At 37.5% G+C, this 144,179-nt stretch overlaps 1 protein-coding gene across 5 annotated transcripts; it reads left to right on the plus strand.

Annotated features, from left to right (window-relative positions):
• The first annotated feature begins 8,515 nt into the window (after positions 1-8,515).
• On the plus strand, positions 8,516-110,443 carry Art3 (arginine methyltransferase 3). Of its 5 annotated transcripts, none has more exons than XM_069820838.1 (8): positions 8,516-8,634; positions 31,995-32,333; positions 40,892-41,037; positions 48,531-48,722; positions 59,849-60,036; positions 74,671-74,897; positions 77,909-78,268; positions 109,975-110,443. In XM_069820838.1, the coding sequence occupies exons 1-8, from the start codon at positions 8,616-8,618 to the stop codon at positions 110,010-110,012; spliced, it is 1,509 nt and encodes a 502-aa protein (XP_069676939.1). In that variant the 5' UTR covers positions 8,516-8,615; the 3' UTR covers positions 110,013-110,443. The 5 variants fall into 5 exon arrangements, with proteins under 5 accessions (XP_069676939.1, XP_069676937.1, XP_069676938.1 ...); XM_069820836.1 differs by lacking the exon at positions 109,975-110,443 and adding an exon at positions 93,974-101,838; XM_069820837.1 differs by lacking the exons at positions 8,516-8,634; positions 109,975-110,443 and adding exons at positions 8,787-8,936; positions 93,974-101,838.
• Positions 110,444-144,179: the final 33,736 nt, after the last annotated feature.

Here is a 144,179-nt window from a genome sequence, read left to right on the forward strand (position 1 = left end):
GTACTTATGAAGAAAGAGTCATTGGAAAAAAAAAAAAAAAGACTTCTGCAACGAGCCCCCGTGCGGACCTACTCGGGGGCGGAGTTCGCCTTGGACCGACAGGGGAGCTTTGGAGGAAGTTGCCGAAGCAGGAATGGTATATGGATTTCTGGAGCGGAAGAAGCTGAATTATCTCATACGATTAGTCAAGACAAATCTTGAACAACATCGCCTGCAGTCATATCAGTCTTACTTATCATCTCTATCTGAAGCTGATAATACTCTTTGGTACGCTACAAAGCATATTCTACGCGAGCTAACAGTCATCCCGACACTTCAGTTAGACTCTCAAATAGCCACAGACACAGAGTCGAAATGTAACTTGCTTGCATCTCATTATCAACATGTATTCACCCCAAACGAGAATAAAAATGAACAGACTACCTCTGAATTAGAAAAAGAACTTATAGAAAATATTAATAAACCGACTGTGCCAGAGAAAATTTCCTATACTACTCCACAAGAATTGTCTCACTTCATTCAAAGGCTTCCAAATAAAAAATCTCCAGGCCATGATCTTATACCCACCATTGTACTAAAGAAGCTCACCAACAAAGCTCTTACTTACTTGACGATAATTTTCAATGCTGCCCTTTTAATTGGGTACTTTCCTCGAGCCTGGAAGCTTGCTGAAATCATTGTTTTTCATAAGCCTAACAAACCTAAGCACTTGCCATCAAGTTATCGACCTATTAGCTTACTGCCCACGCTATCGAAATTGTTTGAGAAGGTTATTCATCATCGCATTTGTAAATTTATGTTCCAAAACAAGATAATACCAGATTTTCAGTTTGGCTTTCGTCCAAAACATTCTACAACACACCAACTGCAAAGAGTCACTGAATCCATTATAAAAGGCTTTGAAGAAAAACAGTATACTGCCACTGTGTTTCTGGATATTGCCCAAGCATTTGATACTGTTTGGCATGATGGTTTAATGCTAAAATTATATAGAATTGGTTTTCCTGACTATCTCACACGCATCGTGAAGAGTTTTTTTATCTGAGCGTCAGTTCTCAGTACGTATAGATGGCATTAAATCAACGCTTCGTCCAGTTTTAGCCGGAGTATCACAAGGATCTATACTGTCACCACTTCTCTTCAATATCTTCACATATGACATTCCATGTTTACAACCGTCACACATAGCTATGTATGCTGACGATACAGTTTTCTTTTATTCTCATAGTAACCTAAATACTGCAATCAGCACTCTTCAGACATCCTTACAGGAGCTGTCTAAATGATTCTCTGACTGGAGATTACTACTCAACATTACCAAGACAGAAGCTAAAATCTTCTCTTTAAGGCCTATTCATAATCCACCTCCTTTGGTTCTTCTAAATGAACAAGTTACATGGCTCTCCAGTCAAGAAGCTGTAAAATATTTGGGAATATTATTAGACACGAAACTTACATGGAATGCCCATATAACTCGCATTGTCACACTAACCTCTTCTAGAATTCGAAAATTATACCCTTTGGTTAATAGACGTTCACAAATTGGATTGGACTGTTCAATGCTACTCTACACCTCGCTTGTACGACCTCTTTTAACTTATGAGCGCCAGTGTGGGGGGACAGCAAATAAGACACACATGCATCGCCTACAAGTTCTCCAGAACAAGTTCCTGCGTACTGCAACAAATGCCCCCTGGTTTGTAAGAAATCAACAACTGCATCAAGAACTGGGAATTCTTCCACTCGAACAGTACATCCATTCAATGTCAAAATCTTCCTTCAACAAACTTCCTGGTGTTCCTGGAGCTGTGACATATAACATTGGAGCAAGATCTTGTCAGCCATCTCAACTTAAAAGGAAACTCCCTCAAGACACCCTTCTTAGTGATACTGACGACTCTTCATAAATTACCACAGAAAATCATCATATTTTTGTTCACATAATTCACAAAAATGTTTAATTAATTAATTTAAATTAATTAGAGGAGCCTTTAGAGCCAACCTCAGCATGATATTCTGCATGTGATATTTCATCATTTAACAGTGGTCTGTATAGCAAGTTTGCTGGTCGACCAATATTAAACATAAAAAAAATATGGATTTCTGTCGGCTGTAGAAACCGGTCGTTAAGGGAGTGATGTGGTTAGAGTTTGTGCGCGTAGGGGATCTGTGGCACGCAACTCATTCCATATCGAGGGTTAGCGCAATAGATCTCAACAAGTCGTAGTGCTAGGCCATCCGTGCCCCTCTCAGTTAAATTCCATTCCATTCCCTCAATATCGAAAATAACAAATATCAGTGCCGTATCCAAATGAGGGAAAAATTCTACTCTGCCAACCAGTTACAGACCAGCCTACTAGACGTCTTAGGAAAAGTGTTAGAGTGCCTATTTCTCACACGACTAAATCCAATGTTACAAAGATCAGAAAGAGTTCAGCATGAGCAATTTGGATTTAAATCTCATCATGGTACGAAGGAAGCTCTTCATATGCTAGTTACTTACATCTAGACTGGATATAAATTAAAAGAACACGCTATTGCAACATTCTTTGACATAGAACAAGCATTTGTTACAGTAAGGCATACCGGTAACGGACTTAAATATAGACTTTTCAGACTACAAATACCTAACGTTTTCATATATAATTATCTTCAAAATAGAAAATTTGAAGTTCGATAGGCTACATTTTTCTCCGAACCACACATCATTGAAGCAGGAGTCTCATAAGGAGCTGTACTATCTTCAGTATTGTATTCTATATATGTACAAGATTTAGAAATTCACCCAACGTGCCACTTTGGACTGTTTGCAGATGACACAGTCATTTATACTAAAAGCAAGTATATAGAATCCACAGTGCTAGAAATGGAAAGTTCACTTATTCTACTAACTCAGTGGTCCACAAAATGGAGACAAAATAAGCGGAGAGAAATTACAAACGGTAGCCTTCACGAAATGATTCCCACAATATAACAGGCATTTTGTACATATAAGATCAAGCGATTTCATTCAGCACATCTGCAAAATACCTTGGCGTTCACATGGATAAACGATTGAGAAAAAACAATTCTTTATATGCATCTGACGTCTGACTAGTGTAATATGTAGCTAGTCGACGATGTACGCAATAGAGAGGAAAAGTAACTGGCCACACTATCCCATTATCTCTTGGCTTAGTTGCCTCATAAGTGGTGTCTTCTTGGTATTGCTTGTGAGGTTCAGACCTGTCTTCGGACAGTTGACTAAACAACAAAACATATTGCCACTACTAGAGATATAGCATTTCAGCGATACATGCTACTTTACTTTGCCACTTGTGACATCCCAATGAAGACGAAGCTACTGCTGTATACATTCCTAATTCGATCCTCATGATCTATGCACGTGAAATTTGGGCAACAGCTCATACACGTCACCTGAAATGCCTAATCCCCATTTCAGTTTGATTGATAGGCCTTCCCCTCTACTCACAATCTTTACCATTCGTTCATCTTACTAACGTTCGACTAATTGACTTTGAATATACCCCTAGTGAAAATTCTTATTATTGAAAATGTTTACCGACAATCTATATTTAGAAGTCTATACTAAGCGTTTATATTTCATTTTATTGTTGTTTATATCAACTGGCATATTAAAAAGCAACTGAGAACAAAATATAATTAATGTTTTCTTCACCGCTAGTTGCTACCCTATGATCTAGTATAGGTTACTGCTCTATAGCAGTACACAAAGGGAGAATATGCACTGTGTCGCTCCCTCCTGACATCACAATACAAACTAACATTCCCTAATTTATTATTAGTTGAATTTATTGTGAGAACGATACTAAAATATTGTGGAACCCGTCTGGAATGTTCTGGTCGCGTCAGGGAGTTGCGCGCGCATCTAGCGAGAAGGAAGGCGCGGGGAAACAGAAACTCGAGCTTCGGTAGGAGCTATAGCGCGGTACGGAGCAAGGGGAGGAGAACTACGGTGACGGCGCTGAGCGGAGAGAGCAAGGGAAGCATCGAGAAACGTATTCCTCTCGCAGATTCTGAAAGCCACGCGAATCGAAGACTCCAGAACATGTGGTTTAATAAATGACACAGTGAGTGCCGACAGAACAATCAGTCTTCAGTCTTCAAGTCTATAAATGAGTCTTCGAGCGAGCAAGGAAGCCAGCCTTCGAGAGCATCTGGAAGACCCTCGACATGCAGTGGAAACACATCTGGAAGACTTGGGTTCGACGCGCAGTGGAACAGCATCAGGAATACTTGGGTTCGACGTGCAGTAAACTGCATCTGGAAGACCGAAGTTCGACGTGCAGTGAACTTGAACAGTAGGTTAGAAGATCTAGCCAAAGCGAGCGAACTGAGAACTGACAGTTTTGTTCTGCACATAGTGCATTGTGAACATTAATTGAAATTAGAAGTATATTGTTGTTCTTGTCAACAATCCATGTCGTGTATTGCCATTGTCGTCGTGTGGAGTGCAATAACGACTATTCTGTTGCTTTGTTCAGTGGAATACCCATTATTGTTGGGTGAATTATTAAGAATAAAAGTCACATTGTTGTCGGGTATATGGTGGTTATAGCAAAATAAACGTTACAATATAGTCATACATGTTTATTGTCAAACATCTGTGTCACTGTATTTTGTATCCACTTATGTACTTTATTTTCTTGTGTGTACAACTTGAGGGTGTGCAGGTATGAGAGATAACAACCGTTCTGTTACTGACGGACTCAAGGTAAGTAATGGGGAAAGAAATGCCTTCGAATCCTTTCAACTCATATGAAATGTCATTTAGATGGGATACAACGTTCCGTTTGTCGAACAATAACAGGTGCAGGCTATCATATTCGGAACGTCCAGCTTTATGGAGATTTGGAGATTATTCACTTCAGTGATTATGTCCAAATAATTAGACAAATGTTCATCTCTGAGAACTCATCCTAGTCCAATATTAAGGGAACTCTATGAAGAATGTTAGAAATCACCAAGTAACATAATGAAAATGATATAGCTTCCTTCGCTTATGGTGAAGAAGATGGTTAAAACTTCTGTTAAAAGTTAAATTTTATTGTAATTTATTATAAACCTGTGGAAAAGACAAGGGCCCAACAGTAGCCTGGTACTTAGAGAATTAAATTTCTGGGGGGAAAAAAAAAAAACTTTAAAAGAATTCCGCTAATTCTCAATAGGTGGCACCATTATTAGGTTGCGGATAGAAAAGTTTCAGAGAAAATGATTATGTAGATTAAACATAAATTATTATAATTGACGATATCATCGGTTTCTAGCTAAAGCCAGTGTTGTTTTACAATCAGTAGAGTGGAATGAAAAATTGAATGCTATGAAGCGGGTATGTTTACGTATTTCTGGCGTCTTGGTCAGCCCACTCGAGATATGTGGATATAAAGGGAAAAATTGAGAGGGTGTCGGGTGAAGTTCCTGGGTAGCTCATTCAGTAGAGCGTTGGTGCGCTTGGCCAAAAGTCCCGGGATCGATCCGAGCCCAGGAACAATTTTTCCCTTGAAATTATTCAAGTCTGCTTCACAGGGAGCTTTACCTGAAAGCTAGATTTGCAAGCTGCGTGAAGATTTTGTCTACATGGTGCGCCGTTTTGAACGTCATCTTCACTACGTAGGTATAGTAATTATAAATAGCAATCTTGTAGGTATTGCTTGCATGCGTCAAGTTGAAAGGAAAGTTGAACCACGTTGAACCGTGGAGATGCACTACAGTCTAATACACACAGTAGCGCAAATTCAACACTTTTTTTTGGCAACATACGCGACACTAGCGCCCAAGCGGCAGGCAAGGCACTGGTCATAGGGTTGATACAGCCACCACGTGCTTTAAAGGGATGCGAGATGTTATAATAACGTTTTAATCATGCGTCGGAATAAAGGCAATGGGTGCAATGACGAAAATTGCAGTAACAACAAGTTTAAATCTCCGAATTTGTCGTTCTTCAGATTCCCTAAAGACCAAGAGAAAATCATAACTCAGTCATAACCAATAATCCACGTTGTACGTAGCCTACGTATTCTGTTCTATAAAACATTTATTACTTATCAGTTACCTATTTGTATGTCAGGAAGGACAGTTTAAATAAAAACAAAGTAAATACCTGTTACAGTAGATTATTATTATTATTATTATTATTATTATTATTATTATTATTATTATTATTTTTGCAGAGGTCATATATGTAAATGTGTAACCATTCCGATTTTGGATAATATATCTACAGTTTTTAATGCAAGTAATTCCATAATTTTTGTATTCGTGTTTTTTTCTTTATATTTTTCAAAAGTTGAATATTATATAGCATTCAAGTAGGTATCATGGTCTTAATTTTGCAAGAATTCATGGAGTATAGTAATCCTTTTGCAAAATATTCACTTCTTGAATAAATCGAGACTGTGTCGATAAATTTCTGATGTGTTGGTGTAGATTAATGTGGCAGACGTATTAAGGTCTCAAGAAATAAAAGAGCCTTTTTTAATTTAATATAAAAAGCAATCTTTTCTGTAATAATTTGCATGGCTGTTATTGGTGTTGATTTTACATTCCCAGTGATAATTTAAGCCGTTAAGTGCAGAAGTGGTCTAAGTCAAAATCAGGCAATGAGGTTTAAAGTACAAATTCTGTAAAATACAGCGCAAAGTAGCAATTAATACTATATTCTTTGTGCTATTCACTGACTATTAATAGTTTAAATACATTCAATATTAACTGCCACTTTGCGCTGTATTTTACAGAATGTTTACTTTAACACCTCATTACCCATTTTTGACTTACACCACTTCTGCTCTGAAAATAAAATTAGGTCTACATTTTCTGAGTTAATGGAAGTTACAATTTTTTCAACAAAATTGTGTGTTCATTTATCTGTTCTCACCTACGTCATATTAACAGTAAGTGCATGTAAATTACGTATTATATAGGTAGGATAAGTTAAAATTAGGCATTATGTGTGAAAACTGGAAATGTAATGTAAAATGCGGTAAACTTGCCATAGAAATTTAAACCATAACATCAGCACTATTTGTGACTCAAAATAGTAAAGGAAATACCGGTTCTTAAGAAATGGAAAAATAATGAACTTCATATTAATGTTTAAATCCTCCCCTTTTCTTTATTTTCAAGATTACCTCAGCGGCCGAGTTCACCTCAATTTGCGGTATGCAAAATCGTTAATTTCTCAGGAAATAGGGAGAGGAGTTCACCACGCGATGTACCCTACAATTCTGAAGCTACTAATTTTTACTCTTCTCACAAAAAATGCAAATTTCCAATGATTCATAAATATATTTAGGAATGAATTGAATTAACCGACCACGCACGAACAATTATATTATTTCAAACCATGATACGTGATCAGGGCCATGATTCAGTTGTAAGGAGCAGAAAGAATTACGTTTATTCCCAGCTTCTGAAACTTGTAGATTAACTGCGTGTGAAATTATTCCAGGATTCTAAAGTAGAATTATTAAGAACCATATACACTTATTGCATAGCATAAAAATATAAAATAAATTACGCAAAACCCGTTTTCTGATGTGTTTTTTCTTTCACATTCAGCAATTTATTGATAAAGTTCCAAAACAAATATGTTTTCTGCCTTTTTGTATTTTAGTGTAAATTCAAATAATGATGCACAAATATTGTTCATGTCCAGCTGTCAAAACAATTGGGCATAGAGACATTAGTGTAGGTTTTAAGTAAGTCAGATGTTGTGGAAAAGTGCATGTTAATCACTTAAAAAGGATTTTGGTGTTCTGTGTTTCCTGTAGAAATTTCCATTGTATTGACCAAGACGCTTGATGAATGGATTTTCACTTGAATTTGCACTGTTATAAAACTTCTTAACTTGTTCACGTAATGAGTCTTTCAGAAATGTCATGTCCAAATCAAAGTGTATTTGTGCATTTGTTGTGTACCAGTCTGAATTATGTATTATTCGGAGCACTTTATTTTGAACAATTTGAAAAGGTTGGAAGACTGTTTTTGGAATATAACACCAAGCTGGGGCAACTAAAGTTAGGATTGGTAAAATCAGCATTTTGTAGAGCATAACTTTTCTTTTTAGACTGAGAACAGAAGATTTGAACAGGGGGTAAAGATGAGATATTCTAAGAGAGCTCTTAGTTGTTACAGATTTTATGTGCTTGTGCCATAACAGCTAGTTATCAAGAGTAATACGAAGATATTTTACATGGTCACTGTATTGAATTTCTTGATTGCATATTTTTATTTTGTCACGAGGTCTTTTTAAACACTTGGAGAAAATTATTGGCTGACATATTTCAGGATTTAAAGAAATACGCCATTCTTCTAATAGAAGTACATGGTTTTGAACTGCACAGTCAGCATATTGATGACACCAGCAAATTGAGGACTTCTGATGTGTTATCGTATGTCGTGTGCACACTTTTAACTTGCCTGCCGCTAGAGGGCTACTGTCGCGCCAGCTGTCAAATGTTGGCATATTCTAAACGTATGACTTGCGTGACTGTATCTATTAGACTGTGGATGCACCTTTATGGGCGTCGGAATAGCAAGTTACCCAATTCACTTGTTGGCAATACTGCACTGCTACTCTGGCTTCATAAATTTCCATGATGGCGGCTGGTGAAGGTAAGTAATGTGATTTGTTTTGTTTTTGTAAGATATGAGTACTAGAAATTATTGAGTCATTGTTAGTGGTCCTTCTGAGTTCTTAACATACTGGAAATATGGCTTGCCTGTTTTAATGCTATGTAATGTTTTAATTTGTTGTTTAAATGAAACCTTCTCAACATAACCTCAAATTACTTGTGTATAAAATGTTGTGACATTAAATTGTTGCTGATATGTTTAATGAAGTTTGTGAAGTCTTACAATTGACTGGTTAAAGTTTAACAGCAGAGATAACTGCATAACAAGTATGCAGAAGAAAGGTATACTATCAAAGTTGCTATACTTAAGGCAAAAGTAGCATAACTTATATATCATGCTGCTTAACCCTAGAGCTACAGAATGTCGCGAGTGAATGTAACTAGAATATAATGGTTGCGAGTTTCTTCACGCACAGTAGGTGCTACAGTAATTTTCCAGAAAAGCTATACTTAAGATTCAATTTCCTTTTGTTTCGTTGGCTTCTGCGAGATTTATATCTAGCGGTAAACATGTGGCTTTAGTTTGTAGACACAAATACTTTGAACATAAAATTCGTTTGAGTATATTCTAATGAGTCAAAACTTTAAGTTGTTTAAAAAAACAAAATTTAATACAAGAATCTGTTTCTTTAGAATATTATTTTTATACATCTGACTGCTTTCTTTTTCCACGCATCTAATATAACTTTGGGTTAAATCCAATCTTAGGTTGCCGAGGCGAAGTGTCATGGCGGACGCGCGCAAGGCTACTACGTAAATCAAATTAAGCATGTATGCATGGCAGCCAACACTACACTCCTTTGCGATGAGAGAAAAGCTGCTATCATGTATTTCCATAGCCAGTATGTTGTAACTGTATGAAATCATGGACGTAGTTTACAGACAGAACACCAGAGTCGCATTGACACGATGCTTCCAGCTCCGGAAAACCGTACGGCAAAGAAACTGTTGCCCAAACAGATTATTACCCTGGTTCGATCCCCGTATAAATGTAATTCCGTGGAACAAGTATAAGTACCACAGATATGCAAATTATCGTAATACTAGGACATATAATGCCCCAATGACAGGAAAGGTAATGCACTGAGGTCATAGAGTAAACTACGAGGACAGACAATGGACTGGTAGGACGGACAGTGTAGTTACAGCACAGAGATAAGACTGAGAGGAAAATGACTGAACTGCTAGGACAGAGAGTGTAGTGACAGGACAAAGTTTGGATAAATAGCACACAGAGTGGACTGAGAAGACAAAGAGTGGACTGAGAAGACAAAGAGTGGACTGAGAATGCAAAGAGTGTACTAGTAGGAAAGACAGTGTAGTGATAGAGCAGAGATTGGACTGCATAGAGTGGACCGAGAGAACAGAGGTGGACTGACAGGACAGACAGTGCGCCGAGATGACTTAGAGTGGACTGAGAAGACTCGGAGTGGACAGAGATGACATAGAATGGACTGAGAAAACATAGAGTGGACTGAGAGGACACAGCGTGTACTAAGAGAACAGAGGGTGGACATAGAGTATACTGAGAAGACAGGGAGTGGACTAAGAGGACAGAGAGTGGAATGACAAGACAGGGCGTGGACTGAGATGACATAGAGTGGATTGAGAAGACAGGGAGTGGTCTGAGAGGACACAGAGTAGACTGAGAAGACAGAGAGTTGACTGAGAAGACATACAGTATACTGAGATGACATAGAGTGGACTGAGATGTCATAGAGTGGACAGAAGACAGGGATTGGACAGAGAGGACTGAGAGAGTTCTGAGAGGACATAGAGTGGATTGACAGGAGATAGAGTGGACTGAGAGGACATAGAGTGGACTGAGAGGAGATAGAGTGGACTGAGAAGACAGAGTGGAATGAGAGGACATAGAGTATACTGAGATGACATAGAGTGGACTGAGATGTCATAGAGTGGACACAAGACAGGGAGTGGACAGAATGGACACGGAGTACTGAGAGGACATAGAGTGGACTGAGAGGAGATAGAGTGGACTGAGAGGACATAGAGTGGACTGAGACGACATAGAGTGGACTGAGACGACAGAGTGGGCTGAGAGGACATAGACTGGACTGAGAAGATAGAGTGGACTGACAGGACATAGAATGAACTCAGAGGACACAGAGTGGACTGAGAGGACATAGAGTGGACTGAGACTATATAGATTAGAGTGAGAGGAGATAGAGTGGAATAAGAGGACATAGAGTGGACTGAGAGGACATAGAGTGGACTGAGAGGACATAGACTGGACTGAGAGGACACAGAGTGGACTGAGAGGACATAGAGTGGACTTAGAGGAGATAGAGTGGACTGAGAGAATATAGAGTGGACTGAGAGGACGTAGAGTGGACTCAGAGGAGGTAGAGTGGACTGAGAGGACATGGAATGGACTGAGAGGTCATAGAGTGGACTGAGAGGACAGAGTGGACTGAGAGGACAAAGAGTGGACTGAGACGAGATAGAGAGGACTGAGAGGACATAGAGTGTACTGAGAGGACATAGAGGGGAGTGAAAGGAGTTAGAGTGCACTGAGATGAGATATAACGGACTGAGATGACAGAGTGGACTGAGAGGCCATAGGATGGATTGAGAGGACATAGAGAGGACTGAGGAGATAGAGTGGACTGAGAGGACATATAGTGCACAGAGGGGAGATAGAGTGGAATGAGGGGACATAGAGTGGACTGAGTGTTGATAGAGTGGACTGAGAGGACATAGAGTGGACTGAGAGAAGATAGAGTGGACTGAGAGGAAATAGAGTGGACTGAGACGATATACAGTGGACTGAGAGGACATAGAGTGGACTGAGACGAGATAGAGTGGACTGAGAGGACATAGAGTGGACTGAGAGGATATAGAGTGGAGTGAGTGTTGATAGAGTGGACTGAGAGGATATAGAGTGGACTGAGAGAAGATAGAGTGGACTGAGAGGAAATAGAGTGGACTGAGACGACATACAGTGGACTGAGAGGACATAGAGAGGACTGAGACGAGATAGAGTGGACTGAGAGGACAGAGTGGACTGAGAGGACATAAAGTGGACTGAGAGGACATAAAGTGGACTGAGAGGAGATAGATTGGACTGAGATGAGATAGATACAGCGGACTGAGATAACATAGAGTGGACTGAGAGGACATAGAGTGGCATGAGAGGACATAGAATGGACTGAAAGGACAGAGTGGAATGAGAGGAGATAGAGTGGACTGAGAGGACATAGAGTGGACTGAAAGGACATAGGGTGGACTGAGAACATATAGAGAGGACTGAGACGACATAGAGTGGACTGAGAGGAGATAGACTGGACTGAGATGACATAGAGTGGATTAAGAGGAGATAGAGTGGACTGAAAGAACATAGAGTGAACTGAGACGACATAGATTGGAGTGAGAGGAGATAGAGTGGGCTGAGAGGTCATTGACAGGACTGAAAGGAGTTAGAGTGGACTGAGAGGACATAGAGTGGACTGAGAGGACATAGAGTGGACTGAGATGACATAGAGGGGACTGAGAGGAGGTAGAGTGGAATAAGAGGACATAGAGTGGACTGAGAGGACATAGAGTGGACTGAGAGGAGATTGAGAGGACTGAGAGGAGATAAAGTTGACTAAGAGGACATAGAGTGGACTGAGAGGAGATAGACTGGACTGAGAGCAGATAGAGTGGACAGAGAGGAGATAGAGTGGACTGAGAGATGATAGACTGGACTAAGAGGACATAGAGTGGACTGAGAGGAGATAGAGTGGAGAGATAGAGTGGACTGAGATGACATAGAGTGGACTGAGAGGACATAGAGTGGACTGAGAGGAAATGGACTGGACTGAGACGACATAGACTGGACTGAAAGGAGATAGAGTGGACTGAGAGGAGATAGACTGGACTGAGAGGACATAGACTGGACTGAGAGAACATAGAGAGGACTGAGAGGAGATTGAGTGGACTGAGACGAGATAGAGTTGACTGAGAGGACATAGAGCGGACTGAGAGGCGATAGAGTGGACTGAGAGGAGATAGAGTGGACTGAGAGGCCATAGAATGGACTGAGAGGAGATAGAGTGGTCTGAGAGGACATAGAGTGGACTGAGACGACATAGAGTGGACTAAGAGGAGATAGAGTGGACTGAGAGGACATAGAGTGGACTGAGACGACATAGATTGGAGTGAGAGGAGATAGAGTAGGCTGAAAGGACATAGACAGGACTGAGAGGAGATAGGGTGGACTGAGAGGACATAGAGTGGACTGAGAGGACATAGGGTGGACTGAGATGACAAAGAGGGGACTGAGAGGAGATAGAGTGGAATAAGAGGACATAGATTGGACTGAGAGGACATAGAGTGGACTGGGAGGAGATAGAGTGGACTGAGAGAATATAGAGGTGACTGAGAGTACATAGAGTAGACTGAGAGGACATAGAGTGGACTGAGAGGAGATAGACTGGCCAGAGAGGAGATACAGTGGACTGAGATGAGATAGACTGGACTGAGGACATAGACTGGGCTGAGAGGACATATAGTACACTGAGAGGACATAGAGTGGACTGAGAGAGGATAGAGTGGACTAAGAGGACATAGAGTGGACTGAGACGACATAGACTGGACTGAGAGGAGATAGACTGGACTCAGAGGACATAGAGTGGTCTGAAAGGACATAGAGTGGACTGAGAGGACACAGAGTGGACTGAGAGTACACAGATTGGACTGAGAGTACATAGAGTGAACGTAGAGGAGATAGCGTGGAGTGAGAGAACATAGAGTGGACTGATAGGACGTAGATGGACTGAGAGGAGGTAGAGTGGACTGAGAGGAGGTAGAGTGGACTGAGAGGACATGGAGTGGACTGAGAGGTCATAGAGTGGATTGAGAGGCATAGAGTGGACTGAGACGAGCTAGAGAGGACAGAGAGGACATAGAGTGGACAGAGAGGACATAGAGCGGAGTGAGAGGAGTTAGAGTGGACTGAGATGAGATATTGCGGACTGAGATGACAGAGTGGACTGAGAGGCCATGGAGTGGACTGAGAGGACATAGAGAGGACTGAGAAGAGATAGAGTGGTCTGAGAGGACATAGAGTGGACTGAGGGGAGATAGAGTGGACTGAGGTGACATAGAGTGGACCGAGAGGACATAAAGTGGACAGAGAGGAGATAGATACAGCGGACTGAGATAACAGAGTGGACTGAGAGGACATAGAGTGGAATGAGAGGACATAGAGTGGACTGAGACGAGATAGAGTGAACAGAGAGGACATAGAGTGGACTGAAAGGACATAGAGTGGACTGAGAGCATATAGAGTGGACTGTGGGGAGATAGAGTGGACTGAGACGACATAGAGTGGACTGAGAGGAGATAGACTGGACTGAGATGACATAATGTGGATTAAGAAGAGATAGAGTGGACTGAAAGGACATAGAGTGGACTGAGACGACATAGATCGGAATGAGAGGAGATAGAGTGGGCTGAGAGGACATAGAGTGGACTGAGATGACATAGACTGGACTGAGAGAACATAAATTGGACTGAGAGGACATTGAGTAGTCTGAGAGGTTATAGAGTGGATTGAGAGGAGATAGAGTGGACTGAGAGGACATAGGCTGGACTAAGAGAACATGGAGTGGACTGAGAGGAAATTGAGTGGACTGGGAGGAGATAGAGTTGACTGAGAGGAGATAGACTGGACTGAGAGGACATAGAGTGGACTGAGGGGAGATAGAGTGGACTGAGAGGACATAGAGTGGACTGAGAGGACATAGAGTGGACTGAGATGACATAGAGTGGACTGAGAGGACATAGAGTGGACTTAGAGGAGGTAGAGTGGACTGAGAGGACATGGAGTGTACTAAGAGGTCATAGAGTGGACTGAGAGGACATAGACTGTACTGAGAGGACATAGAGGGGAGTGAGATGAGTTAGAGTGCACTGAGATGAGATATAGCGGACTGAGATGACAGAGTGGACCGAGAGGCCATAGAGTGGACTGAGAGGACATAGAGAAGACTGAGAGATAGAGTGGACTGAGAGGACATATAGTGGACTGAGGGGAGATAGAGTGGACTGAGGGGACATAGAGTGGACTAAGAGGACATAGAGTGGACTGAGAGGACGTAGAGTGGACTGAGAGGAGATAGAGTGGACTGAGAGGAAATAGAGTGGACTGAGTGTTGATAGAGTGGACTGAGAGTACGTAGAGTGGAATGAGAGGAGATAGAGTGGACTGAGAGGAAATAGAATGGACTGAGACGACATAGAGTGGACTGAGAGGAGATAGACTGGACTGAGAGGACATAGACTGGACTGAGAGGACATAGAGTGGACTGAGAGGACATATAGTACACTGAGAGGACTCAGAGTGGACTGAGAGGAGATAGAGTGGACTGAGACGACATAGAGTGGACTGAGGGGAGATGGACTGGACTGAGAGGACATAGAGTGGACTGAGAGGACATAGAGTGGATTGAGGGGACATAGAGTAGACCGAGATAATATAGAATGGCCTGAGAAGATATAGAGTGGACTGAGAGGACTTAGACTGGACTGAGAAGATATAGAGTGTACTGAAAGCACATAGAGTGGACTGAGAGGAGATGGACTGGAGCGAGAGGACATAGACTGGACTGAAAGGAGATAGAGGGGACTGAGAAGAGATAGACTGGACTGAGAGGACATAGACTGGACTGAGAGAACATAGATTGGACTGAGAGAACATAGAGTAGTCTGAGGGGATATAGAGTGGACTGAGAGGAGATAGAGTGGACTGAGAGGACATAGGGTGGACTGAGGACATAGACTGGACTGAATGGAGATAGAGTGGACTGAGAGGAGATAGACTGGACAGAGAGGACATAGACTGAACTGAGAGAACATAGATTGGACTGAGAGGATATAGAGTAGTCTGAAGGGATATAGAGTGGACAGAGAGGAGATAGAGTGGACCGAGATGAGATAGATACTGCGGACTGAGATGACATAGATTGGACTGAGAGGACATAGATTGAAATGAGAGGACATAGAATGGACTGAGAGGACAGAGTGGACTGAGAGAGTATAGAGTGGACTGAGAGGACATACAGTGGACACAAAGGACATAGAGTGGACTGAGAGCATATAGAGTGGACTGGGAGAATTAGTCCACTTGTCCTCTCTGTCCACTATCTCCTGTCAGTCCACTGTATGTTCTCTCAGTACACTCTATGCCCTTTCTGTCCACTGTATGTCCTCTCAGTCCACTCTATCTTCTCTCAGTCCACTTTGTCTTCTCAGTCCTGTCTATTTCCTCTCAGCCACTTTATCTCCTCTCAGTCCACATTCTGTCCTCTCAGTCCACTCTATATCCTCTCAGTCCACTGTATGTCTTCTCAGTCCACTCTATCTCCTCTCAGTGTACTCTATCTCCTCTTAGTCCACACTCATTCCACTCTATCTCCTCTCAGCCCACTCTATGTCCTCTCATTCCACTCTATCTCTTCTCAGTCAACTCTACGTTCTCTCAGTACACACTATGTCCTCTCTGTCCACTCTATGTCCTCTCAGTCCACTCTATCTCCTCTCAGTCCACTTTATGGCTTCTCAGTCCAATCCATGTCCTCTCAGTCCACTTTATCTCCTCTCAGTCCACTTTCTCTATGTCTTCTCAGTCCACTCTCAGTTCACTGTATATCCTCTCAGTCCACTCTATCTCCTCTCAGCCCACTCTATATCGTTCCGTGCACTCTATCTCCTCTCAGTCCACTCTATATACTCTCAGTCCACTCTATCTCCTCTCAGTCTACTCTATGTCCTCACACTCCACTCTATGTCCTTTCAGTAAGCTCTACATCTTCTCAGTCCACTCTACGTTCTCTCAGTCCACTCTATCTCCTCTGAGTCCAGTCTATGTCCTCTCAGTCCACACTATGTTCTGTCAGTCTACCCTATGTCCTGTCAGTCTACCCTATGTCCTCTCAGTCCACTCTATGTCATCTCAGTACACTTTGCGTCCTCTCAGTTCACTCTCCGTCCTCTCACTCCACTCGATCACCTCTCAGTCCATTCTATATCCTGTGAGTACACTCTGTATTCTCTCAGTCCACTTTCTGTCCTCTCAGTCCACTCTATCTTCTCTCAGTCCACTCTATGTCCTCTCAGTCCACTCTATGTCCTTTCAGTCCACTCAATATTTTCTCAGTCCACTCTGTGTCGTCTCAGACCAATCTGTATATACTCAGTCCACTCTATGTCCTCTCGGTCCACTCTATGTCATCTCAGTCCAATCTATCTTATCTTAGTCCACTCCTTTTCCTCTCAGACCACTTTCTGGCCTCTCAGTCCAATCTGTGTCCGCTCAGTCCACTCTGCACATTCTTTCAGGCCACTCCATGTCCTCTCAGTCCACTCTAAATCTTCTCCATTCCACTATATGTACACTCAATCCACTCTATGTCCTCTCAGTAAGCTCTATATTTTCTCAGTCCACTCTATCTCCTCTCAGTCCACTTTCTGTCTTCTCAGTCCTGTCTATGTCCTCTCAGTCCACTTTTGTGTCTTCTCAGTCCACTCTATGTCTTCTGAGTCCACTCTATCTCCTCTGTACTCTATCTCCCCTCAGTCCACTCTATCTCCTCTCAATCCACTGTATGTCCCCTCAGTCCACTCTATCTCCTCTCAGTGCAGTCTATGGCCTTTCAGTCCACTCTATGTCCTCTCAGTCCACTCTATATCTTTCCGTGCACTCTATCTCCTCTCGGTCCACTCTATATCCTCTCAGTCCACTCTATGTCCTCTCTTTCCCCTCTATCTCCTCCCAGTCCACTTTATGTTTTCTCAGTTCACTCTATGTCCTCTCAGTCCACTTTCTGTCCTCTCAGTCCACTCTATATCCTCTCAGTCCACTTTATCTCCTCTCAGTCCACTTTCTGTCCCCTCAGTCCACTCCGTATTCTCTCAGTCTAATCTATGTCCACTCAGTACACTCTGTGTCCACTCAGTCCACTCTCTGTTCTCTCAGTCCACTCTATCTCCTCTCAGTCCACTCTAAGTCCTCTCAGTACACTCTGAGTCCTCTCGGTCCACTTACGGTATTCCCAGTCCACTCTATTTCCTCTCAGTCCAGTCTATGTCCTCTCATTATACTCTATATCGTCTCAGTCCAGTTTCTGTCCTTTCAATCCACTCTATGTTCTCTCAGTCCAGTCTATATCTTCTCAATCCACCCTGTGTCCCCTCAATCCACTTTCTGTCCCCTCAGTTCACTCTATCTCCTCAGTCCACTCCTTGTCCTCTCAGTACACTCTCTGTCCTCTCAGTCCACTTTCTCTCCTCTCAGTACACTCTATGTCCTCCCAGTCCACTTTGTATCTTCTCCGTCCACTCTATGTCGTCTCAGTCCTCACTATATCTACTAAGTCCACACTATGTCCTCTCGGTCCACTCTATATACTCTCAGTCCTCTCTAGCTCCTTTTACTCCACTCTTTGTCCTCTCAGTCCACTCTATATCATCTCAGTCCACTCAATGTCCTCTCAGTCCACTCTATATCTTCTCAGTCCACCCTATGAACTCTCAGTCCACTCTATGTTCTCTCAGTCCTGTCTATCTCTTCTCAGTCCACTCTATCTTCTCTCAGTCCAATCTATGTGCTCTCAATCCACTTTCTGCCCTCTCAGTCCACTCTAAGTCTTCTCAGTCTAATCTATGTCCTCTCAGTCCACTGTATCTTCTCTCAGCCCACTCTATCTTCTCTCAGTCGACTCTACCTCCTCTCAGTCCACTCTATGTCCTTTCAGCGCACTCGATCTCCTCTCAGTCCACTCTATCTACTCTCAGTCCACCCTAAGTGCTCTCAGTCCACTTTCTGTCCTCTCTGTCCACTCTATATCTCCTCTCAGTCCACTGTTTCTCCTCTCAGTCCACTTTCTGTCCTCTCAGTCCTCTTTCTGTCCTCAATTCACTCTATGTCCCCTCAGTCCACTCTATCTCCACTCTGTCCACTCTATGTCCTCTCAGTGTACTCTATCTCCTGTCAGTCCACTCTTTGTCCTTTCACTCCACTCTATGTCCTCTCAGTCCACTCTGTATCCTTTCAGTCCACTTCCTGTCCTTTGAGTACACTTTCTGTCCTCTCAGTCCACTCTAAGCCATCTCAGTCCACTCTAAGCCATCTCAGTCCACTCTATGTTCTCTCAGTCCACTCTATCTCCTCTCAGTCTAATCTATCTCCTCTGAGTCCACTCTATGTCCTCAGTCCAATTTCTGTCCTCTCAGTCCACTCTATGTCCTCTCAATCCACTCTATGTCTTCTCAGTCCACTATATCTCCTCTCAGTCCACTCTATCTCCTCTCATTCGACTCTATCTCCTCTCCGTCCACTCTATGTCCTCTCAGTCCACACTAGGTCCTCTCAGTACACTGTGTCCTCTCAGTCGACTTTCTGTCCTCTCAGTCCAGCCTATGTCCTCTCAGTACACACTGTGTCCTCTCAGTCCACTTTGTCTCCTCTCAGTCCACTCTATGTCTCGAGTCCACTCTGTGTCCTCTCAGTCCACATTCTGTCCTCTCATTCCACTCTATCTCCTCTCAGTTTACTCTATGTCCTTTCAGTACACTCTGTGTCCTCTGAGTCCACTTTCTGTCCTCTCAGTCCACTCTATCTCCTCTCTGTCCACTCTATGTCCTCTCAGTACACCCTGTTTCCTCTCAGTCCACTTTCTGTCCTCTCTGTCTACTCTATGTTCTCTCAGGCCACTCTATGTCCTCTGAGTACACTTTCTGTCCTCTCAGTCCACTCTTATCTCCTCTGAGTCCCCTCTATGTCCTCTCAGTACACTGTGTGTTCTCTCAGTCCACTTTCTGTCCTCTCAGTCCCCTATGATCTCTCATTCCACTCTATGTCCTCTCAGTCCACTCTATATCTTTTCAGTCCACTCTATGTCCTCTCAGTCCACTCTATGTCTTCTCAGTCCACTCTATATATTCTCAGTCCACTCTATATCTTCTCATTCCACTCTATATCTTCTCAGTCCACTGTATATCTTCTCAGTCCACTCTATATCTTCTCTGTCCACTTTATGTCCTCTCAGATCACTCTATGTCTCCTCAGTCCACTCTATAACTTCTCAGTCTACGCTATGTCCTCTCAGTCTACTCCATGTCCCCTCAGTCCACTCTATGTCCTCTCAGTCCACACAATGTCCTCTCAGTCCACTCTATGTCCTTTCAGTCCACTCTATACCCTTTTAGTACAATCTATATTTTTCAGTCCACTCTATGTCCTCTCAGTCCGCTCTATGTCCGCTCAGCCCACTCTATATCTTCTCTGTCCAGTCTATATCTTCTCAGTCTACTCTATCTCCTCTCAGTCCAGTGTATGTCCTTTGAGTCCACTCTATGTCCTCTCAGTCCACTCTATGTGCTTTCAGTACACTATATCTTCTCAGTCCAGTCTAAGTCCTCTCCGTCCACTCTATATCTTCTCAGGCCATTCTATATTATCTCGGTCTACTCTATGTCCCCTCAATCCACTCTATGTCCTCTCAGTCCACACTATGTCCTCTCAGTCCACTCTATGTCCTATCAGTACAATCTATATCTTCTCAGTCCACTCTGTCTTCTCACTCTATGCCCTCTCAGTCCACTCTATATCTTCTCAGTCAAGTCTATATCTTCTCAGTTCACTCTATCATCTCTTAGTCCACTCTATATCTTCTCAGTGCGCTCTATGTCCTCTCAATCCACTCTATCTCCTCTCAGTCCACTCTACGTGCTTTCAGTACACTCTATGTCCTCTCAGTCCACTCTATGTCCTCTCAGTCCACTCTATGTCCTTTCAGTACGCTCTATATCTTCTCAGTCCACTGAATGTACTCTCAGTCCACTCTATGTCCTCTCAGTCCACTCTATATCTTCTGAGTCCACTCTATGTTCTCTCAGTCCATTTTCTGTCCTCTCAGTCCACTCCATATCTTCTCAGCCCACTCCATGTCGTCTCAGTCCATTCTATGTCCTCTCAGTCCACTCTATCTCCTCTCAGTCTATTCTATATGTTCTCAGACCACTCTATGTACTCTCAGTCCACTCTATGTGCTTTCAGTACACTCTATATCTTCTCAGTCCAATCTAAGTCCTCTCAGTCCACTCTATATCTTCTCAGGCCACTCTATATCATCTCGGTCTACTCTATCTCCCCTCAGTCCTCTCTATGTCCTCTCAGTCCACACTATGTCCTCTCATTCCACTGTATGTCCTTTCAGTACACTCTATGTCCTCTCAGTCCACTCTATATCCTCTCAGTCTACTCTATGTCCCCTCAGTCCACTCTATGTCCTCTCAGTCCACACTATGTCCTCTCAGTCCACTCTATGTCTTTTCAGTACAATCTATATCTTCTTAGTCCACTCTATGTCTTCTCACTCTATGTCCTCTCAGTCCACTCTATATCTTCTCAGTCCAGTCTATATCTTCTCAGTCCACTCTATCTCCTCTCAGTCCACTCTATATCTTCTCATTCCACTCTATGTCCTCTCAATCCACTCTATCTCCTCTCAGTCCACTCTACGTGCTTTCAGTACACTCTATGTCCTCTCAGTCCACTCTATGTCCTTTCAGTATGCTCTATATCTTCTCAGTCCACTGAATGTCCTCTCAGTCCACTCTATATCTTCTCAGTCCACTCCATATCTTCTCAGTACACTCCATGTCGTCTCAGTCCACTCTAAGTCCTCTCAGTCCACTCTATCTCCCCTCAGTCTACTCTAAATGTTCTCAGTCCACTCTAAGTCCTCTCAGTCCACTCTATCTCCTCTCAGTCTACTCTATATGTTCTCAGTCCACTCTATGTACTCTCAGTCCACTCTCCGTCTTGTCAGTGCTTTCCCTGCCCTGTCATTGGATGTTTAAATTTCTAATCTTACGATAATTTGCAATTGTCTCATACATTTTCCAAGGAATTGCTTCTATACGGGAATCGAACCCGGTATTAATGTGTCAGATCAAGAGTTGCTGTACCGCACAGGTTTTCTGTGCTGGTGGCATGGTACCAATGCGACTCTGGTGTTGTGTCTATAAACTACGTTCACGATATCATAGTTACAACTTATTTGCTTTTCAAATACATGATTGCAGGCTTTCTTTCATCGCTAAATAGTGTAGTGTTGGCTGCAATGCATACGTGCACAATTTTGAATGACGTAGTAGCCTTGCGCTCGTCCGCCATGACACTTGGCAACCTATAGGTGGATTTAACCTAATAATTAATACCCAACATGACAGATACAAGTGAGTACACCATTGAAGAGCGCATTATTGGCAAGCAGTTGAGTTTATCCATATCGTGGTATGGGGAGGATTCTGCTCCACCTCTTCATAAAAGTATGGATTGTTCTTACACCAAAATACCATATTTCGGGACCGAAAGCTTCGGTATATGGCGTATTCGTCACTAATTATCACCTTACTCCGCTTTGGGATGGTGTCAAATGTCAGAAGAGCTGCACATGCGTCCATCCTTCGCGTTAAGTCAGTATCCGATAATTCGTTCACACACATTGGTCGGTATGATTGTAATTTTAGGTCTGTTTTCACGTGCTTGAGCCCAATGCCTGAATTGCTGTTGGAAGTCTCTACTCACCTCTTCTATTCTTCTTTCCAGTTCGTGACAAGTTGTGAACCCAACTGCTTGCTATAATGCGCTCTTCGATGGTGTAATCACTTGTATCGGCCATATTGGGTGTTAATTATCAGAAACACACATTAGACATACTAATAAACATCATAAGACTACAAAGACATGTATAACATAGATACTGGTAGGGGGTAACGGAACTTTGTAACCACTCTGTAGAGAGCTTGGTAATTCTGGAAGACAGCCAATACACCATTGTCGAACTCTTTTTTTTTTCTTCTTCTTCACAAACGACGATTTTATGCAGCATTTTCGGAAGGTAATAGAAAAAAAATTCTGAAAAACATAATTTCGACTGTAACCTAACAACCTATCACAATCGAAACTACCATAACCTTAACCAACCCAGTAATGTCTTTGTCGCTGCACATAGACACACTAAACCTTGAACTTATACTGTTTCCAGGGCATCAGGAACAAACAATTTTTTTTTCTTTCATATTTTCGCATGTTTAAGAAATCATTTCAAGAGCTTCTAGCAGGAATTGCCAATGAAATTTGAAGAAAAAAAAAAAAAAAAGACACCATAGCACAATAGGCTGTATACTGTCGTGGCGGTATAAGGAATCTGTGGCCTAACAGTCGTCCGTTAGCAACACCACAGACATGCCACTCACGTACCACTAAAATAGTGGAGTGGGCGTGGCCCCGTCTGAAATCTATAATTTGATTCCATGTATCACGACGAGAAGCACCACTTTCAGTGTCTACCACCAGTGGCGAAGCCAACCACTCAGATTGTCTGCAGTGCCACTATTCTGTGGCTGTGTCTGAAGACCCTCATTTACATGCATTGTTTATAAGTGGCAGTGCTTCTAAAAGTGACCTCGTCTGAAGGGGCTCTAACATTTCAATTATGTTCATATCCCTTGATTGCTAGATTTATCACTTCATTGTTGATGAATTGGACGTACGTCTGAAGTCAAATAGTGAACTATGAATTAGTTTAAAATGATCCAAATAATAATTTAGTTGTTTATAGGCTATGTTACAACTGCAACAATTCTAGAGATCATTGGAACCTAGGTCTATAACTCTGTATATCATTAGCCTTAATGATCATATTAAGGAGAATATATGGGCCAAAACAAGAAAAGGAAGAATGGAGAATAAGATTTAATAAAGAAATTTATGAGTTATACAAAGAAGTTAAACTATCTGTATTCATTAGATTAAAGAGACTCCAGTGGGCTGGGCATGTGGTTAGGATGGGGGAAGAAAGAGCTCCAAGAAAAGCATTGGAACACACAATTTGGGGGAAGGGAGGTAGAGGAAGACCGAGAAATAGATGGGAGGACGCAGTGCTAGAGGATGCAAGGAGCCTGTTAGGTATAGGAAGTTGGAAAACAAGGCCAAGGAACAGAGGAATGGAGGCGAAGATTGAAGAGGCCAGGATTCAATTTGGACTGTAGCACTAAGGAAGAAGAAGAAGTCCTAATGTTCTCTAGAATTGTCTAGGTCTACAATTGAAGAGTGTGATTCCAAAACTCGCTCAGTCCACTTGTTTATGTTTATGATTTATACATATATAGCCTATGATTATGTTAAGAGACCTCTGTGATTATATTTTAAGCTTGTTTTCTTCCAAAACAATGCCAATCCTTGTCTAAAAGTTTGTGTTATTGTGCATGTCACTTGAAAACTCTCAGTCCGTGCACTGGTGGATAAAAAAACTAGCTCAGTCTTTTCATAAAATTATATTTAATGCGTTTTGGGATCACACTCTTCAATTTTGTATATCATTAGCCCCAGTGATCTCTAAAATTGTTGCAGTTGTAACAGATAATACTTCGCTGATGACATCCATTTTTCCTAAAGCTTGGAACAATGCCTTTGTATGCCCTATATCCAAAGTTAAAATGCTGACTACCCCAACGACTATCGACCTATTAGTATTCTACCTACCTTATCGAAGGCGTTAGAGAGAATAGTACACAGACAACTCACTGACTGCCTAAACCAGGTATGAATTCCTGGACACATATCAGTCAGGTGTTCAGACTCGACACAGTACAGCGACTGCACTGTTGGAAGTAACAGAAGACATCCGAAAAGCTATGGACATATGTAAACTTAAAATACTGACACTACTAGACTTCAGTAAAGCGTTCGACACTGTAAATATCGACTTACTGACGAGAAAATTACGATCACTCCAGCTATCACAAAACACAGTTTCTTGGTTCTCCTCTTATCTCAGCAAATGTCAGCAGTGTGTTTCCATTGGAAGTCGAACTTCCTCTTGGCATATCGTTGATTCTGGAATCCCACAGGGATATGTTCTATTACCACTATTGTTCACTGTTCACGTAAATGACATCCCTTTGACTCTACAGCACTGTAAGCATCATCTTTACGCAGACGATTTACAAATCTAGGCCTATATGCATACAACCCCTGACTCACTCAATGACGCAATACACAATCTTAATGAGGACCTTGAATCTATATCTGCATGGGCCAGAAAGTTTGGTATGACTCTCAATGCAAGAAAATCATAAGCAATCCTAGCGGGACATCAAGTCTATTATGCAACATTACTTCTGCTCTTCCAGTCAAATTAAACGACACAATAATCACTTATGCTTCCTGTGTTAAAAACCTTGGAGTTTACTTTGATACTAATTTAAACTGGAATAACTAAGTAACTCATATTATCAAAAAAGTGTTTTCCATACTACATTCTTTAAACAGCATTCGAAAATTTCTCCTATTACTCAAAAAGTACTAGTGGAAACACTTCGATTATTGTGATTTTATACTGACTGACCTCAATGTCAACCAGTCCCAAGGATTACAACGTGTTCATAATTCTTGTGTTCGCTTGATCTGCACTGTCCGTCACGCTGACCACATTACTTCATCCTTCCAAACTCTAAACTGGCTATGGCTTAACGAACGTAGAAATTTTCATTCCCTTGTTCTCCTTTTCCAAGTCCTTCACACCTCTACACCTACCTACCTTGCCTCCGGTTTTAGTTACCTGTCATCATATCATAATCTCTTCACATGCACGCAAAATAGCCGCATACTAGCCATACCAACACATAAGACATCATCGTATTCATCATCATACACAATCTCGCTCTCGCGCTTGTGGAATACCTTACCCAGTGACATCAGAGGTTGTCGGAATTTAGTAGCATTCAAAAACAAACTTATTAAACATTTTCTTACTTTGTAGAGTATGTTTAATTTTTACTTAATAAAAAATTTTCTCTCTTCTTAACTTTTACAATAAACTGTCTAGCCTTTATTAATCAGTTAATTTTTTAGTACTTTGACTTTTATTGTATTTGTAAATTTAACATTAATTGTAATTATAATTGTAATTGTATTCTTAATATTGTAGTTGTAATCCCCTGGTAGAGGGGAAGAGAAGGCCTGATGGCCTTATCTCTACCAGGTTAAATAAATAAATAAGAATAATAAATAATAAACAAATAAATTACTATTTTGATAATTTTAAACTAATTCATAGTTCACTATTTGTCTTCAGATGTAATTCATCAACAAAGATGGAGCTTGAAGTTACATTTTCTGCATTCTCATCTTGAATAATTCCCAGAAAACTTTGGGGAACGAAGTGAAGAGCAGGGTTGAGGGATCCATTAGGACATAAAATAGGTGAAAACGAGATTTTATCATGTTTTGCAGTGTTCCACGGATTTTAAAGTGTACTTAAAAATTAGACAATGACTAAATATTAAGTATTTATTTTCAGCATGGTAAAAAGCCATACATGATATGAAGAAATGGTAAGCAAATTTCAATTCAGCCAACCAATATTAGGTTTTTGGTACTCTATGTGTATGTCTAATGCCTACCCACTTCATTTGCGTGATTCGGGTTCCGCATACTACAGATAGATGGCAGGACTGTGACCTATTTTCAAGTTGCACACTACTTCAGCGGGCCACGTTATGCATGATGTGTATTTGTGAAGAGTTATGTCGTGTACTAGGGTGAGTGTATGTGTAATTGTAGTGTAGGGAATGGATAAAGATGATGATGAGGAAGGGAGAAGGGGAAACCTGGTGCCGGCACATAGCCTACTCCTGTCGAATAGCACCAAGGGGGCTGCCAGGCTTAACATCCCTATCCGACAGACGAATCACTATCAACAGTGACATATTATGCATTCTCTTTATGCACTGTGGAGAGATTTGGGATTAAACCAGGCATATTGGTGCACAGTTTAGTGATTAAAAGTTGTGCACTGCCATTTCTCCTAGTCCTGAGGTAGAAATTTTACATGAAAATTTCTGACCCTGCTGGGAATCGAACCCAGGCCAGCTAGTCTGGAGGCAGATGCGCTACCACAGAGCTAACTCGGCGGACAAGATACTCACTCCATTAAGTGTTAATTTAGAGACTGATAACGTCTGTAAAATGAACTGTTATAGGAATCAATCCTATAAAGTCCTCATGATAATACTGTATTGATTGAATTTGCCGTAACCACGACAACGCATTGTTTAAGTGGCTGTCTTTGTAAAAGTGAAATTGGAAATACATTCTAATAGATAGAAGGCCATGGCTTGCCAATATGAATAAGTATTGAAAATAAGATTGAATTTTAATTTAATACTAGTTTTACTGTAGAAACCATTTTACGGAATGAGTACCAAAAAGTACTGTATGTAATAAGAAGGCCTACGTGAAACCTTCAGTGACCTCGTGTGTTATTACTAGACATCGGATTTTTAGGCACTAAAAATTTCAGTTTTAGGCGCCTAAAATAAGCTCAAAATTTGTAAAATTAGGCTCTATTTTAATGAAAATAGGCATTTTAGGCACATCAAGGTATCATACTTATTTCTTTCACTGAAATTTTTAGTTATACACTAAAATACGCACAAAAAAGTATATTTAAACATTAAAAAAGAATACTATATTATATTTATAAACAGAGCTGCACAAATTTAATATATTGAAACTAATGAAATAATGATTATTGATATCAAGATTACTCATTTTAAGTTATTGAAATTCAGTTCCATGCTCAGACTTTATTATAATTATCTGCACAGTACACCACCAGAATTTTTTCTAAATTCTCCACAGTTAACATTTGCCTTTTGTCACTGAGAATCATTTTGAAAGCAGAAAAACTTCTTTCAACCGAAACTGATGTGAGAGGCGCAAATTTTAAATTAGGTACAATAGAAACATCAATACTTACTGGAACATTTACACTTTCCCCCGATATCACTCTTGATACTTTTTCCAACAATGAAAATCCTACATTCTTATTTAATACGTTGTCCCACTTATTTTTAACTTTTTTCCCAATTTCGCCCAAAGCAGAATGTATGTTCACTTGAGCTTCCTTTACTATTGCTATTTGGCTACAAAGAGATTGTTTTTCACGTTCTAATTGTTCAATGCTTGCAGGTATGAAAGAAAAGTTTGATGTTATGTAGGCAATATCGTTTTTCACTCGTGAGTCATTCAGACAATCTTTCACTGCTTTCACACACGCTGCACTATCAGTTTCAGGTAATTTATCAATAACTGTGACCACTTCTTTAAAATTCTTAGAATAATACACCACTGACTGAATCCAGGTTCCCCATCGTGTAACAACCGGCTGAGGTGGGAGTGGGATATCTGGAAAGTTCTCTCTGAATATTGAAATCCTGGATGGGGCTTTACAAAAACATTTTTTTGTGTTAGAAATAAACGAATTGACAAGAGGAAATTCATTCCGGATTGTTTCAGAAACCCTGTGAAGCTAGACAGGTTACATGCGTGAGGTTAGGATAAAATGTTTTAAGAAGTGGAGCTGCAGCAACCATGTATGAGGCAGCATCAGTACAAAACAACAAACCTTTAGAATCGTCTATATTACCTGAGTATAAAGACTGTAGGCCTTTATTTACAAAATAAGCAATGGCTTGGCTATTCACTTTCGAAAGTTCCTTAACACATACGAGGTGTGGAATCGAAGGTCCATTAGGACTAAGTTTTCCTACTACCATATTTGCTATATACCTATTCATAGAATCTGAGGTTTCATCCACAGAGACCCATATGTAAGAATCACCTATATCCTCCCAAATGGAAGCTAAAGTTTCATTGTATATTCTGTCTAAGTAATTTTTTCTTAGGGTCGACTCAGATGGGATATTTTGTTTGCAGTATTTTTGTAAAAACTGTCTTAAAACAGGATTTTCAATTGCATTCCAGGGAATGTTAGCAGCAACAAACGCTCTGGTTAAATCAGCATAGAAATTGCTGCTGAGATTGGATGAAGTAGGCTGTGGTAGTAAAGTTTGTTGCAGTTGATTTTTCTGCTGAGCTTTAGCCTTATGAGCCGCTCCTTGCACATGCTGCTTTAGGTGGCACTTCTTTTCTTGCGAAATCTAAAAATGTAAAGTAAACTGAATTAAAATAAAATCCTAATTGTTGTATTGCCGTATTTCTATCACAAAGTTAGTGGGTTCGAACAATCAAAATTTTAATGACCTGCAAATACTTTAACTATCGCAATTTAAAAGGTTAAAGTGTAGTGGTCTTAAAAAGAATTATACCTCAGGATAGCTCAGTCAATGTATAAATATTATTGGCCTACTCATTAAAATTAATAGAATGTATATATTTCAACTATTGTTACATACCTGTTTGCTACAAATCTTGCAGAATATTATTTTTCCATCATAAGTGAATTCTGAATATTCTGTTAGCCATTGCCAGATCAATGTAGATTTTGCACTTATATTTTTCGGCATTATCGCGTTAAACTTCACAGGAAAACGTCCTACCGCTCAAAACTTCTCAACACAAATAAGGTGAGGGAAAGAGCAACTGTTAACGAGCATTCAAATGAACCGTTGTTATTGAGATTCAATTGGACAAAAATACAAAGTTCCATTTATTGTTGCATTTCCTGGTAGTGTTAACACTAGGAGGGCCATTCTTTTAAATATTTTGTAACGGTTTACCCTACTAATTCGCAGTTTTACGACTTTTCACAAATATTTCAAAAACACTCTTTCTCCAAAAATTGTGATTTTATGACACAGCTAATCGGTTTCAGACCGAAAACAGTCATTTTTATAGTATAGTACCGTATATCTCTGAATCGGTAGCAGCACATGTTGTGATTGTAGCCTGCTTCAAAACTAAGGTTGGTTCTTTGTCGGCATTTATGCCTCCGAACATGTTAAATTCGGTGAAATCTATTGCGAGTGTCGTGAGATTCAAAACATTTTGTTTCCTTTATCAATGGTTTCATGGCCGGTGTGAAGCAGACTTTCCACTTTTTAAATGCCTTAAATTTCGCAGTGAATGCATGTATAAATTATAAAAAGTAACAGTAAAATGCGAAACTTTACAGTGAGTTAGGCATTTTTAGGCGAATATTAACAAATTAGGCTCTAATAACCGTTTTAGGGCATTTTAGGGCACTATAAAACTCTTTGAATACCTTTCAATTTCCATGAAACACAAATATTAATAATTATTTTTACTTTTCTCCTAAAGAAACAAAATAGGCATTTGCCCTAGAATCCGATGTCTGGTTATTACGGACTTGGCTTACGCCTCGTCTATAAACATCATTACTCGTCTGTCAAAGATATGTTTCACGTACTAGTTACATAAATGACTAACTATTAGAGACCTGTTCAACCTGGGCCACATTAAGCAACTTATCTGACAAAAACATGAATTATAATTACTGGGCCACAAAACAAAAATTTAAATTCACAGGCCTCTGTGTAAATGAAGAATGTTATTCCAAAACTTGCTCGGTCCATTTGACCATTTTTATGGTCTATATATAATATGATTTTATTTAGACCTCCATCATTATATTTGAAGCATCTTTTCTTCCAAAACAACGTCAGTTCTTGCCTAAAAGTTGGTGTTATTGTGCATGTCACTTGAAAACTCACTCAGTCTGTAGATCAGTGGATAAAACAACTAGTCCAGTTCTTTCATAAAAATAGCAAACGCATTTTGGGCTCACACTCTTCAATTGTAAATTGATATATGATAAAATGTTAGGTTACTGCTGCTTTCTTATACAATCTAATAACATTTTACCTTTTTAATATGTTAGTCCGAACAAGGATAATGAGCCCGATGTTCACTTGTGCCACTGTTACTGTGAACAAATTGTTGTCCTCCTCACCCTTAGTGACAAGTAGTCCCACTGTTATTGACAAGGTAGGTTTTGATGAGGAGATAGATTAATGATAAGTACTCCCATTGTCAATGATAAAGTTAGGTATGGTTTGATAAGGAGATAGATTAGTGACAAGTAATCCTACTGTCACTGACAAGGTTAGGGTTTGAATAGGAGATATAATGTACAGAGCAATCCATATAAACCTCTACAGTTTTAATGCGTTATAATTTCCGTCTGGAAGCTAGTATAAACTTGAAATTGAGTTTAATGATCTCAATTGCTCTGGGAGAATCTATATTGGTACCCTTACTATTCATTGTTGATTCATGACTATTATTGACTGTTAGTAATTAGTTCGCAGTCTCTAGTTTTTGCAGTCATAATACGAATATGCAGTTTTCAATTTGACATCGTGTTTTTATTGTGGAAATGTTTGAAAGACAAAATCCTTGATTCAAACACAATGGACATTTTGAAGAGAATTTGGTGTGTGCAATATTCCAACCAGGCCAACAATTTAATCGATGACAAGAATGGAGACAACTGGCTTGCTCCTCAGTGAGAGTAGAAAAAAATAGACCTGCAATGGTTCGAGATTGTGTTGATGATGTTCAAGGACGTTTAGTGAAGTCACCAAAGAAATCATTGCACTGATTGAGCCAGGAGACAGGCTACTCATGCCTTATGTCTAACGATTCCATGAAAATTATAGTCAACTTCTTCTTCAGTGATCATCTAATCTCAAAATATCTGTGGCCTTCCCAGATCACCTGACCTAATCTCTCTGGACTTCTTCTTACGGGCTAACTTAAGGACAGAGTATACAAGAATAGATCACGGTCACTGCTGAACTCCGTGAGAGCATTTAGGAATGAAATCAGCAACATCGATGAGGATACACTTCAGAGAATGTCACAGAATATGGTGCGATGAGTACAATTATGTATGGATGCAGGCGGAAGACATTTTCAACATTTATTCTGAGGAATCTCCTACAGTTACTCTGTATTGCAAAATAGATTGCACACGTTTGCTATTATTGGTTCGGAAGTTATAAGTCATTCAAATTGTAAAGGTTTATATGGATTAATCTGTATTAGTGACAAGTAGCCCTATTGTCAGTGGCAAGGTTAGGTAGGGTTTGATGAGGGGAAAAATTAGTGACAAGTAGTGTCTCTGTCAGTGATAAGGTTACACAGAATTTGATGAGGAGCTAGATTAATGACAAGTGCTTTGCATAACACTGACACAAGTGAATATCTGACTCATTCCTGTTTGGTAAGAAGTGTGGATAACAACTTCTGTTCTATTAACATCACTCCAGTTATCTTTTTCAGTGCCACCATTTTCCCGGGCATGTAACTGGACATTTATTCCAATCATTAATATTAATTATTTTAAAATTTCTTTAAATCATTTTTTGTTTAATTTCCATTGAAGAATTTGTGAGATTGATGTTCTTAAAGTTGCACTTTTGTGGTTTATTTGCAAACGTTTCTCTTAATATGTCTTTTCACAAAAAATAAAACTTAGGAATCTTTTGTATTTCTAGATGTTCCAGATGTTAGTTTTGAAAGCGATTCCACAGATTCCGAAGATGATTCAGATTGGAAAGAGGACAATGATGCAGGACGCTCCCCTTGCCTGTTCTGCTCGAACATATACAGTACCATATCTGAAGCTATCTCTCACTGTTGTATTGATCACAATTTTGATCTGGTAAAGCTCAAATCACGCTTCAATATGGACTGCTATGACTATATCAAACTTGTGAATTATATTCATAAGCATAATCCTGATGCCTCACTCATGATGAATACAGAAGAACCTCTGTGGGAGAGTGAAGAATATTTAAGACCAGTCAAACCTGAAGATCACTGGTTGATGTTTGGTAAGAAGAAATGAAGTTATATGCTTTTGTGAGATACATGGTCGTTTCTTATATAATCCTTTGTTGTGTTCCTAAGAATCACTGCTGTATGGAATTTATTGGTTGGCGAAAAAAATTTGTTTGGAGCAGAATACTGAAAAGTTGTACATTTCTGTAATTACTAGACCACTGATCTTAAGATAGTTACCTATTTTCTGACTTTGAGAATATAATAATAACATGAAGACAAATTCTCATGTTTCATGAAAAATAATTAATGCAGTTTAATTGTACCCAGAAATGCCCTAGTTATTAGCTTGTATTTAAAGGTTTCAGAACCTAAAAATTATATTTTAAATATTTGTAAATTATATTGGTAATTCTTGTGTCTTTGGATCACTAACACCATCCCCACTCCAGACTAACACCATAGAATCTTTGCTAGTACGCAGTTGATTGTTGTTGTTTGAACTTTAGGCTGCATTGTGTATTTCAATTTATTTAGTAACATTGCGACAGAATTATTTATAATACTAAAAGAAAAGTTACTTCAGAGTACTATTGTATGACAGTGGCTTGCTGAATTTTCACAGAACTGAAAAGTTTGGATTCTAGTAGAAAGTTAAATATTGTTGCGAAGCATTTTCTAATACAGATGGATCCCAACTTACTTAGGTGGATCGTTTCACAGAATGTTACTAATTTGTAATTATCTATGTATATTCGTTCATATCATACTTTCACTTTCAACACAATTTCACAACAGATACACTTATTATTCTCTCCAATTTTTTGTAACTTGCAGTTGCAGTAAACTTCAGAAATATTTTGGAACTTTGCATGATTAATTCTGTAGTGCTCGAGAAAAGTGGCACAAGTCAAAAATGTTAATTTTAGAGAAGGAAAAAAAACTGTCTTCAAACTGGTTTATGTCGATTTGATTTTCTTCTGTATGAATTATTGTAATGGGAGAAATACTTAAGTCTCTTTACCCAAGCGAGTAGATGTTCCTTAAGTTGTCAATAAATTATTTTAAAATGTTTGCGGAAACTGACTTATGCCACTTTTCCCAAGCACTGCAGAATTTACTTAGGCCTAAATTATATGATAATTTATACAGTTTCACTATTAACATGATTTCACAATAAGCACATCTAATATTCCCTCCACTCATTTGTAACTTGCAGTTGCAATAAACTTCAGAAATATTTTGGCACTTTGCATGATTAATTTACTTAGTCCTAAATTATATGATAGTTTATACAGTTTTACTTTTTGACATGGTTACACAATAAGCACACCTAATATTCCCTCCACTTATTTGTAACTTGCAGTTGCAATAAAATTCAGAAATATTTTGGAACTTCGCATGGTTAATTTACTTAGGTCTAAACTCTAAATTATGTGGTAGTTTATACAGTTTCACTTTTAACACAGTTTCACAATAAGCACATCTAATATTCCCTCCACTTATTTGTAACTTGCACTTTCAATAAACTTAAATATTTTGGTACTTTTCACATGATTAATTTATTTAAGCCTAAATTTTATGTACTTTCCTCGACAATGGTTTTAAGTACAGAACTTTTTCCTAATTTTCAGAAATTCCTTTGATTTTCGGCAGTAGTTACTTATGTAAGATCTTAAGAACTTTCTTAACAGAATATTACAGTACTCAATTTCTTCACATGGTTTTCATCTGTATTGATAGTACTGCAAATACTCTGCAAGCTCTGCTGAAAAAATTCTCTCAGTTTCAGAAGAGGTTTTTCATGTGTGGAGATGTAAGGATCACCTATCTCAGTGGCAAAGTGTATTGTTGCCACAAAATTCTCAGTAGGATAGAAAAACCCACCACGATCAATATTTTTTAAAAGTGACAGTATAGAAATGTCATATCTGTCTGAAGCAAATGTAGATTCACAAGTGTCATTCTGTGTTTGGTTCAAATAACTAGCTATGACTGATCGTGTGGCATATTTTAACATTGTGTCTAGATTGTTTCCATCACTTTCAAGTAACTTCAATTGAGGTCCAAGTAACATGTAGAGTTACGTGTCTTTTTTGGTTGGTGAAATTATATTATATTTCTGTTGCGGTGTTTAACATTTTGTCATGATGGTGAAAATTCCATTTCAAAGTCCAACAGAGTTTGCATTCAGGGATGCAGAAATAATTCCAGTTGCCAAAATTTTTTGTATAGCATTGTATATACAACTGTATTCGTTTGATCATTGCTTCCTCCTAGTCTTCTAACTGAACTGAACAATATTTCTGTTTGGTTACTTGAGAATTTTCTTGTGAAAACAAATTAGGATCCAGACTTCAGCAGATATCTAATGCCATACACTGAACTGAGATGGTGGTTAACACACACAGTACTACCTACCTATCTGCATTGATTTGTCAGTCTAAAACTGTCTCCAGAAAATGCTAAAAACCCTATATTTTATAACAATTTATGGAGTATCAATTATCGTGAATGTTTGATTAAAATTTGTAAAATACTTTGTGAAAGCATATCAGAGGAACAATATACATAAAAACTAGTTCCATTTCAAATAGCCATAATTGAGAAATGAGAGAGAATGTTTTTTCGTGAATGATTCAGCATTTGAAATTAAAATGTTTACGTATTATTGAAATGATGGCGTGAAAATCCTCTTTGAGACTGTAACAGACCTTACAAAGAAGTAAAACAAGGCAAGCAATGGAAGGGTACAAAAACAAAAGGAGAATAGAGAAGAAAAATGGGAATTTTAAAATAACCAAGTAAAAGAAATAAAGGAGAATAGAGATAAAAAGAAAATTAGGAAATTTTTTAAAATGTGGAGTGTTGTTTCAAATCGTATTAAATAATCCTCGGTCGAAATTTAGTTTGAAGCGATTTTGCATAGCTGAGACAGTATTCTTTAAGACCCTGATCTCATATTGGAGCAATTCGTATTCTTTCCCGCCTTTTTTCTATGATGAAAATTATGTGTTGGATCAAATCGTATTATGTACAACTCCCATGATGTGTCGGATAAAATCATATTATGTACAACTTTCATTAGTTAAAATCTTAAATAGACAGCGTTGGCCAGTATCTCCCCGCCATTATTGAGTTTCCCACTGTTTTACAACATTGTGATTATGAAGGTATGTACAATAGCAAAATCTATTAAGAGCAGTAAGGGAATCAGAGAGAGGAGAGATGGTGCCCGAAAGAGAGCACTGTATTAACTAAGAAGAGGGAAGTAGTGTAATTTATCTCTAAATTAAGAGCAAGTGGTCCACACCTGTGGAGTAACGGTGAGCATGTCTGGCCGCGAAACCAGGTGGCCTGGGTTTGATTCCCGTTTGGGGCAAGTTACCTGGTTGAAGTTTTTTCCGGGGTTTTCCCTCAACCCTATATGAGCAAATGCTGGATAACTATCAGTGCTGGACCCCAGACTCATTTCACCGGAATTATCACCTTTACTTCATTCAGACGCTAAATAACCTCAGATGTTGATAGAGCGTCGTAAAATAACCTACTATAAGATAGAGCAGGGGAATCACATTACAATAGAAATAAAAGTCAGAGACTTTATTTGGCTTTCGACTTAAATATTACAGAGCTCTTCAAAATGTACAATTAAAGTGTTAATACCCGACTTAAGGTAAAAAGATTGTTTTTTTTTTTTTTTTTTTCAAATATTTCTCGGGCAGAATTCAATAGGCTATAGGATATTGTACACCGGCCAATGATGAATGCAGTTATTGCGCACACATGCAGTTCCCAATAAGAAACTGCGATGATACACTGAAAAAGACTAGGCTCTTAGTCGATTTAGGCGCACATAAGCTTCGTGCCGATACGTTCCATAAAATTATGAAAACAGAACCTAATGAGACACAGTCATTTTGTTTCGACTTACAGCAACTGCAACCGCTCTCGAAACTCAGCATAGGTGAAGTATATTATTCAAGACAATTAGCTTTCTATACTCTCTGTGTAACTGATAAAGCTTCACAGAAGCCAAATTTATTTACATGAAATGAAGCACAGGCTGGGCGGGCGCTATTGAAGTGGCATCTTGTATCACTACATTTATCAGTGAATTTAATTTCAACAGTTCACCAAATGTATTAGGCTGTTTGCCGATGAATGTGGTGGACAAAATAGCATGCATGTTGTACATGCTCTTGGTCTTTGGCTCCAAAGAAAAGCACGTCCTCAGGTTTCTGAAAATCTGTTAGTTTTTCTGGTAAGAGGCCATTCTTTTCTACCAGCTGACAGAGCCTTTGGGCTAGTAGAAAAAGTTTTGCGTAAGAAGAATGAAATTCTTACTCCTGAGGAGTATAAGGCGATACATGAAACAGTGGGGACAGTAAAATATTTAGGCACAGATTGGCATCTCAGGGATTTCAAGCTCTTGGCTAATGAATTTCATAACCTCAGTGGCATAAAAGAAATGAAAAGAATAATGCTAAAGAAATGCAAGAAGAATGGGAAAGTGAATGTCATTTTCAAAATGGAACCTACATACCGATGTGACAATCCATCTAAGTCATGTGCTAGTCTGATGAAATGTGGTATGTTCATGGATCATGTCAAAGTACCTCCGAAAGTCACCACCTTGAGATCAATCAGTGATGCCAAAAAATCTGATTTGAGAAACCTACTCAATAGTAGATTCGGAGACAATTGGAAAGAGGTTGATTCAGTGAAATTGTATGATTTTGTTATTAATACAAATCAGATTAGTGAAAGTTAAAACATGAGAATGAAGAATGTTATTGTTTGCATGAAGAATCACGTATAGGTAGAATTTAAAATGTTAATGAAATTGTGTGTGCAATCTAATACATTTTCCAGTGTTCACGCCACATTTCATAAATTTGTTACAAAGCTTACTTACTTAAATACTGTAATACTGTATTTTAATACAAATCTTTATAACATATTTTTTATAATTTTATTATAAAGCTTACAAAAATATGCAATATTGTAATACAAATGTTCACACGTTTCGTGATTTTGTTATTAAAGCTTACTTAGATATTGCAATAATTAATACAAGTGTTTACACCATATTTCATAATTTTGTTATAGAGCTTAATAAAATACTGAAATGTAAGGATTAAAGAATAAAGTATACAGGGTGGGCACAAAGTCCCATTACTCCATATTATTGTGTGTCATGAGAATAATGGGGAACATACTGACTCTTTAGATACTTAGGTATACACAGTTAGTGTACAGTGGTTATTTTGTTTGTATGTTTGAATTATGACCAGAATTACATCAATAGTGTGCATATTTGAGGTATTTAAGATATTTAAGGGGGTAACGGAACTTTGTGCTTACCCTGTAGATGCCATAATTATTTAAAATTTATATTCAATGTGAGTTAGAGATCGACCCGGGTGGCCGCACGATCCAAAGTATGTCTCTTTAGGCAGCTCCGTTCGAAGGGTTGCAGGTAAGAAACTCGCCGTTCCTTATAACTATTTTCCAGCAGAAAGCAATAAAAACTATTGATGTATCGTCCTACATAGTATGCTGCTGTAAGAACCACAGGAAAAACTGACAAATGACAGGGCACAATTCAGCGTGGTTTATAGATGCAAATCGTATTATGTCACAAAATCGCTTCAAAACATATTAAATCCACTGTGTCGGTGCAAAATGTAGTAAGTGCAAACTTCAATTGACAATATCATGCATTAGATTAAACAATCAGTGTCAGTGTTTATTACATTTGGTGTCATTTCACAATGCCTCAAAAGTGACATTAAGATATTTAAAATTTGTCCATTATCTTAGCCGTGAAACATTTTTTACGTTTCCTGTAAAATTTGTTTTTCTGCATTTAATACGATTTGAAACGACACTCCACAAATGAAAGTAGGAAAACATATAAATCAAGACTTGAAATTTGTAAAGATAATGAAAGAAATATAGTAACACAAAAGGATTAGTGTCTTGAGAAGATGAAGGAAGTTTCATGATAATATTTTAATGGTGGTAATGAAGTTCATAGAGTTTTAACAGAAGATGAAATATATTACATATCATATGATATTTGTGCAAGTAATTTTATTGATGCAAACCCTCCCCCAACAATAGAAGAGATTTGGAAAGGAATGGAAGAATTAAGAAATAATAAAGCACCAGTTATTGATGATATTTTGGCAGAATTACTGAAGAATGGAGGGCGGAATTTAATATTATTGTTTTATGAATTGTTTCAACTAATATGGTTCAGAGAAGAGATCCCAGAGGAATGGAAAACTGGGGTGATTTGTCCACGATATAAAAAAGGAGACCCTCTGGAATGTAAGAATTATAGAGCAGTTGCATTACTTTCGACTACTTATAAATTGTTCTCAAAGATTCTGTATTTGAAAATAAGCCTTATGCAAGGAAAATAATTGGAAATTATCAATGTGGTTTCCAACAAAGAAAAAGTACAACTGATCAAATTTTCACGCTGAGAAATTTTTAGAAAAAACTAAAGAACAAAACATATAAACACATATCTGTTCATAGACTATAGATCACCATATGATAGTATAAAAAGACAGAAACTGTAGAGGCAGTGGAAGAATTTGAGACACCATAGAAACTTATTAAGGTAGATTGAGCCACTAGGAAAATAGTAAATGCCAAATCAGAATCCAAACAGATATGTCTGAAACACTTCTAATTAAAAAGGGGCTGAGACAAGGAGACTCTCTATCATGTCTACTGTTTAATCTGGCTCTGGAAAAAGTAATAAGCGATGTGGGCATCCAAACAAGAGGGACCATAAGTCAGTACAGGTACTAGCTTATGCAGATGACATCGACATTATTGGCAGATGAGGGAGAGACATAAAAAGAACATTTGTGGCACTAAAAAGCCCAGCAGAGAGAATGGGATTGGAAATAAATGAAGGAAAAATGAAATGTGTGATAGTTAATGACAAAAACAAATACACAAATGAAGGCTTCCTAAAAATAAATGATAAAAAATTTGAGAAAGTAGATAATTTCGTATACTTAGGATCCTTAATGAATAATACTAATGATATTAAAGAAGAATTAAATAGAGGAATACAGTGCCAAATCCAAAATACTCACAAGAGAAACGACATTAATAAAACTTGTACTGACATATTATGAAGCAAAGACATGGGTATTGTCTGTGGGCGATATGGCTAGATTTACAGAGAGAGGCAAATAAGGTACAACAGAGAACTCTACCAACTATATGATTCCTCAGACATTATTACGGATATTAGAGTGGCAAGACTGAGATAAGCTGTATATGTTCAGAAGAAGGAGAGAGGGGATATGGTGAAGCGGATAATGGAGAATAGAAGAAATGTTGGGAGAATGAAACTGAGATGGATGGATGGGGTCAAGGAGGATGTGAAACGGTTGGGTACCAAGAATTGGTGGCAGGTCGCCAGAGATAGGGATGCCTGGAAATCAATTTTGAGGGATGCTTGGCCCTCTTTGGGCTGTCAGGCCAATGATGATGCTGATGATGATGACTGTAATAGACCACTAATACTTACTTTTTCTGGAAGATGATGACAATGAATATTGCATTGATTTGTGAATAAAATAATACACAGAATTGATTTGAGATTTAATTAATTTACTTGTGTAATGAGTACATAAACGTTATTAGTTTTCTTTTGCTATAACAGTTGTTTTGTCACATCTATATGATGTTTTTAAAATCATATTATAGTCTCTCTGTAATCAAACCATAACATGTTAAATCAATAATTTTTTATTCTTTTTCTATAGAGACATTATTTCTGAGTTTTCTGAACTGGTTGTTACTAACATTGCTTTCACAATCCTTTATTCTTTGTTGGGGTCTATAATTTTTATTTTGTAGAAGACTACATTTCTTGCTGGTACCAGTATTAATTTCAAGGAGAGAATGGAAGAAGAGGAGGAGGAGGAGATGGAAAATTAAAGTTTGTCTTGTACAATACTATAACTACTTAAAGATCAGCCAACCAGAGAATGTGTCTGACAGTTCTGTGATGAACAAATGGAAGATCATACCTCATTTTTGAAACCACTCTCTGAAATTAGGTTAGATTCTCATGGCAACGTAACATTTTGACAAATTTCCACCAATAGTACATCAGATTTTAATAAGTATACTTACCAGTGCATACTGAAACTGCATTATTGTGATTGCTCCACATGATACCTTTCAACCACATTCCCTTGCAAGCTGAGATTTATTCATGTGAAGAAAAGTAGGCTCGTTAGTTGATATCATTATATTAAATAAGTATGCCTAGGCACTCTAATGCTGAGGAAATTATAGTCTCTTTTCTGTCAGCATTACAAATACAGTGTTTTAGCAAATGACCAGAAGTAGGTACTCCCTTATCTTATACATTAACTGCAGTGATTGCTGAAAGCTGAATTATAGTTTATGTTGTACTGGTATCTTATTATTTTGAGTAGTACTCCTGTTATGTATCTTAGGGTGTATAGTTGTTTCTTTGTTGTAAATCATAGTGTTGTTATTTTATTTATTTATTTATTTATTTATTTATTTATTTATTTATTTATTTATTTATATATTTTTGCAGATTTTGAAGACATAGAAGTGCCTTGTCCAGGTCCAGAAAATTCTAGTAGCAGTGGTTTCCATGTGAATGCAGAGGATGGGCGTGTTACACTTTCTGAACAACATTTTGCAGAATTGCAAGGAAGAATTAATTATCTTTCATCTCAAGTAAATAATTAGCTTCTCTCAACTTCTTTGTTCAGAATAGTAGTGATTTTCCATTTAAGTTAGAGATAATTTGTAGCAATGCATGTATACTGATGGCATACTAGAAACCTCTCTGAACATCGTAGCTTAATTTTAAGACCAATTTAAAACAAATCTATAAAGTAGCTCGCAAGTAGAACGCAGAATTACGTGCAAAATTTAAGTTATATATGACATTTTAAGTCAAATTTAAAATAAATCTATAAAGTAGCTCGCAAGCAGAATGCGGAATTATATTGTTGTAAAAGATTTCACACCTTGTATTGTGGGTCCCAATCACCACGACATGGTGCGTCCTCAGAGGAGACAGCCTCCAGATATGAAGGGTAGTTGCGAATATATTAAATAAGCAATCATGGACAGCCAATAAGAGGTAGTCCTCCAGCTTGAGGGTTGGGCGAAGGGATGACAAACCATCACTGTAAAAAACAGCTTGTTGTGAAACCAATACAATAAGCCTCGGAATGGGACTAATTCTCTGGCATGACAACAGCAAAGGAAAGGTTAAGAGATTTGGTACTTGGAATGTAACTAGTCTTTATAGAACAGGAGAGGTAATATTAGGAAAAGAACTGGCTAGATATAGAATAGACTTTGTGGGAGTACAAGAGGTTAGGTTAGATGGGAATGGCATATCACAAATAGGAGATTACTTTTTGTATTATGGGGAAGGAAACAATAATCACCAATTAGGAACAGGATTCTTTGTTCATAAAAGATAAAATCAGCAATAAAAAAGATCGAATTTATCAGTGACAGGTTATCATATTTAGTACTTATGGGTAGGTGGTGCGATATTATAGTTATAAATACTCATGCCCCTACAGAAGAGAAAGACGATCATATAAGTTAAAGGATAGCTTCTATGAAGAATTGGAACACACTTTTGATAAGTTATCTAGATACCACATGAAAATTTTATTGGGGGATTTCAATGCTAAAGTCGGACGGGAGGATATTTTTAAACCGATATTGAAAAAGAGTGCCTACACGTAACTAGTAATGACAATGGAGTTAGGTTAGTCAACTTTGCGACATCAAAAAATTTAGTTGTCAAAAGTACAACATTCCCCCATAAGGGTCCACACCTGTGGAGTAATGGTCAGCGCATCTGGCTGCGAAACCAGGTGGCCCGGGTTCGAATCCCGGTCGGGGCAAGTTACCTGGTTGAGGTTTTTTCCGGGGTTTTCCCTCAACCCAATAGGAGCAAATGCTGGGTAACTTTCGGTGCTGGACCCCGGACTCATTTCACCGGCATTATCACCTTCACATCATTCAGACGCTAAATAACCTAGATATTGATACAGCGTCATAAAATAACCTAATAATCGAACCCCCCCTAAGGATATACATAAATATACTTGGACTTCTCCAGATGGATTGACACACAACCAAATAGATCACATCTTGATAGATAAATGGAAACATACTAGTATAGTAGACATTCGAACTTTCAGGGGGGCAGACTATAATTCTGACCATTATTTGGTAATTGGAGAATTAAGAGAAAGACTATCAGTAGCCAAGTGAGTAGAGCAACAAGTTAATATTAGTAGATTCAATATTCTGAAATTAAATGACGAGGAAACTAAGCAACATTATCAGGCCGAAATTTCAAATAGGTTTGCCACTTTAGGAAGTTCCGACGAAGATGAGAAAGAGTTAGATGTTAATAACATGTGGGAAAATATCAGAGATAGTATCAAAATTGCAGCTGAGCAGAGCATATGTTATTATGAAACTAAGAAAAAGAAACCGTAGTTTGATGAAGATTATTGCATGGTAGTTGAAAGAAAGAAAGAAAGAAAGAAAGAAAGAAAGAAACAGGCAAAATTGAAATTCTTACAGGATCCAGTTGAGGAAAATAGAGATAATTATATCAATGAAACACGGGAAGCAAGTCGTAATTTGGGAACAAAAAGAGAGATTACTTGAAGGAAAAACTGAATGAGGTAGAAACAAATAGTAAGAATAAAAACATTCAGGATTTATATAAGTGTATAAAGGAATTTAAGAACGGATATCGGGCAAGGGTAAATGTGATCCACGATGATAGTGATGACTTGCTTGCAGACTCATTCAATCCTGAACAGATGAAAAAACTATTTTGTGCAATTACTAAATGTACATAGGCCAAATAGAAATGATAGGGACGAAATTCAAATACAAACTGCTGAGCCATTTATACCTGAACCCACACTCTCTGAAGTCGAAATTGGGACAGAAAATCTGAAAAAGTACAAGTCTTCAGGTATCAATCAAATTCCAGCAGAATTAATACAAGAGGTTGGAAGCGCATTATCTAGCGAAATTTATAAGCTTGTACTTGCTGTTTGGGAAAAGGAAATTTGCCAGAACAATGGAAGGAGTCCATAATTGTACCTTTTTTTTAAGAAGGGAGACAAGACTGACTGTAGTAACTTTCGAGGAATATCACTTTGGATGACGTCGTACAAAATTTTGTCCAATATTCTTTTGAGAAGATTAACTCCATATGTAGATGAAATTATTGGGGATCATCAGTGTGGTTTCAGGCACAAAAGATCGACTATTGATCAGATTTTTTGTATTCGACAGATATTGAAGAAAAATGGGAGTATTTAAGGGTATGGTACATCAATTATTCATAGTTTTAAAAAGACATATGAGTCTTAAGAGGGAAGTTTTATATAATATTCTTATAGAAGTTGGTATTGTGAAGAAACTAGTTCGATTAATTAAAATGTGTCTCAGTGAAATGTATAGCAGAGTCCGTATAGGCCCGTTTTTATCTGATGCTTTTCCAATTCACTGTGGGCTAAAGCAAGGAGATGCACTATCACCTTTACTTTTTAACTTCACTCTAGAATATGCCGTTAGGAAAGTTCAGGATAACACAGAGGGTTTGGAATTGAATGGGTTAAATCAGCTTCTTGTCTATGCAGATGACGTGAATATTCATTCATTTCATTCATATTGTGCTGCCCAAGGGCAGGTTTTTAACTGCAAACCCAACATTCTCCAGTCTTTCCTATTTTCTGCCTTCCTCTTTCTCTCCTCATATGATCCATATATCTTAATGTCATCTATCTTCTGATATCTTCTTCTGCCCCAAACTCTTCTCCCGTTCATCATTCCTTTCAGTGCATCCTTCAGAAGGCAGTTTATTCTCAACCAGTGACCCAGCCAATTCCTTTTCCTCTTTCTGATCAGTTTCAGCATCATTCTTCCTTCATCAACTCTTTCCAACACAGCTACGTTTCTTATTCTGTTTGTCCACTTGCTCCAACTTTCTCCATATCCACATTTCAAATGCTTCTAGTTGCTTCTCTTCACTTAGTCGCAATGTGCGTGTTTCTGCCCGATTCAATGCTACACTCCACACAAAGCACTTCACTACTCTTTTCCTTAGTTCTTTCTCCAGAGGTCCGCAGAAGATGCTCTTTTTCTATTAAAAGCTTCTTTTGCCATTGGTATTCTCCTTTTGACTTCCTGGCAGCAGCTCATGTTACGGCTTATAGTATATCCCAAGTATTTGAAGCTGTCCACTTGTTCTACTGCCTCATTTAGAATTCGCAAGTTTACTTTCTTTATTTTCCTTCTGACAACCATGGTCTTGTCTTGTTTGCATTTATCTTCATCCCATACTGCTCACAGCTGTCATTTAGCTGCAGTAGCATATTCCTTAGTATCGTCTTCTCTTCTGCTAACAATGCCATATCATCAGCAATCTTATGCACTTTATTCGTCTTCCTCCTATTTTCACCACTCCCATGTTTAGCAAACAGTTCTTCACCAAATCCTCCAAGTAGATGATGAACAGGGTAGGTGATAAAGGGCATCCTTGTCGTACTCCTCTTCCTATTTCACTTCCTTCTGACATTTCTTCTCCTATCCTGACTTTGACTCATTTTATATGAAGGTTACAGAAGAGCCGACGTCAATATGTTAGGAGAAAATCCACAGACTGTTAGGGAAAACACGGAAATTTTAGTTGAAGCAAGTAAAGCAATAGGTTTGGAAGTAAATCCTGAAAAGACAAAGTATATGATGATGTCTCATGACCAGAATATTATACGAAATGGAAATATAAAAATTTAAAATTTATGCTTCGAAGAGGTAGAAAAATTCAAATATCTTGGAGCAACAGTAACAAATATAAATGACACTCGGGAGAAAATTAAATGCCAAATTGTAAAAAATTGTAGAAAATTACAAAATTGTAAAACTGTAAAAATTATAAAATATTGTAAAAATGTAAAAATTGTAATTGTAATATTGTAAAATTTTGATTTGTTCCACATCTTAAAGCTTCATTGCTAATGTAAGATATATGGAATATATTAAATGAAATGAAAAAATAAATATGGGAAATGCCTGTTATTATTCGGTTGAGAAGCTTTTGTCATCTAGTCTGCTGTCAAAAAAATCTTAAAGTTACAATTTATAAAACAGTTATATTACTGGTTGTTCTGTATGGTTGTGAAACTTGGACTCTCACTTTGAGAGAGGAACAGAGATTAAGGGTGTTTGAGAATAAGATTTTTAGGAAAATATTTGGGGCTAAGAGGGATGAAGTTACAGGAGAATAGAGAAAGTTACACAATTTAGAACTGCATGCATTGTATTCTTCACCTGACATAATTAGGAACATTAAATCTAGACGTTTGAGATGGGCAGGGCATGTAGCACGTATGGGCGAATGCAGAAATTATACATATACAGTGAAACCTGTCTAAACCTGTGAAACCTGTTACTTTGTAAAATGGCCGTTTTATCAGGTGTCCGCTTGATTAAGGTTGCGGCTTTTTATGAATCAGAATGAAAATACTGAATTTCATTGACTGTACTGTACGCGTACAACATATTAATGTCAGCCTGTTCCATTCTTGCAACTAGCCTTTTCAAAACTCGCTTGTGGTACCTCAGTTTAAATATCTGGATAATACCTTGATCAAGGGGCTGGAGGTGTGATGTATTTGGGGGAAGAAACACTAATTTCAAGGATCACATTGCAATTTTGTTGTTTAATCTTGGAATTGAAATCGCATAGCTAATTCTCAAACAATGATGATGTCATCCAAGCTTCATTGGCAGTCCACTTCACCCCCAATAAGCCCATGTCAACATTTTGCAAACATCTGGGTTTCAATGATTTCCCTATCATTAAGAGTGGTTATTTTTCTCCTGCAGCATTACAACAAAAGAGCAGGGTTAGTCTGTGTTTTGTCAATTTCCCCCTTTACACTCTTTTTTCTTAAAAATTAAAGTTTTGTTAGGGAGGGCCCTGAAAAAAACCTGTTTCGTCAACATTGCAAATGCCTCAGAGTTCATAATCCGCAAGAATTGAAGGCAGTCTATTTTTTCCATTCTTCAGTAACATTGGTTGCAATGTCACCTCCTTCACCAGACACAGAACGAAATGTAATATTATGCCATTTTATAAAGCACTCTAACCACCCATTACTAGCAACAAAATTGCTTACATTGAGTTCTTTGACAATGTCAAGAGCATTCTCTTGAATCATAGGCCCACTTACTGGCAATTTCTTAGCCCCTGCACACTTGAACCATTTGTAAACGAAATCATTCACATTACTAAACACAGATTCTCTCTTCCTTTTTGGCCACCACGCATATTTTTCTCCTATTCTTTTAATATTTCATCTTTATTCTTAATTATACCGTTTGTGTCCTTCCACATTTGAATATTTCTGCAATTTTTCTCGCAGATGTTCCCTTCTCACTTTCTTCAATCATTTTTCGTCTCACCTCTAAATTTAACACCACTCTAGATTTATTGTTAGACATGATTTCTCTCTCAAGCTAACTTCACAGTTCCTCTGAATCATCTGAATGAAAAGAAGAAAAATTCGTAAAAGCTGGTCCAAATAGAGAAAGATGGAAAGAGAAGAAAAAAAATTCGAATGGTTAACTACTGACCTAAAACATATTGTGACATTTTCGATAGAAAAAGTCCGTGTTTCAATTCTTTAAAAATGAGTAAGAATTTATAGCTGTGCAGGGTCGGAGTGGAAAGTGACTAAAGAGTCATAAAACATTAACCAACTAACCCCAAGATATAGAGGGTGTACTGTTGTATACTTAGCTATTGTCTTCGTGATACTGCTTTCTGTCCTCTAACAATCGAAAAAAATAGGTCAGACAGTATCGGTGAAAATATTTTTTGTTGGACAGTGACTGTTATAGTCACGTTCCAATCCAAATAGACCCTGACCACTGGCCAGCACATGAGGTGGCCGCTAAATAAAGAGAGAATTTGTATTGATCTTATGGAAAATTCAATTGGTTCCAGAGAAAATTGGCCTTTTGACCAGGTGGCCGTTTAAATGATGATGATGATGATGATAACAATAATAATAATAATAATAATAATAATAATAATAATAATAATAATAATCCATGGTGCTACAGCCTGTGAAGGACCTAGACCGACCAGCCAGCTGCTGGCCTCACGCCCACATGCCGAAGCAGAGGTGGACGATCATCCTACCAGAATGGAGGTATCGTGTGGTTAGCACGATGATCCCCCCAGCCGTTACAGCTGGCATTCACAACCAGATTTCGCTACCTATCATAGCTCCCCAAGTGCATCACGATGCTGGGTGGGCACCGGTCCCATACACTGGCCGAAATTTCATGAGGAAATTTCTTCCCTTCCCCCATGAGGACTCGAACCAGCGCACATTCCGTAGCACGAGCCCTAGGCAGGATGCCTTAGACCGCGACGCCACGGCGCGGGACGGCCGTTTAAATGAAGTGACCGCAAAGGCAGGTTTAACTGTATAGTGTTAGTTGGGAGACTGGAAGGAAAAAGACCTTTGGGGAGGCCGAGACGTAGATGGGATGATAATATTAAAATGGATTTGAGGAGGTGGGATGTGATGATAGAGACTGGATTAATCTTGCACAGGATAGGGACCGATGGTGGGCTTATGTGAGGACGGTAGTGAACCTCCGGGTTTCTTAAAAGCCGTAAGTAAGAAAGATTTCACATATATTTGATTGTATATACGTTGATATCGTTATAACCGAGTTCTACTGTAGTCTATGAGTGGAAATGATTTCAGGGTTTCCAGTTCATGGCTTTTGAAATTTCAACACTTTGTCACATAAACAGTCACTATGAGACTCCTCTGCTCTACCATTATATCACTAGCAAAACCATGAAGACCTTTCAACTGCCACTTGAATAGAAGATTTTGTGCTATATTTGAAACCTATTCTTTTATATTGTACAATTTACTTTGGCAGCTAATATTTTGTAAAGCAGTTTTTCGTAGTAGTATTTATCCATCTTTTCAAAAGAGGTTTCGGTATGAAGTGGAATAATCCCTTGTGAATCAGAAAACTAACAAAATCTTGAGAGTATGTACCCCTGAGTATTTTACGAAAGAAAACTTTATATATCTATAGTTACTGAAGTTTTTTTAATGTATTTGTAATTATTACAGGTACGGGAGAAAGAATCAGAAATAAGAACATTGAAAGAAATTATGGAGAAAATGCGTCGAGTTACTCAGGAAGTGATGGCTGATGATAGCACATCTTCAGCTATAAAGGGCTTTGAATCTATTAAGCTGGAGGATGATGTGGGTTACTTCAACACATACTCTCACTTCAGCATCCATCACGAAATGTTGTCTGTGAGTCTAACTTCATTTATATACATTCATATCATGTATACAGAATTATAATGTACAGAGTGTGACATAAAATAGGCAGCGGTTTTTTTTTTATATTTAATATGTAAGCATATTTTGTAATTTTTTGCAATATCCTTTTCTTCATGAATGTGTCTACTTTGATCTTTATTTTGTGCATTATTTATTATATTCATTACCAGAATTATAAAATGCCGATTCTTCAGTATCTTACCAATATAACTCTGAAATGACTCGGAAATATTATTTATTTTCATTTCCTTTATATTTATTTATAAAAATATGCACATATACTGCTAATAGTGCATTACATTCATTAGAGGTTTTAATATTAAAATATAATACACACCAAATAATAATTCCAGAGTCGCTTGTAAAGCTAGTGGCAGCATACACATCACTGCATCTCCTAGGAGGACAATGAGATTACTGTTTAAAGCAGATGCAAACATATTTTGCAAATGTGAAAATTTGTTTTAAAACTCAACTTTTAACATTTCAGAATGAACTACTATATTTATCCGAATATAAAATGATTTTTTTTTTTTTTTTTTGCATTTGAGAAAAGAGGAGGGGGGAGGGTCTTCTTAAATTTTCGTGTTAAGAAAAATACAGAAGTTGCGTCAATTTTTTTTTTTATGTTGCACAGTTCCACAGATGAAATCATTTTATTTGTTGTATTGAATTGAAGAGGTAGATTTCAAAGTGTCTTAATTCATTTTTCTAAATTAATTCATTAATTGATTAATTAATTTATTGGTCCGTCTACACTTATCAAATTTGAATATTTTCAAAACATTAAGTTAATTAAAAATGGAGCATTTTAATAAAAAAAAAAATTATTCCAGAACTCCTATGTAAATCTGCAGTAGCAAAATTCAGACTGTTTACGGAACACGATTATTTGGCCAAACACTTGAATAAAATAGGAATTTACACGAATCCAAATTGTTCTTTATGCAACAAAGAAGAAGAAATGGCTGAAGATCATCTACAAACCTGTGAAGTTCTACCTGATGGATCCACCACAGAGAAATATTGGACAGCAAGAGCGCTAATGGCTTCGTTGCCAAAGCCCAGCATTAGATAACATATTTTCAAAACATTGAATTATATCGTCTTGATTAAAATATATTGCGACAGCCACGTCGAGTGTCGATCACGTGTCCCACACAAGGGGGGCGCGCGAGAAGACATGAGGTCCGGCAGAAGTGAACTCCGTGGGGCGCTGAGGGCGCAGCGCAGAGGGGAGATGAAACGATGGTTGCTGCGGTGAGGCGCAATGTAAGGGAAATAGCGGCACGCTGTTCCGCAGCAGAGGGGGGGGAAGTAATGCGCCTGCGACTGAGGAAAGGAATCCAGAGAAATCGAGAGGTGCCATCTTCTTGGCATCTGGAGATTGATCGCGAAATCGTACTCTCTGGAAACTATGGTTTAGTTATAAATACGACACGCGAGTGAACTTGAGCAGTTAGTTAGTTAGTTAGTTAGTTAGTTAGTTGCAGTCGTTGCTAGTTTTGGACAGGAAAGCAGTCTTGTGTAGCAGTGAAGCCAGCTTCGAGACCAGAGTTCGACTTGAGTTGTGTCCGTAACTGTGGGAGCCGGAAGTCCTGAGTTTGAGTGCAGTGGACCGCAGTTGGGGGACCTGAGTTCGAAGTTCAGTGGACTGTCTCTGAAGGTCTGGGGTTCGAGATACTGTGAACTCGAGTGACTGAGCTAGAAAAACTAGCCAAGGCAAACGAACTGTGAACTGAGAACTGACAGTTCTGAATTGTAAATAGTGCTTTGTGAACATTAGGTAAGATTAGCAGTACATTGTTGTTCTCAATAATCCAAGTAAATTGTCACTGTCGTCTGTGGAGTGCAATAACGAATACTGTGTTACTGTGTGGAGTGGAAATCCCATTGTTGACGGGAATGTTTACATTCAATTATAGAAAGTGATTATTGTCGTAACAACAAAAGTTACATTCTTGTTTTGAATTAAAGTTACAATATAATGAGACTAGTACTTTCGCCTTATGATGAAGAAATAGAGGATCTAGAGAGAAAAGGAAGATATGATTTAATGTACAGCGAAGTAAAATGTTTGGACTAAAAATGAGAACAGAAAATCCATGTGGTTGATATAGGACATCAGAAATGAAATAACAGACAAACAAGGAATAGTAAACAGATAGACGAAATCGCCAGATGACTTAGCTGTAGAAGACAAAGAAACCATATCAAAAGACGAAAAAGGATTTTCTATATTGAGTAGAAATTGAACTAGCGCTTAAGGAAATGGGAAATTCTATCATTATGTAATGAAATATATGAAAAAGGCGAATGGCCTGAAGATTTCACGGAGACATTGTTGCTTCCAATAGTGAAGAAAAATAATGCCAAGAAATGTAACGAATTCAGGACTATCAGCCTTGTATCACACTTGGCTAATATTCTCTTGGGAATACTGAATCGACTTTTATATTCTAAGATGGAAGAAAAGTTGGAAGAAGAGCAGTTTGGCTTCAGGAAGAGAAAAGGTACGAGAGATGCAATTTGACTGCTATGGACAATCAGCAAACGATACCTAGAGAAGAATAAAGAAGTGTATGTAGTATTTGTGGACCTAGAAAAGGCTTTTTGACAGAGTGGATTGGAATAAACTGATGGGAATCCTAAAGAAAATGGGTGTGGATTGGAAAGAGAGAAGGCTGCTCAGTAATCTTTATATGAAACAAGTCAAAATCAGGATATGAGAAGAAATGTCAGAAGAAGGTGAAATTGGGAGAGGAGTATGTTAAGGATACCCTTTATCACCTACACTGTTCAACATCTACTTGGAAAATTTATTAAAGAACTGTTTTCAGAACATGGGAGCAGTGATAGTAGGAGGAAGAAGGATAAAGTGCATAAGATTTGCTGATGATATGACATTATTAGCGGAAGAGGAGATGATACTAAAAGATATGCTACTGGAGCTAAATGACAGCGTGAGCAGTATTGGATGAAGATAAAATGCAAATATGACGAAGACCATGGTCATAGGAAGAAAAATAAAGAAAGTAAACTTGCGAATTCTAAATGAAGCAGTAGAGCAAGCGGACAGCTTCACATACTTGGGGTGTACTATAAGCAGTAACATGAACATCTGCCAGGAAGTTGAAAGGAGGATAATAATGGCCAATGAAGCTTTTAATACAAAAAGGAGCATCTTCTGCGGATCTCTGGAAAGAGAACTAAGGAAGAGACTAGTGAGTGCTTTGTATGGAGTGTGACATTGTATGGGGCAGACACATGAACATTACGATAAAGTGAAGAGAAGCGAATAGAAGCATTTGAAATGTGGATATGGAGAAGGATGGAATATGCCAAGTGGACAGGCAGAATAAGAAATGAAGTTGTGTTGGAAAAGGTGGGTGAAGAAAGAATGATGCTGAAACTGATCAGAAAAAGGAAAAGGAATTGGTTGGGTCACTGGCTGAGAAGAAACTGGCTTTTGAAGGATGCATTGGAAGGAATGATAAATGGGAGAAGAGTTTGGAGCAGAAGAAGAATAATTATCTGATATCAGATGTTAGACGACATTAAAGGTACGGTCACATGTCGCTACTTTTGCTGCACAACTTTTGTACTACAGCTGCAAAAGTTGCATGTTGTGTTCACACGTAAGCCAAAAGTAGCGCGCTGCACACTACTTTTCGTGCTGTGCAACCTGAGCGCAGCAAAAGTTGCAACTGGAGGTTGCGAGTCTCTTCACACACAAGGCACTACTTTTGCAGCAGCAGTCATGCTGCAGGTTTCCATCTCCCTGTTGACTTCTCAATATACATTTTGTGGTTATGTTCGCATTATTAATAAACTCATGCGAAAGCTTACTTATCTATTATTTGCTTTTCTGTCCTAACTAATATTCAGAAATTGGCATTACTTTTACTATAAAGCTTTTAAAAACGCCTATATACTTAAATGATAACCAACAGCATATTCACGTAATCAATGTTGCAACCCTCCTGTTTGAAATTACACTACAGAAAATTAAAAAAGTGAATTATATCGTCAGCAAATATGCTCAGACTGTGTTGTGCATTTAATAACTGTTACAAATAATTTATTTTCACCACATCTAACATTAAAATACATCCAAACAATAAAAGTATCATTGGCACATTTGGGTGGCAACACTGGTCGCAACTGCAGCAAAAGTTTAAACAAAACCGATATCAAAAATGCTGCGGCTGCAACCCTGAGAACCCTGTTCACATGTCGCTACTTTTAAGTTGCGCACAGCATCAAAAAGTAGCGAGCAGTAGGTTCGGCAGCTGCTACTTTTCGGGTTGCACTGTTGTTCACATGTCGCAGTACGAGAGTTGCGCAGTTTTTTGTACTGCATCGCTGCAAAAGTAGCGACATGTGACTGTACCTTAAGATATCTGTATCTTAAGAGGAGACAAAGAGAAAGGCAGAAAATAGGAAAGATTGGAGAAATCTGGGTTTGCAGTGAAAGACCTGCTCTGGGGCAGAACACTGAATGAAAGAATATGTAGAATTTGGAGTAAAAATTTCATGTTCCTATCATCAAAATTGTAAGAGGCTTTATACTTCGAACTTGACGAAATGTACTGAAAAAGAAAGTGTGAGAAAACATCTTGTAAAATTTTCATGGAATTGAAGCTCAAGGATGCAGCCATTTATATATTGCGTAATTTTTATGGTTTTGAGTGTGTCAGAACATTGAAATTTGCTCAACGTATAAATAAGAGATTGATGATTCATTTTTTATAAGAAAACGAAAATACGATTTTTGACTGAAAATGACCAAAATTACATTGTCACTCCTCTTAAAATGTCCAAGGACTACCCATATATGTATAAAATCATTCGAATAATTTTGATGCTATGTACGTGGACAGATGGACAGACAGAATCACAAAAACTACTTATTCATATTTTATTATTATTATTATTATTATTACTATTATTATTATTACTATTATTACTACTATTTTATTACTATTATTTACTATTAATGTTGTGTGACGAAGTTAAAGTGTAAATACTTGGTACACTGAAAAAATCTGCTTACCTTGTATCTATTTATAGAGCAGATGTTTATTGGCTTTTCTATCAAAATTTTTTTGTGACACAGACCCCACAAAAAGATGATGGCCAGTCATTTTCACCGCCAAACAGAATACAGGTAGCACAATAACTCATTTGTCTTAGAGCACTCTGTTAGCCAAGGATATTTTTTTGCACCATGAACATTCAAAATTTGTATTTTGTCTTCCTCCATCCACTACTTTAATATGTAAATATGTGTCAATCTCCTATCTTTGTAAGCACATTTTGTTTCATACATTCAACTTGAAAACTATTTCTCTTTTAATTCTACAATTAATGACCTCAATGTTCCCTCAATATGAGCCATTTTATACAAAATTAATTATATAACACAAAAAAAAAAACACTCACGCACGCACACACATACACACACAGTGTTTGATTAAACTAACCTCAACAATGCAGCATATTCAGAGAACACCAATATAGTGCGACGTATTATCGTGACAGAAGGGTAGCCTTGTTTCGTACAGAGATGTAGGAAATCGATACCCCTTTCCTGGTCCCCCCTCAAGCTTACGAGTCAGGTCGTAGCCATGCCTTTAGAGGCTACTGCCACTAGCCTCGCACTGACTGAACTCTCCATACTGGAATGACTGCCAGCAATGAACTTAATATATGGAAGGATCGCAGTGCAATCATTGTTACGATATACATTGTTATTACGGACTTATAGGTCTATTGTTACTAGGTATAATAACTCAAATTTTTTGGGTAAGCTAAACCCCAAAAGCCTCTTAAGAGCTTCGCCACTGGGAATGTTATATTTTATAATTGTAATATTAATATATATGACTATTAATAACATCACAGTAATTTACTTTTTGAAAAAGTTACAAGTGTTGTATTGTGAACAGTGTCACATGCTGCTTGCTGTTGCTTGAATTTACAATGGACAAATAGGCTGAAAGCTACTTGCAATTTACATACATACTATGAGAAGTTAAGAGAGAAGGAAAGCATTATGCTTTTGTGTCTGTCTATGTCCCTTTTTCTTCCCAGTAACTCATTGTCACAAGCCGATAGTTGGACACAAACATCTCGCATCATCTGCGCATTCAAATTCATCCCAAGTAAAACATTGTATAAATATGAAAAAACGAATAATAATTTATCCGTATACACATAAAAAATCTTTCCTTCAAAAATGAAAAGGGAAGCAATACTTCCATGACACTATGCCCTTATCCATAAGAACAATATGTGGACCATCTCCAAGTGTTCAATCATCAAATATAGGTTAGGATGATTTTTCAGTTCTGTGATAATGGAATTGAGCATAAGACTAAAAACTGAGAATCTGCAGGGAAGAGTGCATGGGTTATATACAGTATATAAATTCAGTCATTTCCCCAAGTAGATACATGTCAAGTAATGCAGCACATTGACCCAAGCTGGATATTGGACTCTCTCTACCATGCACCTTCTTTGTTAGTTAATTACAGCACTAACCACACTGGGGAATTCGACAATTGGAATTAATGAAACGTGACATTTATTTATAAATTATGCAAGAGTGGCATCCATTTTGTTGTCTCAGAATTAATGAGTATTTGAAAGCCAAATAGAAAAATTCTTAATTTATCCCATAACATGCTCGTGCTAAAGTGCAGTACACAGTGTTACAGCTGCATTTCACCAGCAGATGAAATCCCAGGCCTATCGAAATTAATCGTAAGTGTACTTATTTCATTTATGGTGTAGGTACTTGTGTTGTATAGAAGGGCACACTTTCACAGATGTTATATTATATGGACTCTCAAAGTTTGACTGAATTACTCCGGGAATGTGTAGTGTGATTATATTTATCCTAGTTACATGATTGCCAGAGCCAGCAATGCAACTGGCAGGACAGTAAAAAATATGGCGGCATGTCTGTCATTCAAGGAAAAGCAGTGCCATCTTAACACATGGGCACGCAGGGCAGTTGTCAGGGGGCCCCACGAGCACAGAGGCCCCATACTGATCTATATTCAGACAAGAATTTAACATTAATTTTCAACATCACATACAGAACAAATAATATTCTACAAAAACATCTCAACACACAAACAAACAAATACAGCCACACAGGCGTGTACAAACTCAAATGCAACACCTGCAACAACTTCTACATAGGACAGACAGGCAGATCATTTCAAACATGTTACAAAGAACACATCACAGCCATAACAAAACTACAAAACACTTCCACATATGCAGAACACATCACAAATGCTAACCACACCTACAGAGACATCAACACAGACATGGAAATCCTACACATTCAACCAAAAAGCCAGAAACTAAACACACTAGAACAATACTAAATATATAGACACACAAAAACACATCCAAATGAAATTTTCAACATACAACTCAATTTCAGAACAAACACACTCTTTGACTTCACATTATACTACACAAACACACCCCCACAGGAAACACAAACAAAAGGTGCCAAGATCAGCAACAACCAGTTCTGAAGATGACCGATAACAGGCTGAAACATGTTAATGAAGTAATGTAAATTTAACACGAGATAGACACATAATAAGTTTTCCGAATTAATTTTCTATTATCAGCCTCGACATTCAAATCCCTCTCTAAATCAATAGAAGGAGAAAAATTACGACATTTTGCCATTTTTATTCCTTGCAATGTTATGGAAGCAGAATATTGTAACGGGTTAGAGGGAGACGATTAACAGACAGGAACAACAATAATTTGCTAGCAGTGTGCAGTTCCATTATCGAAGTCTCTGCTCTTTATGTTTCGAGAATTCTATTTGTGTGGTGAAGAGTTGGAGGAAGTGTAAGAAAATGAAATGAGGGAAAAGAATCTGTATACTTATTAGGTGTTAGTGAAATTCGTAAATAATCCTTTCAGCAGAAATGAAACTTAAGCTTTTGAGTGGAGCACAGATGTGACCACAAGATGAATAAATTGAGAACCTGGAAACGATCTTCCTCACAATTCTATTCTTGAAAAAGTGGACAAAACAAGTAGGCAAGGTTCTGCAGTCTGAGGATGTGAACATAATTGTGCCCCTGAATCTGGGCCTCTAAAAACATATTTTCATGAAATTAGAGACAAATTTAGTGAATACGAATTGAAATCTAGAAGTAGTTCGGATTCGGATTATATAGAGTTGTGAAAAAACAGGAACAAATGCAAAGTGTATGTCTTACTAGTTGTGACAGATCAGAAAAAGAGGTACATCTCAGTGAAAGTGCAAAGTTCAAGGTAGGAACATTCCTTCCTGTTCTGGACTCTCTAATTCCTGAATGGACAAAATGTGCAGAAGCTTATTCATTGTTTGCAAATCTGTTTTCCTTCTTCAGTGAAATGAAAACAGGTGATCCTGATAGGCTAAAAAAAAGTGTGAACATCTAGCAAATGTGTATCACAAAGACCTTGATTATGGTGACCTTTTAAATGAATGTGAGCATATCAAGCAATACATTTTTCTTGAACATTGTGATACTCCCTCTGCATTGCACAGAAAAATAATTTCGGACAACTTGACATATTTTTTGTTTCCCAATGTTGAAATTACACTCAAGAGTGTTCATGTGCATGATGGTGACCAACTGTGCAGGAGAACATTCATTTTCAAGATTGAAACTTATAAAAGATCAGCTTCGCTCACAATGGGACTATTGCATTTGAACTGACTTTCGCTCATGAGCATGGAATAACATCCTGAAGACCATTGACTTTGAGGCATTTATAAAGGAATTGTCTGCAAAGAAATTTCGCAAATGTTTGAGTTGAATACTTGATCAATAATATATTATTAATGGTAATTTCATAATGTGTGCCTGTGTTATCTCCGTCAGTATGATTTACCAATCAAGTAGCATTTTTATGTCGAATTTTTGTTTTTCAAGTTCAAGGCTAATATTATAATTGTCCTAACGTTTGTATTGAGTAATCTTTTTTAATATCAAAACATTGACTTTGTTGGAGGTGCCAATAAATGTAAGTTTATTTTATAGATAATTTACATTTTTACTCCTGTGAGTGATTGTGTCAGCAGAGCCCACTGCACTCCTTTGCCCAGGGGCCTAGAACTCTGTTAAGACGACCCTGAGGAAAAGATCCAAGAGGAGGAGGAATTTGCGAGAAAAATGTTTTGGTCTGACAAAGCACAATTTAAGCAGAATGGTAGAGAGAATTACCATTATTGTGAGCTGAACTCTAGAAAAATCACACTTTCATGTAGACAAGGAGTCAATTTACTGGGGCTCTATGTCTGGTGTGAACTATCATCCGTTGATGTAATTGGATCCTTCTTTTTTTTAAGAAACAGTTACTGGCCTTGTATACCTCGACATGCCATACATTCATTTTACGTGCCATTTGTGCACTCTATGGGAATGAGCAATTTTATTTTCAACAATATGGTGCACCACCACACTATAACAGGTCAGTGAATCGGATGAAGAGGTGCTGTTAACTACCCTCCACGCTTATCTGATTTAACTCCACCCAACTGTCACTTATGAGAGACCCTAAAGGTTGTGATGTATCACAGAAAACCAATTATATTAGTGGAGCTACATGAAGTGATGTGTGCAATCATGACAATGGAAACTTACATTAATGTTACACATGGCATAGTTCATCGAACCCAGACGTGTCTGGATGCTAATGGGGAGGACTTCGAGCACATGTTGTGATAGTAGTTGTTAAACATGTCTCAAAGCCATCCTTGATGCGTGTTTAATTTAGTAATAAAGTTTTTACTCGGATATTTTGCACCATGAAGTGTGTATAAATTTTATGGGCCCTTCTGTGTCTGATTTCAGGAAATAAAAGGGAAACAAGAGAGAAAAGGGAAGATTAACAGAAAGAAAAGGGTAGAAGTGAGGAGAATGAGAGAGAGTAAGATTTTTTTTTATTGTTGTCACTGGCAGCATTCAATGCTTGGTTGGATTCAACAAATAGCACAGCATTTTAAATTCCTAATGCCTTTTCGCAGTATGTATATCATCTTTAAATACTGATTGTCGTAAACAGCAAAGTAGTATTAGAAGTGAATGCAGTACAATTATAAAAGTCACTGGCATAGCTCAGATACTGTGCTCGGACATGAGTTCGAATCCCTCTTTAGCTGATTATCTAGTTGTGCTTTTTTTTGGGGGTTTCTTCAGATATAAAACGAATCTCAGGTAACCTTGTAGCTAATTCTTGGGCTAATCTCGCCAAATACTGTCTTTCTAGCACCAATTCCACTGATGCTGGATACTCTCATAGTTCTTACTTTGTTAAATGACTGATAAAAGAAACTGTTCCACTATATATTACAATATATGAAATTTGTGAACATACTTCTACTTAAACCGAACAATTTGCGAATGAAGTCAGATGTCTTTATTTTTTACATGAAGAAGAATGTCTTTTATGGGCAATCCAGAAAAAGAAAGTACAGGCCTACCTTATTTTGGTGAATAGCAAATGATTTCATTTACGTATATGACTTTTAAATAATAGTTCAAGAAAATAAACTATAAACAGTTAAATCTAGATTCATTTTCCGGGCTGAGACGCCGTGGTCTACTGGTTTGTTTTATACCAGACGTTTCGTCTGCAACTGCGGCAGACATCTTCAGTGGAATGGTATCTGAGGTCGCAAGACTCTTCTCGGCGTACCTCTGAGGTACGCCGAGAAGAGTCTTGCGACCTCAGATACCACTCCACTGAAGATGTCTGCCGCAGTTGCAGACGAAACGTCTGGTATAAAACAAACCAGTAGACCACGGCCTCTCAGCCCGGAAAATGAATCTAGATTTATAGACTCTGGCCGTGAAAGCCTACACTGCAAGATATAAACAGTTACATTATTCACAACATGATAAAGGCACTGAGAAACATGCAAAATATATAATGAGACAGTATATTGTAGAGTATCACTTTTGTCACGCTACATTCTATGTATTTACCTCTGTTTTGTGTGTGTGTGTATGTGCTCTTAAATAATTAATTAAAAATTCATTATGCAAATTATTTTCCAACAGGATCGCGTTCGAACATCAAGTTACAGAGATGCAATCCTCTGCAATAGTGAACTGTGGAAGGATAAGGTTGTTCTTGATTTGGGTTGTGGAACTGGAATTCTGTCTATGTTTGCTGCGTCAGCTGGTACACAGAAAGTTATAGCAATAGACGCTTCTGATATTATTTTTAATGCAATGGATATAGTCAGGTAATTATTGCAGAATATTTATTTCTCATAAAGATTTATTATTATTTTATAATGATGGTACAATATGCGGCAAAACAAACAATACTGAATTTATCACTCATCTGCTGTCATGTTTTATTTTATATGATAGTTTGACATATTGTATATTGTACTGAAATTTTATTACAAACATACTATGAAAATCAAGATAAGTTATTATAACATGCAAGGTGACATAAGACGGATCCCTATGATGGAACTTCTAGACAACAGCTAACTTTGTTGTGTTATTTGGTGCCGCATTGTTAAATTACTCCTGGTATTGCTCTTTAATATGCCCCACTCTGTATGACCGGAAATAATGCTCGATGATAAACACTTTCTCCTCTGTTGTGAGAACCATAATTGCAGCACTAACCCTAACACTGCATATACAGTATGTCAAACTATCATATAAATAAATTAATACTTGGTTGCTAGGAAAACATGGACAGCAGATGAGCGATAATTTCAGTATTTTTGTTTTGCTGCATACTGTAGTAGTAGTAGTAGTAGTAGTAGTAGTAAGAATAATAATAATAATAATAATAATAATAATAATAATAATAATAATAATAATAATAATTCTGTGTACGACAGCTCGTAGAGGGCCAAAGTCTATCAGCCGACTGCTGGACTCATGTCTACATGCCTTAACAGAGGTGAACGATCATACAACCAATATGGAGCTAATGAGTAGTTAGCACAATAATCCCTTCAGCTATTATAGCTGGCTCACAGAATCGCATTTTGCTAACTACTGTAGCTGCCCAAATTTATCACGATGCTAGGAGTTCACTTGTTCCATATATTTACCGAAATTTCATGGGAAAATTTTTTCTCCATGAAGACCTAAACCAGCTCTCATTGCGTAACTAGTCCGAGGCACGACACCTTAGACCATGACACTATGAGGTGGGACTTTATTATGTTATTGGTATTAAGTTTAATGCTTTGTTTTATTACAGTATTTGAAGATAAAATAAATTATTTTTCTACATCTTACCTTCTTGCACAGTATATTAGAGGTAAATAAATTTCCTTTATTCTTGAAAAATTATGTTTAATTTAATTTAGTATTTAAGAATGGAACCAGTATAGTGGATACATAAACATTAAAAAGGGAACGTTGTATAGACTAGAATTTACTTCTTAAAATGTTTAATATCATTTAAAGATACTCTTAAGATAAGTGTAACACTCTTCACCTTCACAATAGTAATTGTGACATACAGTAGAGTCTCGATTATCATACGTCAAAAGGGGTCGGATAAGGGAAAATGTCGGGTAATGCAGAATAACAAAGACATATATAATGAAACAAGTGTTATGGTAAAATATTTTACTTACTGAATAAAAAAGTAAAACAAAATGTTAATGAACAATGGGAACATGGCCTGCAGCAGAGGCATGCATTCTGAGTATGCCAGGTAAGCACCGCTTAGCCAATAGATTTTGAAAAATGCAATAAATATAAATCTGTTTTTCATTTAGTTTTTCTTTCTTTCTCTTGGGAATGCAGAGAAAATTTATCAACTGCAACTAGCGCTTCTGCAGTGGAATACTGCTCTTCCACCGCTTGCTGTGAGCTACTTGTTTGTACGGTATCGTGTAATATGGCATATGCACACAGTATGCAACTTACAGCGTGTAGGAAAAGCTGTAAGCCATCTGCTTCTTGGCTTGAAGGAGCGTGGGAGTAGGCTGCCTAGATAGGAAAGAAAAGTTAAGTTCTTCCAGGCGTTTGTGTTTATGTTACTGTGTAAGAATAGTAACATTTGTTTAGTGATTATTTCTGGGTATTCAGCACTTCCGTTATTCCAGAGAGGTATGTGCTTATTTTTCATAAAGTTTCGTGGCATTAATTTGTAAACAGTACCAGAAAAGTAACACTATCCTAGTGCAGATTACTTATTCTCTCTTTGCAGTTAACAATAACGGAGCCATTATGCATGATAGAACAGTTGTTGCAGAAACCATTTCATTTAAAGAGTTTCTATGAAAAATCGTAAATTGTGCAATCTGGCAGATCTTATCTAGAATTGCCTAACTTTAAGGCAACACACAAAGACAAAAGTCAAGAATGCATGCGACAGTTTCAAGTATCTCAGTACAGCCAAACAGAATGGAATGAAGTAGGTTCAAAACGTAACAAACTCATTTGTTGGCCATGTTTGTTATTTGCAAGAGAGCAGACTGTTTGGTCAAAGAGTGGCTGTGATAATCTTAACAATTTACACAATTCCGTTCAGAATCACGAAAAATCTCAGTGGCATATTTCTACATTGCTTCAGCTGAGGACTATTGGAACTACAAGAATAGTCATTTAGCTCGATGTGCAGGTACATGTAAATATTTCACAACATAATGAGTCTGTCAGGAAAAACAGACAGGACTTAAGAGGTTGATTGACAATGTATGCTTTATAGCTATTCATGAACTTTCATTTCGTAGATACAATGAGGGATAGATTCTCACAACATGGATGTTTACCATAGTGTATTAGACTTACTAGCTAATTATGATGCAACCATAAGCAGTCATCTTGACACATCAAGCGTTTTTCGCGGAACATCAAATAGAATTCAAAATGACATAATCCATTCTGTCAGTAATCTAGTGCTAGGTAAAATAAAAGAAGAAACTACGGTATCAACATTTATTTTTCTAGTATTAGATAAAATATCAAACATAATGAATTCTTCTCAGCTCTCATTCTCAGCTCTCAACCACTCTGAGATATGTTAATTCTGACACTGGGAAAGTTCATGAGAGATTTATTTTATTTACGGATATCAGTGCAGATAAAACAGCCAATGGTTTACTGCAGCAAATTATTAATGAATTCAAACTGGCTCCTAAGTTGGTTGCACAGACTTTTGATGGAGCATCTGTGATGTCAAGGTGTACAGGTGAACTGAGAGCTGAAGTTCAAAAACTATACCTAAAGGCTATATTTGTCCACTGTTTTAGCCACAACTTGAGTCTAATTCTATCACAGCCAATGTCCTGCATAAAAGAATGCAGAATAATTTTTCAGAAGTTACCAGTTTCCGCAAATCCTCTAAACTAACTCATGGACTAAATGAATTTACTACAAAAAGAATGCCAAGAAGTGCCTCTACACGTTGGAATTTCTCATCTTGTCTGGTCCATACTGTGAAAGAGCACTGCACCTCATTTATTAGATTCTTTCAACATACGTGTATATTGGATGTAAGTTAACAATGAAACAATGGTAAACACAAGATTTTTGACCATTTCACAAACAACGTTTTTATTATTGACATTCAGCAGACTTTTCTGCTACACAGATGTACTTTTCAATATTCTCCAGTCTAAACATTTAGATATTATGTACTAATTTCAAAAGATTCAGGAGACCAAAAGGGAAATATTAAACCTCAGAAACCAGGGCGATTTAATCTGGAGTGAAACTCAGGTATATCATGATGTTGAAAACGACCCTCCTGCTAAAAAATATTGTAGTGTTGAAGATTTCACAGTATTAAGGAGATCTCTCTACAGCAACATTTTGGACAACATAATTGTGCAATTAGAAGAAAGGTTTGATTCATTAGACCAACTACAATTTACATCATACTGGATCTAAAGAAGTATGAAGCATAATAAATAGAACAAATTTTCTCTCTCTGTATTTGAAAAATCAAAGAAACCCACAAGGACGTATTTAACATTGTCAGATTAAAGAATGAACTCACTGTTCATGACTTCATTGACAAACATCCATACGAACTTGTGAATTCACTGAAGAGTAAGCAACTAGATACAGCTTTGCCTGAAATATATAAACTGGGATTACTCATCATAACCATACCAAGCACAACAGGAGCTGTAGAAAGATCGTTCTCTGCACTGAAGAGAATTAAAACATACCAAAGGTGTACTCAGAGTCAAGAGCGTTTCTCAGACTTGGCACTTCTGTCAACAGAAAAGGATGTTCTTCACCAGTTAAGAAGTATACACATTTTCTACAATGCTGTCATCATTGAATTCACCAAGCAGGAAAGGAGAATGGAATTTACATACAAATAGACACATAGGCAACCAAGTTAGCAGTAAGTAATGTTTGTACAATGTGGACCTCTCGCACTGGCAAGAGACGACGAGGCAGACCAGGAACAAGATGGGACTACGCCTTCAATAAGCAAGCAGGAGCACACTGAACTAGAACTGTACGAGACTGCAGCGGCTGGAGAGACATCCGAAGAAGGAGGCAGGAAGTGCTAAATACGATCATCTAGTGCCCGACCGGGAAGAAGGGAGGAAGTGCACGAAGTGGGGAGTGATGAACACGATCACACAATGCCCGATCGCAAAGAAGTGAGAGAGAAATAAAGAGGTGAAGTGTGGAAGTGATCCAGTGACTGTCCAGAATTGAGTGAATTCCAACAAATCTAACCACTTACGCAGAATGGCTCCCCACATGAGTCTTACCGAGCTACCCCTCGCAAAAGGAGGTCTTAGCCCTTCAGGGACAAATCAGCTATTCATTCATTCATTCATTCATTCATTCATTCATTCATTCATTCATTCAATGTTTATAGCACTATTAAATTGAAGTTTTTACTTTATTTTAGTAGATCATGTTTTTTTCTGAACTGTATTTACTTCCCACATTAATAGACCCCCTTCAGTTTCCTAAATAATTTCGAACAGCATATTTGTTGCCATCAACCATTGCACGTCCCTGACCCACAGTAATTACAAACGTTTCCAATACAGTATTTAAGGAAAAAATGTGTCATTAATGTTTGCTCGCCTTTTAATTGACATTTACTCACTGCGAGTTCTACCACAAACAGTGACGGATAATACAGAATATCAGATGACCAAAGATCGGATAATCGAGACTCTACTCTATTTTGAGATACTTGCCTATTGTCTGGAGATATATATAATGTGCATATAATAGTTGAAATGTGTTCATGTTTTAATTTTATCTATTTCATTTTACCTTCTAGTACTAGGAATCATGACTTTTTCCACCAGGAAAATAACAATAGTTCTTGGATATTTTAATATGCATATTCCAATTATGATGTTCAGAATTGTCCAGCTTTCACTGTAAAGAAGAAATGAAATTAGGTGTCTAATCTTCATTCTTTACAAGAAAACTCTGTATGTAAACAGTTGCACATATCTGAAGCCTTTCCTGTTGGCTGCAGGACAGAAAATCTCTTCATGGTGTCTAGAAAGCAAAGTTAATTAGTTCTTGTCTGAAGGCAATACCTGCTATATATATTTTCGAAGTCTTAATGGGAAATTTTCTGTTTTTCTAAACACAAGAAGGAAATACAATATATGAAGCAGTTGAAAAACTGATGAAGACTAAATGATGTGAAGAAAGAAAGTAGACTGGATCAAGCACAGACTGTTGACACTAAGGCATGATAACATAACAAGGAGGCTGAGTAATTTATCTATGGCTACATCACCACTCACAACACAAACTCAAACACGGAGAAGGAAAGTGTGGTCAGTCAATCAGTTTCTGTATGCTCCATGTACTATTTGTATATAATACAGTGTCAGTGCTGTGCTGTGTTAAAATTGCATGTTGTTTAACGTCTTGTGACATACCTCATAGTGTAGGCTAAAATGGCTAAGCCAGTTGCTGGTAATTTACAGTTCATATATCATAAGGAGAAACCCTTTAGAAGCAGTTGTTACTTGACGTGAACAGTTCATAATGTAAGTACTTTCTTGTGAAAATCGCGCATGCATTTGTTGCTTTATGTTAGGTTGTTAGTTTAAAATAATTATCTGTTCTGTCACGTCATTACTCCACACGTGTCCATGCATGCCTCATTTTCTGGTATAAACATAAGACCAATCAGTAGTCGGGAAGCAGAAGGATTTTGCATTGTGTTTGTTTATATGCAGAGTCTTCTTGTATGGAATGAGGATTAGTTGTGTATATTTATTAAATTTAATGAAACATTGGTTAAGTTTAAAACATTTGTAATTCTGTACCAAGAAGGACAGTATAAGCTTTTGTAATTATACACGATGTTCTGCTCAAATGTAAAAAAATTTCAATTGCTTATAAAAAATTAATTGTTTAAGCTATAAAATGTAACATCTGAAGGGAAAATTCGTCACCTTTTTTAGTGATTTCAATTCTTACCAAAAGATGTAGTAGCAGTATTGTGAGCTTTGCTGTCAGTCGTAGCATCATCACAGGAAAATTGTACAGTTGATGCTGTGATTTATTGAGTTAGAATTGATTAAGATGCAGCAAAAGGTTAGGCACACTGATTCCTGAAAACATCAAGAAATAGCACGAGATATCTTTAGGCACTGGAAGTGTTTTAGAGAACCATGGTGGCAGCCATAAAATATCAGAGGAGATAGTATCGAATGTTCAAGCAGCATTCAACAGGAATCCTCATAAGTCATTCAAATGAGCTTATCATTTGCAAATTTCGACAAAAACACTTTACCGAATTCCACATCTCTAACTAAAACTGTGTGCATATAAAATTCAGTTAGCACAAATGCTACAACCAAATGACAAGCCCACAAGAGTGTAATGTGCTAATTATGTGCTTAACCATTTAGGTGCTGATCACAACTCTTCGTATTTCAGGAAATGTGAATCACCTTAATGTCCACATCTGAACCTCATAATACCCTACACTTTAATTGAACATATTCGGGACAGTCATAAACTGAATGTTTGGTTTACACTGTCACAAAAGAAGTCACTGGTCCCATCATCATTTCAAATCAACTGTTACTGGCACCACATACCTTGACAAGTTGGAGCAATTATTTTTTCCTAAAATTTAACATATGTAGCCTCTCCCTCATGAGTACTCACCTTGTCATGGTGAGGGGGCTTAAACTTGTTGTTTAAGCTAATAAGTAACAAAGAGGTACCCACAGAAGCTGCATTAACACCAATACAGTCCCACTATATTTTTCATTGCTTATGATGCATGGAGTCCCTCAGTGTAAAATTCTCTGGAGGTAAAATAGTCCCTCAATTGGATCTCCGGGTAGGGACTGCACTGAGAGATGCCAAGAATCATACTAAAGTACTTATTTGGAACAACAAAAGTCACACCGTCCAGTCAATCAGAGCCAAGTGTAATATTGAAAAGAACCATATAATGAGACAAAGAGGCAAATATAATACCAAAAGGATTGAAGTATGGTGTCAGTCCAATGCAGAAGCAAAATCCATTCTCTGCAACATACGTAGCCTGTCGTCTATTTTCAATAGAGAAGTTTGCCAGACTCTAGACCAGATTTTTCTTGTGTATTGAGTTGATAGAGAAAGACTGATCACGTAACTCGCAACATCCTTGGTATTATTTTCTTAAATTTTTTAGGGTTACATGAAAAACAAGGTTTATACAACAGTAGTCAGAGAGAGTCCTTGATGATCTTTGGCAGTGCATCATAGTAGTCATTGCCAACATGACTGCAGACATGTTGTAGTGTATATGGTAAGAGATTGTCTACTGCGTTGATGTCATCTCTACAAATGCCGAAGTTCACGTAGAGATATGAAGATTTGTTTAAATGATGTAAATGTTACCTTTAAATCACAAATTATATGTGGTAAGTTTTCCTTTCAGACAAATCTGTTGTTCCATTATATCTTGAACTATTAATATTTCACAGGCAATTGAAATACATTTGAGGGAAACATTCTGTGTGCCGTATGTGGCTGATTGATGACTAGGATTGTCAGGTGTCCCATATTGTATGATATGTCCCATATTTGAAGTCTGAAAAACTTGTTCTGTATGAAATCCATACATGACACCAAAAATCCCATATTTACGGACATTATATCATAAACGGATACTGCAAGCCAAAGGGAAGAAGAAATGTAGGACGACCAGAATTGTCCTCGTAAATTACATGATACATATTTTACATGCAATTTACGTCATGTAGAAAAACTAATATTTACACGATTTTCTACATTGCGTAATACATTATTTCCATGGAAGTAAATTAATAAGTTATGTACTCTACTACGTGCTTGAAGACACTGTGTTGCTGTATTTTTAATTATGGAGCCACAAAGTGTACATTTTGCACAATTTTTATTTTCGAGTTTTGTGGGAATAAAACCAAGTTCGTCATACTTGCTATGCAAACATCTTCCAGCATATGCCATGTTGTCTTCAACTTTTATTTTTAGTACAGAATCTTACTAACTTCAAAATCACTGATTATAAACTCTTACTGAATGCTTTGGAACTATGCTATGAACTGAAGTTAATGTCATTCCATCCTTTTAAATTAAAATTTCTAGACTATCAGATCAGAATACAATCATGAACAATCTAGAAGTATGTACGAGGGTGATTTGGAAAGTTAGTTCCGGTATTTTTCAGAAAGTACTTTATTGAGGGAACTTAATTATTACATGCAAATGAAAATGCATCTTTCATTTAGTTCTCAGCATAATTTCCATTTACATTCAGACATTTGTCATATTGCTTCGAAATTCCCTCTGCGTAAAAATCAGCCGCCTGTGATTGTAGCCATCCACTGACACTCTCCTTGAGCTCCTCATCTGTTTGAAACTGCAGGGATCTAAGCCATTTCTTCATGTTTGGGAACAGGTGGTAGTCGCTTGGAGCCAAGTCAGGACTATACTGTGGATGATGAAACACCTCCACTGGAACTATCTCAGGAGGGTTTGAATGCTTGCAGCAGTATGAGGTCGAGCATTGTTGTGAAAAAAAACAATCCAAGAACTTAACATGCCATGTCGTTTGTTCTGAATTACTCTCCTCAGTTTGGTTAGTGTCTGACAATACACACCAGAGTTTATTGTTGTGCCTCATTCTATGAAATCAACCAATAATATACCTTTCTTGTCCCAAAAGACAATTATCATGGGTTTCTTGGTTGAAAATATTTGGAGACAGTTTTCTGGTTTCATAAGGGAATTGGTGTGACCCCATGCCACTGACTATCATTTTGTTTGGACATTCATGTATAAAATCTATGTCTCATCTTCTGTGACAATCTGATCGAAAAGCCCGTCACCTTCACTCTCATAGCGCTAAAGGAATGTCAGTGCTGCTACCATCCTCGATCCTCTTGGTTTTTTGGGCTTCAGACAGAACTTTTGGTACCCACTGAGAACAAAACTTGTGATAGCCTAACCTTTGTGTCACCACTTCCTACGCACAGAACAGTTTGATTGATTTGGTGAAAATGCTGAGAGAGTTACGAAATTGTGAAATGGTGAATTTGTTTGACCACATCATCCACTTTTGCAACAAGTTCATCATTCACAACAGACGTCAGTCACTTCGTTCTTCATCATGCATGTTACTTTGTCCATCTTGGAGTTCACGACACCAATGGTGAACAATACTGTCACTCATAATGTTCCTGTAAAGTGCAATATTGTTTTTCCCACAGAAACCATACATGTACTTCACATGTCGCAGGAGCTTCATTTACTGTACATATTTTAAAGCCTGTCTTGATGACACAAACAGTCTAATGCAGTCTCACAATGACACTACTGGGAGCATACTGAAGCAAGCTACATAGCAGAACAAAGATGATGTTGCTACTGTCACTCCTGTGCGTGACATATGAGACCGGAACTAAATTTTCGAATCACCCTCATAGTAAAAGTCAGAAGTGCCACCTATGGGAAAGTGTCCACTGACAGTTCTCAAAAGGACAATAAATTTTGTGTTTTATTTTTTAATAATGGCCTCTGTGAACAGGATTTCTTCAGTCAGCAGATAAAGGAAAATGAACGAAGTCAGCATTACGCACAAAGACACTATCCATCACCACAGATAAAGGAAAATGAATGAAGTCAGCATTACGCACAAAGACACTATCCATCACCACAGGTAAAGGAAAATGAACTAAGTCAGCATTAGGCACAAAGACACTATCCATCACCACAGATAAAGGAAAATGAACGAAGTCAGCATTATGCACAAAGACACTATCCATCACCACAGATAAAGGAAAATGAACGAAGTCAGCATTACGCACAAAGACACTATCTATCACCACAGATAAAGGAAAATGAACGAAGTCAGCATTATGCACAAAGATACTATCCATCACCACAGATAAAGGAAAATGAACGAAGTCAGCATTATGCACAAAGACACTATCCATCACCACAGATAAAGGAAAATGAAGTCAGCATTACGCACAAAGACACTATCCATCACCACAGTGGCATAAGGAGCTTGGCAAAGAAATACAAAGACAAAAGATGCTGGTGGAAACTATGGGAAACACAATGACAAAATTATGAAAACAATTGGCAACTCTTGATGATTAGTAAACTCTGTGATTTGTATCGATGTGACAAGGAGCTAAGCAACAAGCAGAAACACTGTGTGATATCGGCTTATCATTTCAAAGGATAGAAGAAATAAAGACTCACAGAGCTCGAATGAAATATCGCAAATAATGCACACACACGCTAACATTTATGACATAAATTACACTTTTAACGCATTGTGTAAAAATTAATTTTTTACGCGTAACTTCCGAAACCTGAGGGCGACCAAGGCTAAGATGGTTGGATGAAGTCGTTGAAGATCTGAGTAGTAGAATCGGAGTTAAAAGATTGTGGCTGGTTGCCAGGAAAAGGAAGTTCTGGAAGACAATTTTGAAGGAAGCCAAACAGAGCTTTAGTTATGTTGCTGTTGATGATGATGATGATACATGACCAACAGTTTTTTAATTTTTCTTTTATTCTCTTCCCTTACTGTTTGTACAGGTATTGTGTTGTAGAATTATGTTAAGAAAGTCACTTTTCTTATGAACATCAGTGTCTTTAGAAACGTGACAATGAAGCAAATAAATTTAAATCTCTAGCTACCTCTGTTTCAATTAAAAGTAATTTTATTCCCAAACAATAGCTGTGCATGATTATTGTTACAGTAATGTTATTGTTGAATTGTGTGCAGTATATGTGAAGACGTAAGAAATGTTTCAGATCAAAATGAGTGATTTTTCTCTGCATGAAACAGAGGACTGTTTGTTTATATTTAGAAGAATAGAATATTTGTTTAATATTTAATGGACACATACTTTTCTATTACATCTTCCCAATCTGAATCCCAAATATCATTAATGTGTCTTCTAAATTTTAATAATAAAAATAAATAATTGGTTAGCAATTACTATAACAGCTTTAATGGTGTAGAACTAAGGTGATTTTATATGCTAGTATATGCTCTGAAATGGCGCTCCTACATTCCTCTCATACAAGTTTCTCATATTTTTTTCGAGTTAAATGTTGCAACTGACCTTTATTTACATTCTTTCCCTCTGGTTTGTCCCTTAATTCTTAATTATCAATTTTACTGAGGATCTGAAACATAAAGGAGATGGGAAGTATCAACAAGTAACAAATATTAATTGATTCCTAAATCTTTTAATTTAAGTATTCATTCGTGCAAAAGGCATAAAAAAAATTTAAATTATGGTTTATTTAATGACACTTGCAACTGCAGAGGTTGCATTGTAGCTGGTGTGCTGGAATTTTGTCCCGCAGGAGTTCTTTTACATGCCAGTAAATCTACTTACATGAGCCTATCACATTTAAACATTTAAATGCCATTGACCTGGGCCGGGATCGAACCTGCAACCTTGAGCACAGAAAGCCAAACAAAACGGCATATGTTATTAGAATGTCCATTATCTTTTCTTTTAATTTTTTTTTTCCTGTTAAGTTTTTTTAATGTTTTGTACACCTGCACACTCATCTGGTCACTGCCAACTAACAACATTAAGCTACAATTTTCCCGAAATTGAGAATTTTTATCTCAATTTGTTCCAAAGCTATTGATGAACAAGCAGTGTGTACATTTTTTTGGGCTACTCTGTATTTTCATGTAAAAATGGTACTTAACTTTACTAATTTCCATTGTACAACAACACTGAATACTAATTCTTGTAGACTGCTGTACCCAGCCACATCTCGTGGTAATTTTAGGAAGTACATGTCGCGCATTTTTCAAATGTATATATTGAGTATCCAATGTTGACATATTTCTGGGAGAAAGTAAATAGTTGCCATGACTTGTGGAATGACCCCTGTACCTCAAATACATATCTATCGAAAAATTGTAGATACGCAAATACGTTTAATGAGTATTAAAATTGTATATATATATATATATATATATATATATATATATATATATATATATATATATATATATATATAACAATATTCGTATCTACAATTTTTGAGTCATTTAAAAATACTAACTTGACATTTGCATTTCTTTATTGAATATTTTGCGATTTTTAACTTGATTTTTGAACAGCTGATGAGATTATCACATGAGCATTGGCCAAATTTTACTTCATTCCAAAAGTGTGTTGGTTTTCTACGGAGTTAAATGCTGTTTCAAGCTGATGGACAGACACTGCATGGTGGGCCAGTTGTTAAATTTGACGGGAGAAAAAACGTAATCTTTTTAAGTTATGAAATTCATTTGTAACGTCTTACTTGTGTTCTACCTATAGTATATCCAAGGATAGTTTATTGAGGTCTGAAAATAAACTTCCTCCCCAAACGATAATGAGGGACAGCCCCAAACACGAGTCAACAGTCTCTGCTCGCACACTGTTATGAATAGTCATGTTGATGTTATAAGAATCAGTTGCAAACATAGTGAATAAGTGATATATCCGCCAGAATACAACTGGAACCTAAGCTCATGGGTTTGAAATTATTGTTTAATAGTTTAAAAGTTTATTTATATACAGTTATTGTAATAAAACATAATATTTCAGAACGTGTCTGCACTATACTAAAAAATTTTAGTTTCAAATTTTCATTTAAACTTTTAAAAAGTTATAAGTCTGTCTAAGTTTTGATTTTGCTATGATAACGTAATTACATGTGTATATTTTAATCTGTGGCATGTTTGCTCCTTTTGAGTGAAATCGTGTTTTTTTGTAGATCAGTGCCAGCAGTCGTTGTGACTTGCCAAGAGCTGTATGAAGTACTTCTTGCTAAATCTTCAAATAAAGCCTCATATAAATGTGTCCTAAGGAGATATGATTTAGAACATTGTGCTAGTGATGTATTGCTCAGCATTCAATTGACTTTAAGTGCACATAAATGCGAATTACTTAAGCACTGGAAACAGTGCAGTTGAAAGAAAGACAGATTACTTATAACGTATCCCTTGCAGTCCAGCAGCCTCAAATTTCTTCGCATGACAAATTTACATTAGCTGCAGAGGTTTCTTTCAGGGTTTCTGGAAAAAAACAATACAGCAGAAATCATTAAGGAAATTACGCAGACTTCTCCCACTAAGGCAAAAGAATATAAAAGGGCCTTTAAATCGCCTGCATTTAAACCAGTATCATATAACAGAGAAGAGGCTTTAGAATTTATTGTGGATGATAATTTAACAGAAAAGACAATATACATGACGTACACAATACGCAATTTGCATAATGTGCTAGAGAACACTGCACAGTGGGCCAGTTATTAAATCTGATGGCGGGAAATTTTTTTTTTTTTTTTTTTTTAAGTAATGAAATCCATTTGTAACAGCAATACTGTTCGGTGATTCTTCAGTGGGCCAACTAAATCTGCATCAATTACAAGAATTTGTGAACAATTGATCAGGCATTTCTCTGTTATTTTGCACACTATCTCGAGTGGTTTTCCAGTTGATGTAGAGAAATTTGATGCATTTGCTTTAAAAACAAACAGATTTACATCTCAAACTTTACTCATGGTATTTCATGCTGGTCAGTGTGTACAAAGTGCTTATACATGGGGGCAGAATAATTAGGTCTGTAATATTACGAATTGAAATGCTCTCCGAAGAAGCTCAAAAAGCTACAAACAAGTTAGGAGATCCAGTATATAGAAGGAAATGCACGAAAAATATTGCGACAAGACAACATTAGAGATGTATTGAACTTTCTTGTATTAAGCTCCTCTGATCCTGTGATCTCAAATACATTTCCTTTCCCGCAGAAAAGACAAGAATCTTTGCCCTTAACAGTTCGACAGTTATTAAGCGAACCAAAAATTCTGGAAAATTCGCAAGGAAGGAGCAAATGCTGTGACAAAACAAAGAATGATAGTGACACAGACAGCAGCAATGAGGACGAAGAAGATCGTGGTGGTGGTCATGGTGATTATGAGTATGACTATTAGAAGTGTTTAACATAAACTTTGGCCATGTCAGTTCTATTTTTTTAAGACATTGCAGTAAACAAAGTTATTTTTTATAGTCTGTCAGAAATCGTAAGTAAAGAAAGAACAAGAAGTTACATACCGGTATTATTTTTACCTTTATCTAGCCACACATTTGTATATATATTAATTTGTAATAACATGTTTGTTAATATAATGCCTATCAGATGCATTTGTGACTTCATTATAATTTTTTCCCGGCAGATTTAACTTCTGGCCCATTGTGCACTGTACCAGTCTAACATGTGATGGTATGTGTTGATAAGGGCTTTTAAATGCATTCTTGCAGTTTTGTAACTAACTGTCATGTTTCTTACCTTGTGGATCAAGTTACAAATCTTTTTTTTTCTACATCATCTCATTTTGTAATACAAAATGTTTTGTTTTCTCTTCACTAGGGAAAACAAACTTCTAGACAAGATTGTGCTATTGAAAGGTCGCATAGAAGAGACGCAGCTTCCTCAGAAACATGTGGATGTTATTGTGTCCGAGTGGATGGGGTACTTCCTTCTGTTTGAGGGAATGCTTGACAGTGTGATATATACACGGGATCATCATCTGGCACCAGGAGGGCTCCTGCTGCCCAACAGATGTTCCATGAGCTTGGTGGGACTTGGAGATACAGGTGAGCACCTAAAGTCATTTCTTTTACATTTTCATTTTACAGCCCAATTTAAAACCTGCCTGCCTGCAGTTGCACCAGCAGTTTCCATCATGAGGTCCACAAGATAGCAGCAAAAGAATCTCTTGGACAATTACATATTATTGCCACTAATTGGTACATTTAAAATAAAATAAAATATACATAGCCCTATTTTAAAGCATTCACCAGCCCAAAGAGACTACTTGAATTCTATACATGTTTGACTTCTATGCAGGAAATTTCCTGTTCCATAGTGCAGTTCCTCTCTTTTTATTGAAATTCCTCTGCATACGTTTTTCTGCAGTTATTCTAGAGTACACTTTGTCTTTAATATTCCACCGAAGGTAAAAATCACGAAAAATAATTATTAGATCCAGATATCAATGTAATAACAGATTTCTCCTTATTAATTTTTCTTCTTTTGACTTCTGAGTTGTTTGAAAAATATTTTACACTAAGTGTTACATCGTTTAGAATTTCCTGGGTGAAATCATGACACCTTCTTAAAAATGAAAAACTTGAAATCAGAATCATAAAACAGTATTAAAAATACATCAGAATATTAAAATATTAATTTGATGAGTTTTAATGCTGTTTTATCATTTTGATATCAAATTTTACATTTTTATGAATGAAAAAAACACTGTAAACACACACGACTAAAAATTATATTGTATATGAAATAGGACGCCTTATCTTACACTATTTGTCTAGGATATTTAGGCTTTCTAAATTTTTCAACTGTATCATGCATTTCAGGATGACTAGGAACTTTAACACCTGAAAAATTCTCTGCAAACTTTCTTTGCATTTGATGAGCAGAGTTAGTGAGTGAGTATATGGGTAACTTAAACATGAACTGTTTTATAATAAATCGAGGAACATCCATTCCAATCACACAATCACAACAAAATAAATTCTCTCTCCTACTGACTGCCAGATCCAGCAGGGATGTATTCAACGAAATAGTCTCAAGTTTCATAAGAAATCTACATCCAAAATCAGCTGCCATTATAGTATAGAAGTAGATGAATTTCTTCAAGAAAAGGAAATACACTCGTTTGGTAAGCAAAAGGGCACAAGTGTATCCTTCCCTATACTACTTAGCAAGAAAACACGTGTGTAGTAGCAACTTCCACCTCATATGAGAAAGTTTTCTCGAAGGCAAGACAGATAATAATCAAGATTTTGTTTTTATATGCAAATTTGGGCAACTGAACAGTCCCAAAGTAGTGTAAATAGATCACGTAAATAACAATTGTGAAAGTGTACAGCACTACATAAATAATTTGGCTGATGTGCTGACATTTTCTATTTAGAAATAAGGAGAACAGCAACTTGACTTACAGTAGGCAACATTTAAATACATCTGTACTGAAGTGAAATTAAACTTTGCTCTTTGCCCTGTATCTGTACAAAACAGAGACATGCTACACATCATTGTACAGCTCTGATAAAGCTATAAGCAGAGCATTGTGGAGTGAATCACGTGTAGGGAGTGGATTTTGCAAATATGTGTGTGTGTGTTTTTTTGTTGTTTTTGTTTTAGTTTTATTATATCATACAACATGTCCCATTACGCAGCGTAATACTACATGCCTTGGTTTTCTTATTAGGATTTTATAAATATTTTTCTTGTGTGTGTGTGTGTGTGCGTGCGCGTGCGTGCGTGCGTGCGTGCGTGCGCGTGCGCTTTTCTTTACACATTTCTCTTGTTACTGAATTGACTTAACTCATTCTCCCTGTACGGTCTTCAAATGCTGTTTCAAATGTTATTAAATGTCATTTCGGTTACAGTGTTGATCTCAGTACAGTGTAGCGGACTTAAGTTTAGTAGACTTTTCAGTTTTGCTAACATATTTTAAATCCCCCACTAAAATTCCATACATCATAATGCAAAGACGTTTAATTTTTACTTCATTACTTGTGATCATTTCGTTATTACGTGCAAAAATTTAAGTTGTAAGTCTTAAATCCGTATTTTATCTATTGTTGGTTGCATATTATATGTATTATGTGTATCTCTTTTTATTTTCAACATGTTGACTGGAAACGTAATATTGTACATAAAGTGTAGCGTCTTGTGTGCATGTGATCTTTGTCCTACGTTGTTTCTAACAAGAATGATTCCATTCTCTTGTTACTGGATGAACCTCAATAGTTTGTAGAAGATAAATTATTGAGAAAAACAAACAAAGTAAAGAACTACTTCCGATCTTGTCGATTGTACAGTGGTATCATATGTATATTATTTGTCGTATAAAGCAACCTTTTTAACTTATATAATTTCTTTGTGTTATAATTTTAAAATTGAGTGATATGTATATTCCTTTTAATATTGTATAGGCATAGTGAGTTTCTTGAATCTTACGTGGACTCGAAACACAGGTGCAATAAATGAAAGCTAAGATATGTTGTGGAATAGCTTTGCATTATCTAATGTAAAATCAGAACAACTTTGTTTAGATAAGACTTCTTCTCGCTTAAGTCATAAACTGAGACATAAGGGGAGAGAACAGTGTGGGTCTCTGCCTGTCAAAGAGTGGAAATTTTTATGTTATTTATGGCCTATTTAGGAAGACAAGTCACCACTGCTATTCCCACCCCATTCTACTCTTGAGACCGGTTCATGGATGGGAGGAGTGAAAGCTGACCAGGCCACAAGGCCAAACGAATTGTGCCTCAACTACAGCTTTTCAAGTGCGACCTCAAAGCCCGCGAAACATACAAAATGCAGAAGTCAGACCCAGCATGAGCGATCCTGGCCTCAGAAACAAAACAGGTCTACATACATCACAAAGTTTTCAAATACTTCTACAGTGATATATGCTTCATTCAAATAACTAATATATTATCTAAAAACACAAAATTTGATTTCAGTTAAGCCAAGTGACTGAGGCCCGGCTCACTTGCCTCACTCAATCAGCTGCCACTGCATTCAGAGTTACTTGTGATTCTGTTGTAATTGAGTTCAGTTCTTTTATTTTTTTCAGCTCGTCATGCTGAGCTTATAGGATTCTGGTCAAATGTGTATGGTTATCGTATGACCTGTCTGCAGCATGAAGTCGTTCAAGAAGCAACTATAGAGGTGGTGTCGCAGGACAAGATTATTACTACTCCATGCTTACTGACAGAGCTGGACCTGAGGACCTGCACTCAGAATGATCTTGAATTCTCTTCTGATCTGAATTTGGAAGTTACTACAGATAGCTCGTTAACTGCACTTGTCGGTTATTTTGATGTATTCTTCGACCTACCGCATGCAGTTTCATTTTCTACAGGCCCCCACGTCCAACCCACGCACTGGAAACAAACTGTTTTTCTCGTGGAAGAACCCTTGCCTGTGAAAAAAGGTAAGCGTCCTTTTGCCGTCATTTTTTTTTGTAACCTTACCTCATTTTTAGTAATTCGAAGCTGATCAATTGAATTCTTTGATTGTGATTACGTTGCACTAGGTAATTTACTGTAGTGATTTCCAACCTTTCTAATTTTTGCCATAGTTTTCTTTTTCTTTTTATTACCTTAATTATTACCTTAATTTTTAGTACCGTAACTCGAAGCTGATTAATTAAAGTACTTAATTGTAATTATGTTTTATTGGATGATCTGTTTAGTGGTTTTCAACATTTTCCATCTAAAACCAACTATATTTGTAGGGTGACCATATGTCAGGCATTATGTTTGACAGTCTGGATTTTCAGCTAATTGTTCTCCATCTGGCATTAACTCTTGCCAGATGCTAATTTGTCCTCCTTTTTGAGATTGGATCATAAATAACTATAAATTAACATTAACTGCTTGTAAATAAGAAACAATTTAATAAAAATAGCTGAAATATTTGTTATTTTGCTGGTAGTTATTTTGGTATTGGATGAGTGGGTGGGGTATACTGCGAATACATACGAAGTTTTTGGTGGGTGTGGGTATGAGTTTATGGTATTTGAGGTGGTGAGCCTATGAGACCACGTGCATGAAGCCAGTCTGTACTATGATATACTGGAGGGGGGAGGGGTCATGAATTGTCATTATGTAAGGTAACACTAAGCCCCCACACATGTGAGTGCACCCATGCAGTGTCAGTCACAACCTTATATATTTTTCAGTATATTTCCAATTTGTTGTTGTTTTCTAATGCCAGGCGTTTGACAATAAAGTCATTTGCCGCCTTGCACTTCAATATTTTTCAAAGATATTATCATGGTCAGCCACTGAAGCACAGATTGTGAGGTGTTCCGAAACCATTTCTTGGTTTGAGTTGCTCCATGGGCAGTTAGGGGACTGATATATTTCAATTGTATGCAGGTGTTTGGCCGAACAGTCATGGCCTGTTGCCAATCTAAATGCAGCTACAGATGATTTTCGTGGTAAATCGGGAATTAACTGTGGATTATGACACAGAGAGTTCCATTTTTTTCCCTTGAGATTGTGTTATCAAATATTGTTTGTTGAAGTCTAAGTATGTAGATTTTTTATTTTCAAAGAGTAATACATATATATTGGCCTTCCATTAAAATAGGTCTATCTTCTTGAGTTACAGTATTGATATCGTATTTTTCTACGTTTACTTCCATAAATCGTGTCTGTTGTCCATAAAAATATTTTGATATTGAAAGAAATCTCCATCTCACAAGATATGAGAGGCTAATGTCTGAAACATACCAGCTCCATTGCACTTCACACTGCCAAATGTGAGGTACATTTGCCTTTCAGGACTAGCACAATTGAACCACCTTACTCCCAGCTAGAATTCTTCTAAATAATTCTGTGAAACTTGGCCTTAACAGCCCTGCCAAATTTCCCAGGAATCTTCCGCCCTCCATCTGATGTACCAACCTCAGTTTCGTCTGAAGAAGGTAAGAAGAAGACAGGTGACGAAAAGATTGGACATGGAAAAACTGAAGAACGAAGAGGATTGGAGAAAATTTGAAGCAAATTTTTAAGAGAAGGCCGCTAAATTAGAATCCACACCTGGCTTATATGCACATCTAATATCAGACAGTAGACCGTGTTTTGCTTAAAGGGACCAAGAAGTAAGTTATATTTTCAGGTATAAATAATGGTTTTATAACATACCTCGTTACATAACTTGATGTTTATACTCTCCGTGTTTCGGAGAATGGTCAATGTAACTCGATGTGTGCATGCCTCGAGTTACCCTGCAGACATCTAAACAGTACTCAACCTTCTGCCAAGTGTTCTGTAACATTTGTGGAGTGACTAGTGCAGCTGCATTTGTAATGTGTTGCCACAGTTCTTCCAAGTGTCAACTCTACCACATTTGTACATAACACCCTTCACAAAGCCCCAGAAGAGAAGCCCTTGGGGGTCAGGTCGGGACCTAGGTGGCCAGGCAAGGGGGTGTGGCCTATTCCATCAACCTGTCGGGAAAGTTTGCATCCAAGAAGTCACGCACTGCTCCATAGTAATGGGGTTGCTGAAAAACGAAATTGGTCAACAACAAAAGTTCTGCAACGTGTTCAGATACACATTCCCTGTGACTGTTCCCTCGTTGAAGAAGAACGGTCCAATGACGGAATGCTCTACTGAATGGCACGAGGCTTGTATCCGTGTTAAACATTGGTGCGCATGCGCATGAACATGCAGCTGTTTCTAAACCACTGTTGCATAAACTTGGACAGTTTCTGCATCTTGTCAGATGTAAATCACAATAATATCTTCATCTGATTTTAAATGGTGAGCATTAATTTCTCGATCCCTCTAAGCAGAACACGGTGCATAATTGTTTGTATACATCTCAAGTCTTATTAGTATAATATGTTATTAGTCACTGATGTATGCAATGGAGAGGGAAAGGAACTGGCCACACTACTACCCCATTACCTTCTGGCTTAGTTGCCTCATTGGTGTCACTTATGAGGTAACCTGCCTTCAAACACAGTTGACTAAACAACAACCTGAAAATAGTAATGAGTACTGAAATCATGTAAAAATCTGTATACAGATAACAGCAGAAGAAACAATATGATACACAGAAAGTATGAGTATTAGGAAACCTTGAATCCTAGGGAAAATGTCGGAAATGGAGGGAAGGAGAAAATGGGAAAACATCAACACAGAAGAAGGTACAAGAAACTACAGGAAACTAAACAACGAACTAAGAAGAGAAACAGATAAAGGGAAAGAAGTCTGGAAGAAACAGAAATGTAACAGAATAGAGGATTTAGAGAGAAAGGAAGATATGAATTAATGTACTACGAAGTAAAATGTTTGGACTTCACAAATACATGAAATCCAAGTGGTTGATAGAAGACGAAATCAGCAATTAAATAACAAACAAGGAATACTGAACAGAAGGGCAAAGTATATAGAAGAGCTATAATCGTCCAGACAACTTAGGTATAGAATATGAAGCAGTCATATCACAAGACAGAAAAGGATTTTCTATTCTAACCGCTCAGGCTGGTTTGCCATATGCATGTACGCAGCTCTTTAGGTTCTGTAGCAGTTTTACGTACACTTGCATGCATCATGCATAATTGCACAAAATGGGATGCAGTGCATAATCTATTTGAGATATTTTCATGCATTTTTTTCAGTTGTATTGCAAAGAGCCTGTTTTTTTACTGCCATATGATTGTATTATGTTTAACCATTTCGAAAATATAAATGAAAGAAAGACGTTATGTAAATTTAATTCTACTTGAGGATTTAAATACTACTTCAGCACTTAGCACCAGAACTTTTAATATCAGGTTAGGGGGATACGGGAAGAAGTTGAGCTAGTGTTAAGGAAATGAAGAAAGGGAAAGCAATAGGAGTTGAAGGAATTCCTATTGAATAATTTCAAGGGAAAAATTGTTCCGGGGCCGGGTATTGATCCCGGGACTTCTGGTTGAACGTACCAGCACTCTACCACTGAGCTACCCGGGAACTCCACCCGACACCGTCTCAACTTTTCCCTTATATCCACACAACTCGTGTGGGCTGACGAAACGCCAGAGACCCACATCGAGTGCACACAATCTCTGTGTGACTTGGACGAATGCACACAATCTCTGTGTGACTTGGAATTGTGGTTTTCTGTTAACATACACAGTGACGTAGATATTATGCAATTCTAGTCTTTCAGGTAAAGCTCCCTGTAAAGCAGATTTGAATAATTTCAAGGGAAAAATTGTTCCGGGGCCGGGTATCGATCCTGGGACCTCTGGTTGAACGTACCAGCGCTCTACCACCGGCCCCGGAACAATTTTTCCCTTGAAATTATTCAAATCTGCTTTACAGGGAGCTTTACCTGAAAGACTAGATTTGCATAATATCTACGTCACTGTGTACGTTAACAGAAAACCACAATTCCAAGTCACACAGAGATTGTGTGCATTCGATGTGGGTCTCTGGCATTTCGTCAGGCCACACGAGTTATGTGGATATAAGGGAAAAGTTGAGACGGTGTCGGGTGGAGTTCCCGGGTAGCTCAGTGGTAGAGCGCTGGTACGTTCAACCAGAGGTCCCGGGATCGATACCCGGGCCCGGAACAATTTTTCCCTTGAAATTATTCAAATCTGCTTTACAGGGAGCTTTACCTGAAAGGCTAGATTTGCATAATTCCTATTGAATTAGTGAAATGCTTTGGTGAAGACAAGAACAATATGCAACGAAATATATGACAAAGGCGAATGACCTGAAGATTTCATGGAGACAGTGTTGCCAATACAGAAGAAAAATAATTCCAAGAAATGAGGTAGTGGAACAAGTGGTCAGCTTCAAATGCTTGAAACATATTATAATTAGTAACATAAGCTACTGCCAGGAAGTCAAACGGTTGATAGCAGTGGCAATGGAAAAAGTAGCATCTTCTGCGGACCTCGGGGAAAAAGAACTAAGAAGATTGGTGAAGTGCTTTGTGTAGAGTGTGGCATTGTATGGGACAGAAACATGGATATTATGATGAAGTGAAGAAAAATGACTAGAAGCATTTGAAATGTAGATATGAAGAAGAATGGAGCATGTGAAATGGACAGACAGAAGAAGAAATGAAGCTGTGCTAGATAAAGTGGGTGACGAAAGAATAATGCTGAAACTGATTAGGAAGAGAAAAAAGAATTGGCTGGATCACTGGCTAAGAAGAAACTGGCTACTGAAGAATGAACTGGAAGTAATGGTGAAGGGGAGAAAAGTTCGTGGAAGAAGAAGATATCAGATGATAAACAACATTAAGATACATGGATCATATGTAGAGACTAAGAGGAAGGTGGAAAATAGGGAAGATTGGGAATGCTGGGTTTGCAGTGAAAGATCTGCCCTTGGGTAGAAAACTATGAATAAATGAATGAACCATAAAAGTGCAAATTTTTCTTAGTGCATAGAAATCTACCCCAGCTAATGACAAATCTTACTGCTAGACTTATTAGAGAAAAAAAAAAAAGAGTTTCTGGATTAAAATGTAAGTATGAACCTCTAGCATTCATAGCTACTAGTTCAAAAAGATGTTATATTTTTGGATCATCTTTACATTTAGCTAAATCATGCTTTAAGAAAAAATAGTCTGATTATCAAGCTGGGAATGATTCAGACATATAAAAACAACAACAAAAATGGTTATGAAAGTAAACAGTAAGGAAAAATTGAATATTCAAGACCAAGCTGTGAAATGTGTGAAAAAAAAAACAACTATTAAGAATATGGTTGTTTCTTCTGAACAGATGAAAATACGACTCAAAAGTTTCATTTTTGACTCTACAAGAAACCCAAGTCACAATAGAAAGGATTGTGGATTATGGGACTACATTCCACATGACTGATAATGAAGATCTGTTAGCTATGATTAAATGTTTTCAATCTAAAATAGAAGTAGCAAAAAAATCTGAGGTGATGACATCAGTAAATTTGGAACTATTGAAACTTAAAATTGTGAACTGAAAGAAGTTTTGTTGATTTCTGATTTGTCGAAGAACTTATCAGTCGATGCTAGTACTTAAGTGGTGAAGGAGTTCAAATAACCAAAAATAATTCATTAATATGGGGATCTTAAAGAAAATAGGTATGGATTGAAAAGAGAGAAGATTGTTCAGTAATCTTTATATGAAACATCGAGTCAAAGTCAGGATAGCCGAAGAAATGTCAGAAGGAAGTGAAATTGGGAGAGGAGTACGTCAAGGATGCACTTTATCACCTACATTGTTCAACATCTACTTGGAAGATTTATTAAGGAACTGTTTTCAGAACATGGAAGGAGTGATAGTAGGAGGAAGAAGAATAAAGTGCGTAATATTTGCTGATAATATGGTGTTATTAATAGACTTTGAAGGTTCGGCCGCTATCAGTGCTGTCCATGTGCTTCTGGTGTGTAGGGAGCCTTGTTGAGTTGTTGACATCAACTGAGGGTGACGTGAATGCAGTGTACAATCAGACTTGCATACAAACAATTCAACGTACAGTCAAATGTGCGGAAACAAAACAAAATCAAAACAAAGTGTTCAGTGATATTGCAATATCGTTTGACCTATTAAGCTCCAGATTGTTGCAGTGTAGGTAGGGTAAGTATATGGTGTAGTTGTAAATATTCCTTTAAAGTTTTAATACATGTGGCCATAGTAAAGAATGCATTTGAATTTTTATTTTAGATGCCGAAAGTAAAGAATATAAGAGTCTTACTATTGAAGACATTGGATGAAGTTGGTAAGGAATATTTCACAGTTGAAGAAGGAAATATTACGTGCAAGGTCTGTGATGTATCTGTAAAAGAAAATGGAGGGTGCTACATATGATGCCATTGTAACAGAAAGAAACATATTGATAATGTGAAACTATGTTTACAAACAAAGAATGAAGGAGCTTCAACATCTCGTAGCAGTAACTATTCTTCAACAAGTAAACAATCGATTTTTTTCAAGGACTTTTGCGAGATGATGATTAAGGCAAACATCTCTTTCAACACTGTAAATAATCATTCTTTTAGGACATATATGCAAAAATATGCACATAGAAAACTTCCCAGTGATACAACATTGCATACATCCTATGTAGACACTTGCTACGAGGACACACTCAATACTATAAGACGAAATACATTAAACAAGAAAATATGAGTTTCATTGGACAAAATGACAGATGGATGTGGAAGACATATAGGACATGTTGTTATAGAAACACTTTCGCCAGAGGGCCCAGGCAAATCGTATCTTCTCACTTCAGAAATTCTAGGAAAAGTAAATTACACTACAATTGCAGAGTTATTTAACAATGCAATGTCTCTGTTGTGGCCTCGGGGTATTTGTTATGAAAATGTTCTTCTTTTTGTTACTGATGGTGCCGCATATATATGGTTAAAGCAGCTAATCATATAAAATCACAATATTAAAAAATGATACACCTTACCTGTCTTTCCTACTGCCTTCATAGGCTAGCTGAGGAAATTCGACTATCTTTCAGTAATGTGGACATTTTCATATCTCCAGCTAATAAGATATTTCTGAAAGCGCCTTCAAGGGTTAGTATCTTTAGGGAGATTGCACCTGGAGTACGTTTACCTCCTCATCCCGTGCTAACTCGAAGGGGAAGTTGGCTGAATGCATCCCTTTATTATTGTCAACACTATGAGAAAATATCTGAAGTTGTAAATGCACATGATAGTAAGGACAGCTCTTTTATTAGAATAGCAAAACCGCTACTTTCAGAACAACTTTCAAGTGACTTATCATTCATGAACAACAATTTTTCTAATCTTGCTCGCACTATGCAAAGTTTGGAATCATCAAAAATGAAAATTCCCGATGCTCTAGAGAAAGTAGAAAGAGTTTCACATGCACTGAATCAAAACGCAAATGATTCTATTATTAACAAAGTAAGAATAAAAATGTCATACAATTCTTACTAAAAATCTTGGATACTCTGCAAAATGTGAAATTGGGATAGGCTGCTAGGCTATGAAGGACCATTACATATTATGTTTACATGAACTTGATATTCCGTTTTTTTCATTATGCACCTATTACGTCGTTTTCATGATATAAACATTGTTTAAGTGAACATCATAGGAAATTTTCTTTTGTAGCATTTAGACGGTATGTAGTTGTTCACTGCAATTCTGAATAAGTTTAATTCATCTGTAATGTCAAATGTACTATTGAAGTACCGGTATGTGTAAATATGTGTAATTAGGCCTATGTACAAATGTGCAAATATGTACAAATTGGTAAATAATGAGGAAATGATGTAATGAATTAAATAATTCAGTTCTGTAAACAGTACACTGTAGTCTTTATAAACTTCATGCTTTGTGTATACTTCGAAACAGTCTTCCTGTTTTCTTTGCTTAGGTCGGAGTATTAGATTGTCCTTCACTACTCCTTCAGTAGCGGTGTGCTTAAAAACAAAACATCTCTCACAATACATATACTCCAATATCACATGACTGAATGGCTCAGCGGCCGAACCTTTGAAGTCTAGTTATTAGTAGAAGAGGAGATGATACTAAGGAATATGCTACTGGAGCTAAATGACAGCTATGAGAAGTATGGGGTGAAAATAAATGCAAATAAGACAAAGACCATGGTCATAGGAAGAAAAATAAAGAATGTAAACTTACGAATTCTAAATGAGGCAGTAGAGCAAGTGGACAGCTTCAAATACTATAAACAGTAACATGAGCTGCTGCCAGGAAATCAAAAGGAGAATAGCAATGGCCAAGGAAGCTTTTAATAGAAAAAGGAACATCTTCTGTGGACGTCTAGAAAAAGAACTAAAGAAGAGACTAGTGAAGTACTTTCTACCGGGCAGAAACATGGACATTACGACGAAGTAAAGAGAAGCAAATAGAAGCATTTGAAATGTGGATATGGAGAAGAATGGAATATGTGAAGTGGACAGACAGAATAAGAAATGAAGCTGTGTTGGAAAGAGTGGGTGAAGAAAGAATGATGCTGAAACTGATCAGGAAGAGGAAAAGGAATTGGTTGGTTCACTGGCTGAGAAGAAACTGCCTACTGAAGGATGCACTGGAAGGAATGGTGAACGGGAGAAGAGTTAGGGACAGAAGAAGATATCAGATGATAGACAACATTAAGATATATGGATCATATGAGGAGACAAAGAGGAAGGCAGAAAATAGGAAAGATTGGAGAAAGCTGGGTTTGCAGTGAAAGACTTGCCCTTGGGCAGAACACTGAATGAATGAAAGAATGAATGAATGAATGAATGGTTACAAGTAATCAAATGATCTTTTGTAGTGCAACTTGATATTTGTAAGAATAAAAAGCAAGAGTCACTAATAATTACTATTAATTATAATTAAAACGCAATGCAAATTTGGCATCGTAAACTCAGTCATATCGGTCATACAAACCTTCTTAAGCTGGTAAATATGTCTGAAGGGATTAAAATAATATGATATATTTATTGTCAAAACAACATTACATTTTAGTCATGATGGACCTTCACATTCCTGTTTTTTGGGCCATCATTACTATATAAATTTTCTCCTCTGTGCATACTAGTTCATTGTTTTTCCTTTTTATTTCACATCTTTTCATACTAATTCTTCCCTGCTTTACTATTCTACAATCTGCCCATCGAAGGGATTGAAATAAATACTGAAGATGTTAGAGACGATTTATGTGATGTCTGTTTAAAAGCTAAGTAAGTTCGAGCTCCACTTAATACTGAACAATCCAGAGCTACAAGATTCTTTGAATTTCTACATAATGATCTGTGTGGATCTATAAAGTCAAAGCCATAGGACAAGAAGAATATACAGGGTGTTTAAAAAATACGGGGCATAATTTCAGGTATGTATTTCCCACATGTAGACAATCAAAATAGTTCATTACAACATGTGTCCGGAAATGCTTTATTTCCGAGTTATGGCCTTCACAACATTGAAATTCACCAGAACGTTTTTCTTTCCGCAGGTCGTTGCTGTCAAAGGAGACATTAAGAGGACACTCTGACAGTTCATTCCGAAGCAAAGGTTACATTCAGTGTTGTGTAGGCGTTAGACTGCGACATATATTCAAATCAAGAGCTGGCAGAGATACACTTCATGTACGGTAAGGCAGACGGCAATGCTGCGCTGGCTCGTCGTTTGTACCAGGAGAGGTACCCACAGCGACAATGTCCAGATCGGAAGACATTTGTACGTCTCCATTACCGTCTGTGCGAGTATGGAAAATTTAACTCTCCTGGTTTGGGAAGGGGACGACCAAGATCTACAACTCCAGAAGTACAGGAGGAGATTCTGGAGGCTGTGAACATGACTCCTTCTATCAGCACACGAAGGGTAGCGTTGCAAGTCAATGTTCCTCATATAACTGTCTAGAGACTGTTGAAAGAGTATCAATTGTATCCTTATCATTTGCAACGTGTACAGGCCCTGTCACCAGCAGATTACCCTGCACGAGTTAGGTTCTGTCAGTGGTTCTTGCAGCAGTGTGGTGTAAATCCGAACTTTCCTGCCTTAGTATTATTTACAGATGAAGCACAGTTCACACGAGATGGCATAACAAATTTCCACAATCAGCATGTATGGGCATATGAAAACCCATGTGCAACTGTTCCATCTCCTCACCAGGTGCGGTTCTCCCTCAACATGTGGGCCGGTATCATTGGTGATCGATTAGTTGGACCCCATGTACTTGTAAACAGACTTACGGGGCAGGCGTACACAAACTTCCTGGAAAACACCATACCTCATGTTTTAGAAGACACTCCACTGATCAACCGTCAACACATTCACTTCTTGCATGATGGCGCTCCTGCACACTTCACTTCAGTAGTACGGCTCGCCGGTACTTGGATCGAAGGTTTTCTGATAGATGGATAGGTAGAGGTGGCCCAATTGCTTGGTCTCCACGCTCACCTGATCTGAACCCTCTCGATTTCTACTTGTGGGGCCATTTAAAATCATTGGTTTATTCGTCTCCGGTGCCTGATTTGGAATCCCTTCGGAATCGAATTGTGGCATGTTCTGAGGATATACGCAATACTCCTGGAGTTTGGGATCATGTTTGCAGGTCAATGAGACATCGATGTGAGGTCTATATTCAAGCAGGAGGTGGACATTTTGAACATCTTCTGTAATGACAATGACCTACGGAAAGAAAAATGTTCCGGTGAATTTCAATGTTGTGAAGGCATAACTCGGAAATGAAGCATTTCCGGACACATGTTGTAATGAACTATTTTGATTGTCTACATGTGGGAAATACATACCTGAAATTATGCCCCGTATTTTTTAAACACCCTGAATACGTATTACGCATTTCGCATTGATTACTGATTAGTCTTCTGAAAATGAGAGTGAAACCACAGAAGTGTTAAAGAAATTAGTCCCTGAAATAGAAAGTGGAATCTTCCAGCAGAAGAAATTCGCATGGATAAAGGAAGAGAATATATCTGATTGGATTGCTGTGGCAGCTTTTTTGCGACTATTGTGCGAGTTATTTCCTCGAAAACATTTATAAATGACAACCTTTAGTTTTTAATATCACTTGAAACAGGATATTTTTATACATTACTTAATTTGTTTTATATAAAAGCACTATGGTTATAGTACGCTGTGCAATATCAATGAAGAGATGGACTGTCATCACCTGGGAAAGTGTCCAGCCCTTCACTCCTCCTCAGAAGTTGACTGTTACTGGGATGCCAGGATGAAGATGTCTTATTTCAGTTAGCTACAACTTTCCTATTATTGTTTTTTGTTGTTGTTGTTTGTAGTCAATGATTCCATTAGTCATGTACTAGCCATTTGCAAAATAAATAACTGTGGTTGTAATTATTATGACAGCAGTTCTGATGTATGACTTACACATTTCGGTTAAAATAGTTTTCAGTTGACAAAAGTGTGGTTAACAGAGGTTTTATTTATTTTTTGTGCGTGCGTATTTTTTTTTATATATACAGAGGATGCCAAATAATGTATACACATTTCAAGCAAAGAAAAAACTATGTTAACATAAAGCTGAATTCACACAAACAGAAAATGATGAGCACTAATCATCTTAGACTTTTAGTTACAACAGTTGCTCAAAATGCCCACCATGGGCGTCGACACACTTCTGGGTACGTTGAACTACTGTTCGAGCAATGTTTGCAAAAGTGTCCTCGGCGATTGCAGCATATGCTGTTTCAATTTCTTCCCGAAGTGCTGCCAGTGTAGCTGGCTTTCTACGGTATACAACATTCTTAAGAGTCCCAATAGGCAAAAGTCCAATGGAGTTAGATTTGGAGAACACGGTGGAAACTCAATTGGACCTCTTCGTCCTATCCATTGCCCTGGAAGATTGTCATCAAGGTACGCATGTACATCTTGGTGGTAATGTGGTGGTGCACCATCCTGTTGAAAGTAAAATTCCTCATTTCCATAGAGTGTACGAATGGCTGGTAAGACAGATGTGGCGTAACATGTTCAGGTACACTTGGCCAGTTACTGTTCCATCAAAAAAGAATGATCCAATTAGACCCCTAGATGACAACCCACACCGAACATTAATTCCAGGTAAATTAACAGCCTTTTTTCACAAAAACATGTGGATCGTTTGCACACCAGTAGATACGGTTATGCCAGTTAAATTGTACCTCATCAGGCCAAACAACTTTCCCTACGAAGGCATCATCCTCTTGCACCATGTTCCGAAACCACTCACAGTACTCACAATTCTGCATTCTTGCATTCTCCAATCAGGGTCATCTTCATTTAATGCATGCAAAAGTCTTGGGATGAAAACTTTCAACTTTGCTGTTTTAATAATACAATGTATGCTGGTTCTGCTAATCCCAGTCTCATGTACACATTGCTTTGTAGATTTCTGCTGTGAGTGCTCAAAACGTTCCAAAACCATAGCTGAGGACACGGGGCTTGTTGAAGTGCGAGGTCTTCTAGATCTGCCCTTGTAAACATCGTATATGGGACCATGAGTCTCAAATTTGTCACGAATGTGTGCAATTGTTAATCGTGTTGGTGGCTCTGTTCTGTACTCATGTCTCCATTGCCGTTGAACTTCATCAACATTATCGGTTCTCCAATATCACTTCAAAATTGCTTTCTGCTGTTCAAATGATAATCTTGGTCCCATTTTGTTGTTGTTGATTGACCTGTTGCACAGCAATGCTAGCATAACGTACGTGAGTCTCCTCTTTACAGGACATCATACTACACATTACTGTTGTTTTTCGGTCCAACTTTGAAATATATTAAATAGATATCTCCTGTCAAAGTGTGTATACATTTTTCGGCACCCTCTGTATATATATATATATATACACATACATACACACTCATACACATATATATTTATTTTATTGAGAATAGCTCGACAAATATCTGACTCTAGATTTATCTAAAGTTACACATCAATCTGGAGGTTTATTTAAGATAACATTTTCTCTTTACATTTCAAAAAAGAAAAGAAGGGTTAAGTCACTTGTAACTTCTCGAAACCTTTGTGGATTAACTTTTGCTATTGAAAGAGATTTCTGACCTGAAGATAAACGAAACAGCAGATATTACATCAAAAACCTCCAAAGAATAAAATCAACATACTTTTCCAAACTGGCATCCACAAGAACTTACTTTTCCAAACCGGCATCCACCAGCAATCTATAATCTTCTGATGAAGCTCTAATCTTGATGATAAATTTAAGCAAGAAAGCATTGTCTCTTGTAATTATTCCAGAAAGTCTTTAAATGTGAGACGAAACATTTTTGAACAATTAGAACTTTCCAAAAAAAATTCCGAAACTGTTAGGGACTGTAATATTTATTTATTTTCTTATGACAGGTACTGAGATTTACATCTTTGACCTAAACACAACTTTAATATAAAAAAAGGACATAGAATGCAAAAGGAGAAGAAAATGTCCTTCATTGTCTCGTTAAGTTTCTTGCCTCCCAGTATCGGTCACACTCTTTCACTTTGGTTAAGGTTGGACAGTGAAGTAGGTGGTCCCTGTTCAAATCTTCTTGTAGATCACACAAGGTACATTTTGGGTCTGGTAGTAAGCCAAAACGATGGAGTTGTTGAGCTAGGCAGTCATGCCCAGTGCATAAGCGGAACTTTGCGACTGCTTCATTTCTTGGTCTATCTAATATCTCCATGTGAATATATGGGAAGATTAAAAGGTCAAAAATAGCCTACCAATTTAATGCAGAGATCGAAGTTACCAGAATATAATAATTAGCAGTATATTTATAGACTTAGCTTTTATGATAAGTATTGTGCCTATAAGCCTATTTCTTAGTATCTTTATATTGTCCATTGACATTCTTATTTAATATAGACATATCATGGCAAACAAAAATATCAAAATATATTAAAGTCACTGGGGTATAAATCAAGTTTTTAAACCATCGCAAGTACAGAAATACACCAGGCTCCAAATCTATAAGACTCTTGCTAGACCTGTTCTAACATACGGTAATGGGACATAGACTATCAGGAAGATGGATGAGAAACATTTGACAGTGGCAGAGATGAGGTTCATGAGCAGGTTGTGCTCATCTCAAACATGGAAGGAATGTTGGAATCATGAAAGACCTCAACATGGACCCAATTGTGAAGTACATTCAACAGTACCGTGCAAATTGGAAATCACACATAGAATGGATGTCCCCAAGCAGATTACCTAAACAGATCCACAAGGTCACAGGAATTTGGTACAGCCTGTGAATTGTTGACATGAGACCGTAACAGATCTACTAGGGTCTAATACTTGAATCTGAAAATGTTGACGATGATGATATAGACATATACTTCTATAGACTTCGATGGGAATTTTTTCAGAAGTTAATGTAAATTATATAATAGAAAATGAAATTATGTTACATATCCGGTATTGCATTTCTCCAAAATTTGGATTATTGATCATCAAAAGTTCAAACCAGAACTTCTTGTAATAGTACATAAATAACTTAATTCTTTGTTATTTCTCTGTATAATAGTTCAAGAAGCAATACAATTTTTGTTTGTTTTTTGCGATTATTATATATTTTAATGTATTACAATAACATAAACTGTACATTACATTGTGCATTAAAAGGAATCTGCAGTTTTTATTTTTTGCAGTTGTTACACATTTTAACATATAATAACATGAACTATGTTGTACTTAGATTGTGCATTATAAGAAATCTGCAATTTTTGTTTGTTTGTATTGTAGGCCTACTATATTTATTTACATTCTATGGTATTCTTACATCGCTTCACAGCTAGAATCTGGAACATGTCAAACGAAAAAAAAAAAAATCTTTATAGTACTATAAAGTCTTACTTATAGTCACAATCTAGTTGAAATATATACAGTCTTTGCATATTTTAACATATTACAATAACATAAATAGCACAAGTCAAACGAACTAGGATACATGGGAGTACAGTAAACATGAGGTGCAGTATGAAGGGGTGTACAGTACTGGAAGCTCTAAAAGGGAGAGTCACTTTCTTTGACTGTCCTCTATTCAGAAGGTAATCATACCAAAAATTGCTTTTGAAACTGTATGCATCTGGTATTAAAAATGTCTGCTATTGGGAATATTTTGTTCCATAAGAATGTGTATATTTCTGCAGGGACTATTAAGATGTCCATTATGTCTGCTATTTGGAGTGTCCATTATGGGAAGTTTCACTCTATACAGTATAACATGAAAAATAAATCCTATTTAATATAATATAAAAGAGAAATCTATGTGTGTGGAGCTTTCGAAATTCTGAAAGAATTGGATTCGGAAAAATTGAATTTGGGATTGCATCGTATTCAGAACAAATACTTTCGGAATTTTAAAAAGAGTAGGATTGAGAAAATTGTACTTCTGAAATTTGTATTTGGAAAAATGGGCTGTAACCCTAAGGATGGTTTTAAATTTTTACTCTCAGCACTTCCTTTCTTACATTAAATGAATGTCCCCTTTTTGGAAAAACCGCATTTAAGGAACAATAATTAGCCACCAGTGATTCTTTAAAAAACGGTTTTACTGTATTTTAGTTAAGGAAAAAAAGATTAGTCTCCAGAGATTCTTTAAAAAGGGATTTTACTTGTACGGTATTTTAGTTTTGTTGGCTACATAATGTTAAATTATTTAGTATATTTTTGTGTATTTTCAGGTGATGTTTTGACAGGTAAGCTTGTTTGTCAACGCCAGAGGAAAGATCTTCGTGCTCTCAGTGTGTCTATCTCAATTCTTGGAAGAAATTTAAAATTCCTTCTGAGCAATGAACAGTGAGGAAGTATATTTCCTACGTGTTGCTTTGAAGTTTAAATCGTTATCATGTCTAGCAAGAAGGTAACACAGGGTTCTGACCGTGTCTTTATTAAATTTTATGAATCTTTCTATTATAGGTTCGTCTGTAGTTAATCATTTACCACAATGTGGTGAAAACTTTAGTAAACTGTTACATTCTGCATATGCTGAGTGCAGATAGAAACAAATTGTTAGACACGTAGTTGATCACTGTGTGGTCTCAGAAATATTTTAGACATATTAAATATAAGTACTGTTAAGTTTATTGATGTTGCTTACACTGCCAGAAATTTGAAATTTTCAAGATACTTTGCGGATTTAAGACTTTATTTTATCGCAAAAAAATTAATATTCTATTGTGGGCCTAAGAATTTGTAATTTTTTTTTAGCTATTACTTTATCTCATCTCTGCAAATTCATTTAAACATTATTCCTAAATTCTTTTTTGCGTCATGTAAGTTCAGTAACAACAATTAATATTGTTCATGTTTCAGTCATTTCTATTTGAACTCTTGCATGTGTACATTAGTTCAGGAAAGTAGAAAATGAGCAAATCGTTTATGATCAAGAAGAATTAGCAGTATAATTTGTTTACAGTTTGGCCTGCTTTCATTACTTCTGTCATGCAGAACATTAAGATTTCACTTTCAAACATGCATTGTAGACATACTACTATATACAAATACCGGTATATGATTTGTGAGTAAGATTTATACATACATACAAATGTTATTTTTGTGTATGCTACATTTTAACATTTTTGGTTGTAATACTATACAACCTTAGACACAAAAAATGACTGATCTCCTGTAGTGTGAATTTGTCTTAAGTTCACTTTGGGCAGCACTTGGTTCACACTACTAGGTAAAGGATGTGTATTTTGTAAATAATTTACCACTGGAATGTATCTTTGTTATAGATTATTTATAACACTTGATCTATAAACAGACAAAAAAAGCAACAAACAAACAACACAAAGGAAAAACAGAGAAGTCTTGCATAAGAAATTCGTTGACTTGTAACACTGAGCTCTCACGAAATCAACCGAAGTCTTCCAAAGGAGACGTAGCATATGACAGTCAATCTTCTTTTTCTTCTAACATGGTACATATAAGGATTATATTCTGAATTTTCTCTGATCTTCTGCAATTTGACATATAATAACTAACCTTATCATAATTAACTGACCATACTTTCCATAAAATTGAGGATAGATCTGTTTTATTATTCCTTCATTTGGAAATCTCTCCTTTTGGCTGATAATCTTATATGTGTAACTCTCAACGTAAATTAACTTTAATTCATTACCGTGGTGTGAGGCTCGTGCAGGTTCAGTACGGAACAGATGGTGTGTCTATGGATGTAGCAAGCAAACGAATGATTAAAATATGTGAATTCAAAATTCTCTCTGTCATTGCAGTGTGTACAGTTTTGTTTGAGCAGGTCTCAAAAACCTTAATGTTTCCACAATGAGCATATAATTCAGATACAAGGGGCAACCAATAAGTTTCTGAACTGCCCTAAATGTAGGCAGCACACAGGACATAGGAAATGAAGAAGTTATCTATAACCAGGGAAACGTCTGGAATCCATACTAAATACATCACTTGAAAGGCAGAGAAGAAGACTAATGATGTAGTGATGGAGTGTGATTTGAAGACCTTTGATTTTGTCGCTATGATAGATTTGTCACTGGTTCCAGCTGTGACTATAGTTTCAAAATCACAACTCCGAAAAATCACCATCTCTGACCGATACATGATTCATAGCCATGGCGACTGATGTACGTATATGACAGTTCCAGAGTCCAGACAACTGCAAGTCATAAGATTAACATGATGGACAACATATCTGGATTCTAATTAACTATTGTCTTACACTAGAGGTTAAGGAGGGCAACTCTTTGATACTGGAGCTATAATGACACACCTTTTTAAACATTTTTGGGACACATCGCAGTAACATAGGTGAGAATGTGTTTTGTCTTTAGTATACTGTACTTGCCGAACACTATTGTTAATATAAGACATGGCAACAGTGGTATAGGTCTCGCAAGCAGGGAATACCAATGGAAGGAATGCGAATGAAACAATGTAATAAGTAAGAGCGGGCAACAGAAAAGGTCATGAGATAGCTTGAACAATATTCAAGAGTACAGTTGGAAGAGAAATGACATCGATAGAATCAGTCTTACGTTGTGATAGTTACATTGCGACTTTAGTTTGTTCCATTGCATGTGAATACATATCTTGTATCGCACGGTATTACTATTTCATTCATAAACATATGTTGTGCGTTTAATTAGCTTCGAATTTTTCTCTTGTTATGTTCTTTATTTCTACAACGATGTTCTCATTTGTTCATTTTCTTGGAAGAGACAGTACTTCCATCGGCCCGCACCTCTCGTTCTCTCAGCGTGCCTACATACACACGTCAAAACAGACAGCAATGCCACCATTCCTTTTCGGTAATCGTTCCTTGTGTGAGCTATATATAAATTTAATTTGCAGAAGAACGATAAACATGTAGGCAAAACGTATAACTATTAATATTTTAGTCACTTACAAAATTATTTACAAACATTTTATGCACTATAAAACAAAAAATATATGCCTTAATATAATAATTATATTATATGGAAAAACTTATTTAAAATTAGAAAATATGAACAAAATACATTTTTCCCTAAGAATTTTAAAATCTTATTTTTTTCTCTTGTGTTCAATTTTGCAGTCTCTAATAATGTTCCAGCAGTAGTCAGCAAGCATCACAGGCATCCATTTCCCTCCATACCGCTTTTCCATGGACAGTATATCTTTATGGAACCTTTCACCATGTTCGTCGGAGACATCACTGCAGCTCTTGGGAAAATGATGTAGATGAAAATCTTGGAAATGCACTTTTAAAGACATGTAACATCGTAGATCCCTATATACATTTATCATTTGTTGAACCAGAGTTGTTCAAGGTCGTTAGCTCTTTTTCTTCCCAGGAACTTATGCATTACATTCTTGAAACAAGACCATGCTCTTCTTTTGGTGCAAGGCATTGTCCAAAATCTGAGTCCTTCTTAAGTTCTCTAACTTAGGGATCCACAAACATGCCCTCTTTTATTTTTGCTGCAGAAAGTCGAGGAAACTTTTTTGAAAGGTACATAAATCTTCTTCCAGATGTGTCCATGGCCTGAGCAAATTCTTTAATAAGGCCTAGCTTGATGTGAAGAGGGGGCAGCAGAACATCTTCACTGGCTACCAATTTCTCATTCATTATATTTTTTTCTCCAACTTTCCACCTACGTTCAGACCAAATCTTTCTTTTATAATGGGAATTTCTATTGCGACTATCCCACTCACATAGAAAACATCTATATTTCCCTTGTTGCATACCTAATATCATGGCAACTATTTTCAAATCACCACATATTTTCCACTTGTGATCATTATATTTGATTAATCTCAGCATATTTTTCAAAATATCATATAACTCTTTAGTCATACTTGCATAGGCAACTGGGACAGAAGGCATTATATTCCCATTGTGGAGGAGAACTCCCTTTAGACTGTATTTTGAGGCATCTATAAAAAGTCTCCACTCCTGTGGCTCATATTTGAAGTTCAAAGTATTCATTAGGCCACAAACATCATTAAAGAATGTCATCATGTTGTCATTTGCAAAATAGGGAAGAAAAATGCGTTCCCTCTGTCTAAACACAGTAATTTTCGCATCTGTTGCAATAAGTTACATTCTTGCAACCTCGAACCCAACAGTTCTGCTTTTTTTTTTACTTAGGCTTAAATCACGAACTAGGTCGTTCAGATATGCTTGTGTCAAGAAACATGGAGTTGAAGTGCTTGTAGACTGATAAGATGGGTCTTTTTTTTTTCAGGAGATGATGTCAATGCTTCACTCACACTTTCTGCACTATCTGTTTCACTGTCTTCATTTGTTGGTCTTCTAGGTACTGGAAGAGTTTCGGAGTGTGGGCTTGGTCTGATTGCAGAAGGCAAATTGGGGTACGCTATGTGTCTCTTAGATTTCCGATTTGTAAAACAATGAACATCTGTCAAACAAAAGTAACAATCTGTAATGTGGTCCTTTTCTTCCCTCCGTACCATTGGTACTGCAAACAGTGTGCAGTTATCTCTACCTTTCCACTAGTTTATCAGTTTAACATAGCAAGTTGCACGACAAATATGTGGTGCCCAGTCCTTCTGCTGATCCCCAAGTTATATTCCAAGATAATGTTTGTAGGCCTTCTTTACAATGGGCGAAACCTTCTTCCTATGCCTAGCAAACGTGAACTCTCCTCAGATATAGCAGAAGTTGACAGGCGTATTTCTATAGATTCTACGATTTGGCATTTTCTAGAAGAGAAATAAATATATTTTAAATTAATACATTGCTATGAGTTCAATTGTGCATATAGAGAAACAATATTTCATGTGAACAAACAATACTCACTTCCTCTAACAAGAATTCCAGGTTAGACTCAAGATTTCTCTCGCTCTGTATTAGAATCAGTCTATTTTACTTCTATGATTTAAGAGGTTTCTGTAAAAGAGAAATATGTAAAGTTTTACATATTTTTGTACCACAGGTGTCGGAATATTATGGTTAAAAATGAATATTTACTCACATGATAAGGAATGTCTCCACCATCCAAATAATGCCAGTTTAACATGCTATAAAACTCAATTTTAAATAGTGTAACCAGCGAATCGGGATTATAATAGAATGGACACTGAGTGAATTTTCCTGTTTTGTTTCTCTGTGTGCCGACATTTAGTTTCACTTTCAAGCGTTAGAGGTTAGTGCAGTCGAGCACATGCTAAAATAATAATTGCATGTAAGAGTTGAGACACAGGATCCAAATATTTCCTACCTTATTGCATAATCCAGTAAAGCTTTGCTTCAAATAAATTCAAGTTAACAGCTTTTCTTTATTTCTCAGTGATAAACTAGTCGTAATAATAATTTTTTATGTTTATATATATCTCCGGCTTCACAGCGAGAAGGGTCGCCTTTCGGATCCTAGTTGCCATCTTCTTCTGTCCTCCCAATCACCATCTTGTATCTCTCTCTGTGACATAACATTTTTAACTCCTTTAATCCATGTATCTTGCGGTCGCCCTCTTCTTTTTCTCCCATTTGGAACCCATTTCAAGATAGTTTTCGGCAATCTTTCGTTTTCCATCCGCTGAACATGTCCATACCAAATTAATTGTCTTCTTTGTATTTCTTCGATGACTGTTTTTACTTTATGCACAAGTCTTCTAATATCTTCGTTCTTGACCCTATCTAGTCTTGACTTCATGGCTGATCTTCTCAGGAAATCCATTTCAGTAGATAGAAGCTTGTTTTCCATTTTCAGTGTTATCAAATCATTACATATTTTAATTGTTGATGGGGTCAACGTCTCAACTCTTATTATAAAGGAACTCTAGAGTCTAGACATTACAGATAATGATGGATTTATTGTTATATAGATCAATTTATTTCAATTGAGTACATAATGTACTTAGATGTATTAATTGCATGTCTGTTATATTCCACTGTATCGACTGCTAACTGGTGTGATGTCAGCACCCACTCTAGGGACAAAGCAGAATCTCACCCTCAAGCTGGTTTGAAGGTCATTGAAATCAGTCCTGTTACGTCAAATGTACTGACGCGAAGTGTCTATACTTGTAATTCTCTATATGCTGCTGTAACAATGACTGGCTTATTAACATAAAATTTTACTAGCAACAGGAATACCAAAATCTGAAAATGAAAACAAATGAAAAACAAAATTAACTGTTGCCAACTGTTGTTAAGCATTGTTCACCATCTTTATCACAAACTTAAAATGTCAGTTAAATGAGATGTATATTCTCGTATAACTAAAAAACAATGCCTGATAGTGAATTTCTGTTTTCAGATTTGCATTTGCCATATGAAAATTCTTTGGAAACACATTTTCATATAAGAAAAATTACCCTTGTAGAACAGTGTAATTGGGGTTCTACTGTAATGCTAATTTATAGTCCTTGTTGCTAAAGGCGATTAATTTAGACAAATTTAACAATTTAACCCTCATTACCGATTTCTGTAAAATCTCAATAATCGAATGTTATGGAATATGTGAAAGAGAAGACTGAACACATCACTGTCACCAGTTAGAAGTAGTGGTTTGGATCTCAAAACAAGATTCATGTTCGGTACATTACAGGCTGTACTATGCCTTCTGATCGTAATGTTCGGATTCATTCCGGCTTTGTTCCTATATAAATACCCTTGAAAAGAACAGTTATATTCCTTAATTTTGTAAAATGACCACGAAAGAAGATTTGAAGAAGAAGTGATTTGCAGCAGCAATAAACTTCAACATTACGACTGATGACATTACCCTTAGAATGTGGCATGTATTGCCTGCCATCATCTTTAATGAATGACTCTGTGAATGCCAGGGCATTACAACATTCGCAATTCCCAAGAATCATCGGAATACAAAAATCACACTGTGACAAAATCAGTATTATCTGTCACAGAGATTTTTCCGGAGCTGTCACAGTTCAGAGCTGTGATGACAAAATGCTGTCACACCCCACTTCTAAAGAAGACTAGCCATAAGACTATACGAAGAGATTCCAGGAAAAATCGTCATAGGTCCTTGACATTTTTGCACAAAATCATGTGTACGGTAGAAATTCAGTTCTTAAAGACAAATTGTTGCTGTTTGATAAGGTGACACAACAGACATGGAAGCAGTGATCTTCAGTGACACGCACATGATGTCTAACAATACAATAAGTACAAGTTCAGTTTGGAAATATATTGATTGCACCTTGTAACTAGAAAGAAAGAACAAAAGAAACAAACAGCCTTGGAAATGCTGAGTTCAGTGTATAGGAGTGTGCACACTGTTTACAAATTCAACTAGAGAGAAAAAGTGAAAGAAACGAACAGCATCATCAATGAGTTCAGTGTATAGGAGCACACTATGCATTCACCCACAATGAAATTGTTATTTTACTTACTACCTCAACAATGCTGACATGTACGCAGAGAACATCTTGATGGATTTCTATTTCTTGTTCTGGTGTGTATGTGATGGTGAACTTATATTTAATGTTTCCTTTTAACATCGAATTAAAGAAATCTAATGACTTAAGAATGTTATTTGTTATGCATTATTAATAATAATTATCGTTAAGGGTTGTGCAAAGAACATGCAATAATGAGACTCAATTAAGAGTTTTACCATGGAAATACTTGGCTAACTGGGCTAGTTTAGAAGTCGAAGAAAATTAAGTGTATGTTGTTAAAATAAGTTTAATCATCTGAATAATTACAATGTTAAGCTTTTCTAGCAGCTTTTCTTTTAGAGCTGATATTCGAATGAGATTTTCTCAAATGTAAACTTTCTTCTGTTAAGTAGAGAATGCACATGCATGTCTGCATGTGTGTCCCTTCTTTAAGATCAACAAGACTGTACACAACTTCTTACTATTTTCCAGCCTTGTCTAGAGTACGTGGTACAGGAATATTTACATAAATATGTGACCTAAGAATATCTCAGAACTGAATGTTCTTGTTTTTACAAAATATTATATTCGAATTTGTCTTTTGACTGTTATTCTACAATCAGTATTATGGTTACATAAATAATTATTGATGTTAAAGACGAATGCTCTGTTGAAATGTCGGTGTAAATACTATGCAACACGACATCCAGTTACATTTCTATTGTGTGCTTTCCATCTGTCCATACCTTCAATCTATTTTCTTACCTGTCCTTGCATTTCCTTTCGTGAAATATAGGTATAAATTGCAGAGTAGTCAAGAAGTTCATCTGTAATCTCATTATACGAAGTAAATTATTATGATCCTGTAGAGTACATTCATGTTGTCGGAATGCCCTTCTTAGAAGAGATTAAGCTTGCTCTTTTATTGTACTTGTATGCAGATCATACCAGTTTCACAAGAAAATCAAATTTGACACACAGTCTCCTTAGGCAACGTTTTGCCATTTCACTGTGGTACATTCCCTGACTCTAATGATGTTAAGCACATTTATTCTGCAATTCATTCATTGTCTTACAGAATAACCCAGTACTTTATCTTTGCTGATCATTCTGTAACCTATGTTTTTGTTTTCTGTTGAATTCATATAAATTCATTGTCTTTTTTTTATGAGTGTAACTAAAAGGTAGAGTATGTCAAAGCTTTGGGGAAATATTTTTCACATCTAGAGGATGAAAATATGTTATATGGATATACATCTGGAAACATTATTTCTTGTTAGAACTTTTTTTTTGTACAGTCTCCATGAACGAATATACAAAATGTCCTTGAACAACTTGCCTCCTGTTCTGTTAAAAATGTCCCATTACTATACAATGAAACATGTACTTCATGCACGATGGAGCTTCTGTTCATTGCAGTATCTGTTTGTCGGTGTCTCAGTCGAAAGTTCCATGACTGCTGTATAACTAGAGATGGACCAATTTCTTGGCCTCCACGCACCCCTGATCTAAATCCACTAGACTTTTATTTGTGGGGGCATTTAAAATCACTTGTTTACGCAATTCCAGTGCAAGATGTAGGGAGTCTTCATGAACATACTCTGGAAGGTTGTGAGACAATCGAAATTTTGCAATACATCAGTGCATCTTGTAATCAATATGACGTGGGTTGATGCGTGTGTCTGTGGTAATGGAGAGCATTTTAAGTGCTTATTACGAAACACATTACTTTACATTTCATAATGTGCATATGTTTCTGTGCATTTCCAACAGTTCTGCTGTTCAGTGCTTTGGTGTGAGGTGTAGTGTACTGTGCACCTGATAGTTGTAATGGCATTCGACACAAAACAAACTATACCCCTTTTCAAGGAATTGGCTGTGTCACTAGAAGAGACTGCCTTCTGAAGGATGCACTGGAAGGAATGGTGAACGGGAGAAGAGTTCGGGGCAAAAGAAGATATCAGATGATAGACGACCTAAGATATATGGATCATATACAGAGACGTCGACCTGGTTGGCGAGTTGGTATAGTGCTGGCCTTCTATGCCGAAGGTTGCAGGTTCGATCCCGGGCCAGGTCGACAGGCTCATGTCAGTAGATTTACTGGCATGTAAAAGAACTCCTGCGGGACAAAATTCCAGCACATCTGGCGATGCTGATATAACCTCTGCAGTTGCGAGCATCGTTAAATAAAACATAACATAACATTTATATGGAGACTAAGAGGAAGGCAGAAAATAGAAAAGACTGAAGAATGCTGGGTTTGCAGTGAAAAACCTGCCCTTGGGAAGAACGCTTTGGATGAATGAACTCCTTTTCATGCGACTTAGTCCATGGAGGGTGTGTCTTTTTAGCCACCCAGAACAACATGAGCCAATTCATGCTTAAGCAACATTGCCTAGTCCACACTGGTGGAGTAATGGTCAGCGCGTCTGGCTGCGAAACCAGGTGGCCCGGGTTCGAATCCCGGTTGGTTGAGGTTTTTTCCGGGGTTTTCCCTCAACCCAATACGAGCAAATGCTGGGTAACTTTCGGTGCTGGATCCCGGACTCATTTCACCGACATTATCACCTTCATATCATTCAGACGCTAAATAACCTAGATGTTGATACAGCATCGTAAAATAACCCAATAATTAATTAATTAATTAACATTGCCTAGCTGTATCATTAAGACTCAATCACTGTTAGTAGTGATCATAGTGATCATTTAAATATTACATGCGCCAAGACAAAATATTTGTAGCCATGAAGAAACTAGGACATATGAAAAGTATTATACTTTTTGTGTCATACAATGTATACAGAGATGTAGGAAAAGAGCTCTAACAAGGAAATAAAGTATTTCCGAACCTGTGTTCATATAATACAATTATTTTCATCCTCTAGATGTGAGGAATGGAATGTTTCCCCAAAGTTTTCACGTACCTTTTAGTTACTGCCGTTAAATATATCCTATTTGTATCAGAACTAGCAACTTCCTTTTCCGAAGTCTACTAAAGGAAATTGTGTTACAAAAATAACAGGACGAGAGAGAAAGAGAGACTTCCACACAAAGCACCAAAAAACAGAACTTTTAATCGAGACTTGTTAATACTGTGAAAGTCGTAAAATCTTAGTTTGGCAGCTGTTGTAATTTCTTGAGAGGGGAAATGTAGACACTAAATTCGATGAAGCTACCACCAATCATCTATACAAAATGCTATAACAGGAAAATAATATTCCAAGTAAAAATGTAATAGGCTTTTAAAGTTTATATGTCAAAGGATCTGCATAGACTTAACAAGAAATGTGTATACACAGAGTGTTAAAAAAGTTTGGAATATTACTCATAACTTCCTAAGTTTTAATGTTACAAAAAAAAGTTTTATATAAAAGCTATTGGAGATAAACCATACAATATGAACCGGTATTGGAAAAAAAAAAAAGTTATTCAGACATACAGAAGTGACAATAAACTTTATTTTTTTAATGACACCCTATATTAAAATTTACATATTTGGTATCTCCATTAAATTTTACATATGAATATGTAGAAATTTTACCCATTCACCTATTTATGTCTTTGAACTACTTATTAAACATGTTTCATGGACTTCAAACTTGAGACAAAGAAGTATGTAAAATCATGTTGAGTAGGCCATAAGACTAAACAAAACATTATTACTAATTAAACTTTACAACAGATGCACAAAATGAGAACCACAGTCAAACAATGTCCCGGTTATCACGAAAATAGTCCATTGTCTTTCTCACAGTTACGTGCCTGATCTGGTCCATCTCGTATCTATTCCTTTCAGGTCTTCTTCACTTCATTGAAAGTGGGAAATTACGTAATACTTGTATCACTATTGATGGTATGAATGTTACATCTATAGAAGAAAATGAGAAAATCAGATATCTTGATGTTTCCTTCAAAGATGAAATTATACTAGACATAAGTAAAGTCATATGCTCCGACTTTGAGGTGCACTTTCATCATCATCCTCACCCATTCCCTACACTACACTTACACGAAAACTTACATATACTCTCACCCTGTACACGACATAATTCTTCACAGATACACATCATGCATAACATGGCCTACCGAAGTGGTGTGCAACTTGAAAATGGGTCACAGTTCTGCCATCTATCTGCAATATGTGGAACCCAAATCACGCAAGTGATGTGGGTAGGCATTAGATATACACATAATAATAATAGTAGTAATAATAATAATAATAATAATAATAATAATAATAATAATAATAATAATAATAATAATGGCTTTGTTTAACCTGGCAGAGTTAAGGCCATAGGGCCTTCTCTAACACTCAACCAAGACTTGACACAGGATTTTTGTTGACTGGTTGTTCTGTTAGCCATACCAAATCTCCAGGGTGCCCATGTTTTGCTGATGAAATCATAAAACAAGTGAAGGATAGTTTCGTTTGGTCCTCAGATTTGACATCCCTCGATTTTTTTTCTTTGGGAGTTTGTTAAGGACCAGGTGTTTGTACCATCCTTACCTGTCACTCTCGCTGAGCTCAGAAACTGAATCAACACTGCAGTTGCAGAAGTGACACTGTGTATGCTGCTCTGAGTTCGGGAAGAAATGGACTGTCTGCTGTATGACCAATGCAGTTACATAGTACCACATTGATTATGTGTAAACTTAATGTGTTCTGCAATCAAATTACATTAGAACCAATTATGCAAATGTGAAGTCCTTTTTGAAACACTCTCTGTTTATGTATTATATCAGTGGTTCCCAAAGTGGGGGTCGCGAGATGAATTACAAAATAAAGCAAAAGCACCTTGTTATCATAAATTTGTTTTTAATTTATAAATACAAAATAAGGAATGTCGAACATAAATATAAAAAAAAATTGAGTATTTATAAAGTAAACAAATAAATAATGCAATAAAAGTATGTTTTTCAGAAAATAGCTTCTTAAATCTGGACTCTGCATTCGATACATACACAGTGATATTTTCAATTTCAAAGAGACTTCTCGCTTTTGTTTTGATGACAATTATAGACTAGAAACTTATTTTGTATAAATAGGCTTATAAAGTTACAGGTAATATAAAAAATTTAAGAGCTGCTTTTGCAAGCTCGAGGTATTTTTGCATTCTTTTGATTGAAATCCGGTCTACGCTGTGCGAAAAAGTTTAGTTTCAACATTCCATCATATTTCAATGAGTCTTCCTCATACTTTTTGTTATTAAGTTAAGTCGAACGCAGCTGTCTAAAAACAGATTCAGTATCCATTTTATGACTGAGTTTCTTCTGGATATACTAAAAAGTTATTTAAAATTGTGCAAAATTAATTGTATGTCCGCAAAAATAAACTTAGTACTTAACATACCAACAGGTGGCTAAATTTTCCATGAGTTTTTAATACAATGGTTATGAATCAAATTTATTTTTGTCAAATGATGCCAACCAGAAATCAAGTTTCTTTATAAATCTGTTGGGTAACAGATAGTGTAAGCATCATTTTGGATTTGTATTGAACTACTACTATAGTGCCAAGGAGATAATAGTTGGAAGTACTAGAAATGATTTTTACATATTATTTAATGTCATTGTTGCACCATATATACCTGTATATTGTCTTTCTTTGGGTGGTATCCACTGGTTTTGAGTAAAATTATCATTTTCGATTTTACAGAAATTTGTGTTTTGGAATGGGGTTAAGTATCAGTATTAAGTAATGGAGGGTCAAAACAAAAGTTTCTCCCAAAAGTGAATCACACCTTCAAAAAGTTTGGAAACCACTGTAGTATATAATATACGAGTACAGTGTTAGTAAAAAGTCCCCCACCACCTAAATAACTTTTGAAGCATGTGGTTCAGTGACATGAAACTCTGTGTGTGGGAATAGCCATATACTAAGAACTCAATAATGGTATTACCGAGTTTTCTCTACTTTCGGTTTAACCGAAAGTAACTCCAATGCTCCAAAAGTCAGTTTGCAGCACAAAGATAGTATTGATCTCAAGCTGGAGCTGCATAAGTCATTTGCGTTTGGATATATGTTCTGTACAGAGTCAGTTTGCAGCACAAAGATAGTAGGCTACTGATTTCAAGCTGGAGCTGCATAAGTCATTTGCGTATGGATGTATGTTCTGTACAGAGTCAGCTTGCAGCACAATAGTAGTAGGCTACTGATTTCAAGCTGAAGCTGCATAAGTCAATTGCGTTTGGATGTATGTTCTGTACAGAGTCAGTTTGCACTACTGATTTCAAGCTGGAGCTGCATAAGTCATTTGCGTATGGATGTATGTTCTGTACAGAGTCAGTTTGCAGCACAAAGATACTAGGCTACTGATTTCAAGCTGAAGCTGCATAAGTCATTTGCGTTTGGATGTATGTTTCGTACAGAGTCAGTTTCCAGCACAAAGATAGTAGGCTACTGATTTCAAGCTGAAGCTGCATAAGTCAATTGCGTTTGGATGTATGTTCTGTACAGAGTCAGTTTGCACTATTGAATTCAAGCTGAAGCTGCATAAGTCAATTGCGTTTGGATGTAGGTATGTTCTGTACAGAGTCAGTTTGCAGCACAATAGTAGTAGGCTACTGATTTCAAGCTGAAGCTGCATAAGTCATTTGCGTTTGCATGTATGTTCTGTACAGAGTCAGTTTGCACTACTGATTTCAAGCTGAAGTTGCATAAGTCAATTGCGTTTGGATGTAGGTATGTTCTGTACAGAGTCGGTTTGCAGCACAATAGTAGTAGGCTACTGATTTCAAGCTGAAGCTGCATAAGTCATTTGCGTTTGCATGTATGTTTTGTACAGAGTCAGTTTGCAGCACGAAGATAGTAGGCTACTGATTTCAAGCTGGAGCTGCATAAGTCATTTGCGTTTGCATGTATGTTCTGTACAGAGTCAGTTTGCAGCACAAAGATAGTAGGCTACTGATTTCAAGCTGGAGCTGCATAAGTCATTTGCGTATGGATGTATGTTCTGTACAGAGTCAGTTTGCAGCACAAAGATAGTAGGCTACTGATTTCAAGCTGAACCTGCATAAGTCATTTGCGTTTGGATGTATGTTTTGTACAGAGTCAGTTTGCAGCACAAAGATAGTAGGCTACTGATTTCAAGCTGAAGCTGCATAAGTCATTTGCGTATGGATGTATGTTTTGTACAGAGTTAGTTTGCAGCACAAAGATAGTAGGCTACTGATTTCAAGCTGGAGCTGCATAAGTCATTTACGTTTGGATGTATGTTTTGTACAGAGGCAGTTTGCAGCACAAAGATAGTAGGCTACTGATCTCAACAACAGAGGCATGTGTTTACGTAGGTGATGGGCGATGCAGAGAAGTGTATTTATTTCTAAGAATATGCTTTTGCCAATTTAATTGGCAGTTGAGAATTATATCCAAGTATTTCGTTTTAACAGTATAATGTATTAATGTATAGGTGTATTGTGGTTCAACAAAAGTGGTGGAGGTTGGGGGTCTGCATTTTGTGAAAATATGAACTGTTGTTTTGCGATTATTTATCTTAATCCTTCATATCTTGGCTCATTTATCAATCAAGGAGGTGTGTTGTTGCACTGCCCTATAAGCTGCAAGCACGTTAACTCTACAACTATAGATGACTGCCATATTCGTAGAATGATGATGAATATCTGCAGTATAGGTACAAGTTATATAGTATTGGAGCTGTGACTGATCCTTGTGGAACACTTGCTGACATGTTTATTCCTGATGAAAAGGATGTACGAACTTTGACTTTGAATGTGCGATTTGTGAGAAATGAACATTTAATGGAAATTGAATCAGCTGGTAGTTTCATATGTATTAATTCTGCTAATAAGCCAATATGTCAGACAGTATAATAAGTAAAACTTGTAAGTGATTAGTATAGGTATGAAGGAATTGTTTCAAAATTTTTCAAAATTTCTGTACATAATAACTCTTGCTGTATACTAACATGGCATAGTTTGAATCCAGTGAATTCATGTTGTTGTTGTTGTTGTTATCTAATGCCGGGCTTTGGCAACGAAACCATTAGCGTTCTTGCTCTCCAATATTTCTCTGTGGTGGGTCCATCAGGTAGAACTTCACAGGTTTGTAGATGATCTTCAGTTATTTCTTCTTCTTTGCCAGTGAATTCATTATTTTCTGAGTTCTAGTCATGTAAACTTATTTAGTATGGTTCTGAAGTGATTGCTAAAAAAGAAAACTTAAAATTTGTGTACAAATGGCACTTGCCCATATACTAACAGTCATAATTTGAATCTAGTGAGGGCATTATTTTCTGAGTTCGATCCTTGTACAGTTAAAAGTGATTGGTATGAGTATAAAGCAGTTGCTAAATTAGTTTCAAAATTTGTATACCCAACAACCCTTGCTGATATACTAACAGATGTTCCCAGTCACTTTTTCCAATTCGTTTTTCTCAAAACAACAGTTCCCAATTCCTTTAATTCCAATTTAAATTTCGTCCAAAATATTCTTTCACCATAGCCATAATTCCCAATAAATTTCTTACCCAATTTATCTACCCAAAAATCTCTTTTCATTTTTTGACATGAAATGTAACAACAATGCAATCAAAATCTAATTTCATTTTTTGCAACAACAATACAATCAGTTAATGCGTAATATATAGAAATTTTCCAGTTAAATTTATAATGATGATATAAAAAAATTGTTGTGAAATGTCTAATGAAGCAGTAATTATTTGGGGCTCGGATTTTTAGGTGCTAAAAATAGGGAAAATATTTATTTCTTTATGTGCTAGAAGTCGGGAAAATATGTGACAAAAAAGGAAAAATATTTAATTATGTTTCAATTATTTTATGTGAATATAAATAATATGCAGTACTCACCAGTATAAATTATTCTGTCTCTTCACAGTGAGATTCATCCTCAAATTGTCCATCACAGATGACTGACGGTTATTGTGGAACACTGCCTTGTACTGGGAAAAAGAGCACCCTGGCCATAGAGAAACAACATGCATTCTGTAGAGACATGTTTACGATTGAAAACGAAAATGGAGGCAGCTGATATTTATGAAATTATAATTGCTTCCTGAATCAGCATTATGATAACTTACAAGGCACTCCTAAATGATTTATGTGAGTTAATTACAGTACAATTTTTTAGTTGTGACAGCTTTATCGTTTATGGTGAGAGAGCAGACTGCAGTTCCACAGGTCCACAGATAGGCAATTCTGAGAAACAATTGCCAGCTGCCACGTCTAAGCAACTGCACTGAACATTTGGGTGATAATTAATCTGAAATGGGGCTTTTGTGGAAAATTATTTGATGAAAACTTAATTTTTATGTGTTATTATGTGAATATTTCTAAATTTATATTTACATAAAAAATTCAAAATATGTGTTTTTATGTGGGTTAAAATTTAAAATACAGTATATGCTCAGGTGACATTCTCTGAAACTTAAAACACAATTACGAGTTTCTATTACATTGCAAATAAAATATTTATTTACCTAAGAATCCTAGCCCTAGTAATTATAATCTCTGCAAGGAGTGGTAAAAAGCTTGCATTAAACAGACAGTTGAATAATCAAAGAGATACCAAAGGAGCCACTGGCGTAGCTTTGTCGGCCAAAGCACTTACCTGGTGATCTGGAGTTGCGCTCAGGCACGGATTCGATTCCTGCTTGGGCTGATTATCTGGTTGAGTTTTTTTCCGAGGTTTTCCCCAATCGTAAGGCAAATGTCAGGTAATATATGGCGAATCCTCGACCTCATCTCGCCAAACATCATCTCACTATCACCAATTCCATCGACGCTAAATAACCTCGTAATTGATAGAGCGTCGTTAAATTACCAAGTAAATAAGTAAGATATTAAAGGATAAAAAAGATAACTGGGTTTGTGAAAGAAAACCTGAGTGTACTGCAACTGCAATTATTAGAAACATTAGAAATGTAATCAAAGTATTTGAAAGAAGGTCAACATGCACTTGCACTGAACATAGAAAAAGTACAAGCAGGGATTCTTGTAAATAGATTGAAAAGAATGGCAGGTGAACATCCTGAAATTACCCTTCCTCAATTGTTGCGTAATGAGCTGCATGTGAAGTTCGTCTGGGATATTGAACCATATCCCAGAGAGAGAGAATTAAAAAAGTATTAGGCATGAACAGGTGAGAAACCAATTAACAGAACCCAGGTCTATTGAAGAGCTTCAAGAGTCGACCTGGTTGGCGAGTTGGTATAGCACTGGCCTTCTATGCCCAGGGTTGCGGGTTCGATCCTGGGCCAGGTCGATGGCATTTAAGTGTGCTTAAATGCGACAGGCTCATGTCAGTAGATTTACTGGCATGTAAAAGCACTCCTGCAGGACAAAATTCCGGCACATCCGGCGACGTTGATATAACCTCTGCAGTTGCGAGCATCGTTAAATAAACCATAACATTAACATTAGCTTCAAGATATCCCAGAACGTTATAAACAAACATCAAGTAATGATCAGTTTCTATTGTATGATAGTTATGACCAACGAGAAGAGGAAGAAGAGCAGTCTGATCGAGAAAAATTACAATTGGAAAGAGATCCATTGGGCGCAGTATCATTGGGAAAAAGCGTTTTGGGAAAAATTGCTTTGGGAAATATTTCTTTAGACAAAACGAATTGGGAAAATTATCCAGGAATTACTAACGGACTATAGTATGAACTAAGAGCATTATTTCGCGAGTTCGAGACTTGTAAACTTATAAGGGCTTTATTCAGTTATGAACACGATGCCTAAAAAACGTCAAAATTTGGATACATAATGACTCTTGCCTCTGTATTAATAGGTCGAAATTTGAATCTGGTGAGGGCAATATTTCCTGAGTTCGAGCTTTGTAAACTTTTAAGCGGTGAGCATAGGTATTAAGGAAATGTCCAAAAAATATAAACAGAATGAATCTTGGCCTAATACTAACAGGTCATAGCTTGAACCCAATGAGGGCATTATTTGCTGAGTTCGAGCCTTGAGAAGCATGAAGAAATTGCTTAAAAAAAAAAAAAGTTCATGCTTATAACTAGGGGGTGGATGTTGATGAAAAGTCATCTTCTTATTTTTCACATTAGGATGATGCCTATTAATATATAAATCCTTTCTATGTTAATATCAGCGTAAAAAAATTAATTTCTTATATTGCATTTTTGACGTTTTTGAACTAAGAGGTCATTGTTAATATTTTGAAGAACTTTTACATCATTTGGAATGTATTTTACTTTCTTCTTTACAGATAGGCCTATTAAATCTTTTTCTAAGCAAATAGATCATTAGTAATTACCTACTGAATAAGTGAATAACAGTGAAGTTTGACAATAAAATACACAATTTGGTCAATTTTCAACAGTGTTCATTAAAGTTCATAAAATGTAATAAAATTTAAAAGACAATGTAACAGTTGTATGAACACGTGTGCTTGTTGAGTTCTTTAATTATCATACATGTTTCGGGGATTGATTACAAAGAAGAATGGACACTATATATAAAATAGCGAAAGACAGTGGCTTCAATACGATGATAGTTGACAAGATTATTTTGCGTTCAAAACAAAAGCAACAATTGAGGACCGTTTTTGCAAACCTTGCTAACTGAAAAAAACTAAATTTTACAGGAGAGACAAAACACTATATTAAGCAAATTTTGCTGTCTGTCTCACTTATAGCAGAAAGCAAGTTTTGAAAAAAACGATTACACTTTGACACACTACAATGAAGAGAAATAACCAAATTTTACTAAGACGCTTTGAACATCATGTAGAGACCTGCCTTATGTTAACGAATCCATCAAAATCTCAATTTTGCAAATTTTGCGGTTAGCAAGTTTTGCAAAAACGGTCCTCAATTGAAAACCTTTGCACACTTGTCTAATATAAAAGAGAAAAAAAAGATTATATTACTTTTGTTTATTCTAATAAATACACATATAATATTGCTACTCTTTAAAAAAAAAAACTTAATTTCAACATTGCATACAGAACTAATAATTCCATTGACAAAATTTTATTCAATAAATTTAACAATAAAAACATCGACAAATTCAATTCATCAGGAGTATACAAATTAAGTTGTCAGTTCCCTGATTGTAATCCCATGTATGTAGGTCAAACAGGTAGGAATTTTAACAGCAGGTATAAAGAACATAGAAATATTCCCCGCTCAGCCTTTAGTGATCACATATATAATAATCAACATTATTTTACAGATATCAACTCAGATATGGAAATTTTACACATAAACAAAAAAAGAAAAACGTTAAACATTTTAGAATCCATTGAAATACCCCAAAAATAAATACGCAAACCCCCACAGTCTCAATGAAAAATCCATTTATGAAAGAAACATTCTCTTTGATCAATATATCATTTCAGAATTAAACAGAAAAAGAATAACGTAGTCACAGATTTAACATTTTTAAATATTCAAACAAATGATATTGTGTAATTTTTGCAGTTTAAATTTAAAACATTCTCATTTTTAACATTTTAAATTCAAACAAATGATATTGTGTAATTATTGTAGCTTAAAGTTAAAACATTTTAAATTTTAACTAATGATTATTTTAGTCAGTCATTTAAAATATTTCCATTACAGTCTTCAACATCACTGATGATGGGGATGCAATCCCCGAAACAAATGATGATTAAAGAACTCAACAAGCACACGTGTTCATACAACTGTTATATTGTCTTTTAAATTTTATTACATTTTAGTGAAGTTTGAGTTTTATAGTTTGGAACAAGCTCTAAAGTCCATTCTTCATTCCACTGAAGGCTTCTCCTCACACAACGGAAGTAATATAAAATGTTTAACAGTAGCTTAGTTTAAGTGAGGGCTACTGTTCTTTTGTCAGAACGAGGGTGTCTTTAGAATTTACACTACGAACGCACCTGCACAGGAAACAAGAGGTGCCAAGACCAACAACGACCAGTTCCGAAGATGACCGAAAATAGGTTGAAACATGTTAACAAGATACGTTAAAATTTAACACAAGAAAGTTCATATCATACATATTCCGAAGTGATACAGTGTTAAAAGTTGTGTAATCAAGATGTATTAGAAGTTGTGTTTGGGAGGGGGGAAACTTTCACCGTTTCCTGGACAATAGGATGTTGTGTCCCCAGTATTGTTAGGAAGGGATGTACTGTAGTAGACAATATTTTTAATACAAAGATTGCAAGAATGCACGCTGCGCCCACTTTTTTTTTTGTCATTCACACTCCCTCATCTGGATGGTCTGGTAACAAAAGTGATGCTGGGTAACTATTGGTGCTGGAACCTGGGTTCATTTCACCGGCATTATCACCTTCATCTCATTCAGGCGCTAAATAACCTAAGATGTTGATAAAGCGTCGTAAAATAACCTACTTAAAAAAAAACAAAAGTGAAGAGTGGAAAGAGGAGATGGAGAGTGAAGGCACTGACATGGACCACCCCTGCTTGAAACACATTGTAAATCCTCATTAAAATCTATAGTTTTCCCTTAAAATCTCCATTTTGTTGCATGCTCTTTTTCTTCATCTTAGTGAAATTCCAGGTAGTTGCCTCCTCTTTCGAGATTTGCAAGACAGTCATTGAAACAAGGTGACTAATTTTTATGAAGTTGTTGTGCGAGTACTTTCAATAATATTTAAATGTGATTTTCTTTTAATTTCATGTCATTTTTCCATTACTTTAAGGGCATTTTATTGATCATTTTAAGTAGATTTTTAGGTCATCAACATCCGCCCCTTACTTATAACATAATGACCTTTGGTGATATACTACCAGTTCATAGTTTGAATCCAGTGAGTGCATAAATTCTTGAGTTTGAGCCTTGTAAACTTATAAGTGATGAGTATAGCAATGAAGGATAAGCAAAAGAAATATCATTAGGACAGTTCAAAAGAAGTATCTGTATACTTACAAGGGACACCTTTGACCTCGAATGATCGGAACCGCACGAAAACATGCTTAGAATAACAATCGATCATAAACAAAACAGTGGTGTGTGTCAATTCCATGCAAAACTCCGCACTTGTCTGCTAGCGCCATTAGACGGTGGCATATTGTAGCTGCACTAACCAGTGCTCCAGTTGCGTGAATGGTATCGCTGCAGTACGTATTTATCTCTTGGAGAGTTCAAAAGCGGGTTACTGTGTAAACTGTGTACAGTACAGTGATATCATGAAGAGAATTAATCCTACGAATGTAGTCCAAATATTAGGGACAAAGTTGCGATGTGCTGAATATGGAAATGACATCGAGGCCGAGGATATGGAGTTCGCGGATATATATAATGGGGATGACACAGAAATACATGACATTACGCTGGATAGATATATTAATTTTGAAGAAGAGGAGGAACCTGAACCTGAAGGTGGCTGTTCAAGCAGTACACGACGTTCATATCCAGAGCAACAGGAACAGTCAAGTTAAAGTGAGTACGAACTCTCTCCACCCAAAAAGTCGAGGTCCAGCGTATTAGATGATATTGATGACAGTGTACTAGAAAACATTTATGAAGACTATTACAATTGTGGCTTCAATTCCTATAGCAAACTAATGAAGTGCTATAAGTGCATTAAAAGTAAATCAAATTGCTCATTAATTCTAAATTATGTCTCTAACAAACACCGAACAGGAGCTCGTTTCAAAGGAAACAGACTGTCGCAATTACAAACTATAAAAGAGCATGTAATATCGCAATTTGATAGTGCAAGGAGGTATGGATCTACAGTTCACTATTGGCATCTGCAGATGTTTACACTGGAAGCGGGTAAAATGGTTGGCTTGGACAATTTCAAAGCTTCCATTCCCTTTATCAACCATCTCAAGCATGAATATGGCATTTCATCTAGGCATGTTACTACATTTGTCACACGTAAGGACATAGAAGACGATAATAGTATACGTCAGAAGGCACAACAGTTTGTGGAGGAAGTGAACATGTTTATAAGAGAGGAGGGTGTGGAGAAAGGTAATGTCTGGAACAGTGACCGGAGTCAATTTCAGTATGAAATGTCTTCAGCATCAACACTGTCCCACAGGAGAGAGAAAACTACAGCTAGTGTGTTGCAGTCTGTACATAGCTCTACCCACAGCTACACAATTGATGTGGCTTTATCAATGACAGGCAGACTAGCAAATAAGTTGTACATCTGTTTTCAAGAGACGCAAGGCACTTTCGGCCCAAATATTTCAAAGAAACTTGAAACATTCATGTGGAGGCAAGCAAAAGTGGAAAAATGACTAAAGAACACATGAAACGTTTTCTAACTTCAGTCCTTGGCGAACATGTAACAAGTGAAAAGAGTCTATTGTTGTATGATTCCTGGTCAGGTCATAGAGATCGTACCCTTCTAGGTGCAAGTTTTCCAAACAAAGATGTTATGCTGAAGATATTGCCACCGAAAACAACAAAATATTGCCAACCCCGTGATGTTTACTTCTTTTGGCAATATAAGCTCTATATCAGAAGGATTACTGATTTTGTAAGACTACAATGTACCAAACCACAAGTGAAGATACACAATCGTTATTTCATCATGAAACTTCACTCTATGATTTAAATCAATTTGCTGCACCTACGTATAAGCCTATGATGCAATATGCTTGGCGAAAGCCAGGTTATGACATTGACATACCAACATCATCATTTGAAAATGTAATTAGTGTGGCTTTTGATATTGGTCTGCGTGAATGCGAAAGTGATTTGGAATGTGATAATGTGGCTTTTGTGAGGTGTGCACGTTGTTCTCTTCCACTTTGTTTTAACCACTTCATCGAAATCCCGCATCTGCACTTTGAGGACTAATATAAGCACTATCAGGTGTGTGGTACTGCTGTGTATGTGTGTTTTGCGCTATTATAAGTACTTTAAGCAGAGAGTTTTTGGCACTGTTGATTGAAAATGTAATGATACACTGACGTCATTGAATTACGTATAATTTCCCTCCTATGGTATTGATATCTTGTTACTTTGTTTCTCTCTATTAAAATGTCACTTGAGGTAGAATGCAACATTTTGCATGGAAATGACATACACACCACTGTTTTGTTTATGATCGATTGTTATTCTAAGCATGTTTTCGTGCAGTTTCGATCGTTCGAGGTCAGAGGTGTCCCTTTGTCGAAATACTAAGAGTCTATGGTTTGAACCCAATGAGGGAATTATTTCCTGAGTTCGAGCATTGTAAACTTATTAGTGATTGGTATCATGCTAATCTTGTTAGAGCGCTATGCATGTCATTGTTTGGGCCTGTCTAGCTAAGGTCCATCATGGCATCTGATGCATAGAAATCCAGGGGAATTTCATTCTTCTTTTCTTGTTTTTTCCTGAGCAGTTCCGTCTCTTGAGGGATAGATGGCAGCTGTCTTCTTATCCTAAGGTCCTCAATCAGGAACGGCTCTCTAGCCAACTTGTATGCTACTGTCAAAGGTGTCCACTTAGAAACTCCAATATTCTTTTTAGGAATCTCGCTTTGACTCCCCCTATGGTGGTTAGATTCCAGATCGTTAGGTGGTTCCAGAATAGTTCTATGGCGTATGTTAGCACAGGTTCGATTTTGGCTCGAAATAGTGTCATGACTAGGGACCGGATTTTTATGTAATATCAAGGTGTGAAATATGTACATATTTATGTAAGAAAAATAAGTTGAATATGTACCAAAATATGTAAAATCATGAAAATATTTAATATCAATATCTGGAGGTATAGGATAGGTAAGACTCTCCAGTTGTGATTTCCTAGAGCACCCGATTTTTTTACCGCACACTTGACACATTACTATTTTTCCATTTGTAGTGAAAGCTTCGTCCATCGCAATCCATGATTTTATTTTTGTCGTTAGGGTTGAAGATACAGAGGCCATTTTGGTTAGTTAAAAGCAGTAGATAAACTCACTTGCACTTTATACTGTAAGTACTAAAACTAGAGAATGAGTGAAATAAATGACACAAGAGTACTGCAAGCACTGTTTCGCTTTACTGGATTAGGAGAAAATAAGAGGGGATGTGGGACACATGCACTTTAGCTGCTTCCTGTAAGAAACAAAGTACCTACTAAAACCCCAAACTATAGACATTTAGAAACTGTTGTTTGAAAAGTGACATTCCTTCTCATTCAGAAGGGTAGGATTATTCCAGCCGAGAACCATACTTTCTAATTGCTCGGAAAATTCCATTTCCGTATAGGTCTATTAAATTTAAGGTAAAGAGGTCAAGCAATAACCTGAAAAGATATTTTGATCTTTCGACATCTTTCCAGTTTGTTCCTTTACTCCAGCTTCTTTTCAAAAGTCGGCTACTTTATTGTGGCTCAGTCAGGCTTGACACGGGTTTTCCCTGGAAGGATTAGGAAGAGGGTGGGTAAGGTTGCAAATTGCATGGGAACGACTTGTTAAGACGTGTGCAGAACAATTATAGTTCGAGACAAATCATATCGTCCTTGTCCCACTCCATCGCATGAAAGCAACGCTACTTTCCGAGAGATTTTTACAGTACAAGGTAGTTGAATGAGAAAGATTGCCTTTTGTTCACTCATATTAATTACAGTGGGTGGTATGGGATGAATGTTTCTGTTACGTCCTGGAACTAAGGACGTTATGTTTCGTCCCGAAATATAGCCTTTGTTGGGTAGGTAAAAAGGCTTTTTAAATCTGTGTATTTTAAATTGTAAACTTCCCCAGCAGAAGTTTTTTTTTTTTCCTTTTAGAGAAGTAAAAATGAATAAAAACCCCAAAATATGTAGATTTATGTAATACCAAGCCATAATATGTAATGTGGGGTAAATATATAAAAATATGTAGTATCAAATTTTAATATATTAATGGTAATTACAAGATTCGCAGAGATTTGTTATTTATATACGATTAGGTTGAAAGGAATATAATATGTAATTACATAAAAATCCGGTTCCCTAGTCATGACAGGTTCATGGTGGGTTCCTTGATATTGTAAAAGTTTCTTATTGCAGCTGCTGCTCTTTCTATAATGTGGACTCTGAAGGATGATCCAGTGAATTATAATATTATGCCTAGATATTTGAAAGAATTTACAATTGCTAGGTCTTCCTTATGGTATTTGGATTCTATCTTCTGTTGCAATTCTTCCACCTCTCCTAAATATCATCACGACAGTTTTCTTCAAGTTTATAGTTAGGTAATTGTCATTTGCCCAATGTTGTAATCTGTTTATTGTGTCTTGTAGGTCTTTAGTGGTCGATCCTAGAACAATATCGGTTGCATATGCATATATGTTGACTGTATTACTCTTTATTATTTGAGTGATGTCTGCGATAGCTACATTAAATAAAATGGGGCTCATTGGGTCACCTTGTGGAACTCCGTTGGTTTGGATCAGGTATGTTGATAGAAGAGAGGAGAAACTGACTAGATGTTTTCCTCCCCTCAAGAAGAAGCTTGATTCACACTCTGTATGGATGGATGAATTAATAGGTGGGTAGATGGATGGACAGATGGCATGATGGATGGTCGGACTGTTGAATAGATGGACAGGTAGTTGGAAGAACAGTAGGTTGGACAGACGTAGGTTATTGCTCTGGTGGCTGCGTTATATTTCCTCAGTTTTTTTTAACTACTTTGGTCCAGGACAGTTTGGAGGTGAAGGATATTCCTATAGATATGTGAGATTTCGCTGGAGTGGAAGTTCAGTGTGTGCTATTGTGATTGGGTTGTTCTGGATGACCCGAGTTCGGAGTTATGAATGGAAAACGCATATGTGCTTTTTTTACTGTGATCCGCCATGTATTGCTCCAATTTAGATACTGCCTGAGTGTTACGTTTAGTAATTTCCTAGCAGAGGGGAATAAGGATGGGTGGTCCAATATGCGACATTGTCTGCATATTGTGCCAGTCCTACTAAATTGGTGACTGCTACTCATCACAATCTGGCAACCATGATACAAAAGCTTCGATAGAATATGAAGTGAATTAGTTAGTAGAGATTTCATGTAAATACAAAGACGCAATTTCCTTAACAAAATTTGTTTTAGTGAATAAGTTTCATTACTTACTAAAACAATGAATGTGGAATGGTATGCAGTGTGTAATGAATGATTGTTGTCTTCAACTTTCGTAGAGTACTTGTATGCTACATATCTTTTGATGAAATACAATTCAAAATAATTAAACATTTTCAAACACATCTAATAATACAGAGTGTCTACACCGAAATGTCCTATTTTTATTTTGCTCTCAATACCAAAGAAATAAAAATAAAGGAATTTTATTCACAAATATAAGTCGTAAGAGGTATGAAGTTTGTAACAAAAAAACATACACTGCCATGTTAACCCCTGCGTTGACAAGAAGGATATCTAGGGATGGTACCAATGACTTCCATAGTCTGGACACGAACATGGAGGAACATGTTCAGAGAAGACTGTCACAAGAACTACCTACCTGGACATGCTGCAGCAAGCCTTTCCCCAGGTTGTAGTTTCAACAAGATGGTGATGCTCCAACCCAGTGGTCGTTGGATGCGCGGAGTGCATTCCCAGGGGATTGGATAGGACGAAATGGACTCCACGTTCTCCTGACATCAGTCTGCTGGTTTTTTTTTCTTTTTCTTTTTTTTTTTTTTTTGGTGCTATATGAAGGACAGGGTGTACACCACTAAAGTGCGGGATCATCAAGACCTGTGCCTGGATTGTGGAAACCAATGGTACCATCTCTCCAAGCATGTTGCAGCAGACCTGGACAGAAATTGAATACAGACTAGACATCCATCGTGCCACCAAAGGGGCTCACATGGAAGTTTGTGATTTATTGCTACAAACTTAATCCCTCATATGACTTATGTTTGTGAATAAAATTTCCTTGTCTTTATTTTTTTGGTATTGGAAGCAAGATTATTGCATTACAGTTTCAAGTAAAAATGCAATTTTGTATACATTTTACGGAGTAGCTGAGTTTCCTTACATGGACAGTAATAGAAGGGTTGCAAGGAAGGTAAGTTGTGCTCGATATATTATGTATTTTTATAGCAATAAGCCTAATGGCTGTGTCACTCTGAAGTAGGGTGTTCCAATTCAAATTTCGCAATGCTTTAAAGAAAAAGGAATTCATTTCATTTATTGTATTCCATAGATCTTACACTAGCACTGAAGCTTTAAGATGTGGAACAAGTCAAAATTTTACAAGATTCCTTTAACCAAACATATTGAAGTAAAATGAACAAGTGTGTTTTAATAAACAATAAGTTTAATTCATAATAAAATAATATTTTATTTACACACCAATTTGGTGACTTAATGGAAGACTTACAGTTATCAGCAGCTTGTGTAGTGATTCTACATGTGAAGGTGAATGGACAATTCTGTTTTTGATTTGCAAAAGGGGACATATCCAAAATAACGAAGTGTTGGAAAATCGCAAAAACTATAACTAAGTTAACAAATTAAAATGTTCATATATTGTTTTCTAATTAGATCACTAAGTTATGGATACATACATTTTGGATCCGTGAATATTTTAATTTTTTAAGTCTGTTATGTTTTTTTTTTTTTTTTTTTTTTTTTTTTTTTTTTTTTTTTTTTTTTGCGATTTTTCAACATTTTGTTATTTTGGACGTGTCCCCTTTTGCAAATCAATGACAGAATTCTAAAATCATTTTGTCTTTAAGTCTAAATAAAAAAAAATCCTAACCTTATTATTAACAATAAAATTAAAAAAACAATGAGGGACGGATACAAAAAAAAAAGTAGTTGTATATTTTTGTTCAGGTGTTTCTTTGAGTGTCCTAAATTTATTTAATCACGTTGGCCTTCATGTCGATTTACTTCTTATGACTTTTAGAGAACCCAGAGATTCATTGCCACCCTCACATAAGCCCACCATTGGTCCCTATCCTGAGTCTCTACCATCATATCCCACCTCCCTCAAGTCCATTTTAATATTATCCTCCCATTTACATTTCGGCCTCCCCAAAGGATGTTTTTCTCTCCGGCCTCCCAACTAACACACATATTTCTGGATTCGCCTATGCGTGCTACATGCCCTGTCCATCTCAAACGTCTGGATTTAATGTTCCTAATTATGTCAGGTGAAGAATAAAATGTGCGCAGTTCTGCATTGTGTAACTTTCTCCATTCTCCTGGGTAATTTCATCTCTCTTAGCCCCAAATATTTTCCTAAGCACCTTATTCTCAAACACCCTTAACCTCTATACCTCTCTCAAAGTGAGAGTCCAAGTTCCACAACCATACAGAATAACCGGTAATGTAACTGTTACATAAATTCTAACTTTCAGCTCTTTCGAGAGCAGACTGGATGGCAAAAGCTTCTCAACCGAATAATAACAGGCATTTCCCATATTTATTATTTCCTTCCAAATGTTATTTATATTGTGTTACCATTGCTCCAAGATATTTGAATTTTTCCACCTCTTTAAAGGATAAATTTCCAATTTTTATATTTCCATTTCGTACTATGTTCTGTTTTTTTTTTTTTCGGTGGGGTTTTACGATGCTGTATCAACATCTCAGTTTATTTAGCATCTGAATGAAATGAAGGTGATAATGCCGGTGAAATGAATCTGGGGTCTAGCACCAATAGTTGCCCAGCATTTGCTCATATTGGGTTGAGGGAAGACTCCGAAAAAATCCCAACCAGTTAACTTGCCCCAATCGGGATTCGAACCCGGGCCACCTGGTTTTGCGGTCAGACATGCTAAAACCGTTACTCCACAGGTCTATGTTCTGTCACGAGACATAATCCAGGGCTGGGCATGAGAGCGGCTCCATTTAGTCGGCCAGAGCTGCTCTCACTCCGCAAGGCACTTCAATTCCAAGCCAGAGCAGAATGCTCACGCAGTGGCGGACTTGCAGTACAGCTACCTTCCCAGCATTAATATAACAAGAGTCACTGTTGTTCTAGTCATTCAGTCTGTCAATACATAATTGTTTATAAGGATATTACATCAATCCATTGTACATACAGAATTTATAACACTCTCATTAATTTAATGAAATAAACTTCGCTCTGTGCACACACTCAAATCATTAGGCTTATTTACATAACCCATACGCACATACTGCAATCTCCTCACCACGGTTTTATGAGACAGGCGTATGGCTTCCACTTCCCCTACTTGCTGTGGATAGAGTTCATCTGCCAATATAATTAAACATCGCTTGATGAATTCACCTTCATTGAATGTTTTCAATTCCTTTGCAATTTCGTGGCAAATGTTGTAGCTAATTCTCATAGCTGATTCACTAAGTGCATTATTGTCATCCTGTTAATATATAATATAATATAGTATAATATAATATAGTATATGATATGATATATGATATGATATGATATGATATGATATGATATGATATGATATGATATGATATGATATGATATGATATGATATGATATGATATAATGATATATGAAGGGTACACGGGAAAAACGATCAAGGTCCATCAAAAATCGAAATTGAGTTAATAATGCTATTTTATAGTGGAAAGGAAGTACTATGATGTGGTCTAGCTAGTAATAAGAAATCATCGTTCTTGACATTCCACTACATCAATTTCTATTAAATACACACATAACTAACTATTAAGTGCTTAAACTTTAAAATTAGTTTTTCTCGAAACTTTCTAAAATGGACCTTGATCGTTATTCCCGTGTACCCTTCATATGATATGATGTGATATAATATGATATATGATATGATGTGATATGATATGATATGATATGATATGATATGATATGATATGATATGATATGATATGATATGATATGATATGATATGATATGATATGATATGATATGATATGACCATAAATTAATAGAACTTAAAGAAAATGTTTCTCAGGTACATTATATTAGAGTATCTATTCGATATTTATATTGCATTATAAGTTATTATAGTACATTTAGTAATATATAATTTTAAATTATACAAATATTATGATATACTATATTATGATATAACATAATACTTGTATAATTTAAAATTATATATTACTAAATGTATAATAACTTATAATGCAATGTAAATATCAAATAGATACTCTAATATAATGTACCTGAGAAACATTTTCTTTAAGTTGTATTAATTTATGGCGTTCATTACCAACATATTTGTCATATTCAGTAGCATATTGTAAAGAATAATGTCGTTGGATATTGAACTTCTTAATAAGTTGGAGTGTTTTATGCCAAATTAAACACTTTGCTAATCCACTGCTCTCTACGAAAAAGGATTCCTCCTCCCATGATACATTAAAAGCATTGGGAGTAGCTTTAGTGTATGAGCGGAAGCTCCGTCTTCAAAGTTCGCCATCATACTGCAGAGTCACCACTGCACCAACACTGAAAGACGTACAGTATGCATAAGTCACAGCGCTTGCAAGACTCGCACTTTAAAGCACACAGCGCTCATTTCTCAGAATCACGTAACGTGCCCAGCCCTGACATAATCATATACTTTGTCTTTTCGGGATTTATTTCGAAACCTATCTCTTTACTCGCTTCAAGTAAAATTTCCGTGTTTTCCCTAATAGTTTGTAGAATTTCTCCTAACATATTCATGTCTTCCTCATAAACAAGCAGCTGATGTAACCTGTTCAATTTCAAACCCTCTCTGTTATCCTGGACTTGCCTAATGCCATATTCTAGAGCAAAGTTAAAAAGTAAAGGTGATAGTGCATCACCTTGCTTTAGTCCACAGTCATGTCATCTAAAAACATTTCATCTTCAAAATTATCATTGCCAAATATTTCCACCATCATGTACTCTTTCAGAGTACTGGTAATTAACTATTGTTAACTAACTTAAATGGTCGTCACTCACCAATTAAAGTTTACAGCTGATAAGCAAACTTTTAACAATCATTATCGTTGGTGCACCGTACCTGTGACTTAACAGGAATTAAGTCAGTAGTTACTGATTGTTAAAACCAAACAATGTTGATGCACTTGGCCATCAGTGTTCAATTTGCAACTGCAATGTAATTATTCGTGTTATGTTGATACTTGATACTTTGTACGAGTGATGATATAACTTGTCGTGAGTTTAAATTAAAAGTTAATAATGTCAAAATGCCTTGAAAAAGCAGTTAAGAAATATACTCAGAAATTTAGAAAAGTCTGGCTCACTAATGAATCATTAAATGACTGGTTAGTTGAGATTCTACAGTTGCACAATGTAGATATTGACAGTGTAATATAAATTCAAAACTGTCGGATCTTCTCAATCACTGCAGAAGTAAAAAGCATTTAAAAGTTTCCAAAACATTCTCCTCTCGAAAACAATTTACAGTACAATTACAAGTGGTTAGGTGCACAAATGAATGTGCGGCTTCCTAAGCTGGATTAATTTATTAATTAATCACTGCGCATTAAGATCAATGGATCAACTGTGCAATCTAACGAAAAAGTGTTTTAAAGGAGTAGATCACGCCTCCACCAAGTGTAGTGATGTTATAAAAAAAATATGCTATTTCCTCACTTCAAATCGGAACTAAACTGTGCTTTCCTGCAACAAGAAATAATTCGCAACGTTAAAGGTAAGAAAGGAATACGTTTGAGATTACCAGACTTAACGTCATCTACACGGTTCAATTTTTCTTTTAACTTCACACATGCAAGCAATGCATGCAAGATTGATATTTAATATTAATACATTGTATCATGTAGAGATAAAAGGTTCATGCATCTTAATTCAACGTGCGTTTTAAACATCATTCTTTCAATATTCTTCCCAGATTGTATGTGTACGAGCATGAAAAACTAAACTGTGTAGATGCTGTAGCTGCAGCTTAATTGTATCTTCATCATTTTGAATGTAAGCTGAATTCTTCCATCATATCATAAACATTTATTAAACTGAGATCCTTTAATTGTTTTAAGGAATAAACTTCAGAACGCAGTTACCTTCCTTCTACCCCATACTACATGATGAACTGACGTCTGTGCTGAATTACAAGAGTGTAGTAGGCCTAACTGCAAATACACCAGGAGTTTTAAAGGTAAGCTAACAGAGTTAATATACACTTTGAGTATGAACGAATATCTTGTGTACAGGTGAGTTAGGTTGGTCAGACATCTTAAAATTCTTGGAACAGAACCTGTTATGAGCAAACGTATTGTTCCCAGGTTAATTCTTTACAACTGCCTTACCAAAGAATGGTGGATATCTACATACATATATCATATTCGTATATGGGCTGTGTGATGCATACCAAAAGCTTGAACTAACCAAACCTAATTTGTTACCGGTATTCGACATTACGAAAATTTGCTTTCTATCTGTACCTACCAAATAGTTCATATGCGAGGCATGTGATCACACCTCACCACCAGTCATCACTTACACGGCAACTTTTCACTCTTATTTCGGTGCAAAATTGGCATCGGTACTAAAGTCTTTTGTTAACGGTACATATGACTCAACTAGAAACCAAGTACATAAATACATTCATTCCTTAGCCTGGTAAGGCAATAGTAAAGAAATGCTGTCCCCAAAAACAAAACATATTTTAGAGAATTTGACTTTACAGTTAACAGTATTACCTTTACTCGATAATTTCGATAAAATAAAAACAGAGTTAGGTTACCAGAGATTTTTTTTTTTTATTTTTATATACTCTGTAGATAGAATTCTACCAGAAATATTTCACAAACATCGATTATACTTAAACCCTTTAATTGTTTTATGAAATGTAGTGTTATTAATGCATTATACGAGGTATGTTCTTAAACTAAGTTCCAAAAGGGTGTAGCAAGTAAACGGGAAGATATTTACAAACCATTTTTGTTGCATTGTATTCCCCACACTTCAATTACTTCTCAACATAATCTCCGTCATTATTGAGGCATTTATCGAGTCGTGGCACAAGTCTTTCTATCCCCTCCTTGTAGAATTTGCCTGCCTGCGATGTGAACCACTCCCACACTGTTGTTTTCATTTCATCGTCGCCATCAAAACATTGACCACCGAGGAACTTCTTGAGGTGCAGGAAGAGATGAAAGTCACTCGGAGCCAAATCCGGGCTGTAGGGGGGATGGTCAATTTGTTCCCAGCCAAATTTCGAGATGAGATTTTGGGTTTCACGAGCTGTGTATGGCCGAGCGTTGTCATGAAGCAATACAACTTCATCGGTCAGCATCCCATGCCTCTTGTTCTGAATTGCGCGACGGAGCTTCTTCAAAGTCTGACAATAGGATTCTCTATTAATGGTTTCACCCCGAGGCAAGAATTCGATGAGCAGGACTGCTTTTCTATTCCAAAAAAACAGTGCACATGATCTTGCATGTTGACATGGTTTGTTTGAATTTCTTTTTCCTTGGTGATGAAGTGTGCCTCCATTCCATGGACTGCTGCTTCGATTCAGGTGTCATGTGAGATACCCAAGTCTCGTCACCTGTCAGGATATGGTCAAGAAACTCATCGCCTTGCTCACTGTAACGTGTGAGAAAGCTCAATGTACTGGAAGCTCGTTTGGTTTTGTGTTCCTCAGTGAGGAACTTGGGTACCCATTGTGAGCACAATTTTCGATATCGTAATTGATGTCACAATTTTGTAGAGAACACTCTGCGACATTTGTGGGAAATTCAAGGAAAGCGAAGAAATTGTGAACCTCCTGTCCTCATGAATTTTTTCATCAACAGCACGCACCAAATTGTCATTGATCAAAGATGGCCGACTGGTAGGCTGCTCGTCATGCACAGAGACGCGGTCCTCGTTGAACTTCCTAACCCATCTCCTGACCATTCCATCACTAATGGCATCCTCACCATCACAAAGTTGACGATGAATGTCAGCTGGTTTGATGTTTCTCGGATTCAAGAAACGGATAACAGACTGCATCTCACAGTCGGCAGGGTGCTCAATCACTTTAAACATTTCAACTGATCACAACTAACCACACACACAGACTGAAGCTCTGAAACTGTATGCATAGCTTGCCTGAGGACTGAAGAAGAAAACACGGATGCGCAAAATGATTGATTGCAGTGATGCGACAACTATAATTGAAAACGGAACTTACTTTAAGAACACGCCTCGTATGATACTAGCCTACTGCTGGTTTGTTTAAATCATTAATTTAAATTAATATTTGTGTATTTTTTCGAACATAATAATAGAATCTTGATTGTAATAGGTACCAAATGTGGGCAGCTATGGCAGAAAATCCTGATCCTTACAGAAAGGCCTAATATATATATATGTGCAAGCCATTTTCACAGTAGGCCTAATCAATATAACGATGCCTTCAGGTACAACTTATTAAGAGAGGCCATTCCATCAACAAATGCTTGTTATCCTATTCAGGAACTACAAACATCTCACCATCCAGTGAACTACCATTCACTTCATCACTAGCCTACCTGCGTTCACCCATTTCACCACCTAACCTAATTGCTTCATTCATTGCACTTCACCATAGCAGCGATATGAACCTGCAGCTTTCTCAATTGCCGAGTTTTGGGTGCACTATTTAGCCTGTATTAAAGCTCAAAATAAGGAAATGATGTGAAATATCGACTTATCTCTAATAAATTACATTGTACTAGTACTTTTTTTCTAATATGTTGCTGCTTTCAAGTAGCTGTGCATAAGAGGCTTAAAAATATCACTTTTTTTCTTTGTATGTATTTCTTAATAGTGTTTTTGTTGTTTGCCTAAGATTAATTATTACAGTATGTCTATTGTAGATAAATAGTTTTCTTTGTATTCTGTTTCAATGGTGATTCATTCATTCATAGTGTTCTGTCCAAGGACAGGTATTTCACTGCAAACCCAGCATTCTCCAATCTTTCCTATTTTCCGCCATCTTCTTTGTCTCCGCATATGATCCATATAGGGTACCTCAATGTCATCTGTCATCTGATATTTTTTCTGCCCTGAACTCTTCTCCCATTCACCATTTCTTCTTCTAGTGCATCCTCAATGGTGATTATTGATTATTATTTTTTTTAATAATGGCAGGTACTTTCAAAAATGTATATTCAGCTGTGATGGTGAAAAACAAATAAAGTAGTATTTAATAAATGTTTTGGTTTTGCATTACACTATTTCATAGCAAAAGCATCTTACGACTATTTTGAAGCTAATGTTTGGCATTAAAAAAATAAAGAATTATAATTATGTGACTTACCAATAATAATAGTCAAGTGTACATTATGTTAGAGTCAATTGCTTTATGTTGCTTTTATCTCCTAACACATGATACGCAACATTATTCTTTAAAAATCGTGCTTAAGGTGCATTAGAGAGAAATGTCCTGTTCCATTTACATCCTGTATCTCAATTACATATTTCTAGTAACATGTAAGAAAACAAACTTGTGACAATCATATTTCATAAATTAATTTAATTAAAAGAGTTATATGACTATTTAAGGAAATGGAATGTGTTCTCAATAGTTTTCAGTTTAATGTTCAACCAATATATTCATATCCATATTGTTAAACCAAAATGTGATGTGCATATTGTGGTTAAACATTTAATTTAAACTTATGAATTATTACGCGCTCTTTTGGGGAGTAATATGAAAAATATTAGTAATATATATGGTATAATGGATATCTTCTGTGATACCAATTGGGCTGCAATCATTATGGTATAACGGACACCTGTAATACCGATTGGGCTAGGTAACATACGATGTAGTTCTGATTCTTGCCGCCATGTGTCTTGATGTCGCGTCAATAGTGTGTCGAATGGAACGAGTATTTTTTTTTTTTCTTTCAGAAATGTATATTTATTTAAGTACCAGGTCAAAAAATGGACCCATGCCTTTTACAAGATGTATGAAACATAGTACATGATTCAGTATAAAAAATACAATTTACATTCAAACACATTCACCAAGAGTAAAGTGTTTTACAAGAGATCACTCATTCATTAAACACAAGAAATTACTAAACTATTGAGCAATGGATTTGGATGTGTTCTTACGGATTTTATAAATTTGGTTCTGGCATTTTGAATATAATCACTAAATAACTTATATTTAGTGACTCATATAGTTGAGAGTTACTGATATCAGTCTGCTCCCGTGATTGTACTACATGCTGATCTTTGTATTCCATCCAGTCTTTTAATATGACGTATATGAGTATTTGACCAAAAATGGAACGAGTAAAGGGTACGTACCCTAGACTTACTAAATAACCGCTAGACCACTCACTGGCGCTAGTGTTATGCTCCCAAATTGAATAGCCGATGAGCGGCCATTTGTTTGGTTGAGCTGAATAAGTATGGTTCGTTCGTGTGCTGTTTTTAATTGCAGCAATACACACGGATGTAAAGATAAAGAAGGAAGGAATGTTACATTTCACTGATTAGTTAATCTTTCATTTCTACGACGATTTTTGCTCCATATTACAGTGCCGGCTCGTGACGTAAAAGGTGCGTGAAGCAGTGTTAGGTTGACTTCTAATTTTATAACAAAAATCATGTATAGGCTTATGTATATTAAATACCGATATATTTAAAATACCTTACATTGATGATGATGACGATAATAATAATAATAATAATAATAATAATAATAATAATAATAAAATAAAATCATACATTAACGGTAATAAATAATGATACCAATTTTTTGAAGATAAGTTGATAAGTTCTGTTCATTGCAGCGAATTTATCAGTAACATCGTTGTGGAAAGGCTGATTTTTTCTTTTTTTTCACAATTTTGTGCATAATTTGCTTCTGCATAGAAATATTTGCGATTATCGAGAGTTTTTGTTGTGACATGCAACTACGCAAATAGTTTTTAATGCGATTCATATAAGAAAAGCTTCTTTCTGCGGACAAATTTGTTAATAAACAGCCCAATCCCTAAAGCACACTGATTTTATGAACAAATATTACTCTCTTTTATTTAAAATAGTCCTAATAATTAATGTTATAAGAACAGTAGAGAAAATAATCACAATGCACACAACGCGATCTTTATGAACACTCGCTCACGAAACTACGGAAAAATTTAATTTTATATACAGGGTGTTTAAAAAATACGGGGCATAATTTCAGGTATGTATTTCCCACATGTAGACAATCAAAATAGTTCATTACAACATGTGTCCGGAAATGCTTTATTTCCGAGTTATTGCCTTCACAACATTGAAATTCACTGGAATGTTTTTCTTTCCGCAGGTCGTTGCCGTCAAAGGAGACATTAAGAGGGCACTCTGACAGTTCAATCCGAGGCGAAGGTTACATTCAGTGTTGTGTAGGCGTTAGACTGTGCGACATGTATTCAAATCAAGAGTTGGCAGAGATACACTTCATGTACGGTAAGGCGGACGGCAATGCTGTGCTGGCTCGTCGTTTGTACCAGGAGAGGTACCCACAGCGACAGTGTCCAGATCGGAAGACATTTGTACGTCTCCATTACCGTCTGTGCGAGTATGGAAAATTTAACTCTCCTGGTTTGGGAAGGGGACGACCAAGATCTACAACTCCAGAAGTACAGGAGGAGATTCTGGAGGCTGTGAACATGACTCCTTCTATCAGCACACAAAGGGTAGCGTTGCAAGTCAATGTTCCTCATACGACTGTCTGGAGACTGTTGAAAGAGTATCAATTGTATCCTTATCATTTGCAACGTGTACAGGCCCTGTCACCAGCAGATTACCCTGCACGAGTTAGGTTCCGTCAGTGGTTCTTGCAGCAGTGTGGTGTAAATCCGAACTTTCCTGCCTTAGTATTATTTACAGATGAAGCATAGTTCACACGAGATGGCATAACAAATTTTCACAGTCAGCATGTATGGGCGTATGAAAACCCATGTGCAACTGTTCCATCTCCTCACCAGGTGCGGTTCTCCCTCAACATGTGGGCCGGTATCATTGGTGATTGATTAGTTGGACCCCATGTACTTGTATACAGACTTACGGGGCAGGCATACACAAACTTCCTGGAAAACACCATACCTCATGTTTAGAAGACACTCCACTGATCAACTGTTAACACATTCACTTCTTGCATGATGGTGCTCCTGCACACTTCACTTCAGTAGTACGGCTCGCCAGTACTTGGATCGAAGGTTTCCTGATCGACGGATAGGTAGAGGTGGCCCAATTGCTTGGCCTCCATGCTCACCTGATCTGAACCCTCTCGATTTCTACTTGTGGGGCCATTTAAAATCATTGGTTTATTCGTCTCCGGTGCCTGATTTGGAATCCCTTCGGAATCGAATTGTGGCATGTTCTGAGGACATACGCAATACTCCTGGAGTTTGGGATCATGTTCGCAGGTCAATGAGACATCGATGTGATGTCTGTATTCAAGCAGGAGGTGGACATTTTGAACATCTTCTGTAATGAAAACGACCTGCGGAAAGAAAAATGTTCCGGTGAATTTCAATGTTGTGAAGGCCATAACTCGGAAATGAAGCATTTCCGGACACATGTTGTAATGAACTATTTTGATTGTCTACATGTGGGAAATATATACCTGAAATTATGCCCCGTATTTTTGAAACACCCTGTATAGACTACAGTAGTATCTACAACGCTAACACCATAACCATGTTTTTTCAATTCCTCTTACATTATATTATTTCTACTTTTCTCTAGACTCGTGCTTGCTTCTTTAGCAAAAACAGTTTCAAAAAATTGCAAATACAGTATAACACTTTTCTATGGACGAAATTAATTTTACACCTTTAAATTTCCGTAATTTTCATTGTTAGAGTTGGCTACCCTGATTAGTGCCATTGTCGTTGATTGGCGGAACATTGTGAATTCGCCTCTTCTATTATTTCACGTCCAGCCAAAGCCATGATACTTGTTGCGAGGTGAGGGGTATAGCCTTGTTGCCATGGTAACCATAGCTGAGTGAAACACTAACAGGAGGAAAATCGAGCTCCACTTCACAAGCGCAGAACTTAAACATATTGGAGTTTTGTTGCTACGGTAACCATAGCAAGCGACATAGAAAGTCACAATGCAAGAAGTGGATTCACTGGCGCTATGTTCGTTAATTGTTCAGCGCGGCGCGATTTTTGAATGTACATTAAACATAAATATCATAAAATGAGTCGCATTGTGATGTATAGTAAAAGTAAAGTGAATTTTTCAATTTTTTAAAATTCTATGGTGAAGTTGTGCTTCACTTGGTTCATCTGAAAAGCCGCCTCTGCCATATTATGTTACAGAAGAAATTGTACTTAAACGACTCTATTATGATTCAGGTTTCCTCTGAGTAAAGATTCCCTTAACCGAAAGTGGATAGACGAAATCCACAGAGAGATTTTCTATCCTACAACGAATCATTCAATATGTCCAACTCATTTCGAACTACTTTGAAACTACATTATTACCATATAAATTGTTATTGTCCTGCAATCACTCCATATCCCTCATTTTCTTAAAACAGATAATTATTCCCCGAATTTAAAGATATAGAAACTGTATAAGTTAATTTTTTAATATGACTGATTGAAAGTAATTCTAGTCTTAGTTAAGGATTAATTAAACAGTTTCTTATCTTACTAGGTAAGTTACTGCTACTGATACTACTGCTATGACTAGTTGCTGCTGCTGCTACTACTACTACTACTACTACTACTACTACTTATAATAATAATAATAATAATAATAATAATAATAATAATAATGCTCTTTGATTTCATACAGCAGTTTAACTTACTGATTAAATTAAAAGTAGACATTCATTCTTTCATTAACCGTGGTTATGAATATTCACATTCAGAATTCCTATTAAAATGATGCAAGTCTGACAGCCAGAGTTGCCGGGTATCCCAATTTAGGCGGGATTCTCCCAATTTTCTGGTTGAATCCCGAGAAAGCGAGTCGGGATTGATCAAAATCCCGATTTGAGAGATAATAGCCTAGAATGTAATTTAAACAAATAAGTCTGCATTTCCTATTATCTGGTATTTTTATTTATATATTGACTCAAATGGTAACATAGTAAACATAGAGTTAACCCGTGGAAATCAAGTAAGTCTATGAGGTAACCCAGCTGATTGCCGTAAGGCAACTCTACTCGCAAGATAATAGTTCCCCTAGTTCTACCGCATTGTTGATTAATCCGTTTCGGTACCTAGTTGCTGCTCTCGCAATTAATAATCATTGTGTATTTTAGGTGCGTTGAGTGGCAAAAAAGATAGCGTTTTGATATGCTATTTTATACTGTAACTTTATTTACAAAACAACAATGTAATTTTTTTTTTCAGCAATAATTCCTTTCTACAATTCACCTTAAACGCTCTCGTCAACAATAGGATTTGCACTCAACACAGTATTCGTTATTGCACTCCACAGACGACAATGACAATTTACTTGGATTATTGAGAACAACAATGAACTGTTAATTTTAACTAATGTTCACAAAGCACTACTTACAAATCAGAACTGTCAGTTCTCAGTTCGTTTGCCTTGGCTAGTAAGCTCTTCTAGCTCAGTCACTCGAGTTCATAGTGTCTCGAACCCCAGACCTTCAGAGACAGTCCACTGAACTTCGAACTCAGGTCCCCCAACTGCGGTCCACTGCACTCGAACTCAGGACTTCCGACTCCACAGTTACGGACACAACTCAAGTCGAACTCCGGCCTCGAAGCTGGCTTCACTGCTACACAAGACTGGCTGGCTTGCTCTCCACTGACTTTAACAACACTACTACTGTTCACTCGCGTCTCTTCTTTTGATAACCAAAACATAGTTACGAGAAAGTTCGCGGTCAGTCGACAGATGCATGGAAGATTTCCACGGATGTCAGGATGGCATTCTCGAATAATCTGGACATCTCCCCTCTCTGCCGCGGTCACTCTCTCTCCTCTCCCCTCCTTTCTACACCACAGCACATGCCACAGGAAGCAGATGCGCGCGCACTTGCGCCGGACTATGGCCGACCTTGTAATCCTTCTGCCGGTCGTGAGATCGTATCCCAGCTCTGTCATATTGCTCCCTCCTTAGGACTGCTCGTCCCGGGCAGTCCCTTGGTAGGCTGCTAATCGGTTCAGATGCACCACCATCATCTTCCCTCGGGGTTATCGCTGGATGCGGTACACCACGTCGTTGATCCGGGTCACCACGTGGTATGGTCCATCCCAGGCACGCTGCAGCTTTGGCGATTTTCCTTTGGTCTTGGTAGGTCGATACAGCCACACCAGGTCGCGCTCCTGGAATCCTGCAGAGTTGGGTAATCTGTCGTAGCGCACTTTCATCCTGTCGCTGGCCAGCTTGAGGTGCTCTCTAGCCAGTTGGTGGACTCCATTCAACTTCTCGGTCAGTTCCGCCACGTAGTCAGTCACTGGCTGGTCGGCGCTGGGTGGCGTGCCAAACAGAAGATCACAGGGCAGGCGCAGCTCTCTCCCGAAAACCATGTTTGCCGATGTCATCCCTGTTGTATCGTGGACCGAAGCTCTGTAGGCCAAGAGGAACAGTGGGACTCTGGCATCCCAGTCTCGCTGATGGTTGGACACCACCTTCCACAGGTGCTCCTCCACAGTTTTGATGTATCGTTCCACCATGCCGTCGGACTGTGGATGGAGGGGAGTGGCCCTGGTTTTATGCAACCCCCAGATGCAAGAGCAATTCTCCTATCAGGTTGGATTCGAAGTTGCGCCCCTGATCGCTATGCAATTCCCGGGGCACCCCGAAATGGCAGATGAAGTAGTCAAGCAGCGCGTCTGCCGCCGTCGAAGCCTCTTGGTTGGGAATCGCGTACACCTCTGGCCATTTTGTGAATTAATCCATGGCGACTAGCAGGTAGCGGTTCCCTCGATCCGTGACCGGGAACGGTCCAGCACGTCGATGGCGATCCTCTCAAAAGGAGCTCCCACGTTGTACTGCTGCATGGCTCCCCTGCTGCGTGTCCTTGGTCCGCGACTGGCTGCACAGGTGTCTCATCTTCGGCACCATTGTTCCGTGTCGGTTCTCTGATGTAGCCAGTAGAACCTCTGTCTTAACTTGTCCAGCGTCTTGTTGGCTCCCAGGTGGCCTCCAGTCACGCCAGCATGCGTCTCCTCCAGCACTTCCTTTACCTTGTTCTTGGGCAGGACAAGTTGTTCTATGCGGGTCTTTCCATCGGCCGACTCCCAAATCCTCTTCAGGATACCGTCTTTGACAGTGAAGGATTCCCACTTGGCCCAGTAGCTCTTGTAAGTGGTGCTACGGTTGGCGATATCGGCCCATACTGGTCTCCGACCGGACTCCACATCACGCAGTAGCTGTCCAATGTTTGGGAACTCCAGCTGCTCCCTCCTTATGGCGGCGTTATCCCATCCTGGGCTCGGTTGGGCGGTGATTGCTCGGATTGCGTGGGCGCCATCTCGCTCTTCTACTTTCAGGCAGTTTGCAGCCATCCGGGCACGGGCGTCGTGATAGGGCATCAGCGTTGGAATGTTTCTTCCCTTGTCGGTGTTCAGAGGTGAAGTTGTACTCCTGCAGACGTTGAACCCAACGGGCGGTCTGCCCCTCCAGATTCTTGAAGCCCAATAGCCAGGTGAGTGCAGAATGGTCTGTCCTCAGATGGAATTCCTGGCCATACAAATATTTGTGGAAATGCTTCAGGGTTTCCACAATGGCAAGAAGTTCTCTACGTGTCACACAGTAGATTCTCTCAGCCTTGGATAATGTTCGCCTGAAGTAGGCAATCACCCTCTCTTGCCCGTCCTGTTCCTGAGAGAGTACTCCGCCGATGCCTACGTTGCTAGCGTCCAGTACAGGAGCAGTGCAGAGCGCCTCTCACTGACTGGAAGCATGACTCCGCCTCGTCCGTCCATTGGAATTGTCGTTTCTCCTTGGTCAGATGGGTTAGAGGCTTAGCGATGTTGTCGTAACCAGCTACGAACCTTCTGTAATAAGTGCAGAGGCCGAGAAAGCGGTGCAACTCCTGCTTGTCCCTCGGTCTCGGCCATCCTCTGACGGCTTGTAGTTTCTCCGGGTCCGTGGCCACTCCGTTGGTCCCTACTATTCTTCCCACTCTTTCAAAAGCATTAGAACATATTGTACACAGACAACTTACGAACTATCTCGACGAACACAAACTCCTCGATGACTATCAATCGGGTTTTAGGCATGGACACAGCACTACTACAGCCCTACTTAAAGTGACCGAGGACATCCGTGAAGCTATGGATAGGGGTGAAGTAACGGCACTAACTCTTCTCGATTTCAGCAATGCCTTTGGTTCTGTTGATATCGACTTGCTTCTTGCAAAGATGAAAACTTTGCACCTATCAGACAATACCTTGAGCTGGATGGACTCCTACCTACGGGACCGCCAACAGTGTGTTTCACTTGATAATCAATTCTCCCAATGGCGATACACAAAGGCGGGAGTGCCGCAGGGCTCCGTATTAGGACCACTACTTTTCTCTATCTACATTAATGACGTATCAAAGAACTTACAGTATTGCCGATATCACCTCTATGCCGACGACCTACAACTTTACATACATTCCAGACCCAATACGATCAATGAATCGATTGACAAGTTAAATTGTGACCTAGCCACTGTCTCCACTTGGGCGGCCAATTTCGGACTCGCACTTAACCCAAGTAAGACTCAAGCCATAATTATTGGACATAAGCGTGTAGTTAACTCCCTTAATAACAGTAATCTTTCAGTTGTTACCCTTAACAACACGCTAATCCCTTATTCATCTGTCGTAAAAAATCTTGGCTTCTTTTTTGATAATAATCTAAGTTGGAATTTTCAAGTTAAAGAAACGATAAAGAAAATCTGTTCCTCCTTTCACTCTTTGAGTCGCTTGAGAAACTTCTTGCCCCAGCAACTAAAACTTACCCTAGTACAAACCCTAGTAATGCCGCACTTCGATTATTGTGACGTTTTGTTAAGTGATCTAAGTTCTGAACTGTCAGTCAAGTTACATCGAGCTCAGAATATGTGCATCAGATACGTGTGCAACATCCGACGATATGATCACATATCACCGTCCTTCGCAAGTCTCTCGTGGCTCCGACTTAAAGAACGCAGAACTTTACACTCTTTGTCTTTACTCTTTCGAATTCTGCACACCTCAACACCAAATTACCTTTCGTCTCGTTTCTCTTATCTATACTCTAACCACGACGTAAATACCAGATCACTTATCTGTGGCACGCTAAATATACCTCTTCATAGAACATCTTGTTATTCCTCATCTTTTACAATATCCACCTCGCGTCAATGGAATTCCTTGTCACAAAGTATTAGGGGCTGCAAGACAACAAACACCTTTAAGAACAGCTTAAAAGATAACCTTATTAGCATTTCACTCCAATCATACTGATTTAAAATATTACTGACTACACTGTTGCTTTTTTTCTTTAGACATCATCGTGATTGTGCTGCATTTTCAAAATTGTCTCATAATAATCTCTTTCTATTATCTAATATAATTTGAAATATATTAACATTCTATGTATTTTAGTTTAATTCTGCTACCCAGTTTATTTCAGTGTTTAATTAATAGTTCATAGTATTTTGTTGTTTAATTCGTAAATAACTCTTGTATACATGTAACTCTCATCTAAATCAAATTGTTGAATTCTTTGTAAGTTCATGCATATGTATATACACTTTTTGCTGGTTGTGTGGAAGAGAAGGCCTTACGGCCTTAACTCTCCCAGCTAAAATAAATCATTATTATTATTATTATTATTATTATTATTATTATTATTATTATTATTATTATTATTACTATGTGCCCCAGGTAGCTGACCTTCTTCTGGAATAGATGACATTTCTTCGGGTTCAACTTCAGCCTGGCTTGTCGCAGTCTCTCGAACACTTTCCTCAGGTTCGACAGTTGTTCGCCGAATGTCTTGCCGACCATGATGACGTCATCAAGGTACAGCAAACAGGTGTCGTATGTCAGGCCTCTCATTACGGAGTCCATTAGTCTCTGAAATGTAGCTGGGGCTTTGCAGAGGCCGAACGGCATAACGGTGAACTGCCATTGTCCCTGGCCTGTAGAGAATGCCGTTTTCTCCTTGTCCTCAGGATGTAGTGCCACCTGCCAGTATCCTGACTTGAGATCCAACGTCGAGAACCACTCTGCTCCTGCCAGGGTGTCCAAGGTGTCGTCAATTCGTGGAAGGGGAAAGCAGTCCTTGGTGACGTCATTCAGTCTTCTGTAGTCCACGCAGAAACGCAGGTCCCCATTCTTCTTCACCAGCACCACAGGTGATGACCAAGGGCTATCGGATTCCTCGATGACCCCTCTTGCTTTCATGCCCTCCAGTTGGCTGTCAATCTCCCTCTGTTTAGATAGACGGACGCGTCGAGGAGGTTGTCTGATTGGGCGAGCATTTCCGGTGTCGATGCGGTGCTGAACTTTCTCCGTTCTCCTGTAGTCATTTTCAGACAGACTGAACACGTCCTGAAATTCTGTCAGTAGATCGGGGACTTGTCTTCTTTCTCCTTTGCTTAAATTCTCCGCCAATTCTCGAGCGAATTCAATTTAATGATAAATTTATTATACTTGTTGATGGGTCAAATACTGAAAATAAATTGCTCTTTCAGTGATGGGGTCTAGATCTGGACGTGGACGGTGATACTCCCTGTTATCTGCTAGAGACGTCACAGACACCACCGGCTCGACGCTACCTAGTACAATTCCACTAGGCACCTCGTCCCGATTGGTGACATTCAGGACCCTCACCGGTACCACCTTCTGGTTCGGGAGTAGGGATCTGGCCACATAAACACCATCTTTTGGAGTTGTTTGCGAATCGAGGAGCAGGTTTCTCTTAGGCTGTCCGTCCAGTCTTGCCGTCTCCACCATCTCGCAGCCTGCTGGGACTGTCACTTGACTCTCCAAGGTGAGTCTGCTGGCCATGGGTTGGTCTTCGACGTCCCTCAGGAACACTTCATCGTGACCAAAACGGAGTATACGGCGCCGGACGTCCACCGTTGCATCGAAGATCCGCATTGCGTCGAGTCCCAGGATGACGTCTTCAGTGATGTTGGCGACGAACACCCACATCTCCAGTCTCTTCTTTCCCAAAGTCAAATCCAGGAAAACCTCCTTTTGGATGGGCAGGCTCTCGCCTGAAGCAGTACGTAACTCATATCGGCGCAGCGGCGTTCTCCCAGGTAGGCCACGTAGGACTTCCTGTCTGGCGATAGTGAGCGACGCCCCAGTGTCTACCAGCACTCTGCATGGGCGGCCTCTTATCCATCCGTCAGCAATCAGCCCATCGTCGCATCTTCTGTTAACCGTCTTCAAGATCAGCTGAGGGGATGGTGATGACGGCGCCGACGTGCCCCTCATCGCATCGGCCCCTTTTAATTTTCCTGTTTGTCACCAGATCGGTCACAGTCCCTCCTTAGGTGTCCAGCTTCGCCGCAGGACCAGCAGGAGGTAGGCACTCCTCGTCTTCGTCGGTCGGGTGATTTCGGTTGATGTTCCTCGACGTCGGCCGCCGCGACGCTCCTAATCCGGTGCGATGCCGAGACGTTCGCCGTCAACTTGGCTGCCTCCATCCTGAGGGCCGCCGCCAGAGCTGCGTTAATGGTGCGATGCTCTGCCAAGAGTAGCTGTTGTCTGATTTCGGGGTCTCGAACTCCGCTGCCGAAGGTGTAGGCCGCCTCTCCAGCGATAAAATCATTAGGTAGGCCCCTGAGGGCCTTATGGGCCAGTTGTTCCACCGGCATCGCAAATTCTTGCAGGGACTCGCCTGACTGTTGGACCCTCGTTTTCAGTTGAGTCCTGAATGCTGCCGCAAGTTGATGGTCACCATAACCTCCCTCCAATGCCGCCATTATCTCAGCGGCTGTCCCATATTCTGGAACGCTGTGAAGAATCTCCTACGCCTGTCCCTGAAGCGCGGCCAGCAGCTGAGTGGTTTTCTCTGTCGGCGTCCACCCATTGTGCTCTGCGATGGCCTCGAACTGGCGACGGAATATCGCCCAAGACGTCGTACCGTCGAACTTCGGCGTCTTGACGTTTGAATGTCTGGCTGAGGGCGATGGTTCCGCAGGGCCACTACATGAGGTCCTCCATTCTGTCGCCGATCTTTCCACGGCCCGTTCAACTTCCTCGGCAATTATCTGTTTCTATTCTCTAGCCTGGCGATCCACCAACGCGAGAATGTGCTTGTTTTCCTCAGCGTGTTTGTCCATCACCTCACTCGTCTTGTCCAGCAACTCCCTCTCTGCTCTTGACGACGTTCGAGATCGCCGATTTTGCCGTCGAAATGGTCTAAATCCTGTCTCAACTCGGCTACTGTCTCGTTTATAGTTGAAAAATTCTGGTTTAGTTTATCCAAATCGGCCTTAAGTTCGTCTTTCACGATGGCGACAATTCCATCTACGTGGGCCGAAACGCTTTTAATTTGCGTAGTGATGTCTTCTTTTACTCGCTTATGTCACTTTTCACTTCACCTAGGATGTCGTTCTTCACCTCACTGATATCGTTGTTCATTTCTGCTTTTACTGCACTTAAGTTGTTTTTCATTTCCGCTTTCATTTCTGCGATGGCTTGCAGGATCTGCTGTAGGTTCTCCATTGTGTCAACAATATCCCAGTTATGACACCAGTGTAACTTTATTTACAAAACAACAATGTAATTTTATTATTTCAGCAATAATTCCTTTCTACAATTCACCTTAAACGCTCTCGTCAACAATAGGATTTGGACTCAACACAGTATTCGTTATTGCACTCCACAGACGACAATGACAATTTACTTGGATTATTGAGAACAACAATGAACTGTTAATTTTAACTAATGTTCACAAAGCACTATTTACAAATCAGAACTGTCAGTTCTCCGTTCGTTTGCCTTGGCTAGTAAGCTCTTCTAGCTCAGTCACTCGAGTTCACAGTATCTCGAACCTCAGACCTTCAGAGACAGTCCACTGAACGTCGAACTCAGGTCCCCCAATTGCGGTCCACTGCACTCGAACTCAGGACTTCCGGCTCCACAGTTACGGACACAACTCAAGTCGAACTTCGGCCTCGAAGCTGGCTTCACTGCTACACAAGACTGGCTGGCTTGCTCTCCACTGACTTTAACAACACTACTACTATTCACTCGCGTCTCTTCTTTTGATAACCAAAACATAGTTACGAGAAAGTTCGCGGTCAGTCGACAGATGCATAGAAGATTTCCACGGATGTCAGGATGGCATTCTCGAATAATCTGGACATCTCCCCTCTCTGCCGCGGTCACTCTCTCTCCTCTCCCCCCTCCTTTCTACACCAAAGCACATGCCACAGGAAGCAGACTCGCGCGCACTTGCGCCGGACTACGGCCAACCTTGTAATCCTTCTGCCGGTCGTGAGATCTTATCCCAGCTGTCACAATACTAATAACAGATACATACAATTGCTGCGTGTTATAGCTTAGTGAACTATGTTTGAATATGGATTCATCGTCAGAGGTACTGTTGCAGTACTGGATCCGAAAAAGAAAGGTTTCTAAGTTAATTTAGGCTAGTAGCGAATGGTTAAAACATATTCGTGGTTAATAAAAGAAAAAAAAACAATTAGCCTATAGTATTCACTGTACTGTGTGTCTTTCGTATTTTAGTGTTTCTCAAGGAGGCGAATATTACATTAAAAGCACGCGAACACTACTTTGCAGAAAACTATAAATCTTATGTTAAAGTGATGATAAGTCTAACGTTTTAAGTTAGGTTCTGATATCCCGATTTCCCTCGCAGAAAACCTAGGAATTCTGCTGACAGCAGAAACACGTTATTAAAGGTCTATCGGAAAGGAAGTATTGTTCCTGTAAATAAAAACATTTAACTTTCGGATCCGCAATACAACGCGTATTCAAATAGTCGTTTCGAAATCCCGCGCGTTTTTCTCCAAACAAATGGCGGCTTTCTGCTGCTTCAATCTGGGAACATATTTCTTACTTCTCCGCTACGGCGTGGTAGGGACTCGGTACGTACACGTTGGAGCGACGATAAGCGATAAAAGAAGCAGCGTTGCTATATCAGAGAGAATTGAAGCATGCATTGTCATTGAGGTGTGCATATTGGAGCAACGATAAAAACGAAGAGACACGATAAAAGCGACGAAAAAGAAAAATTCCATTTTCTTCGCTTTTGTCTTTTATATGATCTCTGATTAAGATAATGTTAGTCTATATTATAATCACTGGTGGTTATTAATATATCCCAAAATTGATCGATTTATTATTATTATTATTATTATTATTATTATTATTATTATTATTATTATTATTATTTCGGCATATTAAAATAATTGTCATAGATATTGGTAAATTGATCAGTTGTGTATTTATTCGTGATACGTTATGTGGTCACAAGAACCAATCACAATACAATGAATTTATACTACCTTCGGATGAGAATCGAGTTCAATTTTGTACAGTTTCCCTGGAAAAGGATGAGACAATTGAATATTCTTAAGTTTCAGATGTAAGACACTGCGCATGATCGGAGACCAGAGCACTGATACACAAGATAACGAATATTGAGTTAAATGCAGGCTATTTGGTTTGTTACTACCATCGTTCCGAAATTCACTTCAAATACTGCAAAAAATATGATAATAGTACTTAAATAAAATATAAATACGTACGTAAATCGTGTAGTTAAATCGACAATGGACCTTCATGACTAGATAGACACTCCGCACAGAAAGGAAAGCTTTCGTGTCGTTTCAATAACTCAGATGCTAAGACTTCTGCCTGTTGTGTAGAAGAGAGCGAGTTCGATTCTCAGTCTACATCAACGATTTTTTTTTGTCTAAATAATGTTCAAATAGCTAAGTAACGTTGAAATAGAGTTTTACAAAGTCCTGAGATTAAGTGTTAATGATCACAGACAATACAAAATTACAAGTTATAATATTATAAACGTTAATCTAGTGAATGCATTTATATACACACACATATACAATGTAAATGCATATGTATTAAAAACTAACAATTAAAATGAAATTAAAAAAATATTCCTAAGCCACACAGACAAACTTTTACAAAGGTTTAGAGTCCTTAGGCTATGTCATTTGCTGAGTAATTATTACAATATTTTATTAGTAGCTTTCCCATATGTGTAAGAAATGCACTTGCACAAAACACTTTTTGTTAAAAGTGTGGCTTTGGATTATTTCATTCTCACCCCTTCAGTTGATTTTAACTATTTTCCAATAGTGTTTAATTTAATTA

This window comes from Periplaneta americana, chromosome 3 (genome assembly GCF_040183065.1).
Source record: "Periplaneta americana isolate PAMFEO1 chromosome 3, P.americana_PAMFEO1_priV1, whole genome shotgun sequence".
In the NCBI taxonomy this organism is placed as follows: Eukaryota; Metazoa; Arthropoda; class Insecta; order Blattodea; family Blattidae; genus Periplaneta; species Periplaneta americana.

What these genes read in the sequence shown, in the direction of transcription:
- Art3 (XM_069820836.1), top strand. An exon ending in AGATCACTGGTTGATGTTTG is followed by an intron (nt 32,334 to 40,891) that starts GTAAGAAGAAAT and finishes ATATTTTTGCAG; the next exon opens with ATTTTGAAGACATAGAAGTG. An exon ending in ACCCTTGCCTGTGAAAAAAG is followed by an intron (nt 78,269 to 93,973) that starts GTAAGCGTCCTT and finishes GTGTATTTTCAG; the next exon opens with GTGATGTTTTGACAGGTAAG.